The following is a 144,179-nucleotide window of genomic DNA, read 5'->3' as shown; positions in this document are numbered from 1 at the left end:
AATTGAATTATATCCTAAAGGTAGTCAGCCCAGGAATTCAATATCACATAAATATACACTATACTGTTACTAGAACTACTATTACACTAGAAACTGAAGCTACTATTATACCCTACAACTTCAAATTTATCAATATCAGAAGAAAACTTTTCTCCGTGAGTGTTCTCAAACACAAAATGTGTGCGAGAAGTACAAACTCATTACTTGTTTTAAAATGGAAAAATTAATCTAAAAAAGTATTATTAATAATAAAAAAATAATATAAAAGAAGTAATTGAAAATATATTTCTATATATACATTGATAAACTACAATAAGTCAGAAGATAATTGAATTATATCCTAAAGGTAGTCAGCCCAGGAATTCAATATCACATAAATATACACTATACTGTTACTAGAACTACTATTACACTAGAAACTGAAGCTACTATTATACCCTACAAATTGAAATTTATCAATATCAGAAGAAAACTTTTCTCCGTGAGTTTTCTCAAACACAAAATGTGTGCGAGAAGTACAAACTCATTACTTGTTTTAAAATGGAAAAATTAATCTAAAAAAGTATTATTAATAATAAAAAAATAATATAAAAGAAGTAATTGAAAATATATTTCTATATATACATTGATAAACTACAATAAGTCAGAAGATAATTGAATTATATCCTAAAGGTACCTAGTCAGCCCAGGAATTCAATATCACATAAATATACACTATACTGTTACTAGAACTACTATTACACTAGAAACTGAAGCTACTATTATACCCTACAAATTCAAATTTATCAATATCAGAAGAAAACTTTTCTCTGTGAGTGTTCTCAAACACAAAATGTGTGCGAGAAGTACAAACTCATTACTTGTTTTAAAATGGAAAAATTAATCTAAAAAAGTATTATTAATAATAAAAAATAATATAAAAGAAGTAATTGAAAATATATTTCTATGTATTTTAAATATATATTTCAGCGGAAGTTGAGACAGATAAGATGATAAAATATTTTGATGGTCTTCAAACAATATTACGTGAATTTTGAGAAATAATAAGCCTTACTTCTTCTTGTTCTCCTTCTTCTGTTCTCCTTCTTCACCTTCTCCTCTTTCTTCTCCTATTCCTCCTTCTTCACCTTCTCCTCCTTCTTTTTAATCTTTTTCTCATTCCTCCTTCACCTTCTCCTCCTTCTTTTCCCCTTATTCTTCTTCTCCCTCTTTTCCATCCACTTCTCCTCACTCTTTCCGTTCTAAATCTTCTCATTCTCCTCCTCGCTCTCACTCGTTTCTTTCTCTTTTTCTCTCTGCACAAATGCCCTTACCGGTGCAATGAACAATGAGAAATGACTTTGTTAAAAATGAAAATATTGAAATTTTGCAAAATTGAAGACACAAATATAGAATTGAACACAAACCATAACTACTACTATAAAGGAGAAAAGGAAGAATAGTTATGTTTGTATAATTGATTGTGTTTGAGGAGATGTTGTGGTATTTCTCCATAATGGAAAATAAAAACAAATATTGTCACATACCACTTATTTATTATTAAAACTTACATTAAAGTAATGTAAGCCTAGGTCATTATGAAACCTAGGTACATTACTTTAATGTAAGTTTACTTTAATAAAGTATTACTTTAATAATACTTTAATGTAAGTTTTAATAATAAATAAGTGGTATGTGACAATATTTGTTTAAATTTTCCAGTTATGTTTGTGTCATCATTATTTCTTCTTACGTGCTTCTTGCGCCTAATTATCCAATCTGGATTTCGAATTGGCATTGAACGCGTGTGTCGAGGATCAACAAGTTCCGGCAATACACAGTCCATATAAAATTTTTTCACTTGTTCAAGAATCTTCGAACTCCAGAACTGCTCATCTTTGTATACAGTAACAACTTCTGTCCCCTTTGGCGACCATATACAAAATAAGCAGTACTGACGTTTCGTAATGTGGAGTTGTCCCTGTATTTGATAGTAGTAGTTATGGTTTGTGTTCAATTCGATATTTGTATCTTCAATTTATCAAAATTTCAATATTTTCAACTTTGCTGCTTCCCTTGGGAGTAGGTCCTTTATTGTCTGAGGGCATTTGACCTCCACAATACCATGCCCATCTTCTAATAATCCATCCGGCGATGCTGCCAGAAATGGAAAAACGGCATCAATGAATAGCCCACATTTCAAAATTTTTTGTCCAGCTATCTCACTAACTTTTTTTAGAGCAGCCTCCTCGTTCATCCTCCCATACTCCATTGCTGAACAATTTTAAGCGGTTTCGCGCTAAGTTTCAATCTGCGTCCACTTTTGTGTCTAAAGCGTCGGCGACTTTGATGAGGCTTCCGCGTTTCGTCCATTTTTTATGATAAATAATTTGGTCGCATGCACTTCAACATTTTTATAACATTTCACGTAATTCGAAGTCAATAGGAATAGAATAGAAAAAGTATTATTCACTAACAAGGATTGTCTAGAATAAACAAGGCAAAACGTTTCTATAAATGAAAACCCATAGTAACTTATCACAAATGACTGGATGAACTGTCACTGTCACGTTTCAACGAACTAATAAGTCACACATGACATGGATACGGCAAAAGCTAGCTGGAATTGAGAGACAGAGAGAGTGTGACTTCTCATCTATTCCCCTCCCATTCCCACTCTTTCTTGTGGTCATTCATTCAATTCATTCATTGATACACTGCTGGACAGTCTTAGTATGTAAGTAGTAGGTGGTGGGGGTTACGTTTCAACAGTAGAGCTCTCTGGAGAATAACCCTCGAACTAGGTTGGCAATGTAACGGTTCATTTTTGGTTCAAATTTGCAATTTAACGACTCAGTTTATTGCAAAACTATTAGGAATTTGAACAAAATTCAAACGGATTTAGATTTGTGTTGTTATTCTAAAGGTCACTGTATTTTCAAATTCGTTTCTCGATGCTTCTTTTCCAAAATAGCAAATTCATGTTTAAATAGCTAAAATAAGAAAAACTTGAAGAAATAATGAAATTATGAAAAGCGTATGCTCTCTGTAAAAGCATATAGTTGAGTCCTACGAACTTTCAAGGAAATAGTTCAATCCATTCTTGAGGTATGAGTGTAAGCAATATGCTTACTTTTCAGCTTGTTAGGTGGGTGTGCAGTAGAATCTTAAGACTTTGAAAACAAAAAGATGGCGAATTGGGAGAATACGTAATCTCTTGTATAAAGGAAACGAATTCTCTCTTCGATTTTTGAATAGTATTAGTCTGATGAAATGTTTTTGCAATTTGTGTAGTGGACTAAAGTGCACTTTTGCAGCTCCACCCCAACATACAATGCCGTATTCTAATTTTGAATTTATTAAGGCATAATATACTGTGCGTAGTGTGTTTGTATCACACAGCTCTCTCAAGTGATAGAATTTACAAAGATAGGTATTGATACTTTTCTTGAGATTAGATATATGTGTTTTCCAATTTAAGGCTGAATCAATAAAAATACCAAGGTATTTAATCTCTTCGACCTGCTCTATAGATTTTGGCATAATAAGTCATATGTACAGCTATTTAGATGGAAAATAATAGGTTGATTGTGAATTTTTGGTGCGCGCAAAGAGAAATTAATAAATTTGGTTTTTTCGACATTGATTGCTAATCTATTTCTAAGATACCATTGTTGAAGAAATTTACAGTCATGGTTTACTCTATTGTACAGTTCCTCCCATGATTTCCCTGAACTAACTAATACCGTGTCATCTGCATAACAAAATATTTTTCCATTTAAATTGGCATCACATAGGTCGTTTACAAAAATTATAAAGAGAATAGCTGAAAGAACTGATCCCTGTGGAAGTCCTGAAGTTACTGTTGAAAAAGAACTACAGGTATTATTAATTTTTGTACATTGAACTCTATCATTTAAAAAAGATTTAAACCATTGTAGGGCCACGCCCCTTACCCCTGTAGATTCTAACTTATTTAATAGAAGACCATGCTCAACCGTATCAAAAGCTTTTTTTACATCTAAAAATAAAGCATTTACATTCAACCCATCGTTTACATTATTATATATAATTCTCATAAAGTCGACTAGTGCACGCTCAGTATCAAAACCTTCACGGAAGCCGTATTGGTTTTTACTAAAAAATTCATATCTATTCAGGAATTTCAATAATCTTGTTTTCGTCAGTTTCTCTAATATTTTAGAAAAGATAGAGAGCAGCGCTATGGGTCTATAATTATTCAATAGTAATTTATCTCCACCTTTGAAAACTGGTACCACCACTGCTCTTTTCAAGACTTGTGGGAATACTACTCCTTGCGACAAACTAGCATTACACAGGTAACATAAAATAGGCAGTATAATAGGAATAATGTGTTTCAAAATATCGCTTGTGAGTGAGTCATATCCTGTCGATCTTTTTGAGGGCATTAATCTAATCAGTTGGAGAATTTCTTCTTCCGTAGCAGGGTGTAAGAAGATAGAATTTTCAGAGATATTGTATTTAAAAACCCTATTGTAATCTTCTGGTGAGAATTGATGATTCGGGTTTATATTCCTAAGTAGGTCATCCCTGACATTATTGGCAACACTCATAAAATATTCATTAAACTCCTTGGCAATAGTCGGTGAATCAGTAACAACAGTTTTGTTATTCATTGTATAGATACTTTCAAAAGTTTTATTCTTTCTTTTTCTACCTGTTATATCATTGATTATTCCCCACTGAGCAGCTTTGTTATTATGATTTTTCTCAAATAATTGACTGTAGTAGTTTATCTTTGTAGTTTTTATGTCGTCAGCTAACTTGAGTTTAAAGGCGTTAAAATAATTTTTTAGTTGCAAATCGAAAGGACGATTTTTAACTTTGTGGTATAGTTTATTTCTTTTTAGCAATCGCCTATGAATATTACTCGTTATCCAAGGACTAATATTTTTTGCTCTAGTTAAAGAATTGACATGCGTAGTGACCACAGAACCACTCCTACATTCCTCTATGATTTTTAAGAATTCATTCCAAGCACTATCAACACTTGGTGCATTGTAAACTATTGACCAGTCACAAAGATTTAATTTATCATTCAATTTCATAAAGCATATTTTTTCATTTACCACTAACTGATCTCCATTTCTATCTTGCTGAGTACTATCTCTTATCTTTGATTTTTTAAACATGACAGCACAAGTGCTGTGATCAGTAATGTCGGTTGTGAACAATGCACTTTGATACTCTAAAAGTGGACTGAATCTTACAAAGAGGTGATCAAGGCATGTTAACGATGCAGGTCTAGTTATTTCTCTTATACAACATGTATAACCCAATGAAGCTAGCAGATTCAAGTAATCATTTACATCATCGTTATCAACGAGAGTGTTCAGGTTTATATCTCCACAGAAAACTGAATTAATGCTGGAATTTTGTTCAAGCCAACTCTTGAGTTCATTTATGAATATACTTGGTGTGCTATTATGGTGCCGATAAGCGGCAAGAAGAACTATACAAAAATTTTCAAATTTAAAATTCAAAGAGATACAGTCAGCAGTTGTAAATTCGTTTTTCACAGTGAAAACTACTCAACGTTTTTTTCTGAGTGAAAAGTGTGTCACCAAATTTTTCGTTTGAACATTGCTCTCTTTAAAAATTAGGTTCTGTTTCTTTAAAAAAACATTATCAAACTATCAATAAATTATGGTGTTTTGGATCTATCAGCCTTAAGATGATCCATTCGCCAATAAATACGCCAACAAAACTACCACCATCCGCGCAGCTAGAATACGAGGAAGAGGAGGAAAAGGATGAAATGAATATGCCTCCCGAATTGCCACCGAAAAGTAAAAACGATAGCGGAATACGTTTCGAGGTACGTTCTCTTAAAAATATACAAGAGAAATTTCTGAAATGGGGGAGTGAAATTATCTTGAAAAGAAAGTATCCAGAGAGGACTATGATTCGTTTTTAAATGTGTGCAATGAACTTAACATAAGTATCGAAAGAATAGACGTTAAGCAACATATACAAGATAACAACGCGGAAATGTTTGGAAAAATTCACACTCTGGAGCAGAGTGTGAATAAACTAGCAAGTGAAGTTGCAAAAAGCCACAACAAGCCGATCTCATTTGCTGAGGCCGTGCAACTGCCAAAGAAGAGGACCGCACCTTCTACATTATCGAGTGCCGCCTCCACTGCTGCAGCCAGGGAGTCTCCGCCCCGGACCAAGAAGCTGTCGCCCAAGGAGAATGTGATCATCCTGAAGCCAGCAAAAATAAATGGAACGGAAAAGGAACAAAGCGGAAAAATTCGAGAAACAATAAAGAAGAACATCACCCGTGAACAAAATTTGAACATTAAAAAGCTGTTGATGTCCGTGGTGGGGGTGTGCTGTTGGTGCTTCACCCAAGGGCCAATAAGGAAAATGTTTTGGGTGATAAGGTCCTGCAACATCCAAACATAAAGGTAAGCGAGCCACAATCCAAATTGCCAAGAATAATTCTGTATCACGTCGCTGCAGATATAACTGCTGCTGAATTGGCAAACGATGTGTATGAGAGAAATCTCGAGTCATCGTCACTGAGTAGGGAAAATTTCTTGAAAAACTTTAGGCCGATTTTTAAAATAGGACCGAAAAACAAAAACACCGTGCACTGGGTAGTGGAGTGCACTGGTGAATTAAGAAAAGAATTTATTAACAAATCGCGGATTGGTATTGATTGGAGGGTGTGCCGAGTTGGAGACTATGTTGCCGTCTCTCGTTGCTTCAAGTGCCAAAAAATTGGACATATCAGTAAGCATTGCACTCAAGCACAAAACACCTGTGCTCACTGTTCCACTACAGGACATGATGTTAAAGAGTGCCCTAATAGAGACAAAAAGCCCTCATGTTTAAATTGCCGCAATGATAAAAAAGCTTTCGATCACAAAGTAGGTGACAGAGAGTGCCCTTCCTATCAAAAAGCGTTACAACAAATAATTGATAGAACTGATTATGGAATCTGAAAGAAAAATATTCAATATACTGAGGATAAATAAAAATAATAGTGATAGTAAAATCAAGCAATCAACCCAACACAAAATGATTACTTTAAATTCCATCCTTAACAAAATTGATAGTTTCTACGTAACAACTAATACTGATAAAAGTAAGATAAGTCTGGTTTATAATTTTGGTGAGAGGGTTGATGTTATGATATCTTTTACAAAAATAGGAAATAGTATTAAAACATCCAAAGGACTCTCTCTGCTTAGAAATAAAAAATATTTCTCTCTTGAAGAATGGAATCACCTGAATGTGTTACGAGATTCTAATTGTATAAGAGTTTTGTTTTCTGATAAAAACATTCCTATTTTCATATTAAATGATGGTGAAAATGGGGTACTTATTGATCTTTTGAATAGAATAAATGATTGGAGTAAATTCAATTACCCTTTGATTATAGGAATTGATTCTTTTAACAATCTTGGTGAAACTTATTTTGATATTCCTGCCACTGAACTCTTGAGTACTGTCATAGGAGCTAGAGATTTGAAGTTTATTTTTTATTATCGAGGTTATTGTGAAATTAATTTTCTTAATATACCTAAGCTATCTGATAGTCCGGGAGTTGAGTACCCTGTAGGATTCTTTGAAGGTAATAATAAACGTGAAGCATTCATAAACTCTATGATTGAATTACGGACCCTACTTCAAAACACTGATAACGAAAATGCTAAAATATATAAAAATATTCTTCTTAGGATCACGCATAGAAACATGTCAATATCAGGTGATGAACTAATAAGCGTCCTGAATAACAATATGAACATCTATGATAATAATTTGAAAAGATTCCTATTCAAAACAAACTCTAAATACCGAATGGGATATTGCTTGGAGCAGGGTGGAAGTTACGTAGAATTTCAAGAGGATACTTTAAAATTCTCTACTAAAGAACGATATGTTTTAGTCACACGTAATACTACACTTATGCTGAATAGCGAATTAATAAAAACTATAAATAGAATAACTCTTCATGAGTGTAAACTTCCTAAAATAAAGTGGTATGACGGTGTTCCCGGCTGTGGTAAATCTTACTTTATAGTCTCGCATCATGAGCCTGGCAAGGATCTAGTACTCACTCAAACACGGGCAGGTATTAAAGCAATCCGTGAAACTGTCATTGAAAGGTATGGTCGAAAACATTGTAATCGTCTTAAGCTTGATTACAGGACAGTTGGCTCATATATAATAAATCATAATCAGAATAAAACATACAATAGAGTTTTTATTGATGAAGCTCTACTTATGCATGCGGGTTACATCGGGTTTATTGCTAACTTGATTGTTGTTGGTGACGCAAACCAAATACCCTATATTGAGAGAAGTAATTATGCCACAAGATGGCATAAAATTTCAGAATTCTGCGAACCTTTTACAAAGCAAACGGTAACTCGTAGATGTCCTATCGATGTTTGTTTTGTCCTTTCCACTGTCTATGAAAATATTACGACGCTTAATGAAAGAGCTATCTCAATTCTGCCTACTTACAGAAATGGGGAATACCATCTGATACAACCCGACACTTTGATATTAACATTCACCCAAGAGGAAAAACTTATGGTGGGTGATACTATAAAGTGGAGAGAGGATGTTGCACTTCACACAATCCATGAAGCACAAGGGCTAACTCATAAAAATGTTATTCTAATCAGAATTAAGTACAAGGAGAATGAAATCTATAACAGCATGCCCCATGCGATTGTCGCTTTGTCTAGACACACTGAAACTTTCAGGTAGTAAAACCCATTATAAGTTATGATGACACTGAAGAAGTTCTGATATTTTAGAAACAGAAAATGAAACAGATGTAATCGACGATTATTTGAACTATCATTTTCTCGAGGACAGAAATAAAGATGCTGAGTGTTTCAATATTATGTCTATGAATATACGTAGTTTGAATGCTAATTTCGATCAGTTCATTTGCTGCCTCAATGAATTGAAAACTGATATTCACATTATAATATTAACGGAGACCTGGTTGACTGCAGATATGCCGTTCATTTTCAACATTCCTGGATATACGGCAATAAATAAGTTCACTAAACAGAATAAATGTGATGGATTATGCATGTACATAAAAGATTGTATAAGATTCAATGAAGTTTCACTCGATATTACTGATGCTAATGTAGTTAGTGCTGACCTAAGAATTGATGATTTTATTGTGAAGGTGATTGGGGTTTATAGATCACCAAGTAATCAAAATATTGATAATTTTCTTAATAGTCTGAGTAATGAAATCAGTAATATTCCTAATGGAATAAATGTATGTGTGGCGGGAGACATGAATATAAATACACATTCAACTAGTGTTCCTGTTCAAGATTATCTGCATATTTTCAATAGTAATGGCTATAAGTCTTACATAACTGGTGATACCAGAGTAACAACCACAACAAATTCTTGCATTGACCACATTTTTTATAAAAATTCAGGCAACCATTCTATGTCCATTAAAGGAGCATATTTAGGACAACCATAACTGACCACTACGCGGTTGTACTGAACTTGGTGAAGGTTCCTATCAATAAGATAATAGAAAAGTATTGATAAACACATTAACTAGAACCAACTATCATGCACTATTGGAACGCATAAGGAATGAAGATTGGGAAGAAATCTATACCGTGAATGGAAGCATTGACACTATTATGAATAAATTTGTCGATCGTTTGACCAGTCTCATCAACCAATGCAGAAAGGTAAAAGAGATACCTAACAGACTTCGTCCCCTGAAGCCCTGGATATCTGAAGGCATCATAAGATCAATAATCACGCGGGACAAAATGCATTCTAGACTCAGAAGAGATCCTAATAACAATATATTAAAGAATGAATATAAAGTTTATCGTAATGGTTTGAATAAGATCATAAATCATGCAAAGGAAGTCTACTATAAAGGGAAAATTGAAAATTGTAATAACAACAGCATGAAGTTGTGGAAGTGCATAAACGAAGTTATAGGTGAGGACAGTATCAAGGACAAGAGTACTGAACTTGATGCTCAATCCCTCAACAATTATTTCACAAATGTGGGTAAATTACAAGCTCAAACTATCAATATCCCTGATAATACTGGTGATCGATTTCCTGAATACAGATCGATAACACGTTTTTTATGAGACCAACGTGCCCAGTTGAGGTTGAGGCAACTATTAAAAATCTAAAGAACAACTGCAGTCCTGGTATTGATAGTCTAGGTAATATTACGCTGAAGAAAATAGCCAATTTTATATCTCAACCTCTCTCTTTCATTTTTAATAGATGCTTTGAGGAGGGATATTTTCCTGAGCACCTCAAGTCAGCCAAAATAAAACCTCTATTCAAACAAGGTGACCCGACTAATCCCTGTAATTATAGACCGATTAGTCTTATCAGCAACCTTGCTAAAATAATGGAGAAACTAATAAAGTCAAGAGTTGTTTCTTTCTTGAATCTTAACAAAATAATCAACAAGAACCAATTCGGTTTCCAAAATGGTAAAAGTACATCTGACGCTCTAATAAAATTCGTCAATACTTTATCTGATAAAATAAACTCCAATAAGAAAACTATTGCAGTCTTCCTGGATATACGCAAAGCTTTTGATACAATACCTCATAATACTTTGTTCAATAAACTGGAGTCCTATGGTTTCAGAGGAGTCTCGCTTAAATTGTTCAAAAGCTATCTGAGTAATAGAACCCAGTCCCTAACCATAAATGATCAATCTAGTGTAACTAACTTAACTTCTTATGGTCTCCATCAAGGTACTGTACTTTCTCCCATCCTTTTCATACTCTATGTAAATGACTTTTTAAATTTAAGACTTCTAAACTCAACTGTGATATCCTTTGCAGATGATACTGCAGCTATTTTTCACGGTAATTCATGGAATGAAGTTCATACCATAGCTGAAAATAATATGCTTTTAATCAAGAAGTGGTTAGATAAGAATACCTTGAGTTTAAATATTGAAAAAACGAATTACATAACTTTCTCTGCAAATAGAGTAGGACAGCCCAACGAGAATCAAGATTTGAGACTCCATTCTCAGTGCAATTTAAACTTGGGTAATTGTGATTGTCCCACCATTAAAAAAGTCAATAATACTAAGTACTTGGGAATCATAATTGATGAAAACCTTAAATGGGATGTTCATATTAAATACATATGTAGAAAAATTAGATATTTATCTTTAAATTTTACCAAGTTAACAGAATTCTTAATAAGAACCACCTGAAAATGATGTATCATGCTCTAGTCAAGTCAATTCTGCAGTATGGCATAGTTGTTTGGGGAGGCTGTTTCAACTGTCATATTGCTGAATTATTTGTAGCACAAAAACTGATAATTAAAACTATATTAAGCAAACCCAGGCTCTATCCAACGGATATGGTTTTTAGTGATTTTGAGGTCATGACTATACGTCAATTATACATAAAAACCGTAATTGAGTACTTGATAAAATATAGATCCGATTTTCCTCTCACAATAAACTCTACACTTAATTATTATAATCTAAGGGCCACTGCTAACAAATATGTAACCTATAACACTAATATTGAATGTATAAGGAGGCAGTTAATTTACATAGGTACTAAAATAATAAACCTCATTCCAAATCACTTTCTCATGGACAATAAGATCAGCGGAAAAATTAAACTGGATATAAAAAACTGGACATACAGTAATTTCTTCTTCCATTTAGATATATGACTCGAGATTTCTGCTCCAGCATTTTTTTTTTTTTCATTTTTCAGTGGACTCGCTTACCTTTATTTTGAGTACCTATTCCTCTGTTTTCTTCCTTCCCCCCATTTCTCCCTTACATTTTTCCCTCATTACTTCTCTTCTCTTCTTTGCCTGCCTATTACATGGGAAACCATAGTTGGCTAGGTATCTTCCTCTCTTTTTTCTCTTCTCCAACACACCCAACCACAAGCCCATGGTTTTTTATATTTGTAACATTTTATTGTGTTTTATTTGTTTCAAATTCTTTGTAATTTTGTTTTGTCTTGTTATGTGTGTTTTTAATAATAATAAATTGAAATAATAATAAATAGAAAATTTTCAGAGATATTGTATTTAAAAACCCTATTGTAATCTTCTGGTGAGAATTGATGATTCGGGTTTATATTCCTAAGTAGGTCATCCCTGACATTATTGGGAACACTCATAAAATATTCATTAAACTCCTTGGCAATAGTCGGTGAATCAGTAACAACAGTTTTGTTATTCATTGTATAGATACTTTCAAAAGTTTTATTCTTTCTTTTTCTACCTGTTATATCATTGATTATTCCCCACTGAGCAGCTTTGTTATTATGATTTTTCTCAAATAATTGACTGTAGTAGTTTACCTTTGTAGTTTTTATGTCGTCAGCTAACTTGAGTTTAAAGGTGTAAAATCTGACAAAGCATTTATTGGAACGGTTCCACTTGTTTTTCGTTCCGCTACTACGTAGACATCATGTCGTCATCATGTCTGTCTGTCTGCGCGCTGTGTCTTTTGTGCGTCTGCGCTGACCAGTGACGTCACAGTCGGTTCTTCGACACTGCTTTAGTCAAGCTGATTTTCTATACTTCTATTCGTACCTTTTTCGTCGGATTATTTGCCGTTGCAATTTTAATATTTATACTATTCGATTTTTTGGAATTTAATCTTGTATTTAGGCATCTTACTTTCTAGTTATTTGCTACTTTTTCACCATACGTTTGAAAACGTGTTGTTCGTGGCTGTCATTTCCGCCTTCCCGTTTTTGTTGCTAGCGCCTTTTGCTGTTTGCTGTTTGTCTTTCAATGGAGGTCGTCGGGCGTGCATCCTGCGCCCGGTCTAAACTTTTCATCTGAATTCATCGGACCTACAGAACGTTTTTAAAGTGTGAATTATTCTTCAAATTAATTCGTTTGTTCTATTCTTCAAGTGTGATTCAATTATTCATCGAGTTCTTCACTCAGTTACTCTGTTAAACTTTGATAAACTTTGTCAAGAATTGCAACCTCGTGTGAGCATTCATTGCTACTTATTTGATCTACAGAACGTTTTTAAAGTGTGAATTACTTCTGCAAATTAATTCATTTATTCTATTCTTCAATTGTGATTAAATTATTCATCGATTGCTTGCATATTGCTTTGATAAACTTTGTCAAAAATTACAACCTCGTGTAGGCTTCAGTTACCATTTTTCTACAATTGGCTTCACCTCGTGAAACTCAAACTTTCAAGTGCATCATCTCTACCATTTGGAAATCAATCCAAAAATTCCACAACTTGAAGATCGGATTATTCGTTTGGAATTCTACTTGCTCCAGCCTACATTTCCACTGGGGGATTCGCCTGCTGTAGTGGACGTTTCCATGCTTGTCATCGCATGGCCAGATCACTTCATCGCTTGCTGATGTCCTGTTCCTGTTGGTATTGCGGAGTCATTGCCTGTCTGCCTGGCCGCATCTCCTCTTCAAAATTTTATTCAGGTTATGTAAATCGTTCTATTCTATTCTCATTTACGTATGTATCATGATTGATTTATTAATGTCTATCTTGACATTCAATTCACTGAGGCTACCGACGCCTACTTATTGTTTAGTTAATGTCTATCTTGACATTCAATTCACTGAGGCCACCGACGCCTATTAATTTATTGGATTTGACAGCTACCCTTGGCTTTACAAGTGATTTTCTGAGGCCACTGTTGCCTATTAATCGTTCTAATTGATGTCTGTCTTGACATTCAATTCATTGAAGGCCCATGTCGCCTATATTTACCTGGACAATCTTCATTATATTTATTAGCTACCCTTAGCTTTTAAGTGTTATTTTAAGGCCAGTGACGCCTATTAATTGTTTGGTCGAAGTCTATCTTGACATTCAAATCACTGAAGGCCTATGCCGCATATATTTTTTATGTATGTTACTTGCTGAGCATTTTTTACAGCTTATTGTCATTTTTTAATCATTAATATTGTATCTTACAGCAATAACCTTCATTATAGCACTCAATTTATATTCATTTCAGATATCATTAATACTATCTTTTCAATTATTGTCAGACTTCAATGGTCATTAATGTCATTGACCTAATTTCATTTAAATTTTGTATTTCTCTACATTATTTCACATGTTGTAATTTTCCCAAGATATTTGACTCATTGTTTTTGTATGTGGCCATCTGCCTATTATTATTTAAAGATTCAAAGACTTAAAGACTTAAAGATTCAAAGACTTAATCTACTTACAATTGTTTTTGTATGTGGCCATCTGCCTATTATTATTTTATTGATCCCAAGATATTTGACACAATTGTTTTTATATGTGGCCATCTGCCTATTATTATTTTATTGATCCCAAAATATTTGACACAATTGTTTTTGTATGTGGCCATCTGCCTATTATTATCTTATTATTATTAAATCTTATCTTGTTGATTCATTTAGTCTTTTATTGGCGTACTTACCACACTTCAAGCTATCAGTATTTTTATGCACAGAATTCAAAGATTTATTTGTAGGTATTTATACCAACTATCATTCACAGTCCACTGCCCTGCCCTTGGACTCTGTCAAAAGGCGTTAAAATAATTTTTTAGTTGCAAATCAAAAGGACGATTTTTAACTTTGTGGTATAGTTTATTTCTTTTTAGCAATCGCCTATGAATATTACTCATTATCCAAGGACTAATATTTTTTGCTCTAGTTAAAGAATTGACATGCGTAGTGACCACAGAACCACTCTGTACTGATCTCTGTCTCTGTGAAGTGTGTGTAACATGCCTTAAGTAAAACGTTTGAGTTCAATGTATTGGTTTGACTTTAAAGTAAAAATAAAATCAGTAATAACCTTCAAATAATCGTAATACTTTATTTCTTCACCGATATAACCTTCAACAGGTTATGGGCCCAGGCTGGATCTTTCGTGTGCAAGTAAAAAAACTTTTTTAACCTAAATACTCTCGTGCAAGACAACAATGGAAGTTCGGAGATTCAACTCTAAAATAGTAATACCGGTGAAGTGATTGAACTCTAGTAAAAACATTAAAAGTAAAAGTAAAATACCCAAAAGTAAAATCAGGTAAGGCAATCGAGTTCAAAGTAAAAATGGCTGGTTCCAGTGATTCGGACTTGGGTATGGTTGGAAAGCTATCCAACGATGAAGACTTTCAAATGTGGAAATTTAAAATTAAAATTTTGTTCGACTCTCAAGGACTTAGTGATATTGTTAATGGAAAAGAATTAAAACCAAACGACCCTAGTAAAGAAAAAGAACTTTCTATTTTCAATTTGAAGGACGCTAAAGCCAAGAAAATAATAATAACTACAATTGACTCAAAACCTTTGAATCACATTTTGAACTGTGAAACTTCATGTGAAATGTTTAAAAAACTGTGTCAAATCTACGAACGTGATGAAAAACAACAGAAATTTTCTCTAATGCAGGACTTTTTCAATTTTACACTAGAGGCTAATGAAGACATTGCTAGTTTCATCAGCCGTCTGGAAAATTTGACCCATAAATTGAAATCTGTTGGACACGAAATCGATGACGAGATGGTTATTGGCAAAATATTCAGCTCCCTGCCCAGGAAATACACCCACTTTCAAACTTCGTGGGAAGCAACCGCAATTTGTGACAGAAATCTCACAAACCTAACCTCCCGGTTGGTGAATGAAGAACGCAGACTATCTACTGATAAAGGTGATTCTGTGCAACCAGTGGTATTCAAAACATCGGAAATCCAGTGCTACAGATGCAAAAATTATGGACATATTTCCCGTGAATGCAGAAATAAAATGAAACAGAAAAGTGGTCTATTCTGTAGTATTTGCAAAAAGAATAATCATGAAGACAAAGACTGTTACTTTCGTAAAAAACAGAGTGATAAGAAGAAGAACCAAGTATCCTTTTTAACTACTAATTCTAATGTAAAATACTATGACACTTTCGTAATTGACTCAGGGTCTACTTCACATATGGTAAAATCTAAATCACTATTTGATAGTTCCATTCCAATTAGTTGTAAAGTAGGAGTAGCCAAGGAAAATGAATCAATGTTTGCTCTTGAGGTAGGAAACATCAAATCAGACAAATGCAACTTAAATAATGTTTTATATGTTCCAGAACTTTCTAAAAATTTGTTATCTGTAAGTGCTATCACTGAGAACGATGGTAAGGTCTTATTTAGTGGAAATAGGGTTGAGGTGTTGAAAGACAATGAAGTCATTATGGAAGGCATAAAAAATTCGAATGGTTTGTTTGAAGTTGACTTGAAAATGCATAATTCAAATTCAGTCCATCATGTAATGACTAGCACTATTTCACCCAAGTCTAATGAGTCTAATGAAGTAGAATTATGGCATAGGAAGCTAGGCCACCTTGGTGTAGATAACATGAAAAAGCTCATAAATCTTAGTGAGGGAATGAATATTAAAACTAAAATTGATGACTTTTCCAAAAACCCATGTGAAATATGCTTGTCTGCTCGCCAAACAAGGCAACCTTTTAAAACAGTCAGGGAAAGGGCAACAAGACCCCTTGAAATAGTACATACTGATGTTTGTGGGCCTATTACCCCGGTAAGTTGGGACAATAAAAGATACATGGTTACTTTTCTAGATGATTTCACACATTTTGTCATGGTATTTCTTATTCAAAATAAAAGTGAGGTATTTGATATAATGAAACAATTTGTAGCTGAAGTAGAGGCAAAATGGCATTCTAAAATTTCAAAATTTCGGTGTGATAATGGTGGGGAATATTCTAGTAATAAAATCAAGGATTGGTGTCAAAATAGAGGGATTTTCATGGATTTCACCATTCCATACACTCCAGAATTAAATGGAAAGGCAGAAAGAATCAATAGGACATTGCTAGAAAAGGTTAGGGCACTTTTGTTTGATTCAGGATTGAAAAAGGAAATGTGGGGTGAGGCTGTAAGGACAGCAGCTTATATTGTTAATAGAAGCCCAACATGTACTCTTGATTCTAAATGACATTTATGCCCCTGTGGCCAAATTGCCAACTTTTCGGATTTTCATGAGTGTTGCAAATAAATTAGGGTTTCCTGTATATCAGATGGATGTAAAAATGCTTTCCTTAATGGTGATATCAAAGAAGACGTTTATATGTCATTACCAGAGGGAGTAGAAGGATTTAGGAATAAGGTTTGTAAACTTAAGAAGTCAATTTATGGTCTGAAGAAATCTCCAAAAGATTGGAATTCTAAATTTGATTCTGTAATGAAAATGAACAATTTTACTAGGTCTAAAAATGATTATTGCTTGTATTCTAAAATTGTGGAGGGTAAAAAGGTATTTCTATTATTGTATGTAGATGACATACTTATTTTTGGTTCAGATGAGAATGATGTTTCAAGATTGAAATCAGTCTTACAAGAAAATTTCAAGATGAAAGACTTGGGCTTAGTTTCTAAATTCTTGAGAATTAATGTCAAACAAGATATTGAGAAGGGGGTAACTGTTATTAGTCAGAAGGAGTATCTCAAACATGTATTGGAAAAGTTCAACATGCAGGATTGTAAGCCAATGGACACTCCCATGGATAAAAATTTCAACTTTGAATTATTGACTAGAGATAAGTCAGAGTCTGTAGAAATAGAAAAGAAATGTCGTAGACTAATTGGTTGTCTTATGTATGCTGTTGTAGGATCTAGACCTGATTTGTGTTGTACTGTATCTTTCTTGAGTCGATTCCAAAGTTGTGCCAGTGAAATGTTGTATAAAAATTTAAAACGTGTATTGAGATATGTAAAATGTACTTTAGATTTAGAGCTAGTATATAAGAGAGAATTGAATGATGATATGATTGTAGGCTATGTAGATGCAAACTGGGGTGGTGATTTAGAGAGAAGATCAACCTCAGGTTATTGCTTCAAGGTTTTTGGTAATACTATTTCTTGGTGTACCAAGAAGCAACAGAGTGTTTCATTATCTAGCACAGAAGCTGAGTATGTTGCTTTGAGCCAAGCTGCAAGCGAGGCTTGTTGGATAAAAGGAATTTTAATTGATTTTTGTGTTGTTGAAAATAAGAAAAATTTTATTTTGTTGTTTGAAGACAATCAGTCTGCTATCAAAATAGCTCATAATCCTGAGCATCATAAAAAAATGAAACATGTAGATATAAGGTATCATTTTGTAAGAGAGAAAATTTCTGAAGGTTTTATTCAAGTTGAGTATTTAAAATCCTCAGATCAGATTGCTGACATTTTCACAAAACCCTTGGGAAAAGGAACTTTTTGTCAAGTTTAGAAATAATATTTTTTAATAATTAAGATGTTTTGAACTATGTTATTTTTCCTATAACTTACTTTGTTTTTTTGTTTGATAAATTTTTTTTGGGTTATTTCATTGAGGGGGTGTGTTATTTGACAATGAAATAGACTAAATAATAATATGTGTGATTGGCAAGGCACTGGTGACTGAGCTGCGCGCCAAAACTACTCTGTACTGATCTCTGTCTCTGTGAAGTGTGTGTAACATGCCTTAAGTAAAACGTTTGAGTTCAATGTATTGGTTTGACTTTAAAGTAAAAATAAAATCAGTAATAACCTTCAAATAATCGTAATACTTTATTTCTTCACCGATATAACCTTCAACATACACCACCTGATCTATTCAAGTAGTTACATTTATAAAAGCATTTATAGTGGTCTATCTTGTAAAGATCAATCTCATTATCTTTAATCAACTTCTGTAAGGATAATTATTTTAGGTTTTTCTGCAATATTCAACATAACTAAGAACTGGTCAAAATTCTTCCGTACACTCCTAATATTTTGAACGATAATTCCTAAACTATAGTAATTAACCTCAGGCAAAAAGAAATCGGGTTGAAAATAATCAAATGTGATGTTAGTATTACCTAGATCTAGATTATCTTCTTCCATTAATCATAGGAGTGTAAAATGCAATTGATTATTATTTTAAATAAGTACACATTATGTGTAACGTAATACGCACGTATATAGTTGAATTCTAATAGAGCAGGCAATAATCTAATAATCTCATTCAACCAGACATAGGAAAATAAAATTAATAATATCCTAAAAGTAAATAACATGAGAATAAATTTACAGTTCTTCATTAAATAAATATCAAAATAATGCAGTGTAATAACAGTGGATCTCTATGAAAAATACCTGTAATGAGAATTGGGGATTTCTTAAACAAGTTTTTGTAACCCATCATGAGTGAAAATTCTAACTGCTTTGCTGTTGTGCTCCTTCCGAACGTAGATTTTTGCTTGCCGCACCCATACGAACTGGTAGCCTCGCTCCTTGGCCACAGCTTTGGTTGCCGCCAACAAAGTTTTATTTTCCCTCGTCAGATGCTCGTTGATATAGATGTTGGTTTTTGGTTGGAGGACAGGGTTGAGATCCGTAGAAGTAACATCTCGTTTCTTGCGGTATGCTTCCAGCCACTTTCCTCTCTGCATAGGGTTTGAGAACTGCACAATAATTGGTTGACACTTCTTAGCGTTAATTGACGGTACACGGTGCATGGAAAGTACACTTTCAATCGGAGAAGCAACTTCTAAAAGATTTCCCAACTTCTCGACGATATCGTCCACCTTTTCACCCTGTGTAACCGGTATACCATCGATCTGAATGTTCATACGCCTAGAATATTGTTCCATCTCGTTTATTTTATTTTCAAGAACTGAAACTCTTGTCTTCAAATTTGCATTATCCGCTTCAATACTAGCAAAGTTTTTAATAAGTTTCTCATTTTCGTTTTGAAGATCGGTTATGTTTTTTAACGCCTCGTCCAACAGCCCAGACATACCTGCCACATCACCTTGCAATTCCCTCATTTGTTTTGACAGAGAGCCGAATTTTTCATCAAATAATTGCTTCATGAAATCCTGAGTAACTGCACCACTAGTATCGTCCTTATTTTCCAATTTCTTATTAGCTTTACAGATGTCACATAACCAAGTTTCTTTACGAACGCCCATTTTCCTGTTGTTCTCACCAGTTTTTACACTACAACAAGATGGATGAAAAGTTCCATTACATACACCACTGCACTTCACAACTTCCTTTTCAGGAATTTCCTTATTACATGTACCGCAAGAAGCCATGTTCAGACGAATCTAATCATACGAGAAAACTTATGTTTAGAAAATAAAATTGTTTTTAGTAGACTCAATCGAAAATTAATTAGAAACTAGCCGTTCGAAATAACAGACAAGACGGAGCAGAGTAGCACGTCCGGCCGCTATCTCGTCCTGATAGCAACTGAGTGTGTGTTGAATATGAAATTTCCAGTTTTGCAACAATTGACCAATTGACAAATGAATTTTGAAGGAGTGTTTTGAACACAATTTTTGACTTTGCAGCGTTGTTGATACTAGTTAGGAGGAGAACATATCAGAAGTCCCCATCCCTACCCCATTTTTTGAAGTGATGAGGGTGATTTAAATTTTGCATTCTTTAGCTTTTTGCTAACACGCCTATATCTTTGCAACAATGTGTTCAACCAAGATAACTGCTCTAAATTAAGTTTGATAAATTCTCTACAATTCCTGTTGAGTTTTGTGATATTCTCAACAGTTTTCGAGAAATCCGGTCTTGAAAGTATGTAATTGTTGGAATAACAGGTTTTCATCAAATTTTTGAATATTTTTTATAAGGTATAGAAAAAGTCGTGGAATGAATATTGTAGGAAATTATGTAAGCTTCAATGTTATATTGTATAGTCATGTCCGTAAGATGTATAGTTTTCGAGATATATGCAAGAAACCAAAAAAATTTACTTTTGAACCACCACCACCACCCCCTCAGCACAGTGGGTAGAGATGGGGACTTTCGATATGTTCACCACCTTACTACCCTAAAGAGATCCGCGGGGTCAAAAATTGTCTTCCTAACTTTTCCTTCTATTAACTTTTTTGAGCATTCATTGCCTGGACTAGTACCCGCAATGCAAAAACGCATTCTTCGATGTGTTTATATTTTCATCAATAAATTGTAAATCTCTATGATATTTTTTATTCAATTTGTTCAGCCTCTTCCTCATTTAAGACATCAAGTCAAGTCACTGATAGACTGACTGACGCACTGTACAGTTGGCCGAAAACGCTGTGGAGTGTCGTGCGAGTACAGTTCAGTACTGTTCTGAATGTTGCTAATCGATGGAAATAACACTCCCTTATTCCTTGATCAAAACTTTATTATTGACTAGCATGTAACCCGTGCTCTGCAAGGGTCTATTTTAAAACTTGACAAATTGAAAACTTGACGTAATGAAAATTTGAAGAATTTAAAACAGGCCTATAACCATCCTCGGTTAATTAAGTATCTATGTGCAAAATTTCATATAGTGCATTTTTTCAAGTCATAAGCCCTGAAAGTGCAAAAAGTTGTAAGAAAAACTGTATTTTCAAGGATTTCACACTTTTAAAAACTGTCTAGAGCTTCAGATACAATCATTCTTCCCTCGAATAACTATTTACAACATTCAGAACAGTCGAATCACTATTTACTTGCTAAAGACAATTCTGTTTAAATCAATGTTAATTCAGAATGTAATAATAGAGTAATTTTATCCAATTAGCCTCATGTATTATTTCTAATTTCATCTGTGTGTTGTGTAGGCTACCTATTGTGTAATCACATAGTCGGCTATCTTTGAAGAACATTCACATATCAAATGTGGAATAATAATTTGCCTTTATTATTGTATTTTCTATTAAAAAACCTTATCTTGTGTTGTGTGATTACATAATTATCATTGGAGAACATGTAGGTATCAAATGTGGAGTACTTATTTGCCTTATTATCATTATTATTTTACTTTCCAGTGTACAACGTTAAATTGTATTTATGAATAATTTAGCAATACGATTTCTACAAGAAAAATAAGCTTCTCACACTTTTCATAGCTTCGTGGTAATGACTTGTTTATTATTTTCATGTTTCCTATTGTCACATAGAAAGTAATTATTCTCGTATTTGTTGAGTTAACTAAAGATGCCATGGTTGAAATATGAAAACTAGTTTCTATTCCAATGAACAGGTAGTTGTCAGGGCAGCAAGACTTCTTAGGCCTATGTTTTGGGCTATGAATACAGCGACCACATAATACAATTTGTACTATGTGGTTGCTTTATGGATAGGCCTTTGACCTATTCAATAGGAAATCTAATTATAAATCACAAGATATTTTATGATTACTCCAAATTGAACAAACGAATTTTCCCAGTTGCACAAGAGCCTGTTGAATTTTAATCATGATCAAATGCCAAAAGAAGCAATTAGGGAAGTCTTTTTTGAAAAGAATGCTTCTCTTCACATAGCATTCAATCATGGTTAAAGTTTGACAGGCTTTTGTGCAACCGACCCTATCCTGGATGGCACACTACCTGCTGGCTGTTGTTTCTCCATCTCTTTCTATTCAATACCATTTCCTATCTTCTTCCTTGTCTCTCAGTTTCATGGCAACTACTTCTTCGAAACAATGACTTTTGTATAATTCATGAGAGAAGAGTTGAAATAAGTTCAGAATTATCTAACGTTTTATTGGATAATTCTATCGAAAGAAAAGGTTTCAACCAAAAATGAATTATAAACCAGAAAAACATTTCCAGTGGTGCCGGGGGCGAAGCCCCCTGCCGAGTGCAAAGTGCGAGTTATAAATACTAGGCACAGGATCATTCCTTAGAACTGAATCTTAGATCTCGAAGAAGGGTGGTAGTAGAGGGAGGTTGATACTTTAGACGGACTTTTTTGCTCCAAAACCCTCTCCCCCCTCGTCCATCCCTCCTCCCCTTCCCCCCGCCTGTAGGGTGGGGGGTGTTCTAAAAATAGATTTCCCCTTCCCCTTGCCCAGTGGAGGTGAGGGGGATAGAGAGAGAGGGAGATATATCTTTCTCTCTCTTTCTAAAAATAGATTTCCCCTTCCCCTTGCCTAGTGGAGGTGAGGGGGATAGAGAGAGAGGGAGATATATCTTTCTCTCTCTTTCTAAAAATAGATTTCCCCTTCCCCTTGCCCAGTTGTGGTGAGGGGGATGAAAAGAGAGGGAGATATATCTTTCTCTCTCTCTCCAGGTGAGGGAAAAAAAATTTCCCTTTTAGGAGGAAAAATTCCCTCTCTATAGTGACAGATTGAAGTGAATCCATATTTCTACATCTAATGCTATACTGACAGAATGAAGTGAATCCATATTTCTACATCTAATGCTATACTGCCAAATTAAAGTGAATCCATATTGCTATACTATGATGCCGGACTCACTTTGAGAAATTCCTTTGGTGTCAGATTGAAGTGAATCCATTTCGCTCTAATGATATACTACAATGACAGGCTCAATTGATCCTTATCTCTTTCCCGCACCCTTCTTTATTATGAAAGCCGAGCAAGGAAGAATGTTATACTAAGGATACCGCTCCCCTCGCTTCTCACAACCAGCATTACTGCTTTCTTCTTCTTTTACTCGTGACATCTCTTTCCCGCAGCCTTCTTTATTACGAAAGGAAAGGAGACAAGAATCAAGTTCCATTTTGATCGAACGTTCCTATACTGTCAGATTAAAGTGAAACGTTTCTCTCTAACCAGCATTACGAAAGGCGAGTAAGGAATCTAGTATAAGTTTTATAATCGTATTATGTTTGCTTTCCAACTGACAGTCAAGAGTTCAATCAAACTGATTATGAATGTGTAAAAAATTGAGCTCTTTTGCTGTACAAACATGGCAGTCGTTTTTTTTAAAGTGATTTCTCCGACAATATGTAAGTATAATTGGAATGTGCTAGCATATCCAAAAATACTTACACATTCTCAGACCTATTTCACTCGGGACGGAACTCAACGTCTATAGTTACCATGAAACTGCCTTAAGAAGATACGATTTCCGCTCACATTTAATTGCCATGAACGAGAATTAAAACTTCTGATGTTATTCTCATTCAAAACTGCTGAATATTCTTTCGGCAACTTGATAGTATGTTTAAAGTCGGCTTCACTATCAATATCGATAATTTTAAGGTGAATTTCACCATTATCGGGAAATGTTACCTTTGTTACCACAAACCAATCATAGGCATAAAATTCAAAACCCCAATTAACTACAGGATTTGCTTCTACTGACAACTCATTGAAACTTGTGCAGTCAAAATAGTTAGACATCGTGTTGACAGTTCACCTCTTTAGAGTAAAGTGACGCGTGCATTCGCTCGCGTGTGCCTCATCTAGTCACATCTGCTCTGCTCCCTGTGAGGTCCCTTTCTAACCCCAATAACTCCTGCATCGAAAACCGTTACATGAAAAAAATGTCTAAATCGATTTATGTGACAAGTGTTTAGTCGTTAAAGTTACTTCACACATCCTTTAGAAGATTTATTGATATACTCAAAAATGTCTAGGGTGAAAACTATAGGTGTTCACTCTCTCTCACACATCCTTTAGAAGATTTATCGATATACTCAAAAATGTCTAGACTGAAACTATAAGTCTGTACTTCTCTCTCTCATAATATGTCAACCTTTTACAAGATTTATGCATGTATCAGATTGCTATGTGCTTATAACATTGCTTGAATGATAAGAATATTATTTCAAATCTGAAAGGTGAATGTGATTTGAAAAGGGGGAGGTGCGCCCACCCACATCTGTGGGAGCACGTGCTAATGTAGGAGGGGGCGAGAAGCTGCCAGCGCTTGCCTGCACAGCTGTGTGTCTCTAGCGGTAAAGTCTACTGAGCATGCTCACAACAAACTATAAAAGACGTGCTCACATTATTTAAATATCATTCACAACAGAGCAGCTGAACCAGCATTTCTTCTTCTTCTGTGTGATATTCATTACGAACTTATCAACAACAACAGGTAAGAATTGAAAACAATTTTTTATCAAATATGGACACATTTTATTCAACTATTCACACATACATACAATTCGTAACACATAGGTCATATGTATACAGATATAAAAATTGTTAAGCATTAACAATTTTTATATCTGTCCAATTTGGAGACTTATGTGTTACTACTAACACATAATTTTTACAGTTGATGTTAAAATGTTCTATTTTTTCTCTGCTAATGCAGGAAGCAAATCTTTGAGTCCCGCACCCTCCACCTCCTTCATTAACGGCACGAGTGAGGAGTCCTCGTCCATTACAGCTCGTTTCTGTTGAAAAATATTTGATTAGTGTCTTATTTGTTTCAGATCATACTACAGATCTCTACATCAGATTATCATCGAATTGTCATCATCGAATTCTCTGCATAAAGTGAGTAATATCAGTTATTGAAATAACATTGGATTGACTACTTTAAACAATAATTTCTAATCAGTTCAAATAATATTTCCTTAGCATCAATTTCTATTCGGTTCAAATAATATTTCCTTTGCATTCCAAGCAGTTCAAATAATATTGGTCACATTTATGCATGATTGATTAGTTTAAACAATAATATCTCATAATACCATTTCTAATCAGTTCAAATAATATTTCCTTAGCATCAATTTCTATTCGGTTCAAATAATATTTCCTTTACATTCTAATCACTTCAAATAATATTGGTAACAATGTTGCATGATTGCCTACTTTAAACAATAATATCTCATAATACCATTTCTAATCAGTTCAAATAATATTTCCTTAGCATCAATTTCTATTCGGTTCAAATAATATTTCCTTTGCATTCCAAGCAGTTCAAATAATATTGCTCACATTCATGCATGATTGATTAGTTTAAACAATAATATCTCATAATACCATTTCTAATCAGTTCAAGGAAATATTGCTTGCATTCTAATCAGTTCAAATAATATTTCCTTTACATTCTAATCACTTCAAATAATATTGGTAACAATGTTGCATGATTGCCTACTTTAAACAATAATATCTAAGCAGTTCAAGGAAATATTGCTTGCATTCTAATCAGTTCAATTTCTATTCATATCAAATAATATTCGTATCAAATAATCAAAGACTTGTATGTGCACAGATTTTTTAACAATCAATCACAGAAAAAAAAAATCTGTGCATACACAAGTTAATAATATTTGTTGAAACTAACCTTTGATTGAGTGAGCAAGTCCTCCTCCTCTTCCCCGCTAACCTCAGGCTCGTCCCCAAACACCAACTTCCTCTTCGCCTGCTTCTTCCTCTCATCATTTTCCTCTCCCTACATTTTCCTCTCATCGCTTGTGTTTATATAGCATACGTTTCTCTCTCTGTTCCAGGCACGTGCGAGCGAGAGCGTGTCACAAGCCGAAAAAAAATCGAATTTCTCCCCCAACAACACGTGCTCCCAGATCGTTATCAGATTGTAAGTATCCCACACACGATCATTTTTCGAATAGCATCCATGTGTTAGAAGACAAAAAATCTTGTCTAGAACTCAGCATGAGACTTCACCTGCTAGAAATCGCCCATGTCTACGGCAATAAAACCCTTGATTCTAATTTTATAATTCAAATCAATGTTAGATCCTTCAACATGGAACTAAGAGCACCTCATTTTTCAAACATGAATCTCATCTTGTCAGTGTTTTCTATCATCAATATGACATTTTAATATTTAACCAATCTAATGTATTACAGTAGCAAAGTTGTTGCATTTCATTTATTTACAATATTGCACACATACTTGATTTTGATCTTTCTTTGTCAATCCTGTTCTAAGCCTGTCTCATCTGCAGAATCTCGTAAAAAAGTTAAATATTGTAGATTTGTCCATCCTTTTTCTGCTAACTGGTATTGATATCTCATTTTTTCTAAAGGAACAGAATGGTATTCACTTAATTGATTAAAATGTCTATCTATAATGAATTGTACGCACAAATCTGAAGACTTTAACTCAGACTCCACACCAAACACATTATCCATCTCAGTACACTAGCTTGATGTTGTATCAGCAAAGAGAAGATCACTACTAACAGATTACCTTGCTCCAGCTTATTATTATTATTATGAAAAGCACACTCTAGCGATAATTTATTGTACTTTATAGCACTCTATTTCTAATAAATATTTCAACCCATAGAGGAATAGCATTCAGTTATTAAATATTTCATTGTTTTCACAGCATTTTCTCACCTCTCAACTCGAGTTCCGAACCTCATAACCAGTTGAGCTCTCGTCGAGACAACACAGCTGAGAGGAATCAAAGGCGGTATCTACACCTGAGAGGAATCAATCATAGCATAATCATCTACACCTGTAGCCCGCTATCCACACCTGTAGCCCGCTATCTACACTCGAGGAGATTCACGCAGCATCAACCACTACATGTAAGTACATTTTTACTTTGATTTTATCCTCTGAGGACTATTTTTCTCCTCCGAGGACAGGTTTTCTCCTCCGAGGAGAGGTTTTCTCCTCCGATGACTATTTTTCTCCTCCGAGCACTATTTTTCTCCTCCGAGCACAGTTTTTCTCCTCCGAGGAGAAAAAACCTTCTACAATATACTGCATGCATGCGATTTATCTTTAGAATATGCTATATCCGGTACATCCAAGCCCCGCTCTTCTTTCTCACTCTCTTCATATAAACAAAACGGTAAATGTATTACTTTTTCAAATGGTTCATCGATAATATATTTACAATAGACACATTGCAGATAGAATGGATTTTTATGTAAGAAATAACCATTTCTTGCAAAATACTCTGCTTTATTGCGTAATGATTTACAAAAGTCACAATGTAGATGGTGTGGAGGTAGTTTTTCAAAGTACTCTCCTTGAACGGATGAATCTTCTACACAATTAAAAGTTGAATATCTTTCTTCATATTCTCGTAGAATATTATTATCGTAATTCTCCTCTTCAATTGTTATATTATCTTTCCTTCTACAGTTTGGACTGTACCTTGCATGTTCTATTGCTGGTATGTCACTTTCTTCCCATTTTCCCAAATAAATTGAACAAAATACACATCGCACAATGTCTGGTGGAGATGAGAATATAAATCCCTCTTTCGCCATGTTTTCCGCGGACAAATGCGGAGAAGATTTCAACCATCTTTTATCAAAAGATAATAATCTTAATCTTTCATGCAACATTATGTGATCTTGAGATATCATTTTCACACACCCTTCTTCTACCAATGTCAATTCACAACTAAACATGTTGTTGTACTCTATCTCATCCTGATCGTTTTGTTTTTTCAGAATCATGCCGAGGGAACGCAGACTACGTGGTATCAATTCAAGCGCAGCCCGCCATCGCATCAGCCTCGATGAGGAGGATATCGACATCACCAGCGTGCTTGAGAGCTCGAAACGTCGAGTTTTCGATATAATTAGGGAACATGCGGCACGCTATGATGGGAATGTTAAGTGGTTCATTGTCCTTTTGCTGTATAAATTAGTGGTGATGGATGACAAGCAGGTTGGTGACTCTGTCTCATCTCTAATAAATCTACATAGTTACTCCAACATAGCGCTAAACGTGCTTGAGAACTATGAAGATTTTAATGAGCATTTCATGTTAGCTGTGAGAAAAATCCTCACATCTTTTGAAAATTTCGTAAGATATGGGAGTGGATGGGTGCTAAAGAAAATTGAATCACTGGATGTGAATGTGATTAAATTTAATCCTATATACACATCCAGTTTCATTCAAACACCCCAGTTTTTGAAAAACAAAAATTGTATTATAAATGTGAAAAATCTCTCTGACGAAAAATGCTTTTTATGGTCAGTGCTCGCGTATTTCCATCAGAAGCCAAGGAACTCGGACTTAAGTGTAAAGTATTTGAGCAAGTTTGCTCACACACTTAATACGCGAGGTGTAAATTTCCCGGTGACGACACGCGATATTAAGAAATTTGAAATACTCAATCCGGACATTGCAATTCACGTCATCGCGTATGACAACAAAAAGTTTTTCCCCTTCCGTACAAGCATTTTCCGCACTCGTAAACACCAAATTAATCTTTTAATGCTAAAAGGCGATGCAGGAAAAACTCATTTCTGTTTAGTAAATACCGCGAACGGGAAAAACGGGCTATCTCGTCTTCTCTCCCACCTTTCAAAACACAAGGGTCAAGTACACATTTGTAATTTTTGTTTCCATAGATTTACATCAAACAAAACTAAAAATTGTGATGCTGAAGCAAATTTGTTGAAACATGTGGAACTTTGTTCCAAGTTTGAATCTCAGCGCGTTTCATATCCTAAACGCGGAGAGACAATTAAATTCAAGAAACTAGGCGCGACGTTGAAGAAAAAGTACACCATTTACGCGGATTTAGAAACATACGTTGTGAATATTAATGATGATGATGATGATGATTCCGATTCTGATGAAATTACTCGTAGTTACACAAAGAAAACGGCGCGTCATATTCCCTGCGGGTATTGTTTCGTTGTTATCGATGTTAACGGGGAAATCGCCTACGGACCTGTACTCCATAGATCGAGTAGTTTAGACGAAAAAATCATGGAGAAATTTCTTCAGGAAATTACAGATCTCGGCGACATTTTGTATGAGGATATGAAACGAGAAATTCCGATGCAAGCTTTATCCGAAAGTCAAGAGCGTGAATTTCAAAATTCAGTAAACTGCGGGCTTTGTGCTGAACCGTTTTTAGACAGCGATATTAAATGTCGTCACCACGCACATGAAACCGGTAATTACTTGTGTGCGGCACATGTTTCTTGTAATTTAACAGCTCGTACTCCGGAGTACATATCGTGTTATTTTCATAATTTCTCCGGTTTTGATTCGCATTTTATTCTAAAATCGCTCGGTAAATGTAAAAAAGAAATTTCCTGCATCGCAAATACGTCAGAGAGATTTTTGACACTTTCAGTAGGCAAAATTAAATTTTTAGATTCCTACAAGTTTATGTCTGAATCCTTGGAAGTATTGGTGCGTAATTTGGTAGAAAGTACAGACATGGAAAAGAAGTTCGAACGATTATTTTCGGTGTTTGATGATCCACCTCGCGAACACAGACAGCTCTTGTTGAAAAAAGGAGTATATCCCTACTCGTACATGAGCTGTCCCGAAAAATTCGCGGAAACATCGCTTCCTCCCATCGAATGTTTTCATAACGACTTAACTGATACACCTCTGTCTCACGAAGAATATGAGCATGCGCAAAGAGTGTTCTCAACATTCAAGCTGAAAAATCTGGGTGAATATCACGATTTTTATTTATGTTTGGACGTAATGCTATTAGCGGTAGTTTTTGAATCCATGAGGTCTACGCTTTTTAGCTCATACGGCCTCGATGTGACCCATTTTGTTTCCCTCGTGCACTTCACCTGGAATTGCATGCTGAAACACACTAAAGTCGAACTGCAATTACTTACAGATCCGGACATGCATCTTATGTTTGAGGCGGGGATGAGGGGTGGGGTGTCATTCATCGGTAAACGTTATTGCGAAGCAAATAACAAACATCTACCCGAAACATACGATCCTTCAAAACCGTCTAATTATCTGCTTTATATCGATGCAAACAGTTTATACTCGGAAGCTATGAGCCGAAGCTTGCCTGTTGGAAATTTCAAATTCCTCTCAGAGGAAGAAATTTCCAGTCTTGATTTCGCAAATTTGGACAGCAATTCAGAAACCGGGTATATAATAGAATGTGATCTCAAGTACCCCCAAGAGTTACATGATAAGCATGCGAGCTTCCCCCTTGCACCTCTCCACCAAACGCCACCGCGCGAATTGCTGTCGAACTACCAAACAAATGAGAACGGTCAAACTGGAACCAAAAAGCTCATGAACACACTTTTCGACCGTGAAAAGTACATTGTTCACTATGTCAATTTAAAGCTCTACCTTCAGCTCGGTTTGAAATTATTGAAAGTGCATCGCGTCATTAGCTTTTCCCAATCTCCCTGGCTGAAAAGCTACATCGACTTCAATATCCGGAATAGACAGAACGCGAAAAATAAATTTGAAATATCCTTCTTTAAGGCCTGTTGCAATCTGATTTTTGGTAAGACAATTCAGAGTAGTCGTAAGCAAATGAATGTTAAAATTATCACGGATGAAAAACGGTTAGATAAGTACATTTCAAATCCGCTATGTAAACGCTGGCAAATAATTAGTCCGAACGTGATCGCGGTTTTCTCTCGTAAGTTGGAACTTAAAATGAACAAGCCTGTCTATTCCGGCTTTTCCGTACTGGAGTTGAGTAAATTCCATATGTACGATTTTTTCTATTGTAAATTACAAAAAATTATACCGTGGGATCGTATAGAACTGTGTATGACTGACACCGACAGTTTTCTTCTAAACCTTAAAGTCGAAGATGTGTATCAGTTGATTAGAGAAAATTTGTCCCTTTTCGATACTTCTAACTATCCACCTTCCCACCCTTGCTTTTCCATGGAGAGAAATAAAGTTGTAGGAAAGTTCAAGGATGAGACCGGGTCAAAGCCTGTCCATAGATTTCTTGGACTTAGATCCAAACTTTACTCATATTTAGTATGTAACGAGAATGAAGAACCTGTAAATAAATGTATAGCAAAGGGTGTACAGAGCGGAGTAAAATGTAGAAAGCTTAATTTTAATTTATATATGAAATCATTGTTTGAACGTAGTGAACATGTAGAAAAATTTAATATGTTAAGATCCTATAATCACAGCATGTATCAGGTTGAATGTGCAAAAATCTGTTTGAGCCCTTATGATGATAAGAGGTATATTGCTGAGAATGGTGTTGATACTCTCCCATTTGGACATTATAGAGTGCCCACAACACTCTAACTGATTGGTCAGTATGTCCCATGACAATCATCCGACACCACTGATTTTGATTTGTCTGTTGTAAATATCATGAATATTATTAGATCTAAGTTAGCTTTAGAGCTTCATAGCGTACCGCGTGTGAACTATCCCACTCGCAAATATGAGTTGAAAAGTGAAAAAGACTTGCTTCAAGCCGATCTCATTGAGATGACAAGTTTATCACGTTTTAATAAGGGTTACAAATATATCTTAGCTGTTATTAATTGTTTTTCAAAATTTGCATATTGTGTACCATTAAAAGACAAGGCAAGCCAATCTGTATTTAACGCTCTCGAGCCAATTATTTCTAAAAATAAAGGAGTTAAGCTGTTCCAAACAGATCAAGGAACAGATTTCTTTAATTTAAAAGTTAAAGCATTATTAGATAGATATAGTATTAAACATTATCATGTTTTTAGTTATAAGAAAGCCTCCATAGTTGAAAGGTTTAATAGAACACTTAAAGCAAAAATTTATAGATATTTAACTGAACATGGAACCAAAAACTGGATATCGCAACTAGACAGTTTAGTTCGAGATTATAATGCAACAATGCATTCATCCATTAGAATGAAACCTAAAGATGTGGGGAAAAAAGATCGTAATCATGTTTTAATGTCATTGAATTCTGCATTCAATAGACGATATAAATTGAAAAATTCAAAACCGAAATTTAAGCTAGGAGATGTTGTACGAATCTCAAAGAAAAGGGTTCTTTTCGATAAATCTTATAACATAAACTGGAGCGCAGAGTATTTTGTAATTCATTCTATATTTCCTTCTCAACCTGTAACGTATAGCTTGCGAGATCTAAACGGAGAAGTAATTAGTGGTAGGTTTTATGCAGAAGAAATTAAAAAAACACAATTAAATGAATCGGAGAGACAAGTGTATTTGATTGAAAAAATATTAAAACGTGATAAAAAAGGACTGTTAGTGAAATGGATTGGGTTTTCAACGCCTAGTTATATTAGTAAGGATCAACTATTAGATGAAAAATAATCTTTTGTAATCTATTGTAAATATCATGTAATTTATTGTAAATAATCTATTGTAAATATCATGTAAATTTATTGTAAATAATCTATTGTAAATATCATGTACATTTATTGTAAATAATCTATTGTAAATATCATGTACATTTAATGTATATAATCTATTGCAAATACATTCCATTCAGTGTAAATATGACAAAGATTTGGTGTAAATATAATACGTCTCTATCAAAAAATGCTTCTCAGTTTCATTTTAATCTGAAGTTTTATTTGCTAAGGGGGAACACATGCGTTCTCGTGAAGAGGGTGCGGGAGAGAGAGGGGGAATTGAAGTGAGAAACTTCTATCAGTGCATTGAAAGGGGAGAGCGAGAACCTGTCGCTTGCATCCCGATGTGATAAGCTATACACAGCCATGTGGTGTCTAGCGCACAGCCTCCTCCTTGATAACTTATCAGTTCCTTATCAGATCGCATGCTGTACACGTGACTAACATGAGTAATATCCCCGATAGTAAATTTTGACAATGTTATAAGAGAGAAAGAAATGCCAACATGGTGTAAAAATGGTAAGTTATTACCACATAATGCAAGGATCCTTATAATAGGCTCTTCAGGTTGTGGCAAGACCAATTTACTATTTAATTTAATTTTTTCAAAGAATGGGTTGAGATTTAAAACTATATACTTGCACACGAAGAGCGAGTATCAAGATAAGTACTTGTTTTTGAGAAAAGTCTTTTCAAAAATGAAGGGTATTGAATTTCATATAAACAGCAATTCGGAATCTATAGCTCACCCCAACAAAATTCAACAATTTTCTCTTGTCATATTCGATGACTTCCAACTTAATCACGTACCTCAAATAAGAGAATATTTTACCATGGGTCGACATCGTAATATTGACACTGCATATTTAATTCAGAGTTATGGAGCTACACAGAAACATTTCACTAGGGACAACGCAAATATGATTATAATCTTCAAGGTAGATTTATTGAGTCTGAAATTAATTCACAGAGATCATGTTGGAGCAGATATTTCTTATAAAGATTTCGTTAAACTTTGTCATACAGTTTGGAATCGTAAACCTCATAATTTTCTAACTATTATGACCGAGTGTGGAATTAATAGCGGCAAGTACCGAGATTCGCTCGATACGTTTCTTACCGTTCAGTAGAGATTAATTCTTTGTGCAGTCATGTTGTCATACAGCAGGAAGCTGAATAGAAAGGACGTTGGTTTAATCGAAAAGATTAAGAAATTGAGAAAAGTAATTAGAGAGAAGCATAAAAGCTTAGTCAATTTTGAAAAGCGATCGGAGGAATATAATAGGAAAACGCTCTCCCCGTTGATAGAGCCCATAATTGAACTGGGAAAAAACAAATTCTCACACTCTGGTGTAAAACCAAAAAAGGAAGAAGTAAAAGAGGAACAAGAGAGTATGGATATTGATGATAATGGAGAGGGGGATGAACAGAGTTATGAGAGTTCAGCAGACAATTTTTTAAGCTCGACTAAATTTGAAAACAGTTTACTTGGTTCTAGCAGAAACGACAATGTGCTGTCACAATATCTAAAAACGTTTCATGCGGAAAAATTGAATAATTCAATCAGTTATGGAATTTCATATAATTCTAAAGATGACGTGTATTATATTGGAAATCAGCAAGTAATATTCGATAACGGTTATATAGATATTAATAATGAAAGATTTCGATTAACACACGGTCTACTTGAGTTATTATTCAGTGCGAGACCAAACTCAAATCTTTATAATGAGAGAGATCTGGATAAGTATAAAAAAATCTTAACACTTACAGGTATACATTTAGATCGAAGAGGCTATGTTAAACGAAATCAGGGAATTAAATCGCAAATGATTCAAAAGTTATTTCCCAGTAAAAAAATTAGTAAAAAGAAGGGTTGGGGTTTATTGAAATTTGCAAAAAATAATTCTCATGATAGAATTTATCAATACTTTGATAATTTTGACGAATTAGTGGAAAGATTAAATTTACTCTATTCCTCAAAAGCTAGTGGGAACAGTGGGCATGATGTGGAAATCGCGTCTATAATTGAAGAGCTAAAAGAAGCAAAATTAATTGTTTAGTGTCACGATGACTCTACATCGATTCGGACGAATTGATACGGGTAGTGCTAGCGGAGCTCTTGCTAATCTTACGTGTGATATTGACTCGATAACACAGAAGATAATCGAATCGATAAATCAACAAGGAATCAGCGAAGCTGTGAAATTTTATTTAGATTCGCAAATAACCAAACTCGTTTCGGAAAATACAAAGAATATTGGAGTGAGCATAATTGAAAGAGAACATATTCTAAGTACATTACAAAATTTCAGTGCTAATATCGATAAAGCTATTGGAGAGAGAACTCAAACTCTAGAGAGTGCATTAGGAGAAGTGAAAACTTTAACAGACAGCTTTTCATCTCAGTTGCTCAGTATTAACAACAATAAAGTTGATAAGGCTTATTTAGATGAAAAATTAAAAGCCGTATCAGATAAAATTAAGAATTTGGAGGTGCTGGACAGAAACTATCTCAATACTAAATTGAAACAACTTAGTACAGAAATTTTTACTAAAGTAAATGAAACACACCCATCGGCAATTGATAAGCAATATTTAGAATCTACTTTGCAGAAATTGATTAGTTCTTCATTAACAAAGGAAGAGTTTGAAAAACGATTATCTGAAATGGCGAGTGCAATAAAAGCTAATATTATGGAGGGTATTGAGCAGTTTATTACAAAAGATGCTATTGCTATTCTGATTAATCAAATTGCAGAAAAGTATGCAACTAAAAATGATATTGGAGATTTTATTAAGAAAAACGAGATGGCACACGCTGTGAAAAGCGTTCGTGATGAAATAGCTGAGGCAATTAAAAATTCGGAAGAGGGTGCTGTCATGAGACTGCAATGTTCGGCCCCATTCATTGACTACCTAAGCTTATTTATCCACAGAATCGCATTTGACATTGTATCAAAATATGCCGAGGTGTCTTTCCATATGAATTGGATTGAAGCCAAACAACATAACCTTACAGAAAATCAGGTAGTGCAAATTATTACAGAAAAAATGGATTTAGCCAAATATAAAGACTTTATATTGGCGCCGAAAACATAAAATCTTGAGTTGAGTGTGAGAGAGTGTACGATATGTTGTTTCAAATTTCAGTCTAGACATTTTTCACTATGGTTGATTGTGGTGTGAATTCATTTCCAACTCGATTTTTATCCAATTCAAGTTGGTGTACCATAACCTCAGTTAATGTTCAACCATTGAGTTGAAAGGTAATGAAAAATGGTATGTAGGAGAAAAAAGCAGAGTTCGAGGAAAAAGCAGAGTTTGAGGAAACGGGGTAAAGGAATCTTGAGTTCAGCGGCAAGAGTTTTTAAAGGTTTGGCAGGTAATGTAACATCAACTATTCTAAATAAGGTAATTGATAACCTTGGGGAAGAATATCATATTCCATGATACGAGTATTGCGGACCAGGAACAAAGGTTAATGAAAGGTTAAAGAGAGGTGATCAAGGTATAAATTCGTTAGATAAAGCTTGCAAGGCTCACGATATAGCCTATACTCAAAATAGCGATAATAAAACTCGGGCGGTAGCTGACAGAGCTCTAGCGAACGCCGCATGGGACATTTTCAAAAATCCTCAAACACCCCTTGCCGAGAAAGCACTTAGCTATCTTGTTACAAACGTTATGAAAGCTAAAGCGGCATTTGGTGGGTCTTTGAGAAAGAAGAAGAAGAAGAAGGGGGAGAGGAGAAGTTATAGTAACGATATTAGACGCAAAGCTATAGCTCAGTTGAAAAAGCATATTGCAGGAAAAGGATATTTTTTGAAGCCTTTTCCTAAAAGTGGTGGCAGACTTCTACCCCCACCCCCACCAGCATCATATGGAGTGAGTTTATTCCCTCAAGTTAAGAAACGTAGAACAACAAAGAAGAGTAGGAAGAAGAAGAAGAAGAAGACATGAATATTGAAGGAGAATTGAGTAATTATGATTTGATTGATTGGTCGAAATTATTACAGATTCAGCTAAGAGGCATATATATGCTAGATGCATTACCCAAAAAAATTCTAAAAAACGAGAATGCTATTGTGAATTTAGCAAGGGAAAGCGAGGATGGGACACATTGGGTAGCATATAAGAAAATTGGTTCTAATGTTTGGTATTTTGATCCAATTGGAAATTTACAACCTCCATACGAATTGGACAAATATTGGAAAAAAGAAAATGGAGTAAATATATTTTATAATGTAGAGCATATGCAACCATTAAATAGCGATTTTTGTGGCCATCTTACATTATTGTTTCTTGCAAATCAGTTGTAATTAAGTGTTTGTGGTGAACACACAAGATGGTGGTTATTACATTACGATCTAACACGAGTAACCTCTATGAACATTTACAAGAAATTATAGAATTGGATAAAAATTGTGAATGGGAAATTGGATTGATTAATTTTTCCAGTTACAATAGTATTGCAAACATTAACAAAGGAACAAATTCCAGCTTCAAATATGGTGATAGATTAATCGAGTTGGATACTGGTGCATATGAAGTTGAGGATATTATAAAATCTTTAAAGAATAAATTGAATATTGATGACAAGAAGAATAAACTTATTATACGTGCAAACGTAAATACTATGAAGATTGAAATTTATTCTGATAAACCCATTGATTTAACACGTTCTGATTCGATTGCTAAGATACTTGGTTTTGATAATGTTGTTTTGCAGCCAAATAAATGGCATTATTCCAAACATTTGGTTAACATAACAAGCGTTGACAGTATTGTAGTTGAGTGTAATTTAGCTTGCGGCAGTTACTCTGAGGGAAAACAAAAACATGTAATCTACGAATTTTTACCAAAGGTTCCTAGCGGTTATTTAATAAACGAAGTACCATCACCGATTATTTATGTACCTTTGAATACGCATCGAATTCAAACTATTAATGTAAAGGTAACGGACCAGAACGGATCGTTTATTGATTTCCGCGGAGATACAATTACAATTAGGTTGCACATACATGAAAAGTAATGGGTTATCTTATTTTCAACCCACGTTCGAATAAGACCAATCAAGTCATTAGAGAAAGGAACGCGATAGCGACAACACCTAAAAACAAACGTGCTTTGTCGGCTAAAAGCGCGAGAATATTAGAAAAGTTGGGTTTTATAGTTGATTGGCGACATGTTAGGCGGGGGAGCGGCAGCAATTAGTGAAATTCTGGATGTGGAGACAGACCTTCAGTTTTATAATGATATTACTAAATTCCAATTTCACACTCATACAGTTTATTCGGGACAGGAAATAAAAAACTCTGACGAGACACGTATTGGCATAAATTCTTTAGATGTCTATTCTTTACCTTGTAAATCATTCATATTGATTGAGGGAACAGTTAACTGTACAAAACCGGGAACAGGCCCAGCCGATGCAGCAGTTGCAGCAGACTATAAATTAAGCAGTAACGTAATCGGTAACCTTTTTGACGAAATACGATATGAATTAGCAGGTCAGCAAATTTCTAAATCAAGATTGATTGGATTAACATCCACAATTAAAGCTATATTGGTGAAAAATACTCTCGATAAAAACACATATCACTTGGCTGGTTTTGACAGAGCAGGATATGAGCTAACGGATAATACATTCACTTTCTGTGTTCCGCTGAAATTAATCCTGCCGTTTTTTGAAGATTTTTTTGAAGAATTTGAAACAGGAACTCGTCTTATTGAGGTCACCGACAGATCTAAATTGTGTTGAGTCTCAAAGTGGAACAAACGTTAGTGTGAAAATTACAAAACTGCAATGGCGGATGCCCTACATAACTTTAGAAGATCATGTAAGACTGAAATTTTTGAGACTGCTTGATGCTGACACTCCACTGAAATTAGGTTTCCGCCATTGGGAAATTTGTGAATTACCAAATTTGCAAAATTCACTTAACCATTCTTGGGCAGTTCGTACCACATCGAGTTTTGATAGTCCAAAATACGTTATAATTGCATTTCAAACTGATCGTAAGAATAAAATTAAAAAATCAATATCTAATTTCGATAGCTGCAGTATTTACAATGTTAAAGTATATTTGAACAGTGAGTATTATCCATATGAAAATCTGCTAGGTAAGAAGGAGGTTTTATACCGGATGTTCTTGGATTTCGCGCCCTCGTATTATAATCATTCAATCAATAGCGAACTCGGAACAGAAATTGATTTTAAAACGTTTTGTGAATCAACACCGCTGATTGTTGTAGATTGTTCACACCAACCAAGTCATTTGAAATCATCGACAGATGTTCGTATTGAAATGGAATTTAAAAGTGCAGTACCTGCAAATACTTCCGCGTATTGCGTTTTAATTAGCGATCGTGTGATGGAATACACACCTCTCACAAGTATGGTGAAAGAAGTTCAGTAATTTTATTGATAGAGCGCCCCGCCTATATAAGGTGTGCATTCTGCTCAATTTAGTTCATTATCAGTTTCACCTTTGAACAGACAACATGTGCTATTCTTTGTGTTCTGATATTTTGGACAAGCCACAAACTCGCTCTATTGGTATTCAGTGCGATCTTGATAGTTTCTATTATGAAGCATGGAGCAGTACACCGAACCCGCTGGAGGTGGAGGAGGAGGGGAAACAAGAAGAGAAAGATGAAGGATTACCGAAGCCGCTGCAGGTGGAGGAGGAGAAACGAGAAGGATTCGAGGAGTCCGCCGCCGCCGCTGAGGGGAGGGAGAGAGACAAAGCCCATGAGGGCGACGAAGAGAAAGAAGTGGACAAGGAAGCGAGTGCGAAAATTGCTACGGTTGATCTTCACTGGTTTAAACAAGATTGTAATCAAATTATTGTGAAAGAACTTGCCATAATTGATCAGTTTAATAATTATATTGTGTTCCATTTCAAATCACCATTTGCAAAGACAGAATTGAGTGCAAAATTGTATAACGATGTAACATGGTTAGAACGTCACTATCATAAAATAAAATGGGAAGATGGAGATTTAGAATACAGTGAGTCATTAATACGTGATTACCTTGCAGCTTATGAGAAAATTTTCACAAAAGGAACTGAGAAAGCAAAGTTTTTAAGAAGATTGCATAGCAACGTTCAATGTATACCAGAGGATTTTCCAAAACCTGATTTCAGCTTTTTCACTAGTTCATGGTGTTATGCTGCATGCAACATTCATAAAAATAAACCACATTCTCGCTGTGCATTATTCTCTGCCCAACATTATAATTCTTTGTTGTTTAAAAATATGTATCAAACAAATAATTTCTTGTGCGAAAACAATCGAATGCAAAGTATGAAAATGGCTCCGATGTACATGAATTCACAGAAAAGAAACTTTGCTCGTTATGGATTCTTCTACAACGGAAAGGATCTACGGTGTGTTTATTGCCTGCATGCATTGAGACTGCATAAAGCGTGTACATGTTGTCTATCGTCAATTGATGAAGAAAGACCACTTAATTACTCTATAATAGTTCCTGCATATACTTAGTTTTCTTCATTCGCTCAACAACATGGATCCGAGAAAGTGGTTGGCTGCTGACAACGAATTGGAAGTGAGGTTAAAAAACTGTATTGATTGGTACGATGAGTGTGAAAGTGCAATTAGGAAATCAACTCCTGAAAATTATAGTTTGGCGAAGCAATTGAAAGACATTTTTCTAAGCACGGTTAATTTAAATGATATAAGAGACTATCTATGTTATTATCGTCCTCATAATTTGTGTATAGATAAGCTAATTAGAATTGAAGATGAAGTTATGTATTGTTGTAGTGAAATGTGTAAATAAACGTTTTCTGCCTTCAAATGATTTTTCATTCCGATATCCCATTCACGTTTTTTAGTTTAGTTGCTGCTTAGAGCTAGACCAGACAACACGTGTGGGGTGATCTTTTAGTACACGTGCGCCTATAACACGTGCATCTCATCAATTTAGAAATCTTTCCCCCTCATTCGAGTCACGTCAAACATCTGCGAGATGCAGTGTTATGGTTTTTCAAAATTCAAAAAATTATCTCGTCTCTTGATGTCAATTTCATTTAATGAATTTGATTCAATTGCGAAGAATATTAAATTTTCAACAGGATGTCAAGATGTTGATTTACCGTTAACAAAAACAGAAAATGTACACTTTTCGATTCTATCTGAGATTTTCGAACTGCTCAATATTCTAGACAGCGGTCATCTACATTATGATTGTACAAATGATTCGTCATTATCTGTTGTTAAAAATTCCGATGAACTTTGGAAATGCTTGTACGATATTGCAGATAAAAAATGTAAAAGAACTTAGATGCGAGAGAATTTCTCAATTCAATTAGATGTAGAGAGAGTCATTGACCTCACTTTGGATTAGAGTAATATGGATTCACTTCAATCTGTCAGTATAGCATTAGATGTAGAAATATGGATTCACTTCAATCTGTCAGTATAGCATTAGATGTAGAAATATGGATTCACTTTAATCTGTCAGCAAAGGAATTTTTTCCCCCTCATCTATACTGGGAGAGAATTTCTCAATTGATCCTTATCTTCTTTCCTTTTGTAATAAAGAAGGGTGCGGGAAAGAGATACCACGAGTAAAAGAAGGAGATCTCTCTCTCTTGACCCCGTCATCGTAGTATATCATTAGAGCGAAATGGATTCACTTCAATCTGTCAGTATAGCATTAGATGTAGAAATATGAATTCACTTTAATCTGACACCAAAGGAATTTCTCAAAGTGAGTCTGGCATCATAGTATAGCATTATGGATTCACTTCAATCTGTCAGTATAGCATTAGATGTAGAAATATGGATTCACTTCAATCTGTCAGTATAGCATTAGATGTAGAAATATGGATTCACTTCAATCTGACAGTAGAGAGAGGGAATTTTTCCTCCTAAAAGGGAAATTTTTTTTCCCTCACCTGGAGAGAGAGAGAGAGAAAGATATATCTCTCTCTCTATCCCCCTCACCTCCACTGGGCAAGGGGAAGGGGAAATCTATTTTTAGAAAGAGAGAGAAAGATATATCTCTCTCTCTATCTCCCTCACCTCCACTGGAGAGGGGGAAGCCCCCTCACCACCACTGGGCAGGGGGAAGGGGAAATCTATTTTTAGAAAGAGAGAGAAAGATATATCTCTCTCTCTCCCCCTCACCTCCACTGGAGAGGGGGAAGCCCCCCTCACCTCCACTGGGCAGGGGGAAGGGGAAATCTATTTTTAGAACACCCCCCACCCTACAGGCGGGGGGAAGGGGAGGAGGGATGGACGAGGGGGGAGAGGGGGGAGGGGATTTCGAGCAAAAAAGCCCGTCTAAAGTATCAACCTCCCTCTACTGGTGGTGGCTTTAAACAGGTACAAAATTATATGACTAATTATATATAGTAATTGTTAGAGATCTTTAGGGTATAGTTTTCAAAAACACAGTAAAAATATCTTTAAGGATGAAGGTTTATATAAAGTTGCCGATTTTTGAAATTGAAATCAAATTCCTAGATTATAATAAGAAGGTAAATTTTGATATAACTTTTGATTAGATTAATCATCATACTATGTAACCTTTTTCTATTGTCTGAAGCTTATAAATTATGTAATTTTAAAATTGTTGTGACGTTGGCCATTCATTTTAAAATGTTTTATGTCAATAAATGAATTTTTAATTATATTAAGTTCAGCATGTGAAATAAAGAAATCCGCATCTTTTCATCCTCCAATTGACTTTTGTCAACAGAGGTGGTCAAGTCTTATCAAATTGGAAAGAGAAAATTCTCTTTAATTTGATGGATTATTTAACCATTTTATGATTTCCATCAATTGTTATAGCAGCTTCAGTGTTGAGTGTCAAATTGTCAATACAGCATCAAGTGTCAACTTGTCGGTACTTCACCTTTAGCACATGGTTTAGGGATGAGGATTTTCAATATGTTCAGTTCCTAACTAGTCTTAATGTATCTGCAGAATCAAATATTGTGTTCCAGATATTGTGTTCAAATTACATTGATAAATGATCAATTATTGCTGTATTGAGAATGTTGAAATAATACATCAAATTGAAGAGAATTAAATCCTCTACAACCCAACGTTCAGTACTCATTTTCTCAATGCATTTTTGTTAAGTCATAAGCCTTGAAAGTGCAAAAAGTTGTACGAAAAACTGTATTTTCAAGGATTTCACACTTTTAAAAGCGAATATCTAAAAAATTAAAGGAGATATCACAAAACTTCACTGTACAAAACTTGTAGGAAATCTATCTAGCTTAAATTTTCTTCAGTTAATCATATCGCTGAAATGCATTATTCTCAAGATACATGCGTGTAAGCCAGGAATGAAAGAACCAAACTTTCAAACCACCCTCATCCCTTAAGCACAAGGGGTGGGGATGAGGAATTTTGATATATTCTCCTTCTAAGTAGTCAAAACAAAGCTGCGAAGTCAAAAATTGTGTTCCAAACATTCCCTCCAAATTTCCCTGTCAATTGATCTATTGTTGTTGAACTGAAGTTTTTACACTCAACACTATAATGGCTGCAACAATCGTGGGGAGATGCGTAAAATAATAAAAGATTCATGAGATTGGAGAGAATAAGGTGCTCTATAGGCTCATGATTGGCAGAGATTTTTTCATTCAATCGTGGAAAAGTTATAAGGCCAAAAAGATGAAAAAATCTGAGCCGGAAAGGTTTCCTTAAAAATGTGACTCCTTCAAGAGCTCATATCTAGAAAAGAAAACTATGAGACATATGGAAAAATGTTAAGGATGAAACTTGTAGGCTAATTCGTAAGCTTTAATTTTGTATTCGACAAAAATTTCCGAAAGGCGAATTTGTTTAAGATATATACAAAAAACCAGAATATGGAACTTTTAAATAACCCCCACCCACTTAACACAGGGGGTAGGAGTGAGAACTTTTGTAATGTTTACCTACTTACTATCCTTAAAAGTGTTGTGGGGTCAAAAATTGTATTCCAAACGTTTCCTTCTATAATCTTTTGTTGACTGGACTAGTATTGAATTACACAAATGTGTTATAGTTTGCATCGTCAGTTGTTTTACGATATAACGAGTTTTTTTTGTGGGGGGGAGTAGGCAGGGAATCGACCTTCACTAGATTAGTTTGTATTTTTGAATGCTGAAAACTCTGTTATATACAGATCATTTTCAAACAAATTTCCCCTTATGATTGCACAGGCTACATTCACTTTTCACGTGTTGGATTGCATAAATGCATAGTGGAAAGTTCTATTCTTGTAGCAATTCATTTTCGGAAAATTATGATGCCATACTAAAAATTCTACTGTGAACGGATATGGGTATACTAGATACTTTTATGAGAGACTACATTGAGTCCATAATCCATCTTGACTGAGACTCTGAGTCAGTAATGTTATATGACAATATTATATTTATTTGTTTGAGAATGTTTATTTTTTATTTTATAACAAAGTTATATAATTTTTTGTAACTTTTGTGATATAAAATTGTTTTATAACAGTTAAATAGTATAAACGAGGCTTAATCAAAACACTGATTCTTCAAAATTGATAGTATTTTTTTCTTTTTTTGCCTCCTTTCAATCCTGATTCCTGAGGTATGGAAGTATCGCAGCATTTCAAACTATTATTGGGTGATTGAAAATGTTATATTCATTACTTAAGTTTCATCCAATTCAAATACTTGGTTCAACAATCAGATAATCAAGTTGAACAACTGTTAACGGGAGAAAATAATGGTTTTCGGCATAATATTATGCCAGTTATTTCAATAACCATCAAAGTCACTAACCTCTTACTAGTTTTATTGGATTTATCAGCAAATTTTACATAAGATCCAATCATTTATATACCGAAATAAGCTACCAAAAAATATAAGAGCTTAGTGTGCCGCAATCTGTTATCCGTCCCAGTGTGAAAGAGTGAACAGGACCGAGTGCGAGGGAATGAGTAGCAGACGAAGCAGACGATGACGTAGTAATCAGTGGATCCTCAGTTAGCCAGTTCCAGACTTAGCCATTTCTGTCGACTGCTGTTGAAAAGAGGGAGAGTCAGTGAATTCTCAGTCAATGAATTCCGGTCGATGCAGAAACAGCCACTTCCACAGTTAGTCAATTCCGATCAGCGCAGTTAAGTTTCATACGGCAGATTTAACATTGAGTCAGCGAGTGCCGAGTTAGCCAATTCTAGCGACCCGGAGAAACCAGTCCATTGCTGTATTTCCATAAGATCTATAGTTTCAATCAGGTACTTCTGGATCAGAATAATGCGTGAGGTCTACTGTTCACAGAACTACTAGTTGTATCGAAGAGATTGAGACCATTTGCAAGTCTCTATCTTGAAGTAGTCATGAAAAAATTGATTTTATAGTTCTAGCTTGTTACCTCATGCTTATGGAAAAACGAACCATAAACCGTGCAGGGTTTTCTTTGGAAGGCGCTGGAGAACTCATTTCTTGACTTGGATGGATATGCTATTTATTTCTTGGCGCATGGATATATAACGTTCCAAAGTAGAAAAAACGCTCTAAATTTCATAAATTTAAGATTTCTCTGAATTCTTGCACGAAAAAAGTTTTAATGGAATGAAATTTGAAATAATTTAGAAAAACGTTTTTTTGGGGCTTTTGAAGGTTATAACTAAAAAATATGTGTTTTAGAGGAAAATCTTATAGAACAAAAATTGTACAGGAAGGTTTTTAAAATATTTTCGTCTTGATAAACGGTTGAATATCTTGAACGGTTATTGAAATACAAGCGATGTAGCAAAACCCTGAAAATTTTGGCGGCCATCTTGTTTCCGAGGAGTTTGCCTGCGATTTCGACTCATCATCATCACGATCCTTATAATGCTAGACCTAACAAAGAAATTGAGACATCTTCCACGGCTGTTACCCAAAAATGACCACGAAGTGCCTTATTCATGATATTGCGCCTGGACTAGTAAGCAAATTTTGGTGATTAACTTATATATAGAATTTTGAATTCTCATCCTGAAATTATTGACAAATGTGGTAGTAGAAGCTCTAAAGGAACTAAATTTTGTTGCCGTACCTGAAAAGTCATAGCTCTGGTTACATTGAATAATCCTAGTGTACTATTTGAAGCATGGAAAACACTAAAAGCCAAGTTTCTATCAGAATATTGTCTGAAAAAGTCGCTATTAGTGGAGGATTAGGGCTGACTCTAGATCAAATGAAACTTGGAGTTTTCATGAAGACGTTAAAGAAAAATGCTCAATAAACTAAATCCAAAAAACGAAAAAATACTCTCAACAAATGATGAGGATTTTGGTAGGAGTGTAGTTAGATAATTTATTGAATATGGAACATTTGCATAACTTGATGAGCGCCAATTGGAAAATGAATAATGTGGAGACACATTCGATGATGATTAATAGTTCAAGAGAGTGAAGTTGTAATGTGAAAACAAAATAAATGGTTTCTTCAAGATTCAAGTAACAGTTTGAAAGTAACAGTAATAAATGTAGTGGATGAGTAGCTCCAGCTACTTCTTATTGTAATATATATCATTATTTTATGAATGGTTTTGTTGTCAAACATGAGAATTCAATTTGCAAAAATATTGCACTCAAATTATTCATGTTGGTCGAATCCAGATTGAACAGGGAAATTGTTCTCTCAATATTCATAGTGCTAGATTTCTCTTGATAAAACATATTTTTTATTGAGAAAACAACAAACTTCGAACTGTGTAATTTATACTATAGATGCAAAAAGTATTCAATTAATGATTAAATGGAATAAAATTCATTAAATATTATGATAAAATATTTATTACGATACAAAAAATGCCTATGACAATTAGAAAATACATCACTTGTAACTTATAAGATTTAAAAGGTGATCTTACGATGAGACTGGATATCATTTCAAACAAATAATACGTACTTCCATATTTTAACAATGTCTCAATCAAGATCCAGAAGCTATCAAAACATAACATATCAGGAATTGTGAGACACTTGACTTCCGGACACTTTGCCAGCACACACCTTCGATTAAGAACAACACCAATCATTCACCTACAACAAAAACCATAGTTGTAACAGAATTACCAAAGAAAAGACGGTGAAGATAATTTAAAATAGAGATTCATTGTTTAATATATTTTAGAGAGAAGTCTAATAAGTCGGTGGATAATTATTTTTCAAGTTCTGCAGTTTTAGTAGAATATGTTATATTTACAGCAATATATTCGAAATTCAGTGTGAACTAATATTTCAAAGAAGGGATGTTTCAGTGAAAGGCCGTTTCACAAGACCACCGTTGCGTAGCTTGAGCGATGTTTATCGAAAGACGTCGCGGATATACTGAATATCATAATGTTAATCTATCAATCTATCCATTTCAAACCGGCGTAGCATCGCGACGCATAGCTGAACATTATACGCGTCATCAATGCTACGTTTTTCAACGAAGCGTTTGGTCGTCTGCTCTGCTCTCTATCTATTAATTGAGTTTTAGGTTAGTTGAGTTCTGAATTTTGAAATAATAGCGTAAAAAAATGTCATCTCTATAATAATCTTCAGCATAATCTTATAATCTCAATAGCCTTCTTATAATCGTCTACCCTCGTATCTTCTTAAATGCCTATTTCCTATTCTGTGATGGCAGAAGAAGTAAAATAGAAGTAACATGACAACTAGGCTCTGCCCCATTGCAACTCCATCCGATAGGTATCTTTTGTAGGAATAATAGTGATATATATCATGGTTGAATCTAAAAAGAGTTTTATAGTTCTCAACTATTGGTTGTGATAGTATCTGTTGTAGTTTCCTCTTCATCACACGAATCATAACTATGAGCAAAAGGTGAAAAGCTGCTCTAGACTAGACTCACTTTTTAGAAGCATTTGCTTCAAAAGTTGAACAAATGCTCTAGTTAATTCATACAATTTTGAACATAAGCTTTACTTTCGAGCAAATGCTCAAACTATTTTTTTGATGAGCATGAGCAAAATGTTTTACTCACGTTTATTCAAAGAAAACGAAGCAAGCATATGCTCAATATTTTAGAAGTAGGCTATAAGAAAATGCTCAACTTTATTCATATGACCCATTGAATCGACCACAACTCAAACTATCATTGAATACAAAACGAATGAAAGATTATCTTTCGGTAACTGTTCAATGCTTGCATATTAATAAGCTTGTATAACTGCTACATCGCCCAAAGACGCTCAAGCCACGCTACTGCGGTATGAACCGGCCTCAATTTTTCCTGAATTATTCATAGAAATATTGTGCGTGAGTTCACAAAATATGAATTGGAAAATTTTTCCCGCAAACATGGTCAAAAAAGAAAACAAGTACAAAAAGAAAGAACAAAACATAAAAATAAGTGTTTTGCATTCAGTGTTTTATTTCGTACAATGTATTTTTTAATTTATATGATTATGTATGTATATTTCAATATTATTGAAAATATTTTCTAGTGACTCTGTATTTTGTATTTTGACGGAATAAAGTTTCTCTCTATATAAGTTGCAGAATTTTAACTTGAACAAAAAAAGGTGTGGCTAGATTGAAGAAGATTATTTACTAGAGTAAATAGTCTAAGGGCTCTATTAGACGGCCATATGTAGTAGTTACCTAGAATCAGAATTCATTTGAATTTGTAAAGGTTAAATAATAGAATAAATTTGAATTTGTATAGGTTGAATAGTAGAATTCATTTGGATCTGTTCAGGGTAAATAGTAGAAGTCATGACTGTGAAATTAGATAAAATGCAGATATAAATAGGATTGTTTAGAAGTTTCATCACTGAAATGCGTCAAGTTGAATTTTAAAGTTTTTCCTCCGACAAAGGATCATACTACATAGGCCTAATCCATTGTAAAACCAGGCCAAATATGAAATGTCACTATCTAGAACCAAGTACGAGATCTCAATCAAAGAGCTAAGAATTTCTACGACATATGACTAAAATTATATTTTACTATTTATAAGAATGGGGCCGTAAGCAGAGGTGCATAAAATTCTGAGACCAGAAAATACCCCCCGGACAAATATTAAAATTTAGAAAATACCCTTAGGTAAGGGTCATATGCACCATCTCGGTTTAAACAGAGCTATATCAGCAGTTAGTTTAAACCCGGAATGGAACATAAAATGCGACCATGCCTACTCGTAATGGTGGTTTGGCGTTTGGGTCTATGGGCCCCTATAAGGGGTACAAATATACGGCATATATATCAAACACGTTCATTAAAACTCAGTTTTTAAAAAGAAATTTTATTTGCAAAAAATTTTATTTGTAAAAAAGTGGCTGAAGTAGACTAACTAAAATGAGCGCGCTGAGAGCGACATTAAGCGGTACTGACAAAAATAGTAGTCAGCACATCAATTGTTTAGGTTTACATAATTCCTCCCTCCTCAAGTTTTTTTCGTCCCGAAAAATAAATTTGGGACACTCAAAAATTACAAAAATTGAAATGAAGTTACAAATTAAAGTTTACTAACTTAGATCTAATTTCTAGGTGGTACAATATAGCTTATGGTAGGGGTTGATGATATTGGTACTTGTGTATCAATTCGGTAATTTAGTACACTGGTTGGCTTCTTAAATTTGTAATAAACGATTAACAAAATTACAAGAAGTATAAATGTACTTAAGACAAAAATTACAATGTGGCGTGTCTTAAGGACGAAAGAATCTTCAAAATTTATAAAATCAAAATCTCTAGGTTCAATATCATCAAGTTTATTAACATCTTTCAAATCGATAAGTTTAGTATGAATTTTATTTGGTACATGACTTAATTTTTGTGCATATGTGGTAACTGAAGTAAACGGTAATTTTACATCTGTCATTTTATCATTGATATCCAGATTGATAAGGAAAGATGAGGGAGTATTTATAGTGCCATTATTGATATTAATTTGATCAAACTTATATCCTAAAATACAATTACAATTTTCGAAATAATTCATAAATGGTCTATCATTAATTATTTCTATTTTTACACAACTATCCAAATCCTTATTATTTATTACAGACAAAATACAGTTATCATGTATAATTTCTCCTGAAGTACAAAAAGAAATAGAAGAGAATTTTTGACAATTGGTCAGTTTCCAAAGCTTTTTGTTTTGAGACACAGATATCGATTTTTCTTTTAATTTCATGGTGTGAACATTTGATTCCATTTCAACAGGATAAGACAGAAGGTCATATTTTTCAAATAAATCGTTTAATTTCGGTAAATGGATAATGTAAGTTATACCAGATTTCGATAAATACAAGTGCTATTACTAATTTCCCATAAAATACTGGAATCTCTACTAGCTAATTCTTAGTAATTAATTAACCTACGAAAATCATCAAAGCTCAAAATTGATGGATGAAGTTTCCCTTCTTTGCAATACATCAACGAGTTAACAACATCATTTATTTCATCATCCTACAATTGTATAGTCATAATCCAATAATAATTATTGGAAAGTAATTAAGTCAACAGCTTGCATATTTTCGACAATATTGGCAGTTTCGTTAGTAATATTTTCTAATGCTTTATTATTTGAATTAATATGCTCAACATCGAAATTAAATTTCTTAATTAACTCATGGTTCATTTCAAAATTATGTTCTTCATTTTTAACCAGATGTAATTCATTATTTTCTATTTTATCAATAACTTTGTCGAGGTGTTCTTTGTCGTAAGCAGTCATAAGTCCTGTCAACCATGATATGGCGTTTCCTAATCCGTTCATTAGTCCACGTTTTACCTTTTTATTTTTATTTTCAGAAATCATTTTTAATTTAAAATATTGGTTGAGTGAAATTTTCTTCAAGGATTCAATAATGTCAGAGGATATGTAAGCGACTTGCAGATTATTAATATGAGACTGTAATTTCAAAGATTGTATTTTAAGGTCAGTCACGTTAGTAAAATGGATAACTTTGTATGTATCGTTAATGAGCATAGATTGTACTATTTTAATCGGAATTATTCCTGCTGTCTTTGTCAAGTCTGTCAGTCTGTACGTCAACGTTGCTGGGATCAGGAACAACAGAAGGATGGTCATTGCCTTCATCTGCAACAATTAGATAATCTTTTACTTTTTTACGAGGCCTTTTCATTCTGTTAGGGTGGATTTTGAGTAAATTTCTTTTCAATTTAAACCTATCACCTTCCTTAGTAGCTGTGCTATACCTTGGAACATTTTTGTGAAATTTCGGGTTTTTGATGAATATTCTATCTGGTATTTCAGGTGGTTCCTCTCTATTTTTGTTACATTTTTCTGTTCGTTTTTCTTTTTCCTCGATTATTTTCTTGTAAACGGCATCATTCAACGCTTGTATTTCTTTGAAGTATTGATTAGCAAGTTCTTCAGTGATTACTGCGGGATTATCCTGATCTTGATTTTTTGGTAAATAATTCTGAATTCCGAAAGTTAGTTCATTTGGGCTTAAGTTGAATTGATCTTTTATCGAATTGTTATAGGTTCGCAAAGCTAATCGAAGTTTTTGTTCAACACTATATTTTGGGAATTTAATTTCGAGTCCTTGTAGAATTTCAATAATTGTGGAGTGTGTTCTTTCTATTAGTCCTTGAGATTGGGGATGATAAGGTGTGGTGAAGTAAGTTTCAATCCCATTTATTTCAGTGAATTGTTTGTATAGTGCATTGTTGAATTCTAATCAGTTATCGGTTTGAATGCATTTTGGAATTGGGAAAACTGAAAGATAGTTGTTTAGATTTTTTATTATTTCGATACTGTTAGCTGATTTCAATGTGTAGGCGGAAAGTCTTTTAGAAAACGAATCGACAATTGTGAGGATTTTAATATTATTATACGTGAAAGTGTCAATCTGAAGTTTTTCGAAAGGTTTAGTAGGTGTGGGAGTTACTTTGAATTTAGTTTTAATTGGGTTTCTTTCATATTTGGTTTTCAAACAGATTTCACATTTATTTACAAATTCGGTTACGTCTTTGTGCTATTGCAGTGGAATGCGTGTTTATAATTTTAGAACCGTTCATTAAACCCCTTTGCTAGGCTGTGGTTGTTGGTTGTTGGTGTTGATGAGTGACTCTTCCACTTGACGGTCTCGATGATGGTTCATATCAGTTGCGACCCCGACTTTCGAATTTTCCGCGATCACTTGTGATTGATAATTGATCAATATAAACTGGCGGTTAAATGAACAGCACAATTTTCACGAAATTTTCACTAAAAACTCTTCAGGGTCCCTGTTCGGGCGCCAAACACGTTCACGTTCATTAAAACTCAGTTTTTAAAAAGAAATTTTATTTGCAAAAAATACATGTTAACACATCAAGTGGCTGAAGTAGACTAACTAAAATGAGCGCACTGAGAGCGACACTAAGCGGTACTGACAAAAATAGTAGTCAGCACATCAATTGTTTAGGTTCACATAATTTATCTATGTAACTAACTATGCTTATCACCTAAAACCTATGACTTGAAACATTCAAAAAATGTGTATTTTCGATACAGTATCTAGTATCTAAAAAATCGATTGAGACTAGATTTCCCCTGACTCATTATTTCCTCAGAACCTCTAATCTAATTATTTTATGCACCTCTAACCTAATTATTTTATGCACCCATAGCCCGCGCATCCTTCAAGAGATGGCCGAGCTAGAATCTATTCTTGAGCATTGGCCTACTCAGTTGGATGCACATTGAAAATGCTATTTCTTCAATAATCAAAGTTTGAAAACATGACGTATGGCTGTTTGCAGTAACTCACTCAACAATGGCAATATCGTCGTCGTCTTGCACAGATGAGGCGAGCATCTCACTCGAGTTTCCTGTTCGTCTCTTTTTGACAGGCACACTGACATCCTGGTCGACTTTGCGCTTTGCCGCCGAAGATCCTGAAATCACCAGCTGCTCCTCATCAACAGTCATCACGAGATCGTCATCACTGTCTTCGTATTCTTTCGCTTCACCTCCATTTTTGCAGTCTAAAATTATGGAAAACACATCAAAATGAAAATAAAAACAAAAAAACAATAATAGTTATAGTTATGAAAATGACAAGAGAGCATAAATATTATACAAAACATGTCCTAGGTTGATAGAACAGCAATTTGCGGACTGTGGTAGCCCAATTCTGTCAAGCGAGAAGTAATATTTATGTGAAAACCATCGAGCAACAGCCTAAGTATTTTTCTTCTAATAAAGATTTTCATACCATATTTTCAAAAATATATTGTTAAATATATCAATACATCATGCATATAAAATCACAACATTTTGAGGTGCTTTAGATTTTTTAAAATCATCACAGTACCATGGATTGTACAGTGCGTCCATTATGACGAGCACAGCAAAATAAACAGTCAATGTGGCAACATAGCATTACTGTTCACTATAGCATTAGCATCATGTTACTATAGAAACATGAGTAAAGTCATTCAATGTGTACGGTTTCAACAGGTCGGCAGTATTGTTTTGTGTACGATAATGTAAGCATGTCATTTTGCCAACAACTACGAGTATTGCTCATTTGCAGTATTTTACCAGTAAAACGCCTTTAATTTTTTTCCTGTGGGGTTATCTCGAAGGTTTTAAAAAATAGGTTTTATACTCTGAATGAGCGGAAGATGAAGATTACAACGAAGATTAGAAATATTAGTTTCTTGATTATTTTATCAGATTTGGAACATGGAACATTCGAACTCTTACAAGAAAAGAAGTTGAGTTAGTGGAGGAAATGAAAAAATATAAAATTAAGGTGTTGGGTCTGAGTGAAACAAGAAGAAAGGGAGTAGGAAAGAGAGTATTGGATGGAGGATATGTCATGCGCTACTCAGCAATTCCAGTAGGAAGAAGAGTTAGTGGTGGGGGGGGGGGAGGAATTGCTGTAGTCATGGATGAAGACACACACAACACAAGAGTTAGAAGCTGGGAAGTTGTAAGTCCTAGAATTATCAGAGTACATCTTGAAGACCTAGAAAAGAAAATAAGCATAATTCAAGTGTATGGACCAAAAGAAGATGCAAGTGTTGGTTGCAACTTGATCGAGCGACCATCAAGGCTGAAGAATCAAGGAAGCTGGTGGTGATGGGAGATTTCAATGAAAGAGTTGGATTAGATCAAGAGGATGGTCATGGAAGTATGGGAATGTATGGTTGTGAAAGAGTGAAGAATAATAATGGACAGTGACTGATTGAATACTCATCACAACACAATCTTCTCATCGGCAACACTTGGTTCATTCACAAAAGAATAATTCATAAGATCACATTCGTGGGAGAAGGTAGGGAGGCTGAGAGTATGATCGATTACATTCTGTATCAGGGCAACCTCAGGTATGCTGCCAAGGATGTTAGAGTCATCAGAGGAGCTGAACTTGGTACTGACCATAGGCTACTGGTGGCAGACACAGGGTTTGAAGAAGGGAAGATGGAACGGCAGAGAGCATACACGAGAATAAACCATGAAGAACTGAGGTGTATTGACAGCAGGGAAAGATATAGAATAGAGCTCTCAGCCCGCATTGAAAACATACAGAATAGTGATAATGATGTTGATGACTTCTGGAATGGACTGAAAGATGCTATAATAGGTGCTGCTAAGGAAGTTTGTGGTGAGAGACGGCTGGGAAGGTTCAAAAAGAGGACAAGATGGTGGATGGAGGAAGTTAAGATGAAAGTGAGAGAGAAAAAGAAAGCTTACAGGAAGCATATGAAAACTAAAAGACAGGATGAATACAGAATATATGTGGAGAAAATAAATGATGCAGAAATAATAGTAAAGTTAGCGAAAATAAAATCGTGGCAAGATTTTGGTCAATATCTACAAGACAAGCATGGACAGAATAATGGAAGGTCATTTTGGAAAGTTGTGAGATGTTTGAGAGGAAAATATGGGAAGCAAGTCAGAACAATAGTGGACGAAGAAGGAAGGTTGTTGTCACAAAAAGAGGAAGTACTGGATAGATGGAGAAGATACTATGAGAGTGAGTTTTGACAACGCCCAGGATGAGGACAATCGACATGAGATTGATCAAATAGGGAATGAAAAAGAGAGAATAGCAATTGTCATCAGCAGGGAGGAGGTAGTAGAATCCATTAAAGGACTGAAGGTTGGGAAGGCAGCAGGAGAGGATGGTATTGCACCAGAATTAATTTAATGGGGAGGAGATATCTTGGTAAATAAATTATTGGATTTGATCAACCACACGTGGCTGCAAGAAAGAGTCCCTATGCAGTGGAGAAAGAATATTATCATACCAATTCATTAAGAAGGGTCCCACCACTCAATGTGACAACTATAGAGCTGTATGCTTGCTTAACCCAGGTGGTCATGAAAATGTATACAACTTGAGAATAGGCTGCGCAAAGTGGTGGAAGAAGATTTGGAAGAGATGAACAGGCGGCATTCAGACCAGGCAGACAAACTCAAGAGCATATCTCATCCCTTAGAAGTAAATGCTCAAAATTTCTGGAGAGGGGAAGGAACTTGTATTTGGCCTTTCTGGATTTGAAGGCTGCATTTGACACAGTTCCATGGAAGCTAGTATGAACTGTGTTCAATAAAAAGAGATCTTTTATCTTTATTTTTCAAAATAAAGATAAATTCTGTAGGATTGATAAAACATTTTACAACTTGAGACCAGACAGTTCGCTGAGGTATGTTGTTCAAGATTCTAAGTTGAGCATGTTAATAAGAAGACTGTTGATGTATATGAGCTCTAGATTTATTAATATAATTCCATTTAATATTCTTCAAAGAAGGGAATTCATCTGATATTCATTTGGAGAGAATAGAGGCTTGGATTAAGGAAAAGTATTTCTTTTCCCTGGGACCTGAATGGTAGTTTTCTTTTAATCTCTGTTTTATTCTAGTTTTTCCTATTGGAAAAACTTTTTTCTCTCTCTACAAATTTTGTTATCAATCTTTTGTTTTTTTTCAGTAAAGTATTTTTTCTTGTCATCAGCTTGATTTTGTATTGTAACTTGTATTTTGTTTTTAGTTTTTATTTTGAATCGGACTTTTTGACCGTTCGAGCAGTGGTGACGGCCGGTTGTGTTTTCAGGAGCGATAAGATAAGCGGTTATTGCTGTGTCTTTGGCGATTGTTGGATTTCTCTCATTTTGTAACCTACGTAAAAACAGTCATTATTCGTAAAAGCATAATAATAATAATTAGTTAACTACCACAATCAACTTAACTAATACATAATAATTGCTAATGTCATGTTTTTAACAATATAGTAGAGTAATCACAGTCTAGATTCAAATAATTCTTGCATCAAACTTATAGTATAACCACAAAGTAAAGACGTAATATAGTAACGTTTCAAATAATTCTTCAAAGTAAAGACTTATTATATTATTATTAATCTATGGTATAACGCATATAACTTAGTTCAATTCATCAATTTCTTAAATTAATATTTTTAACTTCATTCAATTTAACCCAACCATTTCAGTTAATAAATAGTCAATTTCTGATCTCTCCTTTTTATCCAATTGAAGTCAACTTGTGATAGACAATATTACGTTTTTTCGCTCTCTAATTTATAGTTTTGTCAAGCTTTAATTTAGGAATTCAGTAGTAATTCAGCCTAATTAAGTAATACAGCCGACAGTTGGTACATGTGAATCTACTTACACGTGGTATAATACTAGGGAATTGAGAGAAAATATACTTTTTAATAAAGTCAAATAATTATAATATAGCTGTTTAATTTGCATTGTAATAAAGTTTGAATTTTTATTACCTAATGTGTATTGATTGATTCATTACACTGCTCTTTTGTTTGGGGGCTTATTGCATTATATAGCAATATATATCATTATGTAGCAATACGGGATACGCCCGATCCATGGGGGAGGCATAAGTTAGGCTTTCAATTTTAAATTAACTTATTATAGCTAAGCAAGGCCACGTGAGTTTCTTGCGTTCGCTTCCATCAGAGAAGCGGTTTGAATCAATCTAACAATAACACTAATTGAGAAATATCAATAATAAGAAAAATCCCCTGTAATTATAATCTGCTGAAAGTATAGTTTCTTTAAGAGAATAAACTTGATATTGATAAATGATCACATTAATATTTTGCTTCGGAACTGTTTCCGTACTATCATGTAACTGCATTTGTTTTCTCTAATCTCATCGGCCTCTTATCTTCATTAAGCTAACGGTTTATCTCTTCAGTTCTCATTTTTACATTTCAACATAAAAGCCTGTAAAGGATTTCCATCCAATCACTTCTCTACTTCTATTCTATGTTATGTAATAGAGCCCACTCGTGTTAACCTTTATAACAAAAATAGTTACAGAATCACGATCTATTCTTTCACATTAGCGAGGGTTGCTAAGGACATATTATAAATTGTTGTGGTATTGATTGTTGTCTTGGATCTCATGGAAGAAAGAACTTCAAGAGAGAAAATTGGGCTCCTTTATAACTCATTTATCTTCCGTAAATCTAACACTTTCAGTTGCAGGAATCTTTCATGGCGTTGTACTAATAAAAATTGTTCTGTAACTTTGAAGACTACACCAAATAAATCTACACTAGTAGAAATGAGGGGGGATTCTCATAACCATCCAATCAATATGAGCGGCATATCCTTTGTGAGTGGACGGAATGATGTTGATAATGATGATTTTATTCAGCGCACAAATCTGGATCTAGATTCGGAAAATTCTCAACCTGAGAGACTAAGTAGTGATAAGGATTTAAATGTCCATTTCCCTCTCCCAACATTTGACGATAGTAAAGCTGAGTTGAGCTTCATACGCTCCAAGATTGTTGAGTTGGAGCATATAAAGACTAAGTTGATAAAAAGATCAGTTGAACTAGAGGCTACTGAGCTTGAACTGGATAAAGCACCCGATACCCCCTTGATTGAGGGGAATACGAGTGTAGATGTACCTCCTATAAGGAGTCGTGAAGGTGACATGCGCGTGGTAGAATTGACAAAACAAATTATTGACATGGAGTTACAGATAAAGGAAATGATATCCACAATAAGGACATTGGAGATGGACCACTTAGTGTTACAGGGTAAAATCATAAGTCTGAGCACTTTAGCTGAGTCGTATCAGAAAGATGAAAAACAGCTGATAAATGATAATGTTGAAAATACAGAGGGAATATCCAGTCATCCCAGGGGAAGGTCAGGGGATTCCTCACACGAAAATAGGAAAGCATTCAAGAGCCTCATTATAGAGGATTCCATAATTAAACACCTGAAATCTGACAATATTGTGAATGATACATGTATTGTGAGCTCACCGGGAATTGGAATTGATGATTTGAAGAACTCTTTAAAATTATATAAGGATGTATATAATGTGGTTTTGCTGAATGTAGGGACTAATGATGCTTGGAATACAAGAACTCCAGACGACCTGGGCATTAAAATGAAAGCTCTAATTGAAATGGCTAGGAATACATTCCAAACAGCTACGCTGGTGGTGAGTGGTTTACTGCATAGACGTGACATAGACTTAAGGTATATTGATGCAATAAATGGTGTCATTGAATGGCATTGTGCACAGTATGATTGCACAATATTTTTAGATCCTAATTGTTGGGTTTTCGATAGGGAAATTGGGCGACATGGGTTGCATCTTAATAGGAGAGGATCCCGGAACCTTAGATATCTATTCAACCGTATTATTTCTGGTGTAGAGCAGAAATCTATGCAATCAGCCACATCTTCCACTTCATCTGATTCGACTTTTTTAGGGGTTCAATCTCAAGTAGAATGATTGATAAGACAGAAGCTCCTAGATTGAGTGGTCTTTTTTGTAATGTTCAATCATTGAATAATAAGATTTATGATGTTGAAATGTTGAATTTTAAAGATGCGTATGATATTATATGTTTTACAGAGCACTGGATGAGAGCTGACGAGCTTGAACTGGCTAGAATCCGTGACTATTCATTAATAACTGCTTTCTGTAGAAAAGAGAAAAGTCAAGGTGGTGTCGCTATGTTTGCTTCAGATGCTTCTTGTTATCCAATTAGAGAAATTGATGTTGAGGGGTATTGTTCAGAATTGCATAATGAATACGCCTGTGTGATTCTTCCTGTGCAGAGACTTGTTATATTGGCAGTATATCGGTCACCACATGGTGATTTGGGTTTGTTCTTTGCCAACTTTGACAGGCTCTTAACATCACTAGCTAAATATCGACCCGAATATAGAGCACAAGATTTCTTTTTCTAGCCACGCTAATTATTTAACTACAAATTATTTATTCATTTTCATGTAAAATTGTTGTTAATTAGTGAATAAAATTTGATTTGATTTGAATATGATTTTGGTGTGGGGGGTGACTTTAATACAAATGTAATCGATTCTGCTGCTAGGGAAACAATTGATTTCAGAAAAACTTCAAGATCAAATGACTTACACCTGACCAACTTTGAACCAACTCGGGGTCAAACCTGTCTGGATAATGTAGCGACCAACTTAGATTCTGGTTTGTACTTGGTGGAAGTAAGGGATTACGTTTTGTGTGATCATTTTTCGGTGTCTTTCAAGGTAACTGTGAATGATGAGGGACGCAGTTGGGAAGGTGGACCTAATGATTCAAATTGTCCCCCCAGACTGATAAGGACCTATAAACACAGGCCTGTGTATAACACAGGCTAGAATTCAAAATTTCTGTCATAGTCTCAGTGCGATTGAGTGGCCCAATGTTCTGATTTTCTCCGGGGGAGAAGAGAATTTCAATGCTTTCATTGACCTTTTCATGAGGCTCTTCCATGAATTATTTCCTGCTAGATTGTCAAAACAAAGGAGTTTTACAAAAAAAGAGGAATGCCTGATTGGATAAATCAGTCTGTATTAGCTCTTAGGAATTGTATCTTGAAAGCATAAATGATAAGTATAGATTGAGTCAATCACCACATGATCAACGTGTGTTTAAATCTGTACGTAAGCTGTACAGACATGAACTGAGACAGGCTAATTTGCAGTACAATGCACTAAAAATTGAGAGGGCTTCTAATAAGTGTTCTACGGCTTGGAGCATTATCCGGGAAGTATCTAAGCCTTCAAGACAAACAGTACGAAATACGCCAGTCACACCTGATAAATTCAATGAGTTTTTGTCTCGTCTGTTCTCCATATACGTGAAAAGATTGATACTCATCCAGTGTCAGCTGTGCAATTGCTTGCTAGGAGTTCTGCTCCGGTTTCCACATTCAAATTCAGGCCACTCTCTTTCAAGACTGTTGAAAACAGTATTGAAAATGAAAAACAGCAAAAGTAGGGACATATATGATATTTCAAGCTCCTTAATTAAAGCTGTGATTGCTTTTATTGTGACTCCTCTTACAAATTGTATCAATGCCTGTATTGACGATGCAGTTTTCCCCTACATTCAGAAGCGTTCCAAGACAGTGCCAGTTCATAAAAAAGGGAGTTGGGACGATCCTGCCAATTTTCGACCTATACCAGTAGGATCAATATTTGCAAAGGTTTTTGAGACTGGTATGGCAATAGCATTGTATGAATATTTTGAAAGCAAGAGTATATTCACATCTTCCCAGTATGGATTCAGGTCTGGTCGGTCAGCAATTGATGCTGTGGAGAGTTTAAAAAATTACTATTTGGCTTCTCAACCCTCTCCAGATAATCAGAAGAGAGCAGGTTACTTTGGAATCTTACTGCTAAGGTCTGCTATGTGTCCTGTGAAAAAATTATTGAACTTTTCCGCAGTTATTGAGCACCTTACATTGGTATATTTTTTATTAACATTAGACAGCGATCTAACTATGCCCCAAGTAGTACTACTCACATTATTAGAACTGAGAATCATGTGACTGAAGTACTTTTTTCTTGCATCCCTAACTGCCTTCTTATATTTATTTTTAGTGAGTTGTACAGATTTTTTAAATGTTGAGATCTGTAAACTTGATAGAGATAATACAACTCATCACATTCATCTTTAAGAGTTTTTAGTTCACCTGTGACTGAAAATCAGTTTTAACAGCTTTTAAGTATGTATCTGGAAAATTTTTCAATTTTTTATCCCTATCTGATATATAAACATCAAACCACACAACAGATCCAATAAGCTCCAAAAAATGAGCTATATTACAATAATTTATTAGTCTAATTTTATCAAAGCTTTGATTCATAGAAAAAGGAGCAGGCTTAACTGTTGTCAGCTTCAAAAAGTAAGGCATTATGGTCAGAAAGAGCTGTATGAATGACTTCTACATTGTATCTACTACCGTGTATATTTGTTAATACATTCTATACAGGACCCTGGATTTACTATCCCTGGTCTTGTGATACTATTTATGGTAGGACTTAAACCAAAACTATCAAGCATACTGCATAGTTGTGTTTTTTCTCTATATTCACGATCAAAAATTACATTAAAATCACCACCAATAATTATCGAAAAAACTCGTTTAAAAATCAACAATAGAATCTCATACAAAAAATTTAGGAAGGCAGTGAAAACAGCATAATTATTGTTATAAGGCCGGTAAATTGAAACAGCTATTACTTTTTTCTGGGATCTCAATGCACAAGCTTCACATACCATTTCAGTGGATAATTTGTTTACATCTGTAAGATCGTTGATGACTAACAAATAAAGCAGCTCCTCCCCTACTCTTATTAGATCGACAAAAATAAGATACAAGACTAAATCCCGGAATTGATATACAATTCATCTCAGTATCTCTGAGCCAATGCTCAGGTACTGCAATAATTTCCACACTATATTGAGTCGTTAAAAGAGCAAGATCATCACTCTTGTTTGTCAGGCCCTGTAAATTCCAGAACAGAAAGCCGCAACATTTTTTCTGAGAATCTAAATATCTTCTATCACTAACGCTTTCTTCCTGTAACTCATTATTCTTGCAAATTTGTTTTCTAGTCCCAGCAACATATTTATCCGATCTTTGAAAATGATTTGTAACTCCAAATTGTGGGTTTATATCATAATATGTAGTATGACTACTCGTATTCCCTAAATCTAGAATCCTAAAAAATACCCTTATTATCAAAATGCCCAAAGCCCAACTCAATAATCTCAGACACACAGTTTTTAGAATTAAACATTTCACTCAATCTGATAATTTCATTACTCACAAAATTTTTACCTTCTAGCATTGAGATGCTGACCATGTTTAGTGTGGAAACCCCTACCTACTGAACTCAAATCGACAACTTTTACATTACTGAAACGGTATGCTAATTTATTAATGAATTCATAAGTCTTTTTTATTTCAATATTCACACACGAGCCTTCTATTAGATCATATCGAAGAGGAAAGGCCATTCCACACAGCACGTGGCGTGCGTGGCTGGACGCACGCTAGCTACTTTTCAAAACATCGCTTCCCAGCTAATCAAATGAAGCAATTCACATAGCAGCTACGGCCACGCGGCAACGCTTGCTATACTAGCCACGCGTGGCTACCGTTTGCTCTCTGAGCGATCTTTTTAAACGTGTCCGGCCACGTTTTGGTCCGAGCATGCGCAGAACGTATACTAGACGTATACTATCGTATAGAACGTATACTATCATTGTCAGCCTCAAGGTCGCGCATTAAATGATGGAATTCGCCATAGGTCTTCATTTTTTTATTGATTGGATGTACCCACTGGTCCCGTGCTGTCACCGAATACAATAAAACCAGCTCATTATCATTACAACTGCTGCTGCTGGAGTCATCAAACCAAGGTGAGCCACAAGAAAATCCAGATTCACACCACGGGACCGTCGGAGTTGACATCTTCCTGCATACTGACGGGAAACGTGGCCGGTATAGCATCGCAACAGTCGTGGCGGTGTGAATTGGCATGTGGCTAGCGTGGCCGGCGTGGCGTGCGTCCAGCCACGCACGCCACGTGCTGTGTGGAATGGCCTGAAGAATGGCAACAATTACATTAGTATTATGGAGTCCGCTGACAGTTCTTTTTATAGTGCTGACTGCCCGCTTCGCCTCATTGCATGATACATAATTTGATCCGCTGATTATTACCACTGTATCGTTTTTCGAAAAAAACGTTGCACTGTTCGTTACAACGGTCCAGAACAGCCTCCGACTTAGCACCCGGCTTTACACTTCCAAATACCTTACACTCTGGTGCCTTTTCATTTATTATAAGTGGTATATTTCGCCCGTGACTGTCGCTAAATATATTTATACGTTTAATAGTAGCTAATGGCTCCCCCGCACAACCATTTGTCACCGAATTTTTACACGAGTTCTTTGTTTTTCCTTTAAAACCTTGATGTTTCAAATTCTTATTATGATATTTTATATTGTTGGTATTCTTCACAATAACACTAAGCAGAAGATTTTCATCACGTAATGCCCTGTTGTCAGCCTCTAAAGTTTCGATTGTTGTGGACATGGCTTTTATTTGTTGCACTAGGCTTAGATTATCATTGTCGAATTTTAGAGTCATAGAGTTGATTTGTGTATTTTGTGATTTGATCTCGTCTTCCAGTGAAAAAATCTGTGCCTTTAAGGGCCGTTTGCACAGTATAGATTGCTAAACTCGATTAAGTTAATCCGAAAGTTTAAACTTGAATCGGTATTTCAGTGCATTTACTAATCCAGTTTAAGTTAAACTAGTTTAGCGTTAAGTTGGTAATAGAATGTCCTGATTTTTACAGGAAATTTGTTATTTGTTTACAAACCATCAGTAATTTGAGGTTATGTAGCTACTATTTTAGAATTTTCTTGTTCTTGTTCAAAATCAACAGAGTTGTAAGCTGTACGGTTCTAAAAGTGAAAAGCGATCAAGAAATTCTTTGAATAATTATGTTTAGTTGGCACCAGAAAATATATTTTAGAATATTAGATAAAAAAGTTATTTTGTTTACGCTTGAATCTACCATGGTCTTCCTCGTTTATTAGAAATCTCTCGAAAGCAATATCTCATTTATGTGTTATTAAAAACATGTTTTCAAATCGAAGACCACTGTTAAAAATTGTCTTATTTTCTATCAAGTGGTTTATTCAATCAATAAATTTAAATTATTTGTTTTTTGCCCAATTTTTCTCAGTTTCAAAATTTCTTCGCAGTCATCTTTATCAATCGCATTAAAAACTTCCATCAATTCCTCCATTACAATCATTTTTACATTCAAATAATGATTCACTATAACCTAATTTAATAATATTTATCGTCTACGGAAGCATTAAAAACAACCGTCGAAAAATAATTTACTGTAAGCTGTTTCCCCATCAAATCTTTACAGATGTCAAGTTAATCCAAATTATTTGGTTTAAACCTCCTGCTTTGGAGGTTTAAACTTTCCCAGAGTTCAAACTCAATACAGAGATTAAACTAATACTGTGCAAACGGAATTTTAGTTAAAACCAAAAAAAATCCAGATTTGGTTTAAGCTTTAGCTTGATAGCCGTTTGCACAGTGTACGTTTAAGCTAAAGCTTAAACCAAATCTGGATTTTTTTTGGTTTTAACTAAAATTCCGTTTGCACAGTATTAGTTTAATCTCTGTATTGAGTTTAAACTCTGGGAAAGTTTAAACCTCCAAAGCAGGAGGTTTAAACCAAATAATTTGGATTAACTTGACATCTGTAAAGATTTGATGGGGAAACAGCTTACAGTAAATTATTTTTCGACGGTTGTTTTTAATGCTTCCGTAGACGATAAATATTATTAAATTAGGTTATAGTGAATCATTATTTGAATGTAAAAATGATTGTAATGGAGGAATTGATGGAAGTTTTTAATGCGATTGATAAAGATGACTGCGAAGAAATTTTGAAACTGAGAAAAATTGGGCAAAAAACAAATAATTTAAATTTATTGATTGAATAAACCACTTGATAGAAAATAAGACAATTTTTAACAGTGGTCTTCGATTTGAAAACATGTTTTTAATAACACATAAATGAGATATTGCTTTCGAGAGATTTCTAATAAACGAGGAAGACCATGGTAGATTCAAGCGTAAACAAAATAACTTTTTTATCTAATATTCTAAAATATATTTTCTGGTGCCAACTAAACATAATTATTCAAAGAATTTCTTGATCGCTTTTCACTTTTAGAACCGTACACTTTTACTGATTTGTAGCACACGATAAACGAAGAAATAAACTTTAAAAACTTAAAATTTCAAGGAGCTAATTGCAATAAACCGACCCGGCAGAATTCAGGCCTGCCACCCCCTGTTTGTGTTTTAATGAATAAGACAGACATTTTAAACTTATGTCACAACATATTTTTGTAATAACTTTCATAAGCATAATATACTTATATACATAATTATAACCAATTTATTTACATAATTATAACCAAAATTTCATAACATGAGTTCAAAATGGCTGCCTTGTTCATTAGTGCACGTAAAAATTTGATTTACCACACTTGTTGACGTTTTATGGAGTCAAAACTAATATTACTAATCTCAGTTGTAATGCTCATTTTCAAAGTATAATACCTATTTATTAAACCCTTTGAGATTCCCTCACAGGAAAAAATCTGGATACGTTTAATACTGGTAAAATATTGTTGAAGAAGAAACACTCGTTGCTCGAACTTGGCAAAAAGGCATGCTTAGATTATCGTGAACAAAACAATACTGCAAACCTGTTGTAAACTGTACACATTAAATGAATCATTTATTCATGAATAGTGATACTATCTTGCGTTAGCCACACACCGAATACAAAAACCCCTCTCTTTCCTTACCCGATTCTGCCTCTTCTGTTGGTTTAAGCAAATCTGGATCAGCAACAACTTCGAAAAGTGGATCATCTCTTCCAGGTTCCCTGAAGCACAATTTTTTAGATCAATTACAGAGTGTCAAAAATATTGGATAACTCATACTCATATATGCTTCAATTTGAGCAATTGAAATAGTTTTCAAGAAAATTTAGAATGGAATTTACAAATTAAGTATAAAGTATAGTTCCAATAGAGTAGCATTTTAACATTAATGAATGACAAGTGACAACATTTATATTATTTATGTAAAATCCGTATTAATCAAAATGTTAGATCTCAGGGTGGAGATTCAATATTTGAACATTTGAATATTCTAGTCTGATGAAATTTACTCGAGTATAGTGGAGCTATTATGCAATCTCGTTGGAGAATATGTATCACAGGGAAGTACAGAACATCACTGTGTAAGCTAATAATCAAATAGACACCTTATGATTTCCTCCTAATTTCAACAAATCAGTCCTTAATACATTGAAACAAAGTTGAAAAATCTGGTGTGGCGCACTCACACAACTTTCCTTGCCGTTATGAAAATTTATCACCTGACGCTAGTGTTCCCGCGCATCTCAAGTCTACTATGCAAAGATCTAAGCCAGCTGGTGACAGACTATAACGCTGGAGACACACGAGGTCTGCTATCTCTTCATAGTGAATCATCTAATAGAATCAACAGTTGCCAACAGTTTGCAATTGAAATAATAACATTTTCTCGAATTTCGAGCTTATTTTGAATTTTAGGTGAAAATGTTAATAAATATTAATTGTAGAGATTTTCATGCTCAATCTTTTACATTTGAAATTTTTTGTTTAAATTGTATCTGAAGCCTGATAATTGGAAATCTAAAATTAAATCTAAATCTAAAAAGCTTAGTCGGGGCGGAACTCCAGAAATTTTTACAGATATTGGACTTGTGGCAGTTGATAGAGCTTATCGATGACTATTCTAGGTATAACTTTAATCAAAATCGTTGGAGCCGTTTTCGAGAAAATCGCGAAAAACCCTGTTTTTGACAACATTTTCGTCTTTTTAGCCGCCATCTTGAATCGCATTAGATCGAAATTGTTTGTGTCGGATCCTTATAGGGGAAGGACATTAAGTCATTCCGTTAATTGGGAGATGAGATATCGTGTACACAGACACACATACACTCATACACACACATACACACTGTAATATTACATTTTTTCTCGATTAAAATCGAATCTTCAATTCGAGATCTATAAAACTTGATAGTAAATATCAGAGTAATCGATATGCGGACAACTTTTAACTGAGAATTTATCGTAAATAATTGTGTTGCACATTCCATGGTATCACCGAAACAGAGTTAACAGAATTAACAGATCATTATAAATATAGAGGATATATAATTTAAAATAACAGTTTCGAAATAAAGTTTTATTGAGAACAAATGTAAAATGTAAATTCTAAACTTGTAATTTATAATTTTTTTGGAATATAATATCGATGACGTGTTCATAACGTCGTCACTGGTTTGAGGTGTGGCTTTGCTCTGTACTTGTTAGCCCTTCTCTAAAAAATGGTGGCTTGCTATGGTGTTCTAATTTTGTGCTCTCTGAATATTTTTCTGTTTAATTGAAATTTATAATGTCTTAATTTGAGTTTTGAACAGTTTTATGGTGTTCTAATTTTGTATAATTTGATTTGTGTGTCTACAAGCCTATAGCCATGGTTTTGAACTATATAAATGGATAAGTATTTTAGCTTGTAATGATGCTATATTATGTTTAAGTGTTGTAAGGTATTGTTTTGTGAATTTGTGTTGTATATTGCCAAAATTCTTCTGAAGATTATAAGTTGGTTTGCTCTGAAAACTGGATTTCTCATTCATAAGCAATAGATCCATTCATAATTTATCAAGAATCTACCATTTTGGAGCCGATAACTTCCTTTAGGTTAATAGGTGAGAAATGCTATCCAACCTATTTAGGATAAATTGGTAGCACGGCAACACACACACACACACACAGACCAATACCCAAAACCAACTTTTTTGGACTCAGGGGACCTTGAAACGTATAGAAATTTAGAAATTGGGGTACCTTAATTTTTTTTCGGAAAGCAATACTTGCCTTACCTATGGTAATAGGGCAAGGAAAGTAAAAATCAGACTATAGAATTATTCATTATAAATCAGCTGACAAGTGATTACACAGATGTGTGGAGAAGCAGACTGGCTTACCATAGGTAAGGAAAGTATTGCTTTCCGAAAAAATTAAGCTACCCCAATTTGTAAATTTCTATAAGTTTCGAGGTCCCCTGAGTCCAAAAAAGTAGTTTTTGGGTATTGGTCTGTATGTGTGTGTGTGTGTGTGTGTGTGTGTGTGTGTGTGTGTGTGTACACGATATCTCATCTCCCAATTAACGAAATGACTTGAAATTTGGAACTTAATGTCCTTCCCCTATAAGGATCCGACACGAACAATTTCGATCAAATGCGATTCAAGATGGCGGCTAAAAAGACGAAAATGTTGTCAAAAACAGGGTTTTTCGCGATTTTCTCGAAAACGGCTCCAACGATTTTGATTAAAGTTATACCTAGAATAGTCATCGATAAGCTCTATCAACTGCCACAAGTCCAATATCTGTAAAAATTTCTGGAGTTCCGCCCCGACTAAGCATTTAGATTTAGATTTCCAATTATCAGGCTTCAGATACAATTTAATCAAAAAATTTCCTCGAAACGTATAGAAATTTACAAATTGGGGTAGCTTCATTTTTTTCGGAAAGAAATACTTGCCTTACCTATGGTAATAGGGCAAGGAAAGTAAAAATCAGACTATAGAATTATTCATTATAAATCAGCTGACAAGTGATTACACAGATGTGTGGAGAAGCAGACTGGCTTACCATAGGTAAGGAAAGTATTGCTTTCCGAAAAAATTAAGCTACCCCAATTTGTAAATTTCTATAAGTTTCGAGGTCCCCTGAGTCCAAAAAAGTAGTTTTTGGGTATTGGTCTGTATGTGTGTGTGTGTGTGTGTGTGTGTGTGTGTGTGTGTGTGTGTGTGTGTGTGTGTGTGTGTGTGTGTGTGTGTGTGTGTGTATGTGTACACGATATCTCATCTCCCAATTAACGAAATGACTTGAAATTTGGAACTTAATGTCCTTCCCCTATAAGGATCCGACACGAACAATTTCGATCTCCTTTAAATCAACACCAGAACCAGCTGTGTGCCTTGTTTAATAAGATTTATAGGAATTTTCAAAGTTGTAAAGTCCTTTTTGAATCACCCGGTATAATAATACAGCTTTATTTACATTCTCAAAAGAACAAAAGCCTCTCTTATGAGATATATGTGGTTGGCAACGAATACAATATTTCACATCATAAAATTTTTTAGTTTCAGTTGTGACGTACCAATGATTGTACAGTCCTCAAAATACACAATAAATTCATTCATAGGCTAGTATGAGAACGAAATAATTTCCATCACCGTAAAAACAATACAATCTTATCTGAGGTAGATAGACGACTGTTATCTAACCTACAAAGCAGGAAATCAGTAATTGTATACCTTTCAAAATTTGTCAATGGAAAAAACCGTATATGTTTGTATGTTTATGGATTAGATCAGTAAAATTATATTTGAAGGTTAGTTTTGAAACAAAAACATAACCCTAAAACAGACCAAGGCTAACTCGTTAACAAGTAGCAAATTGAGAAGGCAGTTCGACTAAAGATCGATCATAAAAATTATATATTATTAACTTTTTCATTTTTTATACTTTCATTTCTGTGCCAAATAGGCCCGAATATTTATTTATTGAACTATCAAAAAAATATATACTTGTTAAAAATATGTAGACAAGTTAGCTTAGCCATATATGACGATTGAGGGTCGATATTCTAGCATATAAAAAACCATATAAACAAAAAAAGGAAGAAATATTTATTTATTATTGTGTTCGTTATTGTTATAAGCATATATATTCTTATATTATGTCTACTTTATGTTATAAAAGCATGTCTATGTTCTATAATCATTAGCTATTCATCGAAGCCAATTTTGAATGCATATCATCATAGACAAATTCTATTATTTATTTGTGTATTATTATAATTATAAAAACTAAATGATAATTTGGAACAACTTAAAATCAGGAATTTCGCCCTATTTAAAAGCTTTAAAGTTGGACACAGTGACACCACCCATTCAGCGTATTGGTTACGTCACAGAATCGGACCAATCCCGAATTAATATGTAAATTTGGCGAGATAAAATTTGAAGAAGAAATTCAAGTGAAAATTAGAAGAGAAGACTCGAGGCCATTTTTGCAAGGATCATCGGTAGGATGCAGACCTAGTCCACGTACCTAATTGTTCAAAAGCTTTAATTTCTGTTTAATGTAATTCAATCTTCGTTTTTGTTTTAAAAAAGTTGTTCCAAAGTTCCTATAATAACTGTGATACTAAGATTTTCAATTTCATTTAAATAAACCCCGAAATTATATTAGTGAAGTCTGCTCAACCTTTTTCGCCACGTGAAAGGATCCAGCCGGAACGATATATTCTACGGCCGAATATATTTCGAAAACCAAAAAACGGAAACAAAAGTCTACGTAAGTTATTCGAATATATAAAAGGGGATCCCCGTAAATCTGCGAAAATTGTACAGCGTATAAATTCGTCCATTTGGAAAAGTCATGACTATAGTATTAAGGGTGCAAAAGTTATCGTAATTAATTTTCCTTAGTATTAAATAAATTTAAATATCTAAGCTGTACTTAGCCAAAAGGTCTATTTTCCTTAGGCGAAACCACACCCAGAGAGTAATTTTAATTATTAATTTGTTCTATTCCCTGAATCACCATTTTATATTAACTTTTTTTTCTTGTTTAACTAGTTCAGTTTATGACCCTTTCCAAAGGGCTATTAACCATTTTATTTTGTTTAATTGAAGAGTACCGAACTTTTTATATAATATTTATAATTTAAAGATTCAAATCTGCTGTCAACCAATCTTCATTCTGTATCTATTGAAAGCTATAATTTACATAATCTGTTCATTAATTTATTCCATATTTGTTGTAAAAGTATATCCTTCAGAATATATCCATTTTACCGTTTTATTAAACTGGGTTTACTTCATTATACCTCCAAATTCGTTCTTTCTCGACTGACACACATTGATCATTCAGGACACATCCTGTTCTGCAATAGTCAGACATTAGCGAGTATAGTATCTATCATTAGACTATTATTTCTTCTGGTGGTAAATGGTGGTCGATTTTCTTATCAAGTAATAAATTCTTTCATTGAGAGTATCCCGCAGAATCAAATAATAAATCGACTTCCACTAGCCTACCACACCGAGGTGAAGTGAATCCTACATCATTAGCCGATCAACGTCGCAAAGAGAGGTAGTAGATCGTTTAGACAACATTAGAATTAAACTCGGTACTCGAAATATTTACTATTTTGGTTCAGCACTTTGCTCTCATACAACCTATAGTACTTATCAGAGGCCTGGTTCGCATGGATTTGCCATTCTGTCTGTTGTTTCATGCGGTCTAATATCTTTCCAAATTACGGCACAATTATTGGATTCTGGATATATTAGTCATCATTTGGAGAAAAGGTTCACTCCAAAATTACTATCTCTGTCTGATCCTAGTGACAGCATAATTTACACTCAGCAGGTTCAAGTTGAACTGCATTTTATTATTAAATTGAATTTAATTCCACCTCACCATATTATAACCACCTACAGCATTAAGTTAGAAATTCAGGTCCCTTACTTCGGCTACCTTTGTAGACCGCCAAACCCTCTATTGAGCAAATTAACTTTTCCAATCTATTACATCCATACACCAGTCATTCTACTTAGATACTCTGATTTAAGTGATATCGACAATCCGATTAAACAAAGGTTGGTCGACCTAACCTACAACTACCTATCGTTAAATCATAACCTCAAGTACTATAATTGTTCAATTATTCTATTTAATCTGACCATTTTAACTATCAATTACTTTTCTACTGTACGTCCTCCCCTCTCTACGGAGCAAAATAGGCTGCAACATTCGCCAACACAAGGTAAGACCTACCATACGAGGCAATCGTACTTATGGTTAAACGATTATAATCCTAGTTCCTTGTCATATAATTCAAGTTATATATTTCCGTGTCCCCCCCCCTTGGAGTAAGATTATGACACATGACGCTTCAACAAGAGACTGGGATTTGACACAGTCTATCAATAATTTTTGCACATCTTCCCCCGTCTCTAGATTCAGTCAGCCACAAATCTCTAACTCGGAAAAAATCTTCCGTTCACCGGAGTGCTGGGCGTCTCCTTCCTCTGGTCCTGTCCCGTGGTATCCATTCTGTGTATGTCTTCGCCCAACTGTCAGCTTCCATCCTTGTCACGTGACCGGCCGATCTCCAATTGATTAGATGAGCTCCTCGCTGCAGATACTTCACATTAATCATTTTCAGAAAGAAAGTGTTCCTATATCTGGTATCCATTCTCTGCTGCAGTCAAAATCCGAGTATACTTCTTGCCGTTTAAATTTTTCTGAGAATTCGAAACCTGCTTCCCATCCGTGGCTGGTATGACTCCTTTCCAATCCTCTCGTCTTGTAGCTCTCCTGTTCCCTCAGTCTTCCTCTAGTTTCACTTTGTTTCTCTCGCTTAACACTGAGATGGTCAGTTCCAGTAGATTTTTGCAGTCATTTTGTTAGAAATCTATCCGAACTATTTTGTCTTGCTGCTCTCTTTCCCTTTTGTTTTGAATTTTGTTATCTACCAGGTTCCTTGGGAATGTCTCTTCACTCCTGCATCTCTTTGAACTGGTTTCTCCTCCATTATCAAACTCTTCCAGAGATAGAAGTTGACTGTTAACTTTCAATCTATTGCCTATCATTAATACCGTTCTCCCTTCTTTCTTCAGCTTTATGAGATGTGGAAACAGCAGTTTTCTTGTTTCCCGAACCACTCTGGTTAGACCTTCTTTTATTCTAATGTGTTCGAATTGTGAGCTTTCTTTTAGAGCACGTTTCTTTCTCAAGATAAGATTTCGAACAACTGGTGAGTTGTTCAATTTTACAACCACTAGTGATTCATACTTCTTCTTATTTGTCTTCCAAATGTCTTTGATATAGCTCTCATATATTTTCGGTACAAGGTACTTCAGTATACTCATTATCTCCTCATTCATCACGAAAAAAGTTTTTGCATGAGCTCCAAAGAATAATATATTGTATCTCATCTCTTTTTCAGCATTATACCTATCGGTTGTCGAACACTTCTGTTTTATAGCTTGAATTTTTGTTTCTATACTTTCTATTTACTTTCCAAAAAAAATCCATTGCATATACCTTGTACCAAGTGCCTTGTACCAAATACCTAAATCCAATAGCATCTACCTTGTTTTCAAGAATGTCCAGCTTCCCTAGCTTTTCCAGATTTTTCCTAGCTTTTTATCTACTGTACCATTTCGATTTCGAACTGTTTGCCTATTGATTTATTATTTCCAGTTGAGATTATAATAATCGATGCTTTGATAGATCGAAGCTTTGTCTGACATCGATTAGAAATTAATCGATTATTCCCGATCGATACCTATCCCTAGCCACACCTCACCAGCCTCGTATTCAATCTTCCTAATCTAAAACAATATCCTCGTCAACTTTTACTGACTTTCACGATTCAAAACAGTGTTTAACAGGAAAAATTATAGCTAATCATTACCGGTCCTCAAAGTTTTGATGAATCACACAAAATAAGCACTCTGAAATTAATATATCACTATAATTTATTCCAATATTTTCATGGACTTGATACCACTCATTACTTTTCACAGCAGACCACAGCTGCCAACATCAATAATTGTATTGTCACAAAGTGAATTTTGTGACGAATAGAGAATCGTTATTTAGTATATAATTTAGCGAATTTTCTTTATAGAGGAAAAATTGGGTTGACAGTCGGATGTATTTTGTTGAACTTAGAGTTGAGTGTGTACATCATCATCATCGCCGACAACCCCTGCAATTATCATCAGCGGATTCATCTGAACCAGAAATTTCCAGATTTTGTCTACTGGTTTGAGCGTTCTGTTATCTAACATGCAGTCAGCAGCAGTCGCGCCAGAGTAGCCGCTTCTTGTAATTTCTGGTGAGAAAGATTGTTTACCGGCCTAATCTATTATAGTAATTAACAGTATTGCCATCATGGTTACACCCTTAGCATCATGATCATCTGAATCATCCCCTGTCACCTGATCGGTGGCGTGATCATCTCCTGAGACTCCTATTGGACGGTAATCTCTTTTCCCCTGGCCTCCTAATTTTCCACGGACCCTACTCTACAAGGAGCAGACCTGGGTGAGAGGCAGTTGTTCAACGATTGAGTTTGTGTATGGCCGCGTTCCGTGCGGCATCCCCAAATGTGGTGTTTGTGGTGTTCTATAGGGATAATATTCTATTCTCTATTTTATTGAATAGAATATTGTGAGTTGAATTACCGACTATTTGAAGGTAGATTTCCCTGGGGTATTTTCTGTCCTTGTAGATTTTATTTATAGTGCAGTTGTTCGGTAGTCGAGCGTGTGAATGGGTCGCGAATCTCCTCTCCTTACGACGTTCCCGGTACTAGTTTATTACTAGGGGAATTATTCTATTTTTATGTCAGAATAGAACATTGTAGGACGAGTTCCGGACAACTCGAAGTTAGATTTTCCTTGGGGATTTTCTTTCTTGTTAGTTATTTCTCCCAAACTCGTATCACTGGGGGTGAACGAGCTATCCTTGGTTTCGAAACCTGGAGGGGTCTTAAGTTTGTGCTACAAACGGTTAAGTGGGAAATTTAACTAGGCTCTTGTAGGGGGTTATTTTAGAGTACTTCATTTATAAGTCTCGACTCTGTCGCTTCACGACGTTTTCAAGTTTAATATGCGAATTGGGAATCGGTTTGCAATTCTCCGTATTTGGATCTGCAGCGATTCAGGTAACTGTATGTTGGGACTGGTCGCTTATATGTGTTTCCTTTCCTGTAGTAAGGTGGCCCTCAATTTAAAGAGTAATTTTTCTCAATTGAATTTTTATTCTTGTAGGGAAATCCCTGTCCTTTTTATGAATAGTTTTTCTCAATTAATTTTTATTCTTGTGGGGAAATCCCTGTCCTTTTTGAGAATAGTTTTCTCGATTAATTTTTATCCTTGTAGAGAAATTATTATCATTTTGAGTAAATTTTCCTTGCTTAGTTTTCATACTATAGAGTGGTCCTGTATTTCAACTTTGCTTAGCAGTTTCGGACTAGCTATAATTCCTAGTAGGAAAATTCCGATCCTTTTCCTAGAGAACTCAGATGCAGCTTGAGTTCGTCTTTGTCGAAGTCATCAGACTGCGACGTCCTTTCTCTTTCTTTCTCTTTATTTTCCCTATACTAAAATCCTTCAAGCTCTCAGGTACAGCTTGAGAACTTCCCGGTCGAAGTCATCAGACTGCGACAAGCTTCCTCTTACTCTTTCCTAATTTTTCCTGTTCTAAGATCCTTCCCGATCTCAGTTCCAGACTCGAGATCGACCCCGTCGCGGTCTCAGACCCGCGAAAAGTTTAGGAAAACCCTGTTTAGATCAGGATCTCAGTTTCAGATTAGAGATCGTCCCAGTCGCGGTTTTTCAGACCCGCGAATCTTTCTAAAATTCCTAGAAACCTGTCTCCTCTCATAGCAAATATTATTTGCTGGTTTTCCCTGTGGAAAATCCACTAATTTTCCCGTGATCTCAGTTGCAAATTAGAGATTGATTTTGTTGTAATCCTGAAACTGGCAATTGCTTGGAAAAGCCCATTAAAATATTTTCCTGAATTAGGAGTCTCTAACTCGATATTTTCCTTGTGGAAAATCCTGGAAAAATCCTTTCCTACCCTGACAACGACAGACTGTTGTCTTCCCAATATTATTCTACAGACTGTGTCTGTGAAATTCTTTTCTATCCTCTCATAATAGTCGACATACTGACTATTAATTTAAAAGCGTTTCGATCGATTGAGAGTGATTTCCATTCCCTCAAGGGCTGTTACAGAGTAGCGCTTAATAACCGGCGCGCAGTTGCTAGACAGGGGAAAACCTATTTAGCAGTTTCAGAATTGCTGAAAATCCTTTCGCAGCTACAGGCTCGCGATTCAGAAATCCTACACCTAAAACTCTGTATACTGAATCTTAAATATCCCGTATTGAAAACTTATATCCTGTGGGGCTAGCAGGATCAATTTGATGATCGATAGAGTGCAATTGTCAGATTGCGGATTATTGAACAAACATCTGTTTGCTGTAGAGAATAATAATCGTATTATTTATTCTATGTACCATATACCCTATACTGTAAACCATATACCCTATACCTCAGACCCTGTACCCTATTCTCTATAGCTTACATCCTAGGCCTATACCGTACTCTATTCAACTATATCTTAAATACCACTAACAACTCCATAGATCCATCATACCTTTACCCAATAGCTCTTACCTTAAACCCCATAGAAAAACCTCTTTCCGGGCTCGCAGATCCAGTCTGCCCGCCGTCAGCTCGCAGTTGGTTCAGACTGCGTACTACCTTCATAAATAGAATTATTTGTAGGGATCTGATAGTCGGATCTGTCTCCTCCTTGTATATGGTTATCTTAATCCCATTTAACACCCACCCTGTATTTCAAAGGCCGAGGGCCGAATCGGCCAGCAACGGCACGGGCGAACACTCTTCCCTTGAAATTAAATACATCGCGACAGAAACAGAGGATAAAGAATCAGGATAGGGGGAGAAGTGTAGGTCCAGTATCTCCACCAGACAGTACGGCTACTGACCCCGACCCATATCCGGCTGTAGCTAGTCCGCGTTTTAGCAATACTTCGCAATTATTAGATAACCTAGGGGGTGGAATAGGCGTATCTAATAGTATATAATTAGCAATGAAAATACAAACCTGTGCTTGATATTGACTGTGAGATTGTAGTTCTGAAGGAAATCATCTACTTCCAAAATGGACCCATCAATTATTTTACACGCCTGTAACAAACATTCATTAGATGTAGAGAGATATAGATATGAAAATGTGTGATCTAATGTTTTTTTTATTTTAGCACTACAGCCCAATATGAGCTTTGGCCGACTCCACTACAGCTCTTCACTCTTCTCGGTCTTTTAAATAAGTTTTTTAATACAATTTTTCAATAAAACTTATTCAAAACAAATACGTCTTTCAACTAAATACTCAAACTTTTAATACAGGATCAACGACAATGATCAATAATAGCATAAAGTAAAAATGAAAAGTTTATTTATATTCTAGGATAGTGTTTGCTTTGAAATAGCAATACTTATGCTATTATATTATTACCAGCTGGCCCGGCGAACTTCGTACCGTCAAAAATAGCAACTAGTAATATTATACAGAGTTGGTGAGAATATTATTATAGAAACAGCTGAATTCTACAAGTGAGATATTACAGTAGTAGGTTCTAAAGTAACTATATAAACTGTATGTTATATAGTTACTGTAGTAGATTCCATTGGAATCCTATTGCAATTGAAAAAAAAAACTGTCCGCCATCTTGGATCCGTCATATGGATCCAACTTCATTTCGAATCCAACTTCATTTTTTCAAATCGGAAGGTGGTCATGAATGTGATACATGATTTCGATACAGAATTTCAAAGGAAAATTAATGGCGAAACCCGCACATCGATATCCCAAACCGTTTCAATGATCTCAACATTACAAAAGTCATTAACATAATGTTAATCTGCGTTTAAACCGGAGTTAATAAATAACACCAGTTAACAAAAAGATATCAACTTGACTGAATCGACAAAAACTTCTCTTAACCAAAGTTAATAACTCGTGGTTTTAACAGAAAATTCCTTGTTATTAACAAGATTTATGTTATTCATCAAGAGTCGGTGAAGATGAAAGGAAATGTGTTATGTTATTAACAAAAGTTAATAGCCTCTTTTAGCGCATTAATTTTTGTTAACAGGTTGCTATCTTCCCCGCAACCCCCTCCCCAAGCATTCTGCTACACAGATTGCGCCAGTGTTTCCTACCAGCTACAGCTGCAGAAGAAACACGTGACAAAGTTATCAACTTTTGTTGATAACAAAACTAGCAGCCAAAAGAGAATGTTATTAAAACATCAGGTAATAACAAAAATGTTAAAAACTTTTATCAACTCCGGTGTAAATGCACCTTAATATGATTTGTTTACTCTAGAGCAGATGAAGATCATTATATTAATGATCACACCAGTTTCAATTTAAATTATTTTGAAGACATTTTCACTTTCCTTCCTCTATTACCATAGGTAAGGAAAGTATTGCTTTCCGAAAAAAATTCAGGTACCCCAATTTCTAAATTTCTATACGTTTCAAGGTCCCCCTGAGTCCAAAAAAGTGGTTTTTGGGTATTGGTCTGTATGTGTGTGTCAAAAACAGGGTTTTTCGCGATTTTCTCGAAAACGGCTCCAACGATTTTGATTAAATTTATACCTAAAATAGTCATTAATAAAGCTCTATCAACTGCCACAAGTCCCATATCTGTAAAAATTTCAGGAGCTCCACCCCATCTATGCAAAGTTTGATTTTAGATTCCCAATTATCGGGCTTCAGATACAATTTAAACAAAAAATTTCGAGTGGAAAAAATTGAGCATGAAAATCTCTACAATTAATGTCCAGTAACATTTTCACCTAACATTGAAATAAGCTTGAAATTTGAGAAAATGTGATTTTCAATCGCAAACTGTTGATTCAATTAAATCATTCACTATGAAGAGATAGCAGATCTCGTGTGTATCTAGCGTTATTGTCCTGTCACCAGCTGGCTCAGATCTTTGTTTATGAGTAGACTTGAGATGCGCGTGAACACTAGTGTCCGGTGATCAATTTTCATAACGGCAAGGAAAGTTGTATGAGTGCACCACACCAGATTTCTTGCTTTCTATCCCGGCTGGCTGTTACATTATGTAAATACTCTCATTGAATTAAATCATATGGAAGTCAATTATATTGAGAACATAGATCTTGTTAATTAATCTTGTATTTCTTGTTAATCTTGTATCTTCAAGGATACTCAAGATGAGACAACATAAGAAATGAAAAAAATCGAAGTGAGTGCAATGTGCAACCACTTAACAGAAATCATAAAAAATACAGATTGAAGTGGACAAATCACATGCGTCGTATGTGACCAACTCGTCTTCCACTACAAGTTTGGAAGTTGCATTTGGATGGGAAAAGAGACGTCAGAAGACCGAGAAAGTGGTGGACACCGGAACAGGCTTTACACGCCTAGTCCATGAGGGATGATGATGATGATGACATAAATCTTGTTAATAACAAAGAATTTACTGTTAAAAACACGAGTTATTAACTTTTGTTGATTCATTCAAGTTGATAACTTTTTGTTAATAACTCGTGTTATAATTATTAACCCAGGTGTAAACGAAGATTAGTGAACACTAATAGCTTCTACTCAGAAGTATATAGTAGCTTCTACACACATTTTAACATTAAAAAAAATGGTCATAGCAACTGCTATCACAAGTAGTATTAATTACGTGTATGTTACAGACAGGCAGACAGACGTTAACGGAAGCGAGTTAATATAGAGCTTATAAATTAACGTTATGTATTATTCAGCTGAAATCATGAGTCGGCGCATAAAGTCTGTCTGTCTGACAGTCTATGTGACAACTGCCGAAATAATACCATCAGCTTCTTTAATGAATGGAAAATTACATAAAGAGCATGCGAATAATTCCAGCTGACTGATAAATGATAAATTTGTTTTTTCTTATGCACTTTTAATGTTATTTTTATATCCTGAGAAAAGGACGAAGGAGTGAGTCAATTTTGTTGTCCAACGAACTTGACCTGTAAAAGGTTCGAAGAATTCGTGTTCAAAATTTGAAGCTGATCCATTCTCTCTTAAGTTCTTGTCGAATATACAGACAGAAAACGACATTGGGCTTTCGTAAGTCAAAGGTGAGAACTTCGCTAACACTTGTTCAATAAAATAACAGATTAAAAATACAAATTAAAACAACTATTTTCGATGTTTCACATCATCTTCAGTTTTTAAAACTAAATGTCATATAAACTAATAGTTTTGTTATTTTATAAAAACAAAAGTTTAGTTATGTTATAAAATAACAAACAATTAGTAAACTTTTATTTAAAAACCTGAAGATGATGTGAAACATCGAAACTAGTTGTTTTAATTTGTGTTTTTAATCTGTTAATTTATATTAAAAGCTTTACAAAAAAGGGTACTTTGATGTTATTTTATAAATAACAATTAAGTAGCCCTGAATACGAGTACACACATTTAATGACATCAATAAAATATTGTGAATTTCCCTCTTTTTTACTGCTTTTAGTCCTAGACTCAAAATAAGTCTAGGACTTAATAGATCCTGGAGTTTAGAAGATAAAACCGTGAATCAGTGAGTGGTTTTAGATCCGAGGGCGTATTTTAGTCTTGGACTCATCAAGTCCAGAACTTATAGATCCTGAGCTCGGAAACCGACCCTATAAGTTACAATTAGTTATAAGTTAAAATAAATCACATTCAATTGAATAATACAACCTACCGATAATGTTAATTGCAATCGAGATGAATCCATTTCTTCTTCATCACTTGAAATGATGATAGATCCTGATGGCATGAGAATTGCATCAGGTGCTACCATGTTCAGACTCTTCTTCAGCACTTCCTCCACTAAGTCCTTAACAGTCAGTTTATTCACATCCAAAAGGACGGTAACCTATGAAAACAAAATAGAAACTTTACAAAACTTTGCTGTTGATGTTCAGTATATTTGGGTTATGGAAAGGAGACGGGGCGCTACCTGTTCAATGGGTATTGTTCAAACTAAACTATGTTAGTCTCGACTAACATACTCTATTGTCCTCGGATTCTGATAGCTGATAGTGAGCACCAACTTATCTATTACTTTGCACCTTACATCTTCTGTAACTTGTATTTTCTACAATTGAATCTAAATCAGTGATTGAGTACTTGTAATTGTATTATTCCCAATGGTTAATTTGATGGAACTCACCTTGCTCACAAACTGTATACAGACAAGTTTAGTTACACACAATTCTATATTATTGAACGTATGATTTTTTGCGGCCATTTAATTTCTATTAGAATGAACATAATGTCTATGTAATGTTAAGATAAAGAAAGGAAAAAAGATGTTGTCGAATTCAGTTATAGTGGAATTCGACAACATCTTTTTTCCTTTCTTTATATTAATATGGAGAAGTTCCACAATATCTCTGATAAAAGTGTTAAATCTATGTAATGTGTTAGTCTCATCGTGTACACTAAATATATGGTCTTAGTTTGTCTAAATTTGTATTTATCATCGATAGTAATGTGTGTGTTTATCCAATCACTGTAGGCCACTGCTGGTTCACAGCTGGAAGTGCCTTCAACACTGGTCTAACTAGACTGGTCCACCAATATATTCCTCGGACTGGGAAACGTGTGATTCCTTAACAATAGGCCACGAAAATCTCGAAATATAATAACAATAGGCGACCGCTGAAGGGCCACTAAAACTTCTACCTTTCCAACCATTGTTTTCGGCGGCCTCGTCTCTTTTCCAAAACCCGTAAATTTCATCATATTATATCATATATTTTTTCAATTTTACAAATTACAGATACTACAAATTTCTAGAAGAGGACTAGTCTTTTCTAGAAAATGAAAATGTTGCATTCTTGTATGTTGTTTCTGTGGTTTAACTAAGAAGCATCAAGCATTAAAAAAGTAGGCAGCAGAATGTCAGCCACTTAAAATCATATTACAATTGTAAAAATATGCTTTAGACTTTGGAGCATCCTTATACTTTACTTTTCAGGCGATCTACACTCTATTCAATAAAAAATTAGTAGTTGTAGAATGAACAGATTCATGTTTTATCCAGATGGCTTATCAAGGCAATTTAGATCAGAGAGGAGACATGCTCCAACTAAACCAGTTATTGAACTTTATAATCTTGAACACAAGCAATCGATTGTTGTTTCTCTTATTATTTATGGTTGAAGTTACAATTTAAAAATAATTCCTAACACAAGGTGACCAGTTTCCAAAAACAAGAAAAATCATAGATATGATCAGAATCCGAATTGATCTAATTAATAGTCAAAATTTGTGGAGTAAATTCAAGTCACACTAAGTTAAATTGCACTAGTAATGAAAGTAATAAGTGGATTGAGAATCTATGGAAATCATAATAAGTACGTGACTTAATATAAACTTGACCTCCGGTTTCGGAGAGCATACAGCACACTTTGGGTTCGGTGGGCTCAGGTACTTCTCAGCAACAATCTGCTGGAGCTTGTGATTGGGCTTGCTACGAACATACACACACTGACATTTTTCCAGTTGCTGTTGGAGCACCTTGAGTGCGAACATCACAACCAGACCAGCGACTATCGCATTCGTTGTCGCTATGGCTGGGATTATGTTGCCCGCCATTGCTGCAAACAAAATACGTTTATATGTTCAATTAATTAACAAAATCAATAGGTCCGTTTTTAGCAAACGCATGCGAATATTTGAAGCATTTTACAAATAACTGTTCAACAAAAACTTACTGACTGAAGAAACAGCATTGTTTTATTATGATCTAGGTGAAATAATTCAAATCAATATCAAATAATTGGGACAGATTTGACAAATTTTGGGACGTATGTTACAGATTTGAGACATGACAATAAAATTTTTAAACTAATATGATAAATATGCTATTTAATAAGTCTGGTTTTGATTTTGATATTGTTGAGTAATTTTTATTCTCATCCCACACTTATGATGTTGATCCTGAGGGTATTTTTTCTATCAGCGTTTGTTATAAATTTGCTATTTTAAAAAGGAAACATGTTTTTTTTGCAATGTTCTAGGTAAATTTTCTTATAGATATAGGTGATATTACTTTTAGATTGAAAAGTGGTGGCGTGCCCATTAGAAATTCAATGATAACGGAACATCAAGGTCTATAAAAACCAGGTCAAGACACCCGTGTTCCTTATAGAGCTGCCTTTTTGTGCCTGTTTTTATGGCGGCACATTTGAAAATCCAAACAAATTCAATTTGCTCGTAACAAAATCATGCATTATGCATTTTAAAAATAATATTCTGGTTCAGATAATATGTAAAATCAGGTTTTAGATTTTTCAATAATAAATGATTCAACAATTTATTCATTATTGAAAATTGTTCTTATTCTTGTAACATGTTATAACTCATAAGGCATTAGGACAGGAGGCTAACGGCACCTCAAAAACAGTTGAAAGTTACTAATCAATTAAATCTAAAAATCAATAGTTTAGTTCCTAGTTGGAATCTAAATACTGTACTATTATTCTGTTGGAAGAATTAATTTTACTATTCAAAGCCAAGCAATGTCCCTTGGAAAATATTACAAATAACACATCATGTTGTTTACTCTATAATTATAACAGCTGATGAATTAGAAAATTGGTGAACTAGAACCCCACAAAATGACGATTTTGCAATGCATCACGGGATTGTGCCATGACATGTATTTATAGGTACCTGAATAAGAATAAGAATAAGAATCTTTATTGACCAATAAGTACATAATATTATACAATAGGCTTTGTCACTTTGTGAGGGCGCAACACGCGACCCAGTCAAACATATTACAAAAATTAAGATTACAAATCAATTACCAGTCCAGTTATTCATGTCAGTAAGATTAAGATACTCTTCAGTAGAGTAAAAAGCAATAAAAGTATTGGCTTCAGCCAATAGGATATTGCTGGGATAATTTTTTTTGTTGGCAGGATCCTGATTGTGCGCGACAATTTGTTAAACAATAAATATTGCTGATACCTATGGCTTTTTAATGATTTGCTTAGTCTAATATATGGCGTAACTATGTTATCCCTGTGTCTAGTTAGATGTGCATGCTGATGATAGTGTTGTTTGAAATCATTTATATTTTTTTAACATAAATTAGGTTACAGTAAATGTACATAGATGGAAGAGATGAATATCATAATATCCAGTTCAATAAAGCTATTTTTACAAGTTTCATCACTCTTCAGGCCAACTATGCAACGAATAGCTTTTTTCTGCCATACGAATACTTTTTTCATCTCACTACTATTACCCCACAGTCGAAGTCCATAATTAAGTTGAGAGTGAAAAAGACCATAATAGGTAAGAATCAAGACTTCCTTACTAACGTTACATTTCAATTTCCTTAAAAGAAACATGACTCTGGCCAACTTTTTACATAAATATTCTACATGACTAGTCCAGGTCAGCTTACTGTCCAGCATGATTCCTAATAATTTCACTGGCTTTAGGTAACGGCTGGTGTTCAATATTTGAATTATTACGAAGAGTGAAAATTATATTCTCTGTTTTACCCTCATTAAGTGTCAGGCAATTTTATCCGTACCACTCTTTACTACGGTCCATTGACAAAACAAGGCTGTCTAACACACTATCTACATTTACATTTGAATCCAAAATGGTAGTGTCATCAGCTTAAAGCACAGAAAAGCTGGGTACATTTACATTAAAATCATTTATAAAAACTAAGAATAAAAAGGGCCCAAGGACCGAACCTTGAGGTACTCCAGCCAATACTTTCTTTGGTTTGGATTTACAATTATTATTGAGCTTAAACAATTTGGTATCTATCTCTAAGGTACCTTTCTATTAATTCTAGTTCACTGTTTCTGATTCCATAGTGTTCAAGCTTTCTGCAAAGAATGTCATGTGAAACAACATCAAACGCTTTACTCAGGTCCAACATTTTACCTCCTACAACCATCCTCTTCTCAAAACCATCAAGGATGTAATTTACTATTTTTTCAACCGCCATTGTGGTTGAACAGTTAGGCCTGAACCCAAATTGGTTGACATATATTTAACAGTTTGTTGATTGTGAAATAGTCATACAATTGATGAAAAATACAAGTCTCTATTATCTTGCTAATTATTGTAACAATTGCTATTGGCCTGTAGTTTTCAGGTAATATAATAGATCACCTATTGAAAAATCACTTATGAAAGATCACCTTTTTTGAAAATCGGACTGAGTAATGAGAGCTTTAAGCAATCGGGAAATTTTCCAGTAAGCAAAACTAAATTTATTATCACTGTTAAGGGGCCAATATAGATTCAATAATATTTTTTAGCAAAAAATTGGACATACCAAAACAATCTTCACTTTTTGATGCACTTAAACTACTTACAATCGATCTAATAGTATCTGGATCTACCACTTTCCATGAAAAGTTAAGCATTTGTCTATTAATACCCTCAGTAAATTTATAATTTAAAAAAAAATCAGAATAGGTGAGTGGAGAGGAGTTCTGCTTTTTGGCTGCATTATTTGGGACATCAATAAAGTAATCATTCAGCGTTTCAGGTGAGAGATTAACTTTTGGATGCGCCATGTTTTGCCCTGTCTCTTTTTTAACAATTCTCCAGGCTGGTTTACATCTATTAGCTGATAATGTTATCATTTGCTGCAATTTTTGTTTGATCTATAGCTGTATTGTACAGCTTCTTATAGTTTTTGAAGTCAGCCTTTGCATTCCCAGTATTGCTTATCTTCCAGATACTATAATACATCATTAGACGTTCCCTCATTAGCTTCAGTTCAGGCGTGAACCAATTTTTTTGACTAGATTTGGGCCTAAGTTTATAGTCAATTAGAGGACAATGAACATTCAGGTAAAACGTTAAAACATTTATAAACGTAATTATCACAGTATTTGTATCACAGACATTGAAAATATTCGACCAGTCGTAATTAGATAGACACCTATTATAATTATTTAGTCTAACATCTGAGATAAGACGCTTTTTGCGGAATTCTGTTTCCTTGTCATTCTTTGTACTATTGGTAACTCCTATTGAAAAATTAACAAAAATACCTGCATGGTCAGATATAAGGTCCTGTTCATACAATTCATATTCAGTAAACTCAGGTTTAATACATGTAAACACATTGTCCAGGCTTGCTCTTCCCCTTGTAGGAAGGGAGTGTACATTATATAAATTGAAGGATCTCATTACATCCATGAATTGGAGGACCTCCGGTCTATGATCATCAAGTATGTTTATATTGAAATCTCCAGTGATTCCAATAGAAGAGTAGGGTTTTTCAGTGATAAATTTTAAAACTTCTTCCACTTGGATTTTTCAACTTTTTCTACTTAGATTTTTTGCATATTTCAACTTTTTTCTCAAAAACTACTCACACTACAGCTTTCAGACTAGTCTTATTCAATTTTTCAGATATTTTTCCACATGAATCCACCATAAGTTTTTCTAAAACTAGTCCCCAAACAATTCAGCATCGGAGTATTTCTCCAGAGGAACTGAATTCCGGGCGTAATCTTTCACTCTGTATAGCTCGCTAATGAAGCGTTTATGGATATATGTTTATAAGAGCTTTTTTTCTTATTTTTACCTTTACTATCACGTACTAAATTATTTTACCATAATTAAGAATCACCCTGTATAATTGTTTCCAGAGTACTTTTTCCTTTGTGTAAATTATTGTGGAACTCGATGATATTTTTTAAAAGTCGTCAAAACAGCTGTTTTATAGATGAAATATCTCGTCTATGTGTTCTTTTTATGATCTGCTGTACCTATACCTAGCTCATGCACGAGAAGGAGGTTACAAAGTCCATTTCTCAAGGATGGGGTGGACCCCCCATTAGTTTCCCAGAGAGGAGACTCATGCCAGTTGATAGAGCTGATAAATAACTATACAGGGTATGAATTTGAAAAAAATCGGTCAAGTCATTTTGGAGAAAATCGTGAAAAACATGTTTTTTTTAGTAATTATCCGCCATTTTTCTCAAGAATATTACGGAGCTCCTGCATTTTTCCCAGGAATGAGACTCATGTCAGTCGATAGGGCTTATAAATAGCTATTCATGGTATAAATTTGAAGAAAATCGTTAGAGCCGTTTTCGAGAAAACTGTGAAAAACATAGTTTTTCAGTAAATATCCGCCATTTTTCCGCCATCTTGAATTGAATTTTATTGAATTTCTCATTGTCGGATCCTCATGGTATAAGGACTTCAAGTTTGAAATTTCAAGTCATTTGGTTTATTAGGAATGGAGTTATCGTGTTCACAGACATACACACACACATACACGTACACACACAGACCAACACCCAGAAATCATGTTTTTGGACTCAAGGGACCTTGAAACGTATAGAAAACTTGAAATTAGGGTACCTTAATTTTTTTGGTAACCAATACTTTTCTTACCTATGGTAATAGGGCAAGGAAAGTAAAAAATTAAGGTACCCCTATTTCTAAATTTCTATACGTTTCAAGGTCCCCTGAGTCCAAAAAAGTGGTTTTTGGGTATTGGTCTGTATGTGTGTGTGTGTGTGTGTGTGTGTGTGTGTGTGTGTGTGTGTGTGTGTGTGTGTGTGTGTGTGTGTGTGTGTGTGTATATGAGTGTATGTGCGTCTGTGTACAGGATATCTCATCTCCCAATTAACGGAATAACTTGAAATTTGGAACGTAAGGTCCTTACAATATAAGGATCCGACACGAACAATTTCGATCAAATGCGATTCAAGATGGCGGCTAAAATGGCGAAAATGTTGTCAAAAACAGGGGTTTTCGCGATTTTCTCGAAAACGTCTCCAACGATTCTGATTAAAGTTATACCTAAAATAGTCATCGATAAGCTCTATCAACTGCCACAACTCCAATATCTGTAAAAATTTCAGGAGTTCCGCCCCATCTAAGCAAAGTTTGATTTCAGATTCTCAATTATCAGGCTTCAGATACAATTTGGACAAAAAATTTCGAGTGGAAAAGATTGAGCATGAGAATCTCTACAATTGATGTTCAGTAACATTTTCACCTAAAATTAAAAATAAGCTCGAAATTCGAGTAAATGTGATTGTCCAATTGCAAACTGTTGATTCTATTAAATGATTCACTATGAAGAGATAGCAGACCTCTTGTGTCTCCAGCGTTATTGTCCTGTCATCAGCTGGCTCAAATCTTTGAATAGTAGACTTGAGATGCGCGGGAACACTAGCGTCACGTGATCAATTTCCATAACGGCAAGGAAAGTTGTGTGAGTGCGCCACACCAGATTTGTATTTTTAGTTTTGGGCTAGACCTGTTGCTCTCGCCCAGTAATATTTATAATTATTATGATTTATAATTATTGTATTAATAAATAAATTAATAATAAGATTATATGTTAAAAAAGGGTACCTTTGATTTTTAGTTTACGCATACCAAGTGTATGCTTACTCTTGGAATTTTGTAGACAGAAATTCTTAAACACTTTTCTTGGAAATTGTTTTGGTGTTGTTGCAACCATAAATGGATTTCGGAATGAGCTGCAATTTACCAATTCAAATAACTCAAAACAATTGAAGTATACAATATTGACAAACATTTTCCATTTTCTTTCAAATGAATAAGGATGGATTCATTGATTTCAAAAACAATATTTCAATAATCTAGAAAATCAGTTTTTAAAATTAGGACTGTTGAATGAATGCTTTATTACTGTACCTTGAACTGTGCACTCAAATTTCTACAGCTTTCAGAGAAAATGTCGACGCACTCTTTCAAAGACCAGACTTGTTGATCCTTGAGACCTTGGCCTGCTGAATGACCGTTGTTAGCTGCAGATGAGCTGCTCTCTGCATCTGCCATAGCAATGTAAAATTATAACCGTTAACAAGCAAATTGAGGAGAAGAATAATGGATGTTTTACTGCTGAGTAATTTGACATGGATATGATAGTAGTCCAACCCCAAGTGTCACTCACTTTGTTCGCCGCCTTATTCAATAAATAATAATCTAACAATATTAACTTCAAACAATCAGCTTTCCTAGTATATAAATCAACATCAATGAAGTAAGAATTGAATCCCACTATAGCACTCAAGTGCTAAAGGTTTTGTCAAAAAGCCCGCAAGATAATAAATTTTCACTTTTGAATTGAATCCCACTATAGCACTCAAGTGCTAAAGGTTTTGTCAAAAAGCCCGCAAGATAATAAATTTTCAACTCGTCTGAGGAATCTGACACCACCAGTGAACTTGTAGTAAATTTGTTTTCGTACAAACTGAGTGTAATTTGGTGCAGTATAATGTCATTAGTTTATCAGAAATTCTTTAATACGGTATATAAGAATTTATGTCATTGAATATATAAATAGAACATTTCCTAATGAAATAATTGGAAAAACTATTATTGAAGTTACCTGAATCCGGAATAGAAGACCAATCGAGCGGAGTGGGCTGTCTACGTTCTTCCCACAGGTCTTTCAAACTCAGTAGGTACTTGATGTCATCGTGGAAAAGTTTTGTGAAAACTTTCTTAGGATCATAATCATTTGACTGAGCCCAACTTCTCGTAGACGTTCTATCAACGTTTCCCTTCTCATTTGCATCGGAATCCATTGCGCTTGCGCCGGCATTGGCTTCATGAAAAAAAAAATAAAATGATAGCTGTAATCACAGAAAAGACAAAATACAAGATAAGCGTATTCAGTTCATTCACACTGCAATAGCATAATTTTTTGGATGATCACAACAAATTTAATGTTTCAGCGGAAATAACTCTTGCTCATTTCAATTTGTGAATTCCAACCAATTCCGATAATGATTATTGTATAGTAATAGTATTTTTTTGTATAAATATCAAGCAGTGTTATGACGAAGAATTAGATAGATAGATTGCAGACATTTTATCTTGGAGGGCGGAGTTGGGGCGCAGCTGGCTCTCTCTCCCACTTAATATGCTTTTATGTAAATTCTCCAGTAAATTCTGAAGCATCTATTATTACAACATAAGTAAAAAATAATATCAATGCCATTTCCTGAATAAAATTGGAAAATAATACCAGTAAACAAATTAATTAGTTTAGAAAAAGTTAATTCGAAAAACTAGAAATAAATATATTGAGAAAAATATATAAAAAAGGAAACAAATGAAATGTTGCTTCAAGAGGTTTATTAATCTAGCTTAACAATTCATTGTTGACAATAAACCTATAAGTAATTGAGGTTCTTGATCGAATGGTTAAAAACAATCATATCAAGTAATTTTTCAAAGATACAATAGAGTAGGTTAAATTTTTTGACTCGATTCGGTTATTTTGCAAACTTTCAAGAGAAGGAGAAAAGTACAGGTATTTTAATAACTGCTTTTAAAACTGAGCATTGAGTTTAGTTTACTGTGATTAATCCCAATTTGAAGATAAAATTGGGATATAATACAAAATCCATTCATTGATTTATTGGTACTAATTGAAACTTTGAATAACAAAAACCGATCTTCCAAAAAAGAAGAAGAAAGTGCATATACATTGAAAAATATATAACATATTCACGATTTACGACGTTTGCATTGAGTTTCCAAACTTGAGAACTTGAAATTTATTCATAGAAATAATCAATAAAATAGAACATATTCATATCGTAATCTGTAGAGAATAGAATTAATTTGTGGAGAGAAGTTATTACCAGTGGCTTCTGGATCAGCAGTATCCGGTGAGACCTCTTCATCACCATCTTCTTCACCAAATAGCTGGCTGAAATCATTGAAAATTGAATTGAAACATACAAAATTAAACCTATAGAGAAGTTGAAAGAGTGAATTTGAAATGTTAAATAAAGATATAGTTACTGAAAAAATCGATGAAAACAAAATAATATTCAAATCAAATAAAAGTACAAAACCATAAACAACCTCAACCACTGATGCACGCAAATTTTAAGATTTCATTTGTATTTTTTTCAAAGCTTGCACAGCTTTTAGTGTTTTACCTCAATGTGCCTGTCTTTATACAGACCTCTAGAGTAATGCCAGTAATATTACTTTAAAACAATATTATTGACCGAGCGAAGTGAGGTCTAAGATTCAAGTCGACGATTTGGCATTTCTCTTAATGTTTAAATGTTGCGCATTAACGGCGAAACGCGGTAATAGATCTCCATGAAATTTGACAGGTATGTTCCTTTTTAAATTGCGCGTCGACGTATATACAGAGTTTTTGGAAATTTTGCATTTCAAGGATAATATAAAAGGAAAAAGGAGCCTCCTTCATACGCCAATATTAGAGTAAAAATCAGACTATAGAATTATTCATCATAAATCAGTTGACAAGTGATTACACAGATATGTGGAGAAGCCAGCCTATTAATTGCTGTATTTCCATAAGGTTCTCATCCACAAGTACCTGATTGAAAGTATAGACCTTATGGAAATACAGCAATAGACTGGCTTCTCCACACATCTGTATAATCACTTGTCAGCTGATTTATGATGAATAATTCTATAGTCTGATTTTTACTCTAATATTGGCGTATGAAGGAGGCTCCTTTTTCCTTTTATATTATCCTTGAAATGCAACATTTCCAAAAACCTTGTATATACCTCGACGCGAAATTAAAAAAGGAACATACCTGTCAAATTTCATGAAAATCTATTACCGCGTTTCGCCGTAAATGCGCAACATATAAACATTCAAACATTTAGACATTAAGAGAAATGCCAAACCGTCGACATGAATCGTAGACCTCACTTCGCTCGGTCAACTAGTAGGTATTGCTAAAACAGATGGAAAGATACATTTTCAAGATGTTCGATGTTTTTGAACGGGCAGTATTATAGTCCACTAGACAGCTGATTTATGATGAAAAAGTCTGCTCAAGTCTATAGGGCGGTGTGAATAAAAACGAGTACGACGAATATTTACTTACAAGTAAAGTGTAACGAGTATTTAAACTCCAAGTAAACCGATGTGAATAAAGCGTCGAGTTTACATGTGACCATGTACTCGCCAACCCGAGGGTTTACTAGGAAGTATTTACTCGCGAGACAACTGAATTCACAAGAAAGGCAAGTAAATACTTATAGCGCCACACAGACTACTATGGTACGCATTATTTCCTGTTATGACTTGTTCTGTTTTTGTCGTTAAACGCCGATTGCATGTGAGTGCAATCTATAGCACCAATGACAGACGGAATGCGAAATTTTGAAGCCCAATCTGCCTTGGCCTGATCCATATCTTCAATAGTGCGTGGAAATTTAATCCATCTTCAGACTTCGACACTATTTTATCCAATTCACTTGAAAATGTTCTGCTGATGGTACTTCTTTCAACCCCCATGTCGTTGGCAACACCACTTTGGAATTCTGGATCACTAAGGTATCTCAGAAAAGTTTCCATCTTTTTCCTTGCAGTTAATCCTCCACCACTTGCACCAGTGTTTTCATCAAGAAAGTGCGAAGTGAGAAAATCTACGTTTTCGCTCTCAAACCGTTATAGTCCCTTAGATAGATCGGGACTTATATCACGCCGGTCTCTATAACGTTTCACACCATGCAGGTTCATAAATGCAGCCATCTCACGTATACAAGTACGACTGCAAGTCTGGGGTCGGGTTGACTTGCGAATGGACGAGAAGTATTATACTTCTTGCTGAAGAAGTATTTACTTGCGTTTATTCACACCAAAATTGGCATTTTTCGGAGGTTTACTAGCCTCTCAAGTATTTACTTGCGAGTAAGAGTAAGTACTTGTTTTATTCACTTCAATTTTGGCGTTTACTTGTTATTCAATTATTTACTTGTCCTACCTGTTTTTATTCACACCGCCCGTAGTCTGCTTTTTACTCTAATATTGGCGTATGAAGGAGGCTCCTCTTTCCTTTTCTATTATCCTTGAAATGAAAAATTTCCAAAAACCTTGTATATACGTCGACGCGCAATTTAAAAAGGAACATACCTTTCAAATTTCATGAAAATCTATTTCCGCGTTTCGCCGTAAATGCGAAACATATAAACATTAAGAGAAATGCCAAACCGTCGACTTGAATCTTAGACCTCATTTGGCTCGGTCAACTATACATTGCATGCCACATTGCATGCCTCATTGAATGCAATTTTTACGCACTATTAAATAGGATCCAAAGAGCTTATAACAGTTTGTCTGGGCGCCTAGATGTCTTCTGGTTTTCTCGCGCTAAATTCCGGAAAGCGTTATATGATAATTAAATCTTGTGTAAGCATGATCTAATCAATTAAATAGTTGGTGTATCAGTGTGGATGTGCATATGTTCTAGGACGTCGTTCAGTTATAAATGTTATTTATTCTATTGATAAAATTTTTGTTCATTATTTGTTATTATATTCTTCAATTTTTATAATTTTTGGAATTTTGTATTCCCAATTTGTTTTATTTTTTTCAAGTATTTGAAATCTTTGTATTTTTTGTTGTTTGTATTATTTCTTATTGCATAATTCGAATTATTTTTATTAGTATTTTTTTTTCATTCGTATCTGTACAATTTTTATTGTTATGGAGACATATTTGGGGAAACCCGTTGTCTCCATTGTTAATAAATAAATATATAAACTATTGATTGCGTGCAATAACGCATGCAGTTAATAACTAAAATAACATAGTATTGTCTCTCGAACTTTCTCTGCTTTGAACTTGGGCTGTCCTGTTGCCAGTATGTCTTGAATGAGATTATCTTTTGATGTTAGCATTTTTGATACACCAACCCCAACAGCCATTAGCCGTTTTCACACCGATATCTCGTCGACACGACATACAGACTGGATTTTTACTCTGATGGACAGTATAAGAGGAGGCTGCGGTTTATAACTGCGCGAGGTCTACTGTTCACAGAACTACTAGTTACTATAATATTGCTTTTATACATTTCCTTGAAATGGAACTAGTCTATCATATTCATCTAGCCCAGTGGTTCTCAAAGTGTGGGGCGCGACCTCCAAGGGGGGCACGATGAATGCTCAGGGGGGGTGGGGCGCAAAGCTTGGTTGGAAAATGTTTTAAATTTGCTTCTAAAATAATTACGATAAGCGATCTTTCTATTTTTAAAATTACATGTGAGTAATTTTTACTGATAAAATATTTATTTCAACCGTATTTTCAATTTAAATTCAACATGATAGAAAAAGAAAACCTCATTGATCTCCAAGGTGACTTAGCGCTTAAAATGAAGTTTGAAGAATATTCTCTTACATCCTTCTGGATTGGTGTGCAAAAATGAGTAAAAAGTCATAGAAGAAATATACTTTATTTGCTACAATTTATCCGTGTGAAACTGGGGTTTCTGCTCTAGCTGCCATGAAAAGTGAATATAGACCAAGACTGGATGTGACCCAGGAACTAAGAGTAGCGTTATCGGAGCTGACACCTCGTTTCAACAAACTCTGTGCGAAAAAACAAGCTCATCCTTTACACTGACGCTATTTGTATTTTTAAGTTCTATGAGAAACAAAAATAACAACTATTTACTATAGTAGCGGTAGTACCTGAATAAATTATAATTTATTGTTGTATAGAGTTTGTTGTCTTATGTATGATTGAAACTATTGCATCTGTTTATTCGACAGAGGCTGGCTCAAACAGCACTCTGGTTTGTGGACTGTATCAATTACATCGAGAACTTTTTGGGGTTGTCTGGCGTCGGGTAGCAAGTTGAACAATTTAAATGGCTAAGTGCACAATAACATAGGCCTACCTTCATGTCCAAATCCTCCTTGCTTCTAGGATCCCGGGTCCAGATCACGATACGAGACGAGATGACACTTGTTATAAATCACAATAAATCAATAGATCACTTTGCAAAAATCGACATTACGAAAGGGAGCTGTTCGATTGGCTCGCAAACGGCAACTGGCGCGATTATGCTATACGCATCACCCTTCAATTGCCCCCTCCACCACACAACACCAGACAACAAAGAGGAACATTGATAGTTTCGTCCGAACAGCAACATTGAGTTATGTATAGAATGTGCAAAACTGAACTAAATAAATATTGAGTGTAAAATATACAGGTACCGGTATACGTATAAGTACAACATGTATAGTAGTCTATGCTTATACATGTAGGGGGTCCGGCTTAGGCTACAGCTGAATTATGCAGGGGGGCTTGAAGTAAAAAGTTTGAGAACCACTGATCTAGCCAATTAAGTTATAGAATATATTATTCATGACATAAAATCATACATATGAGCTGTGCTTCTAACGAATAAATTCGTTTCCAATTTTTTGGATCAAAATTATTCAAAGTTACTAATTATTTTACAGTTCTCAGTGATTATTGAGTGTAATTTCATTATTTAATTTGGTTTTTAAACAATCTGAATCCAAAATTTCTTATTTTTCAATGTTTGCACTGAAAATTGAACTCAAATTCAAAACTTATTAACCTACTTTTTGAACCAGTGTATGAATAAAAATTCGGGGATTGGACAGTTTTGGGATGTGCCTGTTGGTTCTTCCCCAATCATTTTAATGAATTGTGTTTTGTTATCATTGAATAAATAGGCTACATGACATAATCTTATAAGAATTAAAGACTAATATCATAATCTTAAAGACTATAATCTTATATTCTGTCATTTGAGGCTCTTAAATTCCCAAAAGTAGATAGAAGAAATATCGTGGATATATTATTCTCCAAAATTCAATTTATTGGACCATATATTCGCTATCGACTCAACACTTGAGAGCCATTTGCACAGTATAAGTTTGAGCTGAAGTTTAAACCAAATTTGATTTTTTTTGTTCAAACCGAAATTCCGTTTGCACAGTATCAGTTTAAACACTGTCTCGAGCTTAAACTACCAGAGCAGGAGGTTTAAATCAAATAGTTTGGATTAAAACTCAAGATTTGATATAGAAACATCTGATAGCAAATTATTTTTCGACGATTGTTTTCAATTCTGCTGTAGACGATAATTATTTTTAAATTATTAAGGATAAAATTAATTTTAGATTATTCAAAATGAAATGAAGTTATTTTTATTATTTCTGGCACTAGCTAAATTTAATAGTAATGCTATCTTATAATATTTGAGAAATTTCTTTGTCGCTTTTCATCTTTCATTACAGTTCAGCAATGTAGATCGTAGATACAAACGACAAATAATAATGGTGTCACAAAGTAAAATTGTGACGAGAAAACAATTAATAATATTATTGAAAGACGCTCGGCTATCAGCAAAGCTGGCTGAAGGCGGACCGATGGCACACCATCTTTCGCGCATCGAGATGATTCTTACCGCCTCTGGCGGCAAACTCCATCCCCTCTACTTTGGGAGAGTATTTAAACGCCGGACGAGCCCCAGACGCTCCAATAGTGAGGTCCACGTTATAATGACAGTATTTGATCAACTTTGGTTTTGCTATCCTTGTCTATCATTCAACAAAGCCGGTGGTACTATCCTTTTCTAGGTCCACAACGATGCCAATTATGTTTTTGGCAGTGTAGAAATATAATTAATTAATGAAGAGAATCGGCATCGCTATTCTTCTATCTTTATCCACTGCCATTATAACGTGGACCACACTATAGCATTCCGCTCCCAACCTTCTTCCTCCTTGTGAAGCGGCCCGTTGGCTGCCGTACGTCCCTGTCCTCCTCTCCTGGTACAGCGGCCCTTTGGCTGCCGTCCCTATCCATCCATCCTCCCAGGGCACAGCGGCCCGTTGGCTGCCGTCCCTTTCCACCTATTCTCCCAGGGCACAGCGGCCCGTTGGCTGCCGTCCCTATCCATCCATCCTCCCAGGGCACAGCGGCCCGTTGGCTGCCGTCCCTTTCCTCTCATCCTCCCAGGGCATAGTGGCCCGTTGGCTGCCGTCCCTTTCCTCTCATCCTCCCAGGGCACAGTGGCCCGTTGGCTGCCGTCCCTTACCGTCTATCCTCTCTGGGCACAGCGGCCCGTTGGCTGCCGTCCCTCCCGTCTATCCTTCCTCTTCCTACGGAGCGGAATCGAGGCCGTAGGGCTAATACAAAATTACCTCGTATTGGTGTCATCAGACTAGAGAGCGACCTTCACGCCGTGGACAGCACCAGGAGGTGCTGTTCACTCCTAAGGCACAAAGAAGGAAGAAGAAGAACTTCGACTTGCCTCCTTTCCCCGCCCACATTACGACTGAGCTAAGTCGTCCAGGAGCAACACCTGGGTTTGGCTTCTACATTTCCAAAAGCGCGACCATCAAAAACCATTATTTCTTAAAATTTATTAATGACTGTATTTGCAAGATAGTAACTAATCTTTACGGTAGTGAATGAGAGAGTGAATTTATTCCTTAAACTTTATTATATATAGTCTCAGCCGGAGATTGACTTTGAAATTTCAATTGGTTTAAAATAATGGTTACTTACAATATGTATACTGTAGATTCATAAGTAACTTATGTATTACAGTTGATAATAATGAATAAGAATAAGAATAAGAATATTTATTTGCCATTAAATACAACACTGTACAATAGGCATCGTCAATTTGTTTGAAAAAGAACAAAATACAATATATACACATATAATCTATGCTGTCATTGATTGTCACTAGGCATGTCAGTGCAGTTCATATATTCATTTAAATCATAAAATGCTTTTTCTTTCAGCCACTTGCAAATAACTGCCTTATATCTTGGTTCCGGTAGTTGTCTAATTCTCTGGGGCATCTTATTGAAGATTCGAAACTGCTGGAACTTGTGACTCATGAAGGTCTTGTTGAGACGGATATGAGGTGTTGTCAGGAACGAACGCTGTCTTGTTGCGTAGCTGTGAATCTCCTCTTGTCGTATGAAGTTGGTTTCATTTTTTCTCATGTGCATCAGATTACAAAATATGTACATGCATGACAGTGTCATTATCTGAAGATCTGGGAAGGCTTGTCTGCATGATTCATCATTCCTCAGACCAACGATGCATCTAATTGCCTTTTTCTGCCATACAAAAACCCTCTTCATACCACTGCAGTTCCCCCATAGGCGAAGTCCATAGCTCAAGTGAGAATGAAATAAACCGTAATAGGCTGATATCAGCACTTCTTTACTGACACAAAGCCTCAGTCTCTTCAGAGCGTATAAGCTGCGGGATAGTTTTTTACAAAGGAAATCAATTTGATTGGTCCAGCACAGCTTACTGTCTAACATGACTCCTAACAATTTCACAGGGTTCATATAATTCTCATACCGTTCACTAGATGTATTTCTCAATGAGAATATTATATTTTCACATTTTCTCTCATTCAATGCCAAGTGATTGGCTGTGTACCATCGCTTTGAACTCTCTAAAGCATTGTTGAGTTGACTTAAAACAACGTTCTCATTCTTATCAATGCTCAGAACGGTGGTATCGTCAGCATATAATACTGAATAAGATGGGACATTCACACTGTAGTCATTGATATAGACAATGAACAAAAACGGGCCCAGTACAGATCCTTGCGGAACGCCTGCTTTTGTGAATCTAGGAGCTGAATAATTATTATCGACTCTGACTATTTGAATTCTATCTTTCAAGTAGCATTTGATCAAGTTCAATTCAGAGCCCTCAATTCCATAATATTCAAGTTTCTTGCATAGAATTGAGTGTGACACAGTGTCGAAAGCCTTGCTCAGATCCAGCAGGCCACCACCAATAACTGAACCTCTCTCAAATCCCTCAAGTATAAACTCCACAATTTTCTCTAAAGCCATAGTAGTGGAGCATTTGTTTCGAAAGCCAAATTGATTATTATTGAGCAATTTATTAGTAGTGAAATGTTCAGTAAGTGGTATTAATAAACAAGTTTCAATCACTTTACTGATAATTGGTCCTATCGCAACAGGTCTGAAATTTTCAGGTTGGTTCTTATCACCCTTTTTGTGAATGGGGTTGACTACTGATTGTTTCAAACAGTCGGGGAAAACACCAGATTTAAAAATAGAATTTATTATGAATACCAATGGAATATTGATTGAATCAATGATGTTCTTTAGTAAGAAATTTGAAATTCCAAAGACATCTTCACTACGTGATGAGCTCATTTTTTTTACAATTTTCATTATTATATTAGTGTCTACATTAATCCAGGAAAACTTACATGCTGTTTCGTTGTCATTCCTTCGTATACCTGTGTTGGTTCTTAGAAAATCTGAATAGGTAAGTGGGTTTTGACAGCTCTGCTGATGGCCAACGACATTATCAGGAACGTCTACAAAGAAATCGTTGAATTCGTCCGGTGAAATCTTCACATCAGTTAGTACAGGTGTTGTAGTGTCCTTAATAGAATTTATTATTTTCCATGCAGTTTTGCATTTGTTTTTTGACTCCAAAATCAATTTATTATTTGCGGCAACTTGTGCTAGTGTCAATGCCTTTCTATACTTTTTCTTGTATTCTGTAAAGTTATTTTTCTCCACATCTCCTCCTGTGGCTTTCCATATACTATACAAAATCATAAGATGTTGTTTCATTGTTGTCAATTCCGTTGTGTACCACTTCTTATTTTTCATTTTTGTAGATCTAGGCTTGATTAAAGGACAGTGTAGATTGAGAAAATACACAATAGCATTTGAAAACATGGACGTCATTCTATTTACATCATATGTAGAATAAATTTCTGACCAATCATAATTTAGTAGTGACTCATTCAATTTATCCAGGTTTTCCTGTCTCAGTAGCCGAAATTTTCTTACTGATGGTTTCTTTTGATTCAAAACATTGCGATTTTCAGTCAATTCACTCAATGGCATTCCAAACTCAAGCAATAATCCAGCATGATCCGAAATCAAGTCTTGTTTGTAAATGAAACAATTATAGCAATTTGATCTCAAATCTGTGAAAAAGTTGTCAAGGCAGGCCTTTTTCCTCGTTGGACATGAATGAGATTTGTAAAGATTGAATGATCTCATTATGTTTTGAAACATTTGAACTTCAGAGTTATCTTCCTTGAGAATGTCTATATTGAAGTCGCCTGCTAGCAGTATAGATCTATAGGATTTCGAAGTCACGAATGTTAAAAAATCTTCTAATCTATTGAGAAAGTCTCTGAGATTGGAGTCTGGTGTTCTATACATGCTCACTACTATGATATTCGATTTAACTATCTTTATTGCTGATACTTCAAATAGCGTTGGTAAACAAAACTGTGACACGTCAACAAGGGTGAAAGATAATTCTCTCTTAATTAAAATCGATGAGCCACCTCGAGTGAGAGGAGGCTCTCTGCAATATGAGGCTGCTAGTACAAAGCCATTTGGCACATAGAAAGACACTTCATCACCAACCAACCAATGCTCGTTTAAGCACACAATATCGAAGGATGTATCTTTAGACAACTCTTCTAGTTGACTAATTTTTGACCTCAATGAACATACGTTTACAAAGAATATTCTCGTCGTCAACCCGCCTGCATCTACAGGTGGCGTATTCGGCAATAGGTCAGATCGATCTGAGTTAACATTGTACCATTCTGAGAAAGCATCATCGTTTGAGTTCCATAATATTAAGTTCCATTAATCTTACTTTTTCTAATCGCTCAGAACAATCAGGACAGGTAAATTTTGTTTTAGTTTGTGCGGAGAAATCAATCATCACCTTTGTTTGAAAATCTATAGTGTCAGTCTTCACTGTAATATCTGATCTTTTCATGTTTTTTGGATCATTACATAAAGTATCCTTATCTTGATATTTTTCCAATTGTAAAGTCAATCGTTGGATTTCTTCGACTAGGGCAGACTGATTTTCAGTTAACTGACATATTCTCTTGATTAGATCGTCTTTAGATTGTAAAACAATGTCTTCAGTTTGAGAACCCGTTTCATAACAGATAGGTGAAGCTTTCCGACCTGAATTCAGAAATGAATCAAGTGAGGCTCTATTTCCAAGTTGTGACGATTTCAATTTTGATACTGGACATTTTTCGTTCACTGTATAAGACAGCTCGGCCGGTGTCTGATGTGCAGCATGCTTTTTATGATTTCCTGAAGTATATTTAATCGAGTCAATCGCCGCCGATGTTATCACTGAAGACAAGCAGCCGGTGGTGCAACATCGCCAGCTAATGTCACCGCTTGCTAATGTATGACTCTTTCTAAAGCAGTGACTCTTATAAAACAATCCCGTATTATTCTTTGAAGTTTTGTAGGTTTGAAATGTATTAGTCTGATTAGCCATACTAATATTATTTTATTGGTTGACAGTGTCTATGGGTTCTATACCAAAAGAAGTCTAAAATTGCCGCACTAAGTTGTTATTTGGTGGACAGTATGGATAGATCTATAACGAAAGAAGTTCAAAGTTACCGCTCTCAGTTGTCATGCCTCTCCTGAATCTGTTGCTATGGTTGCAGGTAAACAAAGATCAGCTGATGATAAGCCACTTCACATCTTCACAACAGTCAGCCGCATAGATAACAGTCAGTTGTAAAAATAGTTTGTTGTAGTTATCAGCGTTATCAGAATTTCACTTTCACTGTCACTCCTACAGCAGTACAGTTCACGATAAAGTCGCAGTAGAGTCACTCAGATTCTCAGTGTAATCAGAACAATAACAAGTGAAATCACGGGCATGCCGGTTACGAAAAATGGAGTCGAAAAGTTCAAATCGTGTTTGGTCTGTCCATGCAACTCACTCGTGTACCACACTCACCAGTCATGCAGTTCAGGAATTCGTTAAACCAGGTACTTTGCACTAAGAAAAACCGTCCGAACTGTATAAATTTCACAATTTCTTGCAATTAACCACTGTAAAATTGTTTCAAACAGTCGGGGAAAACACCAGATTTAAAAATAGAATTTATTATGAATACCAATGGAATATTGATTGAATCAATGATGTTCTTTAGTAAGAAATTTGAAATTCCAAAGACATCTTCACTACGTGATGAGCTCATTTTTTTACAATTTTCATTATTATATTAGTGTCTACATTAATCCAGGAAAACTTACATGCTGTTTCGTTGTCATTCCTTCGTATACCTGTGTTGGTTCTTAGAAAATCTGAATAGGTAAGTGGGTTTTGACAGCTCTGCTGATGGCCAACGACATTATCAGGAACGTCTACAAAGAAATCGTTGAATTCGTCCGGTGAAATCTTCACATCAGTTAGTACAGGTGTTGTAGTGTCCTTAATAGAATTTATTATTTTCCATGCAGTTTTGGATTTGTTTTTTGACTCCAAAATCAATTTATTATTTGCGGCAACTTGTGCTAGTGTCAATGCCTTTCTATACTTTTTCTTGTATTCTGTAAAGTTATTTTTCTCCACATCTCCTCCTGTGGCTTTCCATATACTATACAAAATCATAAGATGTTGTTTCATTGTTGTCAATTCCGTTGTGTACCACTTCTTATTTTTCATTTTTGTAGATCTAGGCTTGATTAAAGGACAGTGTAGATTGAGAAAATACACAATAGCATTTGAAAACATGGACGTCATTCTATTTACATCATATGTAGAATAAATTTCTGACCAATCATAATTTAGTAGTGACTCATTCAATTTATCCAGGTTTTCCTGTCTCAGTAGCCGAAATTTTCTTACTGATGGTTTCTTTTGATTCAAAACATTGCGATTTCAGTCAATTCACTCAATGGCATTCCAAACTCAAGCAATAATCCAGCATGATCCGAAATCAAGTCTTGTTTGTAAATGAAACAATTATAGCAATTTGATCTCAAATCTGTGAAAAAGTTGTCAAGGCAGGCCTTTTTCCTCGTTGGACATGAATGAGATTTGTAAAGATTGAATGATCTCATTATGTTTTGAAACATTTGAACTTCAGAGTTATCTTCCTTGAGAATGTCTATATTGAAGTCGCCTGCTAGCAGTATAGATCTATAGGATTTCGAAGTCACGAATGTTAAAAAATCTTCTAATCTATTGAGAAAGTCTCTGAGATTGGAGTCTGGTGTTCTATACATGCTCACTACTATGATATTCGATTTAACTATCTTTATTGCTGATACTTCAAATAGCGTTGGTAAACAAAACTGTGACACGTCAACAAGGGTGAAAGATAATTCTCTCTTAATTAAAATCGATGAGCCACCTCGAGTGAGAGGAGGCTCTCTGCAATATGAGGCTGCTAGTACAAAGCCATTTGGCACATAGAAAGACACTTCATCACCAACCAACCAATGCTCGTTTAAGCACACAATATCGAAGGATGTATCTTTAGACAACTCTTCTAGTTGACTAATTTTTGACCTCAATGAACATACGTTTACAAAGAATATTCTCGTCGTCAACCCGCCTGCATCTACAGGTGGCGTATTCGGCAATAGGTCAGATCGATCTGAGTTAACATTGTACCATTCTGAGAAAGCATCATCGTTTAAGTCATGTTCTTTGTTCCCATTTACTTTATCTATGTATCCATAGTACGATTGATTTGTCTTGGGTCTAAAAAATTTGTTGAAGAGTTTTTATTTGTTCCACTTTGTTTATCATCAGCGCAAGAGTCCTTATGTATTGACAGTTCAAAAGAAGTTATGTCTGAGTTGTTCAGAATGGAGTCACCTTCATCGGATATCGTTGACAATGAGAGATCAATCAAATTGGAATCTTCGACTTTCTGTAAATATGAGATTTTCGCTGTAAGAGCTCTGAATTGCTGCATTATCCTCTTGGAAAACTGAAACTTCCCTCTCCCATTCAGATGCTGATTGAGTGATGTGTGATCCTGTGTTTGTAAGTCATTGAGTTCAATTAGCGACGTACCATGATACTCTGTTAGATTTTTAACTCCTTCATTGAATCTGGTAATCATTCTATTACACGTTGATTGTGGCAACTGATTGTATCTGTAGGGCAGTGTACACATTATAACATTTGTATGCCTTAGAGTTTCAATTGTCTCATCAATTCTTCTCAAAAGTCTATTAATATTACGGTATCTCATAACATCATTAGAGCCACCTGTCAAAACAATTGCATCATTTTTTGTAAAATTCCTGTGCTCTGTGTTCGATCTGACCGCACCCAAAATCACGTCCAATCCAGCTCCCGAGAATACATTTCCGGAAACTGTTGTATCCGAATCAGTCATGTTATGTAGCTTTGGACAGATTAATCTGCCAGTGTCATCAGCAAACATTAAGATTCTTTTCTTGCGTGATTCGCATTGAGTGCTTTGAGTTTTCCAGTTTTCCTTTCTCAATTGTTTCCTCCCATTACTAATTCTCTCACTACCACCGTAATCCGTAGTCTTCATACCTTTCAACTTTTTAGCATTACCTAATTTTTCTTCCGTGTTATTAACGTTTTCATGTTTTCGTAATGTCTCTTCAAAAGTCATTCTATCTTCCCAGCGTCGTTGTTTGAGTTCCATAATATTAAGTTCCATTAATCTTACTTTTTCTAATCGCTCAGAACAATCAGGACAGGTAAATTTTGTTTTAGTTTGTGCGGAGAAATCAATCATCACCTTTGTTTGAAAATCTATAGTGTCAGTCTTCACTGTAATATCTGATCTTTTCATGTTTTTTGGATCATTACATAAAGTATCCTTATCTTGATATTTTTCCAATTGTAAAGTCAATCGTTGGATTTCTTTGACTAGGGCAGACTGATTTTCAGTTAACTGACATATTCTCTTGATTAGATCGTCTTTAGATTGTAAAACAATGTCTTCAGTTTGAGAACCCGTTTCATAACAGATAGGTGAAGCTTTCCGACCTGAATTCAGAAATGAATCAAGTGAGGCTCTATTTCCAAGTTGTGACGATTTCAATTTTGATACTGGACATTTTTCGTTCACTGTATAAGACAGCTCGGCCGGTGTCTGATGTGCAGCATGCTTTTTATGATTTCCTGAAGTATATTTAATCGAGTCAATCGCCGCCGATGTTATCACTGAAGACAAGCAGCCGGTGGTGCAACATCGCCAGCTAATGTCACCGCTTGCTAATGTATGACTCTTTCTAAAGCAGTGACTCTTATAAAACAATCCCGTATTATTCTTTGAAGTTTTGTAGGTTTGAAATGTATTAGTCTGATTAGCCATACTAATATTATTTTATTGGTTGACAGTGTCTATGGGTTCTATACCAAAAGAAGTCTAAAATTGCCGCACTAAGTTGTTATTTGGTGGACAGTATGGATAGATCTATAACGAAAGAAGTTCAAAGTTACCGCTCTCAGTTGTCATGCCTCTCCTGAATCTGTTGCTATGGTTGCAGGTAAACAAAGATCAGCTGATGATAAGCCACTTCACATCTTCACAACAGTCAGCCGCATAGATAACAGTCAGTTGTAAAAATAATTTGTTGTAGTTATCAGCGTTATCAGAATTTCACTTTCACTGTCACTCCTACAGCAGTACAGTTCACGATAAAGTCGCAGTAGAGTCACTCAGATTCTCAGTGTAATCAGAACAATAACAAGTGAAATCACGGGCATGCCGGTTACGAAAAATGGAGTCGAAAAGTTCAAATCGTGTTTGGTCTGTCCATGCAACTCACTCGTGTACCACACTCACCAGTCATGCAGTTCAGGAATTCGTTAAACCAGGTACTTTGCACTAAGAAAAACCGTCCGAACTGTATAAATTTCACAATTTCTTGCAATTAACCACTGTAATATGCAAAAGGGCAATGAAACATCAAACAAGACAGGTGTAGTGCGAAAGACACAGACGATTCCTGTGATCAAAGAGACATCACGGGACAACCGACTATTATTACTGTGACAATCGGTGGTAGAAAGTGCCAAGCGTTGCTAGATACTGGCGCTGAAGCTAATTATATGAGTAACGAGGTCTATGAAGTCATCCGGAAAATAGGAATGATAAGGAAGGAACCAGCATGTCACCACGCGATATTAGCTGATGGACGATCTACCCCATTAAATGGGAAGGTGACAACTAATGTAACTATAGAACAAATCACCATTCCACTGACTGTGTTTATAATGGAAGGACTTGAACAAGAGTTGCTATTAGGCATGGAATTTATGCATGAAAACAAAGTGACTATTCACACATTCACGAGAGATAGAGAGTGGGATCCTCCCCAATTGAATCCTTCAAGTCAGCCAATTATGTCGCGATCAATCTTATTGGGGAGTAGGACAACAACAGTCCCAACAATATCAGCCATAGATTCCATATCTCCGGACAACAAGAGTCGCAACAGAATGATGTTCAAACAGGTTGGTTTGAACAGAGTCGAACCCAATGCCTTGATTGATAGAAAGGCAGAGTTGTCATATATTCCGAGACAAGCAACCTGGGATGACTTAGTTGATCACTGTGATGGAATGACCAACTCTGAACGACACGCTGCGATTTATGCTCCAACTGTCAGTGCAAAGACTTCCTTGTGGAAGTTAGGATGGAACGAATGCCATCTCATAGCAAGTCAGAATCTAGCCAAGCAGTCGACATGGAGAGGTTAACCCGAAGTAGGATACCACCCTCCACAGACCAACTGACACCCCCGCGTCGCATGATAAAACAGAGGGTGATAGTGAAAGGATCAAAGTCACCCTTAAATGACAAAGAGACGGTTGAGGTCACAGTGAGGCGGATGCCAGCTCGTGTCGAGTCAGATGTTAACCTCACGCTCAACACAAAGAGGATAACCCAAGGTAGGAAATCATTCTCTAAAGACAATTCCACAATCCCACCACGCTCAACAAACAGGAAGGTGGTAAGGAAAGAATCAATGCCACCATTGACTTACATGAATGTGGAAGTGTCAACAACACCTTTGATTGCCAAAGCGTTTGTCACACATTGAGAGGATCCCACACCAGGTCCTTCAAGAAATAAGGATCCAGTTTTGTGTCAACGCGTCTCGACACCTGGTAAGCGTAAACGGGCCGGCAAGCCACGCATAAAAGTCCGATTAACGGATGGACGATGTAAATATGTACCTGTGGACAGGTATAGATGACGCTCATAGCGAGTGGCATACACCTCTAAAGGTGATGCCTCAGAGGTGTACACCTCTTAAGGTGATGACTGGATGGCTCACGCCTTTTAAGGCGTCCCTTCCAGCCTATCCTCCCAGGGCACAGCGGCCCGTTGGCTGCCGTCCCTTTCCTCTCATCCTCCCAGGACACAGCGACCCGTTGGCTGCCGTCCCTTTCCACCCATCCTCCCAGGGCACAGCGGCCCGTTGGCTGCCGTCCCTTTCCTCTCATCCTCCCAGGACACAGCGGCCCGTCGGCTGCCGTCCCTTTCCACCTATCATCCCAGGGCACAGCGGCCCGTTGGCTGCCGTCCCTTTCCTCTCATCCTCCCAGGGCACAGCGGCCCGTTGGCTGCCGTCCCTTTCCTCTCATCCTCCCAGGGCACAGCGGCCCGTTGGCTGCCGTCCCTTTCTCTCATCCTCCCAGGGCACAGCGGCCCGTTGGCTGCCGTCCCTTTCCTCTCATCCTCCCAGGACATAGCGGCCCGTTGGCTGCCGTCCCTTTCCATCCATCCTCCCAGAGCACAGCGGCCCGTTGGCTGCCGTCCCTTTCCTCTCATCCTCCCAGGACACAGCGACCCGTTGGCTGCCGTCCCTTTCCACCCATCCTCCCAGGGCACAGCGGCCCGTTGGCTGCCGTCCCTTTCCTCCATCCTCCCAGGGCACAGCGGCCCGTTGGCTGCCGTCCCTTTCCACTATCATCCCAGGGCACAGCGGCCCGTTGGCTGCCGTCCCTTTCCTCTCATCCTCCCAGGGCACAGCGGCCCGTTGGCTGCCGTCCCTTTCCTCTCATCCTCCCAGGGCATAGCGGCCCGTTGGCTGCCGTCCCTTTCCTCTCATCCTCCCAGGACATAGCGGCCCGTTGGCTGCCGTCCCTTTCCATCCATCCTCCCAGGGCACAGCGGCCCGTTGGCTGCCGTCCCTTACCGTCTATCCTCTCCGGGCACAGCGGCCCGTTGGCTGCCGTCCCTCCCGTCTATCCTTCCTCTTCCTACTATACTGGAGCGGAACCGAGGCCGTAGGGCCAATACAAAATTACCTCGAAGTGGTGTCATCAGACTAGAGAGCGACCATCACGCCGTCAGAAGCACCAGGAGGTGCTGTTCACACCAGCTAAGGCACAAAGAAGGAAGAAGAAGAACTTCGACTTGCCTCCTTTCCCCGCCCACATTACGACTGAGCTAAGTCGTCCAGGAGCAACACCTGGGTATCAATCACCTACCTCTGAAGGTACTCAGTGTATACGTGATAATATAACGAGCTGTATAAACTCAATTTGTTGGGTTGTAAACAAATAACAAATTCCCTTTACAATTCATCCTTCTTGATATTATAAACGATGTCATTCTATTACCAACTTAACGCTAAACTAGTTTAACTCAAACTAGATTGATAAATGCATTGCAAACCCCGATTCAAGTTTCAACTTTCAGATTAACTTAAACACGATCAACTAAATCTAGTTTAGTAATGTAAACTGTACGAACGGCACTTACTTGAACAAATATTTGGACCAAACGATGCAGTGGATGGGTTCGGACGGCGTGTTCCTGATTGTGCAGCCAGGAAACGTTTTCTGTGGAGCTTTAGGGCTGCACTCATAGCACTTAGTCTTTCCTTTGACAATTAGCTCGACCTGGCCCTCATAGCCGGCCGTGCCGCTCTCCACCAATGGCGTGCCAGAGGCCAGACACAGCCTGTTCACGTGGTTCCTGGCCACGCGATTGTCTAGCGCGTTCAGTACCAAGTTGAATTGTTTGAAGAAGTTCACTTCATATTCGGCGCTGGAACAACAAAACAAATTCATCAATCTATTGGTTGTCGCCCACATAAGTATGGATTGATTGGTTGGCAGGCCTGCCTGCAGTGAGAAGTTGGTGGTGAAATCGTGTCTCCAATTAATGGTGTTTATTTCGATAAATGTGTTTTTCATGTCTCCAAAAGGGTATTAGCGTTTTTATTCAAGTGTTACTTCTTAGTGTGCTTTGATATTTTGATCCTGGAAACTGTAAGTATTTTATTATATGTCTATGTAGTGTACCTTGATCGGAATTGGAGGTTAGAATTTTTGAGCGAGTGATAGGATTTTTGAAGACAGGTTGAACGATAGAGAATTTTAAAATTTACACATAGATGTTGTCAGTTTTCTACACTTTAATTTGGTACACGACCATGGTCGTGTACAAAGTGTAGAAAACTGACAACATCTATGTGTTTTTATTTCATCATGGAACGTTTCTACTACAACATCGACCACAACTCAGTTGAAGTTTTAAAATTTACCTTACAGTATATTATTACTTTATCACTAGTTTGTTTTTCGGATGTGCCTTTATCGTCTTGATAAGAATCGTTGAACGACTGGTTCTGATTGATATTGGTACGAACTCTAAAGATAACAGGTTCTCTCAAATAGAGCATTTTTTTCTTTTCCTCGATTCCCTTTCTTCTTGCTGCATTTCTATTTGCTTTTCAATTATAACTTAAATTAAGTACAGTAACTTCAAATTTATTCTAGAACACTGTGCGTTCCATAATTTTTTTCTTTTGCTAAACAATTTAATACTTTACTACATTCCTATTATAAAAACCAAATTAAGTAATAATTGTATTTAAAGAACGTTCCATAAATTTTCCTTTTACTAAATTGAGCTTCATAATTTTTGTCTTTACTCAAAGTTCTTCGTTTCTACTTTTTCTATCTTTCCTCTTCTTTTTTAAAAGTTTATTATCTAAAACAAGGACTATAATAATTCAAAACAATATAAGTGAGTGATTATACTACTTTAATTTCAATTCATGTTTAATCGTTTTAATTATTTATTTCAATAGTTTTGACTGTTTTTCTAGTTTTTCTGCTAGTTCAGTCTTTTTCACGTGAGTGAAACTACAAATTTGTCAGACTTTCTTCTCACTTGATTTTCAGCTTTCACTCATTAAATAAACTTATTTCAACCAACTGGGTTGTGTACATTTTTGGTTGTGAGGCGAATTGTTATTTTTTGTGATTATCAGTAGTCCTTGCAAATATTGTGCTTGGGTGCATTTCAATGTAAACTCAGCACAACTGCTCTGGATTTGTTTAGTCGGGCTTGGTCTGCTGGTGGACAGAGCACGCGCGACTCTACATGTGCTGTGATTTTCATACACTGTTTGAAAGTGAGCCTGACTAGAGTAATTGAAATATAATTTTATTTGAGAAGAAATCTTCTGACTGGTAAAATATTGAATAAAGAATTATTGATCAAAGTTTAAAAAGAATATAGCATATCATAATATTAAATAATAATATATTAGAAGTTTTGTAGATCAACTCACTCAAATTTACTATTTCGGCAGTTTAATAATTATTATCAAGTAATTTGATAAGTAGAGTTATAATATTCAAATAATTAATAGTACCATAAATTTATAATGATTAAATAGAAGAGAAATATTTTAGTGGAATCGTACCTTGTCATTGTTTCTCGTTACCTAGTGATTGTTACTGTTACGACAGAGTATTCCATTTCCACTTTTCTAAATTGAAACTTAAATCAACTGAATAGATTTTTAAATTTAAAGTATTCCTTCTAATTTTCTAAATAAATAAACTAACAAAAGTAAATTAATAGAAGAATAAAATCCTAACATTTTTATCATTCTTATTCATATAAAACTATTTATATAATTATAGTATTATATTATTGCAAGCCTAAAGTATTATTCAATTATGAAATTGCAAGCAGCCACAACAAATAAGGGAAATGAGGCCGTTATACATGATGACTATAAATTCAGAAAGGTTAGAATTACATCACTGGGTCACATAGTCTGGCGCTGTTTAAAAAAGGATTGTAGCATTTCAATAAAAACAGATAATGAATTGTTGCTTATGTCCAATCCAACTAATGAGCATAATCATCCGCCAAATTCAACTAGCAGCGAACGAGGGGATAATTCGTTAACTTTGAACAGCTCACCGAGGACAATTCCTGATAACCAGGCAGTACTAGATAAATCTCTCGCCTCTTTAAACGACACAGCCGACATCGTATCCTCTATTCACACTATTTTCTCAAGTAGTACACCACATTCTTCCAAGTCTCCTTTGAATTCAGATTTTCAACAATCAAATGTACATTGCAACGACACCATAGAATCACTTAAAAAAGAAAATAATCAACTGGTTGAGAATATGGAAATACTTAAAAAACAATGGAATGACGTAATTGATCACTCTATGGACGTGGACAAGATATTGATGGAAAGTGAAGCAATAATTGAACAGATGAGAGTAAGTATTGAGGTGCTGGAAGCCGAAAATTCAGTACTGAGAGCTGAAAATAAAAGTCTTGACATGGAATTGAGTGATCTTAGAAATTTTTATTCTCCAGGCGATACAGTTTTCAACCGTGTAACAACTCAAAACCCCGTTACTATGACAAATAACTATTTTAGCGTTTTAGATAACTGTGATGCAGCGCACAACGATGTAGATAATGATAAGCAAGCTAGAAATGCAAAGAAACCTTCAAGTAAAGCTAGGGTAAAAAGGAGAAGGAGAGTATTGGTAGTAGCAGACAGCCACGGAAAGGATTTGGGATGGGAATTAAATCGTATGGTGCACGACGATGGTTATGAAGCTACGGTAATGGCAAAACCTGGAGGGGATTTCAGGGCAGTAACACATGACTTGGAAAAATTGACTTCCGATTTCGATTTTGACGATAGGGTAATTGTACTAGCCGGAACAAACGACATAGTTGACACTACAACTCAGCCTACTGACGCTGAGCGGACAGATCTCACAGCTTGATGGAATCGACCTCATGGATATGGGAAATTTTGAAATAGCTGACTATAAAAGACATGGACTCCATCTGAATAAGATTAAAGGAAAACTTAAACTTAGGGTACTTTTGAAAGAACAACTTATGAATGAAAGTCGACTCAGTACAGGAAGAGGAAATGCAGGTGAGTCTTGTGGTGGGGCGGTGCGCGTGTCAATGGATAATCAGGTGTGCTCAAATATCTCAGTTTTGTCCAATACTAATGATTTTTTATAGGATGTGAGGTTTTTCACGTTAACTGCCAGGGCTTGCTGAACTCTAAATTAGACATCGAAATCCTATTGTCACAAGAGGGAACTTCTTTCGATATTGTTTGTCTGACTGAGCATTGGCTGCGACAGAATGAATTAGAGGTTTTTGCTCTTCCTGATTTTAGTTTGAGATCACAGTTCAGTAGACAACTAAAAAATAGAGGTGGGTCCTGTATATTCGTTCGTGACAGATCTATCAACAATTGTAATATCAGAAATGACATAGTCTCATTAGCTATTGAGAGTGTATTTGAAGTATCCGCTATAGAATTGAGATTGAAAAAGATGCCACAGAAATTAATAGTCTTATGTTTGTATAGAGCTCCCAATTCGGATTTCGAAGTTTTTATCGAATCACTTAGATCTGTTTTACCGAAAGTCACAAAAGAGAAAGGTGAAATAGTATGTTTATGCGGTGACTTAAATGTAGATTACAATAAGGATGATAGAAACAGCAGTTTGTTCAAAGATCTATTAACAACATTCAATTTAAACAAAATAACTAAGGGCCCAACAAGAGTGACTAAAGATTCAGCCACAGAAATTGACTACATTATTTCGAACTATCCATCAGCTCTCTCTGCTGGCGGAACTATTCCCTGCTCTTTTTCTGATCACGATGGTGGTAGTGCTAGACTAAAATTACAGAAATTAAAATCCAATTCTGAGGAGAAAAAATGTTTACCGTTCGGGAAAAGTAAAAAGTACAGAGTAATTAATCAAAAAAATGTAACAGCTTTAAAAAACGGGCTTTCAAATGAATGCTGGCGCTCTGTTTACAATTCTACAGATGTCGATACGATGTTCAATAGCTTCATGAACTCTTATATAGGTCACTGTAATCAATATGTTCCAGAAAGATCAGTGGGCAGGGGAAAAATAGATAAGCTATCGTGGATTACTCAAGGTATTAGGATATCTAGAGACAGATTGAAGACACTGAGCTTGTTATTGAAAATGCCATCATCGGTAGGTACTATGATTCACTTAATTACATCGTCAGGTATGAAATACTTTAACTTAGAATCCTTTTTTAGAATTTATAAAAATACTTATAGAAAGGTCCTGAATGCCGCCAAAAAAATTGCCGCTAGTACATTTATAAAAAAATCTTCAAATCAAACAAGAGCAATATGGAAACTAGTTAAGACTGAGACAGGAAAGAGTACCGCTCAAACATTAGAAACAAACATAGCCAATGAAACTGGAATTATAAAAGGAGGCAAAGAAGCTGCAGATTTACTAAATAATTATTTTATAAATACTCCTCTGAAAATACAACAATGTATCTGTAAATATTCTGACGTAGATGAATTTTTAAAGTTCTTTAGCAGTGTTCATCGACAGTCGCGCACTTTCCACTTGAAAGAATTTGATCCAATAAGTAGAACAGAACTCAGAAAGATAATTAAATTTTTAAAAAATAAAAAATCCTATGATCATTAAAATATTTCAAACTATCTAGTAAAGCAAACAGCCGAACATATAATTGAACCTCTGACTTATATATTTAACGAATCAATGAAAGCCGGTTGTGTACCGTTAAAGTTGAAATATTCTAAGGTAGTCCCCATTTATAAGAAAGGTAACCACAAGCTTCCTGAAAATCACAGACCGATTGCCAATCCACTTGTATTTCTAAAGATATTCGAATACGTAGTGCTCCACAGATTAAGAAAGTACTTGAACAAGTTAAAACTGCTGTCCCCTAAACAGTTTGGATTCAGGCCCGGCACTTCTACAGGTGATGCGCTTTTTTCTTTTATAAATGAAGTGCTGAATTCTGTGGATGGAAGATCCAGGGTATGTGGCCTGATTGCCGATCTTTCCAAAGCTTTCGATCTTGTAAACATTGAAATTTTATTGAAAAAGATGAAATTATATGGTTTTGAAGGCAAGGTTCTCAAGTGGTTCGTATCATACTTTGATGAGAGACATCAGCGGGTGGAAATACAGTCTCACTCTTTTGTGTATCAGTCGGTATGGTTACAGGCGAGGAGTGGGGTCCCTCAGGGATCAGTCCTTGGTCCTTTGCTTTTCCTTCTATATATTAACGACTTGCCACCACACCTTGAGCCAGCACACTGTGTTTTATACGCTGATGATGTAAGTATTTTATTGAAAAGTAACAGTCAGCATGATATGGAATCTGAAAGTAGAAGAGCTCTTCAGAAACTAAAAGAATGGCTGGCCTCAAATATGTTGGTACTAAATTACAATAAGACTAAGTAGATTCCATTCAGGACGGCTCGGGAAGCAGTATTGGATACGAGAGATGGAAACATAGGTTCAGCAAACGAGGCAACGGTACTTGGAGTAGTGCTGGACTCTGAACTCTCCTGGCGACCTCATTTAGACCAGCTAAAAAGCAAACTAAACTCAGCAGTATTTGTTCTTAGAACCGTGAAGAAATTGCTGGATGCAGGAACGCTTAGAAGTGTTTATTTTGCTGTGTTCCATTCTCTTCTTTCATACGGTGTTATACTTTGGGGCAATTCAACTCATGCAATACATATATTTAGGATTCAAAAGTGGGCAGTTAGAGTGATGGTGGGTGAATCTATTAGAGCAAGTTGTAGAGATTATTTCAAAGAGTTAAAGATTCTCCCACTACCAGGTGTATATATTTTAGAGGCTCTTTGTTTTATTGATAGGAATAAAGATAGGTTTAATACAGGAGAGTTGTTCCACTCATACAATACCAGAAATAGACAAAACCTCAGAGACGACATTCATCGAACTGGTATGTATGAGAGGGGGGTAAAGAGTGCAGGAATTCGGCTTTATAATTCATTGCCAACACACATGAAAGCTCTTACAGGTGAAAAGTTCAGAATTAAGGTGAGGGAGGAGTTGTTGCAGGTTTGTCCTTATTCCAGTGAGGAATTCTTTTTGCATTATAGAATGCAAAGATTGACGACTTAGATTATAATTAACAAATCCTTATACCCCTTTCATAGGTGGTCAGTGAGATGAAAAAAATGAAATGAAAATGAAAAAATGAAATAAGTATCGATGATATTCTTTTATATATTCTATAATATATAAAAGCGAAATGACACTGATTCATTCACTCACTCACTTACTCATTCATAATCAACAGAGCTAAAAATCTACAAGACCAAATACGTTCAAATTTTACAGGTTTGTTCAGTTAGCCTTCTAGAGGAGCACTAAGATGGAATTGAAAAAAAAATGTCCTAAGATACGCCCAAAATCTGCGTTTTCTTAGCTTTTTCAAGAACTAAATGACAAAAAATGTTCAAATTTGGTACAAAGGCTCAACTGATGTATTAAAATGTTGTATTGGAAGGGTTTTGAAATAACACTCAAGATCCGCCCAAAATCGGCGTTTTTTTTGCCTTTTCAAGAACTGATTGACAGATCATGTTCAAAATTGGTACAGAAGTTCAGCTAGGGTCTAGTAGATTAGTCTTGAGAAGACTTCAAAATTTCGCCAAAGGTAAGCCCGAAATGAGCACTTTCACAGTGTTTTCCAAGCGTTCACCATAGTTTTTTCTGCGTTTTCTCAGATTTTTCAAGAACTAATTCAGAGAAAATGTTCAAATTTGGTACAGAAGTTTAGCTAGGGTGAATACATTCGTTTCTCTATAAGACTTCTTGATTACGCCCAAAATTAGCGGTTTTTCAGTATTTTCCAACATTTTTCTGTGATTTCTCATTAAAACTAATTCACAAAAATCTTCAAATTTGGTTAACAAAACATACGCACATAATTTTCCACTTTCTTTGCTTTTTCAAAAAAGTTCAAATTTGGAACAGAGGTCTAAAGATTTCGTCATGAGAAGTCGTCAATATTTCGTCAAAGATACGCCCAAAATCGGCGTTTTTATGTTTTCTCACTTTTTTAATAATTGATAGAAAATATTTATTAAAGTTTGTACAAAGGCTCAGCTAGGGTCTAAAAATCGTATGTTGTGAGGACTTCGATATTTAGCCAAAGATACGCTCAAAATTTACGTTTTCTGAATTTTTCAGCTCTATCAGCTTAAGTAAATTTATAATAAAGAGGGTTGGAAATGAAATTTGAGTTTTTGAATGTACTCAATTATTTAAATTTTTATGATTTATTGGTACGTATTTTTAAATGTAAATATCTTCGTAACAGTTTGAGTATTCTATAGGAGGTATTCATCATTCAATTTCTCTTGAAATTCTGTATGGAAATAATGAACCACGTGACCACTTCCTATTAAAAAATGAAGTTAGATTCAAAATGGCAGACCATAATTTTGAACTATAGAAATGTAGTTTTTTGATTGGAATAGGACCTCCAATCAAACCTTCCTCAAATTACCCTTGTAACTGAAATATGAAGCTGTTCCCATAATTTTCACCAGCCCTGTATACAGGGTGATTCACGAGGATATGCGGTAACTTTGAGAGCTCATTCTATATGTAAAAATAATGAAAAAAACTTATATAAACATAGGTCCGGAAATGTTTCGTTAGCGAGTTATACAGGGTTAAAGATTTCGCCTGGATTTCAGTTCCGCTGAGTAAATGAAGACTCTCTGAAATTCTGGGAAGTTAAATTTAGGGGCAAATGCCATTGTTTCTTATGGTTTTTTACCTGAAAAATTGATTAGAACAGGTCCCAGAACTGTAAGATAAGTAGTTTTTGAGTAATCCAGTGTAAAATGCAAAAACATTGAGTAAAAAAACACAATTTTTACATTTGGCCAGCAATCGCTTTGTTATTTTACCAATAAACTGATCAAATTTCAGAACAAAACTTGTAGAAAATTTTATTCTAAACAAAACGGTATGATTAAAGTATACAGAAAGTGAACAGATAATCGATTAAAGGAAGTTTTATTGAAAACAGAACAACACACGTTTTTCATTTGGCCGACAATAACTCTGTTGATTTCTTATTAAAGATCTGTAAAAAGTTAATGATTTTTACTTAAATTTAACACCTTAATTTTTTTACTAAAATTTCAAAATAAAATAATATTAAAACACAGTTTTAAAATAAAGAAATAAACATAAACAACAAACATAAATAATAAAAAAAATACACATGTTGAGCGGATAATTTGTTTTTCATAAGTTGGCACTACAATAACAGCTGATCAACAATGATGTGATTTGAAATGTAGAATTTTAATTCCTTGAGAGGTAACAACTGAGTTTTAGTCCACGTGTGTATTGTTCTGTTCGTCGTATTGAATTTCAGTCCGTGTTAGCATTGTTTTGTCCATAGTAATTATTAAATTGTTGGAGTAGTAATGCCATACTTATTTTCAACTGAAGAATACGCCGATATGGTGTTTATTTACGGCGTATGTGAAGGCAATGCTACAATCGCTGTGGAAGAATACAGACAACGTTACCCTTATCGTAGAATTCCAAATGCTAGAACCATTATTTCTACATTTCGTACGTTACGGGAAACAGGATCACTTCCAAGCGTAAAGATCCAGTCTGACCGCCCTCACCAACATGATGTTAATGTAGAAGAAAACATTATTGCTGCTGTTGAACGTAGTCCAGGTATTAGTACAAGACGTATTTCAAAGCGGTTTAGGGTTTCGCAAAGTAAAGTTTGGAGAACACTTAATAAGAACAACCTTTATCCCTACCATAAACAAAAAGTACAGCATTTACAACCAGGAGACAATGAACATCCAATTGGAGTACTGCAATTGGTTAGTCAATCATCGTCAACTCTTCAAGTACATTTTATTTACCGATGAGTCACAGTTCACTCGTGATGGTATCAACAATTTACGAAACCAACATTCATGGACAGAAGAGAACCCTCATGCAACAATTGAACGTAACTTTCAATACCGTTTTTAACATTAATGTATGGTGTGGTGTTATTGATGATAAGCTAATTGGACCGTTTATTTTTCTAGAGCGCTTAACAGGTCAGGCGTACTTACAGTTTCTTCAAGAAGAATTACCGACATTGCTGGAAGATGTTCCTCTTGCAACGCGACGCAAGATGTACTTCCAGCATGATGGCGCACCGCCACATTTTTCAAATGATGTTTCCACCTATCTAAATCATCAGTTCCCAAATAAATGGATCGGTCGTGGTGGTCCTATACACTGGCCACCAAGGTCACCAGATCATACGCCATTGGACTTCTGCATATGGGGATGGATGAAAGATCATGTTTACGAGGTCAAAGTGAATTCCCGTGAGGCGTTACTTGATCGAATTAATGAAGCCTTTGTGCAGTTAAAGGAGAGCCCCGTAGAACTACGAAAAGCAACAAGAGCAATTCTTAATCGAGCAGAAAGATGCATTGAAGTTAATGGCAACATTTTTGAGCATTTACTGTAATTTTATTGCATAACTTTACATTACAGTTTTCAATAAAACTTCCTTTAATCGATTATCTGTTCACTTTCTGTATACTTTAATCATACCGTTTTGTTTAGAATTAAATTTTCTACAAGTTTTGTTCTGAAATTTGATCAGTTTATTGGTAAAATAACAAAGCGATTGCTGGCCAAATGTAAAAATTGTGTTTTTTACTCAATGTTTTTGCATTTTACACTGGATTACTCAAAAACTACTCATCTTACAGTTCTGGGACCTGTTCTAATCAATTTTTCAGGTAAAAAACCATAAGAAACAATGGCATTTGCCCCTAAATTTAACTTCCCAGAATTTCAGAGAGTCTTCATTTACTCAGCGGAACTGAAATCCAGGCGAAATCTTTAACCCTGTATAACTCGCTAACGAAACATTTCCGGACCTATGTTTATATAAGTTTTTTTCATTATTTTTACATATTGAATGAGCTCTCAAAGTTACCGCATATCCTCGTGAATCACCCTGTATAAAGTAAGTTATATATTTATAGTAGTATTATATAGAAGTTCACAAACCTGATAATACTATCATGGTAAGCAGTTATGGATACGTTTGGATTAAATTGTAGTGCGCTTTCCAAAGCGACTTTAGCCTTCGATTTACCAACATGCTTTTTGTGAAATAGGAATTGACGATTCAAATTGCTCACATCAATTGTATCCAAGTCAATCTGTGGAATAAAAATGGTATTATTAATCATAAACATAGTCTACCCTTGATTTATTCATCATTGTAAAAATAAGGATTGGATTTAAATAAAAAACTCTTTACTGGTTCTTTAAAACAAAAAATATACAAGGAAACAAACCGTTCAGCAAAAATATAAGAAACCAATCACCTGCAAGGAAAATCCTGTGCGCAAGTGATTTCAATACGAGTCATTAAGAATATGTACAATGGTTTAATATAAGGTATTAGATTAATTTATTTTGATAACATGTGCTGATTTTGATTGTCTTTTACTATAAAGCCACTTCCACACTCTTGCCAAATGACGACGAGCGCAAGAATGTGGATGGCTGCTATGCCACCGCTCTACTTTACTCTGCCCTTATTATGATCTGGACTTATTCTGCAGTAAAGCAAATAATAATTTTGTATGCATTGCTACGATAAGATTTATATTGAATGGAATATATAAGGACTATTCAATGGAATTTATATTATAGCCTATATTGTATTGCCTATAAATTTTCATATGACGGAATTCTATGTTTGTATAAGCTCTTGAGTAAATGAAACATCATTATTATTTAGCCATCCACACTCTATTTTAGAATAGAATAGAATATTCATTTTATTCAACAATAATACAGAAAATTTTCATACAGTCAGGAAGATTTACAGTCAAAAAACTTTATAAAAGATAATTCACACGGCAAGTTAATATGTAAATCATACTTTAAAATTACATTGGCATACATAAATAACATTGAAACACACTACATTCCATTTAAAATTTCATTCGGAGTTACTATAGTAACTCTATCAACTAAGAACCTATATAAGTATGTTTTAAAGGAATGCGTCCTAGGATTTAAATGAGTTGGCAGCCTATTCAATAATTTCACACCAATATAACTGGGCTTTTTCTTATAAAGAGAAAGTCTATGATACTGAACACTGATATTATTTCTATGCCTAGTATTATGATGGAGTACATCTGAATTTGTTGTCAAGTTGTTTATATTTTTTACCACTAACATATAATTACTTTATAAATTAAAATACTAGGAACTGTGAGAACTGAAAGATTTCTGAATGCATCTGGGCAAGTGTGGTTAAAGCCTAAACCTGCTAGGTATCTTATTGCCCTTTTCTGCAAAATAAATATTTTATTCCTGTTCTGCAAAGTTGTAGCTCCTTAAGTTCAATGCCATAAGAAATGTGTGAATAAATCAATGCAAAATATAGGACTCTTCCCGTGTCTAGGGGTACATAGCGTATGCTGATGTTTCGCAGGACAAATAAATTAGTACTTATACGGCTGGCAAGTTTTTCAATATGAGCATCCCAAGAAAGGCTTCTGTCAATTACCAGACCTAGAAGATTTGTTTGTGACATTTTCCACCTTTGAGTCTCCAATATTAATGACCGGTTCAAAGAAATAATTTTTAAAACCAAATTGCATACATTCACTCTTATTTGGATTGACTGACAAAAACGACTCGTTATAATATTGAACAATGAGGTTTGTAAGAGTGTTGGCATTTTTTTCAAGTTCATTGAGGCTCTTATCATTAAACATCAGGGTTGTATCGTCGGCATACAGAGTAACATTAACATCTACTGGGACAGATGAATGCAGATCATTGGTGTACAACACAAAAAGCAAAGGTCCCAGAATAGATCCTTGTGGTACACCTCTTGTGACCCTGAGAGGCATTGAATCAGCTACCTGGTATCAGAATTTATTATAACATATTGATAGCGGTTGGACAAGTAAGACTTGATCATATTACCCCCAACACCTCGTATTCCGACGTTTGATATCCTACTGATAAGGGATTTGATATCAACACTATCAAATGCTTTAGATAAGTCTAATAGCACCCCATTACGTAATCTCCTTTATCAGCCGTATCTAAGATACCTTCAATGAACGATACAGCGGCAGATATAGTAGATTTCCCCGTCACAAAGCCATTCTGGCAGGAAGATATTAAATCAAATTTCTCCAGATAGTCATAATCCTGTTATATATCAATTTCTCAAAAATCTTAGAAAAAGTTGACAAAATGGAAATAGGTCTGTAGTTATTAATATCATTTCTGACACCATTTTTGAATAGTGGTTCAACTTTGGCTATTTTGAGTAAATCTGGAAAAATGCCTGTTTGAAGAGTGTTATTAATTATGAAAACTAGAGGTTCGACTATTTGATTGCAACATGATATAACTATGCTGATTGGAATATTATCGAACCCTACACTACTTTTTGTTCTGATACTTTTTATTATATTAAGTATTTCATTATTATCTGTTGGAAAAAAGTAGAGGCAGTTTTCACGGTAGAGTTTCCTAGAAAAAGAAGCATTGTCATTATTCTTACTTGAGTTTAATATATTCAGCCATTGAAATAAAAAATTATCAAAAGCATTAGCAATTTCTTTAGGATCTGTAGAGATTTCTCAATTTTGTTCTAGCTCTATATTCGGTTGCAGTTTTATTCTTTTGCCTCTGAGTTCATTTATTATTTCCCAGCTTTCCTTAGATTTATTTGGTGCACTTAAAATTGAATTACTAATAAATTGTTTTTTGTCTTGTACAACCTCACTGTCATAATTTTGTTGAATTCGTTTTATCAGCTCCCTATCAACTATTTCTCCATTATCTATTTTGATCTTAACTAATTCTAATATGTTTCTTATCTGAATAATTTTTTCCGTAATCTGATATCCATTCATTTTCTTATTTTGTTTCCTTCCATAAGATTGTTTCAAAGTACAGTTCACATTCATGTTAGTCCAGGCAATGAATGCTCAAAAAGGGTATAGAGAGAAATGTTTGGAAGACAACTTTTGAACCCACAAATCTGTTAATTTAAGGGTAGTAAGGAGGTAAACATATCAAAAGTCCCCACCCTTACCCACTGTTTTATCGCATAAAACTCAAAAACTATATACCCTAAGGACTTGACTGTCATATAACAAATTAAAGCTTACATAATTTCCTATAGGCCTAATATTCATTCTACAACTTTTTTATATCTCCTGTAGTTTTCGAGGTATCCGCTCTTGAACGTGTGACATTTTTGAAAAAAAAAACACGTTTGCCACCAATTTTCTCCTATTTTTGCTCTTATAACTTTTCTAAAATCGATCGGAAAAATCCATGCTGATTATGAGCTTATAAGGCATTAAATTCTCTTCAATTTGATGTATAATTTCATACTTTTACGAATTTCCCTACACCTTTTGCAGCATCTTTAATGAAATCTTCATTTTTGCAACAATAGACCAATTGACAAAGGTATTTGGAGGGAATGTTTTAAACTAAATTTTGGCTATGCATCTTTGTTGAGACTAGTTAGGAGGAGAACATATCAAAAGTCCCTATTCCTAACACATGTGCTAAGGAGATGAAGGTGGTTTAAAAGTTGCATTTTTCAGCGTTTTACTTCCACGCTCAATCACAGACACCCCCTTCAAATGTCATTGTCAAACGATCAATATTGTTGCAGCAATGACAATTTAACCACTTACATTAAAGCTGCTATAACAATGAAAGGCAAACTTTGAATAGTGAAATAACACATCATTTCAAAGAGAATTTAATTCTCTACAAATGTACGATATTAATATGTTTTTATGTTGCATGGTTGGAGAGTTATAAGCCCTGAAAAGAGCAAAAAACCTGTTGGTTAAAAATTGGTTTTATTCATTAATTGAATAAAAATAATTTTCTTTCACCCAGGTATGGAAATCTTTTATTTTAGGCTTCTTTAACAACCATCCTCTTGGAACTTTATTATAGAGTTTATTTCTCAAATATGAAATACTTCTACGGGATAGGGTGCTATCAACTCTTTCAATTGTGATTAAGTTTTGAGCGACTTGTCTAGTTACTCTTTGAAAATTTTGAATATTTTTTAATTTGAGCACATGTTTCTTAATAGTCTTTAAAATGAACAATTGTCTTATAGTGAACAGATTGGAATTTTGATACAATGTGACACTTGGGAAATCTCTCGGATACCTCATTATTGTTTTGATAACTAACTTTTGTAAAACAAATAGAGGTTTTAAAGTTGAATCAAAAGTTCCTCCCCATATAGAATTACCATACTGAACTAAGGATTGGAATAGAGCAAAATAAACAGATTTTAGTAATTTTAGACTCAAAATACTTCTAAGCATGTACATTTTTAAATTGACCACCCTTAATTTTCTACAAAGGTAGCTAATCTGAGGTGACCAGCGTAGATGCTTATCAACAAAAATACCAAGATACTTGTAATTGTTTACACTCTCAATAACCTCATTGCAAGAATCACATGGATACCTGTTACAAGCATTATTCAAACAAAGCCTGTTCATATCTAGATCTCCTCTTGTTGTTGGACTGAAGGTCATACATTTTGTTTTACCAAGATTTAGTCTCAAATAATTACATTTTAGCCACTGAGAAACCTTATAGTAACCCACTTTTGTTTGCTTGATAACATCTTCCCAGGAACCTTCTTGGAAGATAAGTGCTGTGTCATCAGCAAAACAAATTGTCTTAGACCCAACTGAGTCCAGTACACTAGGCAGGTTATCAACATAGATCAAAAATAAAACTGGTCCCAATACAGTCCCTTGAGGTAGACCCCATGTCACATCTCTAATCTCACTATTACTACCACCACAGCTAACGATTTGGCTTCTACCCCTTAGATAACTTTCAAAGAAATCTAACTCTATTCCTTGAATACCAATATTAGATAGTTTCTGGATCATTTTATCATGTGGTACTGTGTCAAAAGCCTTGGCCAGGTCCAGAAACATTACCAAGGTTTTTTTATTTGTTTTGAAACCATTGTATATTGTCTCAGTTAAGGACTCCAATGCATCCTCTGTGCTTCTACCCTGTTGGAAACCAAACTGCCTCTTATCAAGGATTTTATTAACATCTAGATATTCAACTAATCTTTTCTTTACCAATTTTTCGAAAATTTTAGAAATAGAACTTAGCAAGCTAATTGGTCTATAATTTTGAGGTATTTCTTTACTCCCCCCCCCTTGTGTAAAGGAATAACTATTGCATGCTTGAAATGCAAAGGAAAGTATCCAGATGAAAAACAACAATTGAAAATGTCTGAAAGAGGTTTAGAGATTGTGTCAGTTAATAGTTTTAGCACGCTGTTGGATATGTTATCCCATCCAGGTGCCTTATTATCATTCAAACTTTTGATTACTTCCTTGATTTCTGTTTCAGTAACAAAATTGAAATTAAATGCATTTTCAAATATCTATTGTTTGTTCCAAATATTGATCTTCATTCTGTCCATGTATATCAATTTCCTGCGCTTGATTTATACCTACATTCACAAAATAGTCATTCAAAGCATTAAAATCTTGATTTACATGTAATTGTGAATTCTTATTTACCCCAATAATTGCTTGATTTATCACAGACCATATCTTCTTAGGGTCACCTTGAGCTTTATTTATTTCTGATTGATAATATAAATCTTTTGCTTTTCTAATTAGATCTACTATTCTATTTCTGTAAGACAGGAATTTCCTTCTCAGCTCTACATTAAATGGTTCATTTTTCAATCTTTTATATAATCTATCTCTTATAGTTATGGACTTTAGAATTCCATTGGACATCCAAGGTTTCAAATGTTTTTTAGTTAAATAACCCTTTTTAATAACTGTTGCTCTACTGATGCACGTTTTTACATTATTTACAAATTCATTTACTAATGTTTCAATACTTCTATTCGCGTCAATCTCCCAATTCATTAAAGCACTCTCCTCTAACAACTTTTCTTTATTAACATTCCTCACTTCAATAAACTTACATGGCTTACTAGATCGAGAACAAACATCTTTTTTAATTGATGCGTGAAGAGCAGTCGCATAATGATCAGTAATTGACATTTCTAATACAGCAGTTTTTAATGAGTCATTATGTTTGGATTTAGAAAAAATATGGTCTAAACAAGTATTTGAAGCAGGACGAGTTTTTCTATTGACAAAGGACTCAACCCATGCGAACTCATAATAGACAAATAATCATGCGTTTTTTTAGAGTTACATAACAAATCAATATTTACATCACCTATCACTAATGAATAATCAAAATTAAAGCATGAACCATTCATATAATTATCAAGTTGTTCTATAAATAAAGGTATACTTGTACTAGGAGATCTATAAACGGATGTTACTAAATATTTATTATTTTTAGTTTGCAGCTCAACAGCTAAGAAAGGATATTCGTTTGGACTATCAATTTTTTTCGAGGAAATACTATTAGCTACATACATGACAATTCCATCTGAACGATTCAAGGAGTTACTTTTTATATATAAATTATAGCCATTAATGTTTAACAGTGATTTTTCTTCTTCAGAAGTCCAGGTTTCAGTAAAAATTAGAACCTCAAATTTTGTTCTCATGCTGTTCAAAATAATGAGAATTTGATCAAAATTTCTTTTCAAACTTCTTATATTTAAACTAAAAATATTCAATTCATAATTAAGGGGCTGGATATAGTTCAAGTATTCATCGGTACTTTCACATTCCCTAACACTGTTAATACTATCTACAAATTGCGTGAGATCATTCATAATAAATGTTTAATCAAACCTGTAGCAACACTTTATTCCTCTCCGTTGATAACTTTTTTCAGATGGTCCAGTCCCTTGACTTTGAATACAGGTGAGCCCTCCGACTTTTTAGCGCACATTTGTGAACCACGAAACCAGACGAATTTCCAATCATTTTCCCTAGCTAACTCACGAGCGGCTTTCAGTTCTTTAGCACTCTTGGCAGTCAGCTGATTCATTAGCCTGAAGTGTCCGTTCGGCAGGTTTCTGTTGATTTTTTTCACGTCGATTCCGGGGCTGCTCCTATCTTCTCTGCTTATGGTTTGGAAAGCCGTCATCCATTTGTCCCTCATACTCTTTTAAAAATACCCCATACCCTTTTAAAAAAAACATATTTTGGAACAAATGACTGAAACTGTCCGGCCCTAGAACGATCACATGACAACCATCCCTCACCCATTCCACCAATATAAACCTTTAAACCATGTTATAGAATGAATTGTATATATATATATATTATATAAACTCATGTTATTTCAATTATCCACTGCATACTGCTGTATATTACTGAAATTTGATAACCCTGATCTACTTTCAGCCTACTTCATTTTATTAATCAATTATTTGATCTTATCTACCTATATAATTATTTTACTTTATCAATTTTCTGTTTTTTTCTCTTCAATATTCATATTGATTAAAACTTTTACAATATTTCCATTAATAAATAAATCCTTAGTTTAAATAACGAAATTAACGTTTTGGTAGAGAGTTAGTGGGGAGGATATTTTTAATATTCTTCCCAAAGAATGGACATTGATATGTCCAAAGCCATAACAATATGATTATTATCTATAGTTATTATATTACAAATTGCTTTTTCATATCATATACAGTTCAATAGTTATTTTCTTAGTCTATATTATGTAAATTCATCTATAATTTTGCTGTATTGTAAGCTATTGTATATAAGTGTATAAGCCAGTATATATTGTAATCTACATAAATAAAGTACTCAATCAATCAATCAATACTCCTTCTCACGAACCTGACGACAATCATCGGTGTAGTCTCTCGGTTCATGGATGGCAGTCTGTGAGCGACGCTGATTTCGTTTGATGAAAAATCATACACTTGGAGAGCACTGGCTACGCCTTGTAGGATTTCGTCCATGTTTTCGTTCTTTGTTGCAGGTATACCGGTTAATAATAAATTTTCCCTCCTGGTATATTCTTCTAATATTTCATTTCTCTTAGAAAGAAATTTCACTTCTTCTTTCAATTTTTGGTTTTCAGTGATTAATTGTTCATTAGCTTTTTTGATTTCTCCGATATCCGATTTGAAACTATCAAAACTATCCGAAACAAATTTTACTGAGTGAGTTAGTTCCCCTAATTGTTGATCAATATCTTTTTTCAACGATTTTGAAAACTGTTCAAATAAAACAGTCATTTTTCGCATTAAAACATCACTTTCCATTTAACTCTCTTCTTGTCCTGGTGACACAGACACCTGTTTACAAGCACTGCACTTCCATTTATTCCGATTATCCTTTGAAAGTTTTTTGAAGTTCTTTTCGGTTAAATAGTGGCAGATGTAATGACATTTTTGTTTACACGAAGCACAAATTATTGAGTCTTCATCACTGAAATTGCCGAGGCAAACGTTGCAGTTATTCATATTTCAAACGTATCTATAATATGCGAGCTAAACAGAATACGAGTTTGATGAGTAGACGGTCACGATAAACAAGTCAGTACACTCAATAATAGATAAGCTGCAAACAATAGTACAATTCACTCCTTGTCACCACAAACACGTCCGCTCGTCACCGCTGCTCGACTAAGACTTTTAATTTTTTAGTTTTATCTGTTCACTGGCTGATTTAATATTGCTTATTAACTTACTACAAAATTTATCAATCTTATCATCTAAGTCTATATTTTGATCATTGAAGGAAATTTCATTTCTCCAACTTTCTTTTTTAGCCCTTCTATAAATTTCTTATAATTATTTTTTTCTGTGAAGACCTCTCTTACTTCTTTAAAAAATGTGTTTGGATTTCTCACGTGAAAAGTAGTACAGAAGTGATCAGTAATATAGGTTTTCTGTAGAGCTTATTACATTATCTTCTTTAAAATTTACATTTCTCCAAAATGTTTTTGTTTAAATGAAATTCTAGTTGGCTTATTCACAAGAGATCTTAGACCATACATATGCATAAGGCTACTATATTCATTTGCTAGATTACTATTACGCAAAGTATCTATGTTTAAATCTCCAATCAAAAGAATATTTTCTGTTTCATGAATGTCAGACATACTTGCATCTAGTTCATTAGTAACTTATCATGTTAACTAGAAGAGCTCTTTATAATATCGAAGAATATTTGAATGAATGAGATCAGCTCCTATGAGTTGAATTGTATTGTATGTTTGTATTGTTGTATTCTGTAGATGTTTTATTTGTTATGTATTTTATTTTTAATTGTATCTAATCAAAGATATATATTTATGACACTATTCATTGTATACACTGTACAAATTTATGAATAAAGAAATTATGAAATGAAATGAAATATTCTCCTGAGAGCAGCTGTACACAGGAGCGTTAAACGGTATCCGACTTGCTTTAAATCTACCAGAAACATGAGCTAATAAATTGTAGATAGAAAAACTGTGCAGTATGGTCCAACAACAAAGTGTGTACTACTTGCGCAACATAGGATTCACAATTAATATTTGTTATTATGTTGTTGATGGCTGTCCTACTATATCTTGTAATTCTTGTTGGATCTTTAACACTGCAGTATAAATCAAACTGATGTATAACATTAATTAACTTTTTATGATTGGGAGAATTATTCAAAATATCTATGTTATAATCACCGGCAACAATAATTTTATCAGAAATTTTTTTTTTAATTCTATCAAACAGTATTTCAAGCCTCAAAAAATACATTTGTATCTCCACTTGGAGATCTATACAGGTCCAAGGTTTCAAGTTTTATATAGGTAAGGATTCTTATGTTGTTGTGGACCTGTATAGATCTCCAAGTGGAGACACAAATGTATTTTTTGAGGCTTGAAATACTGTTTGATAGAATTAAAAAAAAAATTTCTGATAAAATTATTGTTGCCGGTGATTATAACATAGATATTTTGAATAATTCTCCCAATCATAGAAAGTTAATTAATGTTATACATCAGTTTATTTATATATATTATATATAATATATATTAATATATTTAAATATATTTTTAGATAAGCTATTTCATATTCTTTCCGACCATGTTCATTCAATACAAGAATGTCTGGTTGTTCTTCTTCAAGCAGATTGTCTAAAAGGTTCAACTTACTAATAACTCCATCAATATTTTGATGAATTATTTTCAAACTATTTGAACAGTTCAGAATATTCAAGTGCTCAGAACTAATATCAATATTTCTATTATTCTGCGAATCTAAGTTAATTTTTTGGTGGACACATGTAATATTAAATTCGTCTTGTTTGGAAGTGGATTGACTCTTGCCCTTATTACAATTTAACATATTATTATCGGACATATTTTTTTCCTTTTAAATTTAAATGTTGCCCATGTTTTGTGAGCATGTCTCTACTAGTCCTACTTAAATCTAAAATCTTAACATTGTTGAAACGCACTAACAAGTCATAAATTCGTTCATTCGTTTTATCTATTTCGACGTTCACGCATGTACTGTTTATCACATCGAATCGATGCGGTAGGTTAGCGATAATAACATTCATGTCTTGAAGGCTGTTGATCGTTCGTTTTATCGATTTCACTGCATTCTTTGCTTCATTGCACGAAACGTCATTCGTACCACTTATTATAAACACTGTATCCTTTTTTGTGAATGATTCGCATTGTTCAACACAGCTCTCCAGGATAGCCTTACATTTTGCACCGGACTTTATAAATCCATAAACATTTAAATTTGATGATATGGAGTTGATCAAGAGTGGGATATTCCTATCATGACTGTCACTGTAGATGTTCATATTCGCATAGGTTGATTTTATATTAGAGTTAATGACAGTCTTCTCTACTCTGCCCCGATGTTTTCGACCCTTTTCATCCTTATTACAATCATTACAACGATCTATGAGGTTCCCGAATGGTGAATTATTATCACTGGACCTGGACTCTGACAAAGTCAAGTACATCTCTCTCCATTTCTTTGCCTCCTTTGAAGACAACAAATGAATATTCATCCCGTAGCGTCTTATTGTCGGCCTCTAATAATTCAATTGTCGTCGACATGGATGCCAATTGGTCGTTTAGTGATGCAATTTGTGATTCAACAAAACCTATATTTTCATCAGTTTGAGAAGACAACTCATTGGTTTGTTTCTCCGTAGTCAGTTCCAGTATTCTGATGTAATTCGACATAGACCTCTCGATTGCAGCATCCCATTGAGTCCTTAAGCGCTCATTCTCCATTAACAGGTTTTCTCTTTGGAGCATCAACTCCTTAAACATTGAACTTTGTTCATTTGGTTCGATTCCCTCTTAATAATTCATTGATCAGAATACTCTTATCCTTATTTGTCATATTTGGAGTTGAACAGTAAGCACTTGAGATAGAATCATTTTTGGAACTTGGAACGGGATGACTATGATTAGCAGATGATAGATTAACTATGACATTTACTGACTTATAGTCACTAGTTGCGCTTTACAAGCCTTGTCCAAACATCGCCAAAAAATGTCACCTGTTGCTCTTGTGGTACCTTTTCTGTAATCATATTTATCATGAGTCAACTTCGAATTTCCTTCATTTGTTTTACTTAATATCAGAGAAGCCATTTTGAATACAAATGATTGATTTGTATTTGATTGATTGACTCTCTGGCTCGCTGTCATTTGTACGCACTTGGCAAGAGCGTTAAGCGGCATAATACAAGCCATGGGAACCATATGCCTAAACCACACAATCGCCCAGTGGCTTGCCAAGTCGGTAACCTTGGCGGTGTTGGTCTTGCCATCTAGACTGCAATATCCAATATATCCATAGTCTTGATCGTTAGCCAGGCGTTCCCGGATAGATCGCGTCAAAAAAAATAAAAAACTTCAAACTTGATAATCAAGATGGCGTGGCATCACAGTCCCTAAAAGCTATCCCCAAGGGAATCATTTACACTGTAATAGCTTCTTTCAATGTGACTAGTGCCTAATGATAGCAAACGCTCGCCACACAGAGAACCGCATTTAAAATTGCTATATACAATATAACAACAAAACAGCACACATTGGTTGACAAGTGTGAATGGCTGACGTCAGCGCTCGCCTTCACTTGACAAAAATGGGAGCACTTGTTATCACTTGAACACATTGGTCGATAGTGTAGATATGGATGCGGCAATACTTGACTAATCTCCAAATATACCTAAGCAATTGAAAAGAAAAAACTAGTAGCTTGTGTATTACAGTTGACAAATCACCTATCAAATGAGTTTATTCCCGGCATTCAATGTTATGTGTTGATGATCTCAATGAGACATTTAGAAATGAAATTCAATGAAATTTAGAAATTCAATTAAATTTACTAGGCTATTCAGGTTTGTACAAGTTAGGTAAACTTATCAACTTATTACTTTTACTTATATAAAATATTACATAAAATGATCGTAGTCTTTCAAATTTAGAAATGAAATAACTGAATCGCCGCTTGTAAGAGGATTCATTTTTCCTATGCTTCCCTTTTATGATTCTCTTCACTCTTCTTCCTTACTTTTATAACCTCTTGCAGCCTATTGGCAGGCGCACACCGACGCGAATCCGTTGCGAAATTTTGATGCGGTGCGAATTCAATTCTTATAGCTTGCCATGTGCAAATTTAAACCATTGCAGTGTATTACGAGGGCGAACACCAACGCGAATATATTGCGAAGTTTTGTTGCGGTGCGAATTCAATTCGGAGTACTTGCCGTGCGGAAATTTAATACCATTGCGGTGTATGTGCTGGCGCAAACCAACGCGTTGCGAAATATTCGCTTGCGAATAATTCGCAAATTTTGCTACTTGCAGAGCTTTTTTGCGTTGCGAATTTTGTAGCGAGTTTTGGAACTACACTAGTTTCGTCTGCCTTGTAAACAGTAACAGACATTGCACGACCACAAGTAGGAAAATAGCAAACACAGAACAATTGTTGGAAATTATTTATACCTATCCAATATTGTATGATCTTAGTTATGCAGAATATAAAAATATAAGGATAGCTGTCTATCCTTCCTCAATTGTGGTACAAGAGTATGGTATTCTCCAAATTAAAGTCTATCTTTATAAATGACACGCACCCACATTTTTTTGGCCTTTCATCTTTTGAGTCTGCCGCTACAGCAAGTAATAGTAGGTCTGATGATGATATCATGATGAACTTCAGTAAATTGAGATGAATTAGCCTACAATAGTACCATAAATGCGTAAATTTTAGATGATAAAAGTGCTGAACTGTTTGGTTAGGACAACTCGAATATTCCCGCGCTCCACATTGCGATTATTTCGCTTCCCAGTGTTGAGAATATTTCGCAACGAAAACTTTGGAAACCGCAGTCTGAAGTTCCGCAACGAATTTGTACGCATCGGTGTGCGCATACGTTATGTGCTGCCTCAAACCGATGCGTTGCAAAATATTCGCAAGCGAATAATTCACAACTTTTGCTAAAAGCAGCATTTGCAGCGCTTTTTCGCGTTGTGAATTTTCGGGCGAGTTTTGAAACTACACTAGTTTCGTCTGCCTTGTGAACAAAAATTGCACTACCACAAGTAGTATAGTAGGAAAATGGCGAACACGGAACAATTGTTGGATGTGATTTATACATAGGCCTATCCAATATTGTATGATCTTAGTATGCAGATTATAAAATTTGAAACTATTGAGATTATAAAATCTCAAGTTGAATCATTCATCAGAACATTGAATAGTCATTCTGAAGTAAATATAAAATTGTTTTTTATCCTTCCTCAATTGTGGTACAACAGTATGGTATTCTCCAGTCTATCTTTATTAATGGCATGAACCCCCATTTTTTTTGACTTATCATTTTCAGTCTGCTGCCACAGCAAAATAGTAAGGCTTCTTTTCCATCAGATGATGTCATGATAAACTCGAAGTAGTTTGTGTTGAAGTAGAGTTGTACCGTAAATTTCAGGTGATAAAACGTGCTGAATTGTTTGGTTAGGACAACTAGAATACTCATATATTCCGGCACTTCACATTGCTATTATTTTGCTTCAGTGTGCGTGCACCAGCGTTGCAAATATTTCACAACAAAAACTTTGTTTAAAAACCGCAGTCTATATTCTTCGAAATTCCGCAACGAATTCGTATGTATCGGTCTGCGCATATCTTATAACAATATGGTAAACCATTGTTGACTACGTATTTTTCCCCCTTTTCAGAACACCCAGCCTGTTCTTAGAATTTTTTTTTTTTGAAATATGTATTTAGTTTAAAGTGTAGCCTATTTCATTCTTATTTATTTGTGTATCTTGTGTTGATTTAAATAACATTGATTTGAAATTTTTAGTTCACTAGAGAAAGATTGATGGAAAATCAAATTCAAATCATTGGTTTTATTTGATTAGAATAATCGTAGCTGTTTAAAATTAATGTTTGTAGGTAGTTTAATGAAAAAAAAATTCAACTTGAATTACTAATAAAGAGAAGTCAAATGAGTAAACATTAGAAAAATGAACAATATCGTGAAAATATAACTACTTACAATATAGATATTCTTAAATCCGGTTAATACTAGATTTTTCAGTATTTCACAACCAATTCCTCCAGCACCAACAACAAGAATTTTGCTATCGTTAACATTTTTGTAGAGATTTTCTCCAAGCAGACCGGCGGCGGTAGCCATTTTTAATCAACAACATGGAAATGGAAATCAGTTTTTTGTCGTGCTTCGTTTTGTCAGCACTCCAGGTAAGCCAACTGCTATAATTATTTCATTGATCATTTAATATTTCCTATATAAAATGCCTGGGATGAATCGAAAATTCAGTTATAAATTATCAATGCAAATAACTAGGGATTAAGCCTATATAATTCTAAATAAAAAAGTTGAGTCAAAACGTTATCTAATAGACAAATGTAGCTTACCTCTCTATTAATTTTTATCTCTATTCTAGAAGCTAACCCGAGATAGGCAAAATATCGCATCCCCAAAAAAACATACGTTAGAGTTTAGCCAAACTATATGACGCATACATTTTCTGGCATAATCAATAATGCAAGCTTACATCAAATCAATATCCGAAGAATGAGACTATATAATTTGAAAGCAGAACCTGACGCCTTCACCTCCTGTTTCCTTTCATAATTATCTCAGATTTTATCATAGTGTAGGTTATGTTTGCACTTATAAAGTTTGGCTACACGTCAGCATATGATGATCTAGGATGCGATAATTTGTGTCCCCTACACTACAACAAACGCCAAAAAAATTCTGTGGCTTAAGTCAGGTAGTCAGCCATTTCTCGTGAATTACATTGTAAAGGAAGCGATTTATGGAAAAAGTATTTAATTATATAGGCTAATTTGTGCACAAATTTCATTTTTTCGGCTTTATTGGCTACAACTGATTTTACTTCCATTTTTTGTGAAGGATTTGAATAGCCGCCTTTGGTATTTTTCCTGAAAATCGTAAGTTAAAAGTTCATCTTTTGTTCTGTATTACTGTAGGCTACTTTACTCATGTTTGTTGTGTTGTTTTGTTATACAAAAACGACAGTAAAAGTTATTAAGCATTAAGTTGTTATTAAAAGTTTAACAGTAGCCAATAACATAGTAACGTGTATCATTTAGCTTTATAACTTTGCAACTTATGATTAATAAACTAGTTTTACCCCAAGTTTAGGCCTATACTTACTACGGTAATCAATTTTTTCTTTGGAAAATATCACTTATCTACAAGAACTGTTCAATTTCTAGTTGTTATTCAGTACCTTTAAAAAACTAGCATTGATTTATAAAATATAAGAAACAGTTTAGCCTATATGTAAAAGCACAAAATGATTTAGACCTAATCCTCTAGGCTAGGCTAAATTCCAGACCTATTACTGCAAGCATTGTAAGCTATCAATTTTCAACAATGTAGTCTTGTTTAAATAAAAAAATTGGAAATTGAGATGTATTAGCACTATTGCGTAAATCTAAGCCCAGTGCTGATATATCAGGGTCATTATTGTTTTCAAAGTAAACGAAGTTCAAAGTAGTTCAGTTTTCCATGCATTCAACCTTTATGCATTTTACCTAATGTCACACATCCGCTATGGCTATGTCATTATTGTGTAGGGTGGGACGTGCTAGAATTTGTAGAGGGTGTTTAAGCTCCAAAAAAACTGTTAGAGCATCTAACAGTTTATCCCTAGTGATCCCTTCCAGCATATTATTCTCATTTAAAAGCAAAATCCTAACTTACCCCTTCACATTTGAAACATAATTAAACAAACGTCAACCTGGACCCTAACCCCTTCCAGCATATTGCAACATTAAACCAAAAACCTAACCCTCTAACCTACCCTTTTACCTTTGAAACACTAATAAAATATAACTCAACCTGATCTCTAACCGGCGTTATTCTAGGTCCAGAGGTGGGTGAAATGTCTTGATCAAAGTGATGTTAGTAAAACTAAATTATTTACTTTCCTTGCCCTATTGCCATAGGTAAGGAGAGGATTGCTTTCCCCTGAGTCCAAAAAAGTATTTTTTTTTGTGTATTGGTCTATATGTGTTGTGTGTGCGTCTGTGTACACGATATCTCGTCTCCCAATCAACGGAATGGCTTGAATTTTGGAACTTAAGGTCCTTACACTAGAAGTATCCGACACGAACAATTTCAATCAAATGCAATTTAAGATGGCGGCTAAAATGGCGAAAATATTTCAAAAACAGGGTTTCTCGCGATTTTCTCAAAAACGGCTCCAACGATCAAGAAAAAATTATATTAAATTCAATGATAAATCATCATTGGATAATAATATCATCATCAAATAGAATGACGATTGACTCCAGTTACAGTGCTCGGTAACCATCATCACAAAGAACGTTATATTCAAAGAACTGACTGAATGGAACAGGAAAAAACCGTTATTAACGCATGCGCGATACGGTGCTGACTGAGACCGAGAGTGGTTTGTATTAACTAGCATGAGTCTCCTCCCTGAGAAACTAACAGTGGTCCACCCCATCCTTGAGAAATTTACTTTGTAACCTCCTTCTCGTGCTTGAGGTAGGTGGGTAGAGCAGTTTATTCAAAAGAACACACGTCGATATTCTATTTGTAGAACAGCTGTTTTGACAACTTTTAAAAAATCCTCAAATTTCATAATTCAAACAAAGTAAAATGTACTCTGAAAACAATAACAATAGTATAATCGTAGTTTTAATAAAATTATTTAGCCGCCAATCGGCATAATGTTATTCTCCTAGATTATCCTCGTTTAAGAATGAGGCTTATAGATCAATGAGCAAGGAAAGTTGTGTGAGTGTACCACACCAGATTTTTTATTTTATACATTGCTCAGAAAGGCACACGCACCGACACTAACAATATTTTTGTATTATTTTAACAATGAGATATAGCTCTTACCTACTATTAAAATCACTTCACTTATATGGGCTACTTCATTCAAATTAATAAAAAACAATATAAAAACTTGTAGTACTCTTATTTGAAAACTTTAAAATATTTTAATGACTAATTTCGACCATTGGCCATTTTCAAGTAAAAATGTTAATTGGTCGAAACTAGTGGTTAAAAGTTTTTAAATGGTACTACAAGTTTTTATATTGTTTATTAGCTCTAACTATATTATATGATTTACAATTTATCATTTAGCGGTATCATGAAAATGTATTGTAACCGCCCCAGATGGGGGTAGAAGATCTTCAAAATATTATAGGGCGAGTCTTGGGAATTTATAAACAACAAACTTTTGCATTCTATCCAACTTGCAATTTTATTGACTGAAATAACTACTAGAAATTTTAACAGCAAATATGTGAAAATTTATTGATTTTTCTATAACTTATTAAGACAATTGACTAAGATTTTGTCAAGTCTGATCTGAAAGTCGTGTTCACGACGGTCACAATCACACGATCACAATCGTGTTCACGACGGTTACTGATTTATCTACTCCAAATGTTTAATTAGGGACTCGGTCAATTTGGGGATTATAACATGAGCTAGATAAATATAATGACACTCACCATTGTTAATACTATCAATTATGATTTGAAAGTCTTATTACTGCACTATTTTTCATGACTCACTGATAATAGGCCTATTACTTAACAATTAGACACTTGTACACTATGTTATGTTTGTGAAATGAAGAAAACACCATGAAATTTATGTGTGTCTATTAACTCAAATTTATTGCACATAATAAAAGTAAAGAATATTGAAATAGGATGAACTGTAGTTTTGGCTGGGTTCATTAGTTTACTTGGAACGAACGAACAAGCCAGAGTCACAGAGATGCATTCTACTATGTAATCATATATGGAATTAATGTTGAATAATCTTGATATTAATGTATGTAGATAATAAATAGCTTAATTGTGTATATTGAAATGAATTTTTATTTAATATTAAGAATTGTCCATTGTATTATTATTCATAACTGGTATGTCACAGTGTTGCCAAGTTTGGCGGCAGATTCAAACGTGCAGCATCATAACACCTCCCCCCTTAGGGAGTTCATGGGCTGGGAGAAAATCGCAGTAGTGGACATCTAACACGAACAGGTCTGGGAGAACCTGGACCCAGATCAGCTTGCTGAGGAAGTCAGGAACAGATAATGGACAAAGTCGGTGGAGAAACGGTCAAATCTGGTGGTGTTGTAGTTGTGGACAAATCCGGTGGTGTAGAAGTCATGGACAAATCTAGTGATGGTCTGGTCATAGGAAAATCGGTTGTAGAATAATCTGCAAGCTTGTCACTCTGATCAAGAGTGATCTCTTCATCTGTCAAGTCGGCAAAGTTATTTGAAATTCTCCGTACATGATCAATGTGGCGTCGAAGTACCCCACATGGTGAATGAATGTAGACGACAGCATTTCCATCAAAAGAAATTGATTGTAGATTCCTCCCAAACATAGCCTGAGCAGGTGAAGTACCAGTACTAGAGTGTGGTGCCTTTCTGTATTGCAGAAGAAAATTCTTTAGAGCATCGTGAATATCTCGTGAAGGTTTTCCAAATTCAGCTTTAGATTACTAGTAGTTCTGTGAACAGTAGACCTCACACAGTATTCTTATCCACAAGTACCTGATTGAAACTATAGACCTTATGGAAATACAGTAATAGACTGGCTTCTCCACACATCAGTTTAATCACTTGTCAGCTGATTTATGATGAATAATTCTATAGTCTGATTTTTACTCTAATATTGGCGTATGAAAGAGGCTCTTTTTTCCTTTTATATTATCTTTGAAATGCAACATTTCCAAGAACCTTGTCTATACGTCGACGCGCAATCAAAAAAGGAACATATCTGTCAAATTTCATGAAAATCTATTACCGCGTTTCGCTGTAAATGCGCAACATATAAACATTTAAACATTAAGAGAAATGCCAAACTGTCGACTTGAATCTTAGACCTCACTTCGCTCGGTCAATTATTATAAAGCTGAATTATTTAGCTTTGTAAGAGCTTCAGCTTTATTTAGATTTATATTTAGCCTTTTCTTTATACAGCTTTATAGATTTTGACAGGTTGAACAAAACGCTCCTCTTGTCCATTTGATGAAGACTGCTTTACTGCTGTGGCAATGTGTGTGTGGTGTGTTCCTTCAAGAAAGCCTGGAACTCAGAAGACATGAAGCATAGCAACTGTGGTTTTCAGAAACAATGGCATTGGCAAGTCCAAACTGGGCAAAAGTTTCCCTGAAGAACAGAATATTGCTACTGAAAGAAATGTTAGGTACAATGAAAACTCCAATCCATTTGGTGTATGTATCTACCAGAAGGAGATATCTATTGAAGAAGGGTCCAGCATGATCAATATTTATCCTCTGCCATGGGGCATCTGGTGGCAACCACTTGTGAACTACTTTGTTTGGTGACTTGTAGTAGCGAATACAAGCAGGACAGTCTTTTGTGACATGGGCGATGTCTTGATAAATTTTTCCCAGAAGACATGAGAGCGGACAATATCTTTCATCTTTTGCATTCCAAGGTGTCAATCATGCAACACCTCAACTGGCGTATGAAGCCATAGCCAAAGAATAGTTTTATGCATGAAGTGTTCATGGGTAATGACAAGTTTACAATTCTGCTTTTGTGAAACGCTTGTAATGAGCTGTTTTCCAAAACCATGGTTGACAACAATACTTGTCACCTACTTGTAGCTTTGTGAAACGGGCCCCTGGTCAACTTAACCAAGTAAGGACGTATTGTTGTGAAGCCTCCTTTGTCGGCTTCAACCTATCTTTTTGTCGGATTGAGAAAGTATGTATATATATCAAACTCGGGTCTATTTTTTGGATCTTTTATGCTAAAAATTATCTACATCAAATTGAAAAAAAACTTTACTTCTTGTACAGAGTAATACAATCAATAAGCAACCCTAATTTCTAAATCTAGAATTTATTGCAACGGGAAATTGAGTTTACTGGAGGCGGCAATCATTGGCAATAGATAACCTTGATAAGCTTGATTACTGACAGTATTGTTTTTACTTTCCATATGATCAGGTTAATCATGGCAACAGAGTCTTGTTCATCACCCAGGAGTCTTGTTCATCAACCTCTAACAATAATGAAGCTCTGATAATGTTTACCTTTCATCGTTCCTGTGAAAGAATTGGGCCTACAACATTCTTATGAGTATAATTGCACACCAAACACCATTCTAATGTGGTGAATATTGGGTATTCTGAGCTCTAAAATGAGTTGTTTCCGCTATTTACATACACATTCCGTTAAATCAATGTCTCAGATTAGTAAACTGATTAAACACCTTAAAACTATTGCGATTGAAACGTAAAACCATTAATAGTAATCAAGGGTTTGTCTCTATCAGATTCTTGAAGTTTTTGGGAACTTAATGAGAGTGGTAAGTTCTAGCATTCGATTCTATGCTACCCTCTCATAAAAGGTTATCTGTTGCCCATGCAAACATTGCCGCCTCCAGTGAACTAAATTTCACGTTTCAATGTTGAAGAAATTAGGGTTGCCCAGTGTATAAATGTATTTTAATTTATACAAAGACTCCATGAATCTACAAGCTAGCAGAAGTTTGAGCGCTGGCAGTGAGTAAACGCTCGCTATGAGACTTGATACGTCTGAATATTTGCCTTGTCGGTTGAATAGTGAAGTGCGGCTTCAGTGAGGAATACAAAGTGGAGTCAGGTGCGGGAGAAATTTTACAACGTTGCAATATTGTAAGATTTCATTGAACTCAAGTTTGCTGTACCAAAATCATTGGTGTTCACTTAGAAGAAACGTGCTATAGTAAAGGTGTCTTCGAGCCTCACTGCAACAATCAATTTGAACATGAAACACTTACTTTGGAGCTTGGACAGTCTAGCTCTGAAGTTACAGTATAATATTCCCACTATGAACTGGTCGCGAAGGTGCTATTGTGCTTATTTTAAATCTGTACTATTTTTGTATTTATTTTAAAGCTGTATTGTTCATTTCCTTGTTATTATCAATGATTTTCCACTTCAAGCTCTATAGTTTGAGATTTTTTTGGCTGTCAATCTAACTACATCTTAATTTTTCAGATACACTAGAAGCCATGGAAGCAATGGATACAATCGAAGCTGAAAACCTCAGTTTGAACTACGGCGACGACATTGGAGACGAATTGAAATTGGATGAAATGTTGGAGTATGATACCCGCAGCGAAGTGACGTCATCTTCATCTGACAGCCAGAGTGATTCAAGTCATCAATGCGTCAGTTCGGTTAGCTCAGAGTCTTCAGCAGGCCATAAAGGTAGGGGGTCGAGACGCAAGCGGAGTCATTCTAGAGAAAAGAAGAGCTCCTCTCCAGAGTCAAAACGTCCTAAATCTAGAGAGAAAAATAAATCCTATGATTATATTACAAAACTGAATTATTTGTTTCGTGATGCAAGATTTTTTGTCATTAAAAGTAATAATGCTGAAAATGTTGTACTATCAAAAGCCAAAGGTGTTTGGTCAACACTACCACAGAATGAAAACAAATTGAATCAAGCCTACAGAGAATCGAGAAACGTTCTGCTGATATTCTCGGTGAAGGAGAGTGGAAAGTTTGCTGGATTTGCTCGACTAAGTGGAGAGTCGCGACGTGATGGACAGCCTATAAATTGGGTTCTTCCTCCAGGCCTATCAGCCAAAGCATTGGGTGGTGTCTTCAAAGTTGACTGGATCTGTAGAAAAGAGCTGTCGTTCAATAGTACAATGCATCTCTACAACCCATGGAATGAAGGTAAACCCGTCAAAATTGGTAGAGATGGCCAAGAGATCGAGCCGAGAGTTGCTGAAGAACTGTGCCGATTATTTCCAGAAGATGAAGGAATTGAATTGGGCTCCATTCTTCGAAAATCAAAAGAAGCATCTAAAGTCGTTCGTCCAAGAACTCCTAGATTCAAGAGAGACCACTTTACTCGAAACCCAGGAGCAAGATATTCAATGAGATCTCCGCCATTCTCTTGGAGAGGAAGAGGTGGCTTCAACCGAGGTAGTAGAGGAAAGTTTTTTGGCTCTAATAGAAACCGTCTAAGTACAACTGGTGGAATCTATAAGCCGTCGTCAAGAACAAGAGACCGATTGCCGCCTTGGTTCAGTGGCTCAAGAGACAATGCGAGATCATTCAGTGGAGCAGCAGCTGATGCGATTGTAGCCGATTATATGCGAAACCTGCACCAGCTGCCACCGATGCCATATGCGCCGCCGCCTGGAGTCTTTACCGCCTCATCGCCCTACGATGCACTGCCGCCGCCTCCCAGATACTATGAAGGCCTTCCTCTGCCCCCAGAGTATCCGCTCACGCTGCGAAGCAATGGCTACACGGACAAAAGGTCCTACGACAGGTCGGTCGACGAATTCCTGTGGAGGACGCGAGAACGCGAGAGGGACCGCGACAAGGATCGTGACCGAGATCGCGACAGAGACCGCGACCATCATCGCTACAGAGATCGGCGATAAACTGTCCACTAAAATCAATTTTTTTTAAATCTGTCTTGTGAAAATTATTGTCGTCGTTTATCCAATTCAGTTATCGATATGTGTTTGTTATTTCATTCCAGAGTGTTCATAAAGACATTCAAGTAAATAATATGTTAATTTTACATGGTCGTGTCTGTGTGTATGGACTCCGTCCTTTACTCCTATTAATAATTGTGATTATCTTCCCTTTTATGATGCTCAACTTATGAGTCATTACGAACATTTTGTGTATTATCTAGGAAGTGGAGACACTTCTGTGTAGTTTGAAAGACTTAGATTTTCATTTATAAGATTCAAGACTGAATTATTTGGCGTAAGCCCTCGAAAGATTTTTTTTTATAGAGGTGAATCAAATCACTGCTTAGTAAAAATGTCAAAGACTGATTATTATTTATCTGGCCCATAATTCAAGTCTAAATTGGTGCTATTATGAACTTGTATTTTAGGGTGTGTGTGTCTTTCTCCTCATTAAAGACTTATTTTAGTTTTTTGAACTATTCATCAGGGCTTTATAAAGAAATCAATTGAATTTTATTACGTTGGTTGTTGATTAGGTCCAACGATTGTGGACACTGTGGTGGTATACAGATGTGATTTTAGTCTGATAATCATTTAAAATGTTCTGTAAATCAATCAACTTGAGACTTGAAAAATTTCATAGTTTAGTCAGAACTGTCTGTGATGTAAATGATGGTTTGCTGTCTGTGACAAGATATCGTTGCTCTGGATCGAGTCACTGATGGAGTCTGCCTTTTCAACACAATGCTGTCATCTCAAGGTATATTTCTTTCAATACTTTTAGAAAATGTCATGGTAGAATTCTATCATACCATTGATTTATTGGTGCCGTTTTCCTTGAGCAAAATTCGAAAATAGAAATGCTAGATTCGGAAACTGGCAAAAGATTGCGCCATCCAAACATGTAATTAGCAAACCCTTTTTTTCATCCATTTCGTTAACCACATCCTAAATTTGTTGGAATGCTTGGTTATCGATGCCGTACAATTGAAAATGTATTTTATCAGATTGAAATCATATAAGGTCTCACCCAATTACTTGAATGTAAACTAAATTTAATCTCATTTATTTTCAAATATATGAATGAATTCACGTAAGTTATAGAAGAATCCCATTTCCATATCAATTGATTCCAGTTTATAGAAAAATATCCATATCTTTAAGTAATGTTTATCGCATGAATTAGTAAACACCTTCTACAAAAAGATAATTTTTGTATACTCTTGGTTCATTTTAGAATTTTTGACCTTAAATTATCCAAGACATAATATTGGGTAGGTTTGAACATCCTTACAAGGCTATTCAAATCGTACTGTGGAAGCCGACTTAATAGCCTATTCTTAATTTTTATCAATCAATAAAATGAATAATTTTCTTCTATGATGCGTTTTTTAGTATAAAATGTATGTCTTAAATAGTGCTATTAGTCCCAATGAATTATCATTAATGTAACATGATTACAAATACTAACTGCAATTGAAAAATACCGACGTTGATATTCTATGCAATTAATGAAAACTGTTATCAATAACTCAATTATTATATTTGGTGAATTCAGTGCATTTTTTTGCTCTAATTTAGATTTGAAATCTCCAACTTTCTTCTGCTTAAATTGTAACTCAAATACGGATTCTCTCCATTTTATCTAGTTATATGGCCTTTCTTGCGAAAAATAAGAATTCTTGTAATTGTTTGAGGTATTTCCATAGTCGTTCTCTATTCAATTAACAAACTTGACAAAACAATTCATTATAGTAATTCAAATGATGAATAGGCTATTAAGCCGGCTTATCCATTAATGATATTATCACTATAACATTCAATCAAATGTAATTCTTATAGTAGTACATTTGAACTGAACATTTTCGTAGTGAACTAACAATTCATCAAAAGATAAGTTAATTTTGCCAACTCAAAAAGAGTAAAAATCCTTATCTATTATCGTTTCCGCAGGCATTCTTAATATTCATTATCGTATGTATGCAATGCTTAATGTCATTGTCCCATATGTCTCCAGGTTCAAGCATTTAGTTATCATATACTCAAATATCACCCTTAATAGGCCTATATTGCTGTTTAACCAGAATCAAACATTTTCGCTTGCGATTTATTTCTTTTAATAGTAAAATATATACAATAAATTATAACATATTTATTAAACTGTTTCATAGCAAAGAACTAAAATTATATCTAGGAACTGATATCAAAGAGCAAATTCGTGAAATAATACGACCCATAGATCATGTTCCTTGGAACCAGGCTGTTTTCTTTGGCGTCTGCCTGTTTTCCTTCCGGCTTTAGTGAAATTTATGTCCGGTATTTAACAGCAAAACTGTGTTCGAAAAGCCCAATGACGCAACCCCCTCTTCATACCAAATATCCCTAATCTACTAATCTAATACATTACAAGTTGGTCTATTTATGTTTATATGAGATAATGGTGCATTCGTCTGGATAGGGTTTGTGTTACGGTATGTGTCATTTATTGATGCTATAACATCATTGTAGATTTATTTTGTTGAGAAATCTATATTAGGAATTCAAATTTAAATGTGACGGTGATTCAAAGGGGATGGGCATCTCTTGAACTAATCTTCATGATGAAAATATACATCATCTTTGATAGCTTGATTTATTCTAAAATTTTAACAATAGCTATTTGGTTATTCTTACCTATATGTTCCAACTTGGGTAGCCTACAAGAGTTTTCCTTTTTTACTACACTATATTAGACCAAGAATGAGTAAGCACTTGGAATAGTTTAAACGATTCTTTGTTTGAACTCTATGAATCTTATTATGCCTACATCAAATATGCAACGACTTTGTTGAGAATAGATTACAATTTGAGCTATTTCTGTTTGTAAGAGGTAATGGATTATTCCTCAGGGTAGGGTTCATGTGATGGGATTCATTGATGTTTGAAACATAATTATAGATTTATTCCAACAAGAAAACTATATTCGGAATTTATAGAATTTTTAAATTTAAATAATAGATGATTCAAATATTTCACAAAAATGTTCAAGCCAGACCC

At 35.0% G+C, this 144,179-nt stretch overlaps 3 protein-coding genes across 3 annotated transcripts; 1 reads left to right on the top strand and 2 right to left on the bottom strand.

Moving 5' to 3' along the window:
• Window positions 1-19,174: 19,174 nt before the first annotated feature.
• Window positions 19,175-19,969, bottom strand: LOC120351613. The gene has a single exon (XM_039429476.1). It carries the CDS (start codon window positions 19,967-19,969, stop codon window positions 19,175-19,177), a length of 795 nt encoding a protein of 264 aa, XP_039285410.1.
• A 26,563-nt stretch (window positions 19,970-46,532) lies between these two features.
• Window positions 46,533-132,875, bottom strand: LOC111054957 (SUMO-activating enzyme subunit 2). The gene is made up of 12 exons (XM_039429475.1): window positions 132,680-132,875; window positions 118,185-118,339; window positions 107,725-108,012; window positions 90,013-90,080; window positions 88,749-88,967; window positions 88,052-88,188; window positions 81,758-81,997; window positions 80,073-80,246; window positions 76,407-76,489; window positions 65,420-65,499; window positions 52,496-52,712; window positions 46,533-46,799 (listed from the first exon to the last, which is right to left on the bottom strand). Exons 1-12 carry the CDS (start codon window positions 132,818-132,820, stop codon window positions 46,796-46,798), a joined length of 1,806 nt encoding a protein of 601 aa, XP_039285409.1. The 5' UTR covers window positions 132,821-132,875; the 3' UTR covers window positions 46,533-46,795.
• A 349-nt stretch (window positions 132,876-133,224) lies between these two features.
• LOC111054961 (YTH domain-containing protein 1) lies at window positions 133,225-142,348 on the top strand. The gene is made up of 3 exons (XM_022342096.2): window positions 133,225-133,553; window positions 133,595-133,605; window positions 139,699-142,348. The coding sequence occupies exon 3, from the start codon at window positions 139,713-139,715 to the stop codon at window positions 141,102-141,104; it is 1,392 nt and encodes a 463-aa protein (XP_022197788.1). The 5' UTR covers window positions 133,225-133,553; window positions 133,595-133,605; window positions 139,699-139,712; the 3' UTR covers window positions 141,105-142,348.
• Window positions 142,349-144,179: the final 1,831 nt, after the last annotated feature.

Source organism: Nilaparvata lugens, chromosome 5, assembly GCF_014356525.2.
Source record: "Nilaparvata lugens isolate BPH chromosome 5, ASM1435652v1, whole genome shotgun sequence".
Classification (NCBI taxonomy): domain Eukaryota; kingdom Metazoa; phylum Arthropoda; class Insecta; order Hemiptera; family Delphacidae; genus Nilaparvata; species Nilaparvata lugens.
The sequence above is the reverse complement of the archived record's forward strand: the minus strand, read 5'-3'. Positions and strand labels throughout refer to the sequence as shown.

What these genes read in the sequence shown, in the direction of transcription:
- LOC120351613 (XM_039429476.1), bottom strand. Translation starts at nt 19,969, where the DNA reads ATGGGCGTTCGTAAAGAAACTTGGTTATGTGACATCTGTAAAGCTAAT.
- LOC111054957 (XM_039429475.1), bottom strand. Translation starts at nt 132,820, where the DNA reads ATGGCTACCGCCGCCGGTCTGCTTGGAGAAAATCTCTACAAAAATGTT. An exon ending in TGGTCCAAATATTTGTTCAA is followed by an intron (nt 90,081 to 107,724) that starts GTAAGTGCCGTT and finishes CAATGATTTCAG; the next exon opens with CCAGCTATTTGGTGAAGAAG. An exon ending in GTCTTCTATTCCGGATTCAG is followed by an intron (nt 88,189 to 88,748) that starts GTAACTTCAATA and finishes TTGCTATGGCAG; the next exon opens with ATGCAGAGAGCAGCTCATCT.
- LOC111054961 (XM_022342096.2), top strand. Translation starts at nt 139,713, where the DNA reads ATGGAAGCAATGGATACAATCGAAGCTGAAAACCTCAGTTTGAACTAC.